General features: G+C 35.6%; 2 protein-coding genes across 3 annotated transcripts; both read right to left on the bottom strand.

The window, feature by feature from the left end:
- Positions 1-9,461: 9,461 nt before the first annotated feature.
- On the bottom strand, positions 9,462-52,711 carry LOC149806739 (putative thiopurine S-methyltransferase). 2 transcript variants are annotated; one of them, XM_089957035.1, is made up of 10 exons: positions 52,582-52,694; positions 44,730-44,776; positions 42,940-43,081; positions 42,033-42,128; positions 30,685-30,814; positions 25,941-25,993; positions 20,901-20,975; positions 20,523-20,608; positions 17,122-17,166; positions 9,462-9,975 (listed from the first exon to the last, which is right to left on the bottom strand). In XM_089957035.1, exons 3-10 carry the CDS (start codon positions 43,077-43,079, stop codon positions 9,761-9,763), a joined length of 840 nt encoding a protein of 279 aa, XP_089813161.1. In that variant the 5' UTR covers positions 43,080-43,081; positions 44,730-44,776; positions 52,582-52,694; the 3' UTR covers positions 9,462-9,760. The 2 variants fall into 2 exon arrangements, with proteins under 2 accessions (XP_089813161.1, XP_089813156.1); XM_089957030.1 differs by lacking the exon at positions 44,730-44,776 and having other exon boundaries at positions 52,582-52,711.
- A 14,095-nt stretch (positions 52,712-66,806) lies between these two features.
- On the bottom strand, positions 66,807-103,924 carry LOC149806738 (putative thiopurine S-methyltransferase). The gene is made up of 8 exons (XM_089956921.1): positions 103,785-103,924; positions 103,288-103,383; positions 95,287-95,416; positions 90,901-90,953; positions 81,041-81,115; positions 80,694-80,779; positions 79,831-79,875; positions 66,807-67,319 (listed from the first exon to the last, which is right to left on the bottom strand). The coding sequence occupies exons 1-8, from the start codon at positions 103,922-103,924 to the stop codon at positions 67,105-67,107; spliced, it is 840 nt and encodes a 279-aa protein (XP_089813047.1). The 3' UTR covers positions 66,807-67,104.
- Positions 103,925-119,983: the final 16,059 nt, after the last annotated feature.

The raw sequence follows: 119,983 nt of genomic DNA, 5'->3' as shown, positions 1-119,983 counted from the left end.
ATGACACTTGAGTTCTCAATGTGTATGCAGCTGCAGTAAACAGCATAATTTAATGGTTTGAGAAAACCTTTAATCACCAGACAACAGCAGGCCTTATGGTTCAGTTATTGTGATGCTAGTGGTACTAATTACAGCTGTACTTACTATGAATACTGCACAAGGAATTTACTCCAGTACTGTAAAGAAATACTCCTTTTAAGTGTTTGTTATTCCTGCCCAAATTATTTTCTGTAAATTGCAGAATGGTGTATACCAGTCAAGACATGATGAAAATAGAATGTGACTGCCATTTGCACCTTGATGCAAGACAAAGCAATGTTAAAATAGTAGCATAGTGTACCTTCTCCCAGAAAGTAAAATAGCAGTGTAGACAACACAAATCTATATTTCTACTGGAATATTGCTCAGCCATTTGAAATTTCATGACCTGATGGAAATGACCAATGAATAAAGACTTGTGGTCACTCGCATGATCATCTAAACATGGACACAATTGATGGCAATTACTACATCTTTGTTTGCACAGAAATATATAGAAAAGCTTGTCCAATCGATCATTTAAAGCCCAAAACCAAAAAAAAGAAAAAAGAAATTGAAAAAAAATGAGTAAAATTAAATGTGTATAGAATATGGGTGGAGAACCACCTAAGTTTGGGCTTTGTTGTGTGCATTTTTCTTCTTTAGAAAGAGTGAATTTTCTTTTACAGTAATACATTTTCCAGCTGCTTTAAAACTGATTTTCATGCTTTATTGAAATATAACACGTCGGTTACTATATGAACTTGAATTACAAATATAAATACTGTCTACTGCAGTATAATTTATTTGACTTCGTAACTTTATTTATTTTAAGAATAATACAAATAATTTTTAATAAACATAACTGAAAATGATAGATATTTATTTGCTGAATAGTGGATATTTGTCAGAGGTTAACAGGTCATCATATCCCGTGATTCGGTAGGCTGAGCAATCTTTTATCTCGCATAAGGTCAGTTCTCCTCCGTTCAAAGTCTGTAACTCCAGTGCAGATGAGACTTCACCAGGTGAAGCTGTCCTGTTTGCAAGCATCCCAAGACTCTGGGCCAATGTTGAAGTGTTCCATGGATGACACGAGGGAATCTTTGAAGCATTTCTTCTGGTCACTCTGAGATCACGTTCCCCACTTCAGCTTTATGTAGAAGATCTATTTTGATAGTCGCTCTTCTCATGTCATCAGCATATAGATCATGAATAGTCACTTCCCATAAGTTCGTCTTTGCCTAAAGTTCCTCACATCTAAGAGCCTGCCATCAGTCCGATATATAATGTCGATCCTAGTATTATAGTCACGGAAGGCACCAGTAAGCATGTCATAGAAAAAGGGTCTCAAACCACCCTGAGGGCCACATGAGGGCATTTTTGATTGCCCAAGGGCTACACCACCTTTGTTATCAATGATGACACCAATCATTTTAAGGGCCACAGGATACGGCTTGGCAGGCCGCATGTGGCATGCAGGCCACTTGTGTGAAACCCATCATAGAACATCATGCTGAAGAAGGCTTGGGCCACACACAGCCCTGTATGACTACAAGTAATATGATTATATGTCGTGTAAATGTATAGTCAGAAACATGAATAGCAGTTAGATTTCAGGATGCTTTCATGTTAATTTTCTGTTGCAATATAACACTATTTACTGTTATTGCCCATAGGATGACTTTATTAGCAATATTCAGAGCAATAGGTACAGCAAATCGTTTGTTGCATAATGGGATCATGTGGGTCATTCAGTGTGTTACCAAGTGAATGTGTGTACTATAACGTGCTCTCTCTCTCATATATATATATATATATATATATATATATATATATATATATATATATATATATAAATATATATATAGTTTAAAAGTATAGATGAAAGTCCTTCTCACTTTCGAAAAAGTTGAGAAAACCATGGTATTATACGCTTTTGGGATGATGGTGTGGAGGTCTTCTAGTATTATGTCAAAAAACTTTTCACTGATTAGAAACATTAGGATACTTCCCTAAGATAAAAATATATTTGAAACTAGCTGGTTTGGCACAAAGAAAAAAATAACTAATACTGTTAGTAATTTAAAAACATTGCAACTAATATCAATATAGTTTTTCCATTTTCAGGATCTATTAACTACTTTTTTTGTCTTACAGACCCTGTACATATGTCTGGGTTTTTGTTTCCTTTTGTTCTTAAAGTTTTAGTTAAGTCATTGATTTATCATTTACTTGCTTAGACTCTTACTTGTAGATTGTTATTAATCTTTTATGTGATATTTATGGGACAGAAAGTAGACCAGTATATTCCTGTAATAAAGTGTTTTATCAGCTATTCTTATGTTTAAAGTTAAGGTCCTCCTTATTCCTTATGTTAGGTCCTCATTATCCTTTATGATCTTATCCTGTCTTAATAAAGTCATCCTGTTAAAGAATATTACTACATGTATTAATAATACTAAGTACTTAATTCTTATTATAGTTATCCATTCTTCTCAGCTGCGTTTTGTTTGATAATTCTAGCAGAAAAACAGTGTAGTCCACAGGAGCACGTTACTGTAATTACTAGTATTGTTATTATTATAACCAAAGTAATAATAATAATAGTATATGTGTGTGTGTGTGTACTGAAATTACAGCTTTAAACTGATCAAAATAATATTGTAATCCTTTTATTTATTTCTCTTTACTGCCAGATTATGACTATACTTAATACTGGCCATCACCTCTTAGAGGAGTATCGATGCCTTTTCCAGTCCCTAATATTTGTGTAACTGTACGCATGCACTTATCACAGATTATGTTGATCTTTTGGTGTCTGTGTGTGTGTTTACACCTCTTATTCCCCTTCTTTTGTAGTTGATGGTAACTGTGTTTATATTCAGCACTCTATTGATAAGGCATGCTTACAATCCTTCATATTTGGAATTTCATCATCCAAATGGTCACAGAAAATCATTATACTAGTTTGATATATTTTTGAACTTGTGTGTGTGTGTGTGTGTGTGTGAATGAATATGCACATTTACATAATGTGTTGCAACCAATTAAGGTGTATTCAAATATTTGTCATTTCACATAAAACTTGTGTTGAAATTCTAGTTGAAATATTAAATTATGAATAACCAAATTATATTTTATCAATAAATGTAAGGGGTCTGCATATTTACAGCTTAAGAGAGAGAGACTGAGATCATACACTGGGTTAAACACAAAAAAATCATCGGTTACATGTTTGCAAGAAACAGAAAGTACTGCTGAGACTGAAAAATGTTGGGAGGCAGAATGAAGTTTTCAGAGGTTTTTTTTTCAGGAGTCTGAGAATCTGAGACAGGAGTCCTTAAGAATCTGAGACAGACGTTTTTAAGAATGTCAGACAAGAATTTGTCAGCTTTTGATAATCAGTCTGTTATCATTTGTTGTGACTGGGATGTTGTTCAGGATATGGAACATGATACATATAATATTATTCATGATGGAATTTCTGTAAACCAAACTGCAGTCAGGATGTCAAGAATGAATTTACTAGATCAGTGGGTACAGAACATTCCATTCAGATGTAACTTTAACCTTACCTGTATCTACACTAATTCAGTATAAAAATGCATCGTAAATATAGTTGAAGAGTGCTGTCTTAAGGGTGATAAAAATGATTCACTTCAAGCCAAGCTAACATGTAATAAACAGGTCTTTTTGAAATTCTTTAAATGTAAATTGGAACTGAAACAATTGAATATTCACAGGCAGAAGCAAAACAAGAAAATCAATACTGCGAAAGATTGATGCTGAAAGTTTGATTTTTTAAAAATCACTTAGTAAATAATGATAGAGAGATCACATCACAAATCACTAATAAACAAACTGAATTAAAAGATAAAAAAAGGAGTAATGTTAAGATCAAAAGCTACATTGTATGAATTTTGGTAAAAAGAATCCAAAATACATTTTTATGTTATATATATTTAATTGTTTGTTTGTTAGTTTTATGAAATTTTTATTTCATTACATGCTATTGCAATGCAACATTGTATGCTGAACTTGACCTTGTCCAAAATTGAGCTCAGTTCTGCTTGACCTGATTGACTTGTTTATTTTATGCATTGTAAACAACTAATACATAACTGAATTATTCTCTCTGTGTATGGGCTTAATATCAGGATCATTATTAATAGAAGAGAGAAATATGTTTATTTGGGTCAAAGTTTTGGAGTTTCCTTAGTGGATTATACATAATCCAGGTTACTTTTTTTGGTAAGCATCAGGATCATTCTAGAAGGTTATTTCCCATTAGGTAATATTTATTTTTTAAGAAAATGCTAATTGTGACCCAAGTTCAAGTAGAGAATTATATAATCTGTGATTGTGAGGACATGGTCATTCGTGCTTTAACATCTAGCACTTTCAAGTTGTATTATCATGTGGCCAGTTGGGCTGAAATTTATTTTCTTTAAATTATTGAATTCAAGTGTTTATTTTCTCTGAAAATACAAAAATTCTTAGATACAGATGTTCACTGTAATTTATACTGAATTCAAGCCTGGAATTGTAATACTGCGATTTAACAAAAGACTGTTGACACATGAACACTCCATAAGATATAACAGACATATCATCACCTTCAGCTTTTGGATTTCTTTGGGACTTCTACTGAGTTTTATTCAGGACTTTAAATTATTAGGACTTGTGTCTGCAATTCTTGGATTCTTTTGGGAATTAATCGCAATATAATGTTATTTTTTTCTCCTTTTCACTTTGTATCCTGAGGAAATAAATTATTTGTTTAATTTTACAAGGCTTGTTATCTTTCACTCTTTTCTGTTATTTATTTTAAAAGCACTGACTCGTAACACTTAACCATGAAAAGAAAAATTACCCTCACAAAATAATTAAGGAATTAAATTTGGATGTTGGGAAAAAGGTTACAGATCACAATAAAATACTGATTTTTATGAAAAAGTTTATCAATGAAAAACTATAGTAATTTACAAAGCAAATTAACAGTTCTTCATGCATGATAAAAATTTAACTTTAAATTGTTAAATAATTTGTGTGAGGGTAAGCTGACATTTCCTGTGTGTTGTTTAGCATGAAACACATGACAATAAAACCACTTCTGGTTCTGATAGATTTACTGTTGAATGTTATTATATAATGAAATTAATTCAACAACATATTTGTACAAAAAATTATTCTGGAGTGGGCAAACCCAAAGGGTAAAAATTTATATTTGTTAATAATACAGAACATCTTGCAATAAGTCAAAAAGTGGTGACATCAACAATGGTGACTTATCTCAGTTCCTTCACTACAAGAGAAGGTGTCGTCAGGTAGACCCATTAGGTCCGTACTACTTATCACAGAAACAGAGCTTCTCTTCACTGACCTCAAGAAGAACATAAATATTACCAATATTAAGTATCATGATAAATAATTTAAACTGGGTTGGTATGGTGATGATCCCATAGATATTAGAGACAAGGACACTGTGATCTCTTTTATGAGTGTTCTTAAAACTCGCCTATATGTGACTACAAGAACAGACTTAATAATGTTTTCTTCCTTAATTATTGTCAATAACTATGTTTTTGTTTTGTAATTTCATGGTGGTTTTTTGGTAATCTTGTCATTATGTTTTTATGTGCTATCTAATCTTGTAAAGCACTTAGAGCATCTAATGATTAGGTGCTGTACTAAATCCACTTTGTCATTATTATTATTATAATTATTGTTTTTTTACTATTGGATAGGACTCCAAGAGTCTTAAAGATCTACCATCAAAACGCTAACAGATTTTGCATCATTCTGGTTTACATTGTAATACATGTATGTAAAAAATTTTACAAGCTGTAAAGATAGAAAAAAACAAATTTTCAAAAGAAAATATGCCATGACATTGAACTAATTGTCTATTTCTTGCTATCAACATTAAGGATTAGAGTTTTCTTCGATGTTAGATAATATGGTAGAATCAAATTTTGTAAAGAATTTGAAAGATGAACCACCACCACCAAAAAAGTTCTATGCTGTTGCATGAGGAGAAAACAGCCACTTATTGGGAAAATAACTTTGATCAAATCAATAATTTAATGTACTTATTTATCCTCAGCATTGCCTAATTCTCCATTATATATCGAAAATTAATTAAACAAAGTATTTTTAAAGAATTTATTTTGGAGCAGTAAAACCTAAAGGGTAAAAAGAGAAAATGTATAGACCCAGTCTACAGATATTGGTCTAGACATGGTTTATGTTAATTCTTTTACTCAATACATGAAGATCACTTGGATTAATTACAAGAAGGATCCTGACAAAATATGGTTTTTGGAAATTTTTTGGAAAAATCGGTTGCATTTAGATATTTTTTGTTTGTAATAGAACTGAAAGCTTATTCAGTACTTCAGGCCTCCAGCCATTATACATTACATAATAAAACACTGTAATACACAATGTGCTAAAAATAGAAGAGTAAAATGCATTTGTTTAGGTGCTGATATTGATCCTTTTGACCATTTGCCTCTTAGTTTAAAAGCAAAATAAAAAAATTTTGAAACATTTTTAGTAAGGCTTATTTTCTGAGTTGGCATTTAATTGATAAATTTATCTTCTGAAGGGCTGATATAAATACATCTAATTGAGATACTTCTGTCTTAAATTGGTATGAAAAGTACATACACATACAAAATTATACTCATCCTCTACACACATGATATTTTCTTTAAGACATTTGGAAACTGTGATCTATTTCAATTTTAGTGTGTGTTCCTTGTTCAATTGTTAAATCATGTCTAGAATAATGAACAGGTACAAATGAAAGGTAGATCTGTGTTAAATATTTCTCTATATCCAATAATGATTTGTATCGACAATAATGAACATATTTTGAAGAATCGCATTTTTTACTTGACCAGAAAATTGTTTCTATCACACATTTCTTATGCTAGCCATGCATTTACCAAAGCTATCAGAGAATAAAATATTTTTAGTTTTACTAGCCCCTGTACTGTTACTGGCATTATCCAGTTTTTTTTAACCTGATAAAACATTGGAGAGGATCTGCTTTTCTATGTATAATTTTCATCCAGTACTGTGCATGTCTGATTATATAGGTTGTATTCAAAGGGTCTTGTCAACATTCATCAAAACTAATATAATTATTCACAGTATTTGGTATGTCAAAATATCTTTAATAAAATCTCTGTTGAACTACCTCTGTCTGTGGTCAATATTCATGCTCCCATATTTCTGAACAGTAACATAATATTGGTTTTACCATAGCATAAAATATTTCAAACATACTCTGTATATGTAATCTTCCAAACATGTGCTGATATGTAAAAATTCGAGAAACTGCTGTCAACATCGGTATTGCCAACATATTTTTGCCTTAGTCCAACTCAACCTTGATGTGAACAGCAGCCCAATATATTTATAAAATGACACAGTTTCTACTGGTTTGCCCTATAATACCAATGCTCATAATTTCTTAGATAGCCACCATTTCAAAAGATAATTATTTTGTTTTTGCTAGATGAATTGCCCACTGAACTTAGACACAAAGACACAGTGATCACATTCAAGAGGGCTCTCAAAACTCACTTATTTCAACTGCAAGAACAAACTTAAAGACCTAATAATGTTTCCTACCTGAAATATTCTCAGCATGTTTTTTATTTTTTAATGTTTTTCTAATTTCATGGTGTTCGTTTTTTGTAATAATATTATTATATGTTTTCTATCTTATAGGTGATGTCTAATGTTGTAAAGCGCTTAGAGATTCTAAAGATTAGGCGCTATACAAAGTCCTCATTATTATTATTATTATTATTATTATTAATTTCCCTTCCAGTTTCAACAAAGTATTCATCTGTGGCATCCGTGCTGCAATAACCATACCATTTCAGCACAATTAGCCACATCATCTGCATACACAATAAGGCAAGCATCTCTGGTATATTCTATGTGATGAAAATACCATTATTACAGTTCATAATTTGTTAACTAAATCAGCAATAAAAAGACAGAAAAAAATTGGGCCTAGAATACATCCTTGTCTTGTTCCTACATTGCAATTGAAATATCTGGCTAGTCCATTTAGTACACATGTACACTTCTTTTCAAAACAGGAATACATATATTTTAAAACTTATAAAATATTTTCATTAGTATCTATCTGTAAACCATAGTTTATTATGTTGTAAATGATCAAAAGCTTTGAGAACTTAATAAATAAACAGTAAAACCTACCACCAGATTTACATGTATACTTCTTAACAATTGAGTGCAAACTAAATATATTATCACATGTACAGCAGTCAGCCTGAGATTCATCTGATAGATTATTACTTTTTGCCCATCTATACAACCGTTCTTTCAAAATAAATGTGAATATTTTGCAGATTGCATTTATTAGAGAAATTCCCCTGTAATTGCAAGGGTCATTCATACTATTCATAAGTTAAGTGAATAAGTGATATTCTTAAATATCGTGTATATTATACTTTTCACCAATCACTGATTTCAATGATCCCAATAAAGATGATGCTGAAGAAATGAAACAATACATGGTGAAGACAACTAGTAACAAATGAATCTTGTAATGACCCAGAGATTTATTTTTCAAGAGCGAATGCTATCTATTTGTTCTTGATTTGCAATTGGTTTATTTAATTCAAAACTGTCATTCTCATTTCCTGCAGTACCCTCCTTGTCATTCATATTTTCATCTCTGTTTGACATTAATAAGGAATGGAAATAATAAAACCAGTCATTCTTTGTTAGTTCGATTCACTTGCATTTACCGTTATATTTTCACTTTAACACTTACCTGAACGTTTTAGGGTCATTTCTTTACTGTACAACTTTATCTCTCCTTGTCTTTTCATATAATAACTTTTTCAACTGACAAAAGTTTTTAAATGAATTCTACTGTGAATGTGCGCCTCAAGATGAATAATTTGGTTTATGAATCTATATTTGCTTCAAAGTTGAAATTTCTCCTATTTAGCATTATCACAGTCTTGATCACCCCACAGTAATTGTAACTGGTAAAACAAGGAACTTCGGTATCTGTACTTCATCACAGATTTCCTTATGTAAAGACCCAAACATTTTTTTAAAATACAATCAATGATATTAAAATGTATTAAATCAGTTGTATCTTGGACATGTCCCATACATTTCTGTTCAAAAAGTTTTAGAAAAGATTCCCCATTTGTATCTTTCAAAAAAAATTGCCAATCATTATCGTGATTACATGTTTTGAAGCAGTATATGCATAATTAAAAAATTGTGTAAAATGCTCCTGTCCTAAAATTATTGCAAACTTTAAAAACTTTTTTTTATCTATGTAGTATAGCAGCCATTAATTACATTGACACAGTGTGGAAAAAATAAATCCATGCAATCGAAGGTGTTTGTGTAATAAAAAGAAATTCTTTCACTACTTGGGTGTAACACTTTATTAAAAATTAATATAACATTTTTTTTCTTTACAACAAAGTATGCATTCAGATGTCATGCCTAAATATCTGAATGAGGTTTCAATAAACCATATTTGATTTATTTACTAATGTTATTTCTTAAGTGGCAGTGTAATGGCCTTTTTTTATATAAATGACTGGTTAGAATTTAAAAACAAAATCTGCATATAATTCTTTCTTTATGACGTATATAAAGTACATCCAAAATACCATAATTAGTTTAGGGTTTAGTGCTTTGGTACCAAATATGGCCATTTCTCCTACAATTTCAATGTTAAAAAGAAGAATAAGAAATTGACATAGTCAGACTTGACAAGTTCATAAAGTGGAGTCTTAGGTGTCTCAAGAGGTACATCAGTAGAAAGACCAATTTCACGTCTTGCTGCTTCTAACTCTGCCATCTTGGCCTTGCATTTTTCTCGTATTTGCTCTACTGTCTCTGTAGTATCCAAATGGCTAACATTGCACAAATCCCCTGTAAAATTATCCAAAAAAATATTTAATGAACAAAAAAAATTAAAATACTTTATTTATTTATCCATATTCTTGTTGTACAATTTTCAGTAATTCAACAGTATAATATCAAAGCACTTTTAAAAAAAAAACATTAATCGTGTAATCTTAATACTCACTGATGTGTAACTTTCTCTGCAATCTTATCTCATTACTCATGCAGCATTTCAACAAAGGATTAAGGGTGATGATGTTAATACAAGTATATTACAATAAAACATTTCTTCTGCCACTGTGGGGGGAGTCATTTATACTGTATATGCTCAAGTATAAGTTGAGACCAACTGCAAACAACACAGACCTGATCTGCCTTTGTCTATTATGCTGCATCAGATCAGTTCCATGTTATTTGTTTGCTGATTATTCCTAACTGCTTAGACCTAGAATTGCCAGTAAAGCATTTAGATTGACTGGTTTAAGAATATTTTAATTTGTGTTCACCAAATCTAGTGAACCACAAAATAAAGTAAAGCATTTAGAATGATTAAAAAAGATTTGTTATCACTTTCACCAGTCTAGTGAACCATAAAGTAAAGTAGTATTTAAATGTTACAAATAGTTACCATCCAGCATACCTATGAGAACTTATATACATCATGTGAATAATTGCATTTTATGTTAAAAAATGTTGTGGGTTGCACAGCCAAGCAGTAGAGTACTGGCACTACACATTTGCAGTCAGTCATTTCAATCTCTAATTCCTACATATGTAGAAGAGAGTTTGTAGTTTTCTCTGGTTTTCTCAAAGACAATACATTATGCCAACACTGAAGCAAAAGCAACTTGTTTTATAATTGATGTTAAATAACCTAAAATTGATTGGAAGTTACATTTATATTTAATACAACAGATATGTATAATTAATACAAGTGATATGTATAATTAATACAAGTGATGTCTATAATTAATACAAGTGATATGTATAATTAATACAAGTGAAATTAATAATTAATGCAAGTGATGTGTATAATTTATACAAGTGATATGTATAATTAATACAAGTGATATTAATAATTAATACAAGTGATGTGTATAATTAATATAAGTGATATAATTAATATAAGTGATATGTATATTTATTACAAGTGATGTGTAAAATAAATACAAGTGATATGTATAAATAATACAAGACATCACAAGACTGGAAAAATACAATTTTTTCGATTGACAGGTAACAACAAATTTTACTTGCGCAACAAACAAAATCTGTCTGGTAAAAATAAATTATCTTTGCAGACAATTTTTTTCCACAATGTTTTGTTTGGGGGCACCTAAGTTATGTGATTTCAATCTAATATGTTGAAATATGAGTAACTGTTTAGGTGTAAGGAACAAGGGGACTTTACATTTTACCTTGATCTTAATACAAACAGATGTATATGATTGCTAGCTCCCGATTTTGGACTATTACTAGCTGATGTTGTTATGTTTATTACGGATAATGTTGGTGATGATTTATTCATCAAATTTCTGTACTTACCGTATTGAACAAAATCTGTCTGGTATTCCAGACACAACAGTACAAAATACTGGTAACATGACAGGTATTCTCTCATTAACATTAAGATGGTTCACATGATTGATACAGGTTTTATTCCAATAAAAGATTCATTCATAGAATATTTAGTCAGTGCAAACATCTTAGAGGAATACCCGATGTAATGTAAAAATAGATATACGTTTTTCAATATTATCAATATAATAGTGATTATTGAAAAGATATTTTTTTAATATAAATTATGTTTCTCCTTGAATAGTTACATGATTACAATAACATTAGGAATATAAGCCCTACTACCTCCTGAATCCAGGCCTCCCAAATACAAAAATTCATCAATCTGTCTATAAAATATAGACAAAGGGATCAGAGCAAGATTTATTGCCCTTTGTCCACATTTTATAAACCGATGCATTTTCGTCTTCAGGGACGGGCTAGATTCTGGTGGTAATAGGGCTTATATTCCTAACATTAATGTGATCGGAGAACATACTCAAAGGAGAAATATTTTTACATCCAATTCTAGACAATGTGAACTTGTGCAAAGAACATGAGCTCGCGATTATAACATTTGCTGAGGACAAAACATCTGATTGCAATCTCAAGAGTACAATGTTAACATTTGAATAAATTTTGAGATTAATGATACTGACTGACAGATGCTATCAATTATTTCAGAAAAAAAGGAAATTTTATAGTAAAATGCCCGTCTCCAAAATACTTACCCAATCATATTAACATTAGCAATTACTTATGCTATCTCCAGAATCCAGCTCCACCATATCGTAAGTTTTAACTTGAGCAATGTCTGATACCAGGAGAATAGGTAAGAGAAGCACTCAACCTTTACCTAAAAGCACCCTGTAGGGTCAAAAGAACTCTCTATGTGTAAGGGTAGAATTCTCCTAATAATAGTTGATGAAACCCAGTTGTATCGTTAAAACAACTAAACCATTAGAACAACACTGTAGATAGTCTGAATAGTTTGAACAGAGCATGGAGCTTGTCAACTCTTGATGACACTGCCAAGGCCATCAGGAAGCATGTCTGATAGCTTCTTCAGTGGGACAGAGGACAGAGGTTCAAACTTAACAGTGTTGAGCAATGACAGAATCCTCTTCAGGAACAGGATTAGCAAGTAATGTTGTGATGGATCAAAGTTGGTTAGTAAATCTAAGAAATCTTTATTGTGGTTAATGTCAAGACACCCATATTGTCTGAGCGTGTCTGAAATCATGGAGCAATATGTCTTAATAGTTATCTGTGCTAGCTTCTTACTTTTAAAAAGAAAGAGAAAGAAGTTAGCCAGAGGGGGAATGGAGGCTGACAGTTGTTTGACATCATCTGCAACATAACAGTCACAGAAACATCCTTTTAAAGTGGAGGACTGATGAGATCCTCTCCTCAAGTAAAGACTGGAAGTTTTCTTCTTTTCATGACCTGCTGGACAAAAGTCGTGTGTGAAGCAGAAGTTTCTCCAGACATCTGTGAAACAGCAGCTATGGCTGTTTGAGAAGCTTCCTGGTCACTTGGATTTTCATGGGCATTTCTGTCATGAATTGGAGCAGAAGGTGACCCATGATTTGTCCCATTGAAGAGGAGCAATAAGAAGTATTTCACAATTGTTGCACCTCATTTTCTGGGTTAACCAATCAGAACTGCTGGTAGAAAGGCATAGACCTAAATTTCATCCCAGTTAATTGAAAGGGCATCGACAGCCCAAGCATTCAGATCCAGTAATGGGGAAGAGATGGTGTACAGTTTGTTCTTTAATATTGTTGCAAAGACATCTTCAATTGGTCAACCCACAAGCTGCACACTTGATGAAAAATGGATGAAGGGACCACTCTGCCAAGAATGTGTTGTACCTGAATGCTTATTTGATGTTGGGAACACCAATAAAGGTAGTCCCATACCAATATACATAGTTGTGGTGACTTCATTCCACCTTGTGGCCCTAGCATCTGAACAGACTGTGACATGTGATTGGGGGGCTTCCAATGGAATTCCAGATGCTAGCCGTTTGCTGTTCTTGCACTGAATCAGGAACTGTCTGGTTTCAAAGGAGATATTTATCTGTCAGTCTGATGGATAAGAAACTGGACGCCACTGAGACAGGAGGGCCAGCTGCAAAGGATGCATGTATCTACTGTAATTTGATAGTAAATTATCCCAGATTGTAAATTTTAATTCATCTTGCTTTCATTTACCCCAAAATAAAAACCTAATCCAAGCAAATAAGAGAATATAAATGCGTGTTACTGTTCAGTTTTAACTGCACACGTTGCTGCTCCAGAAAACTTGGTAGTAAATTAAAAGTCAAAATAATACTCAACAACACTACTCAAGAATACAAAGGGATTAATCCATGTTCATAAGTCTATAGGTTGGCACAAACAATCGCAAAAGGTGAAGCCCAAAAGTCTGTACCCTTTATACTGATGATCAGACCTATTAAAATTACATATCTGGCGATTGAAAAGTTATAAAATTCTTATATGGTGTGACAATTGGTCCAAAAGTTGCAGTGTAACTTATTTTCGAGCCTTTAGAATGATGTCACTAACTATATGTACTACTTCCACCATACTGCAATGCATCTTCCAGTTTAAATTCCATTTTCAACTCGCTTAATTCAAAACACAATTTCAGGCAAAGCACATGTTAAAATTTTTAAAAAAATCTTTAAAAAGGGTACAAATGCTGCTCTTTCTGAAAATGTTGACAATGATATGCAGTTATGGGTATATCAAATAAATGATGCCATAAAATGACAGGATGCCTTTAACTTGCATAATTAGTGTGCTTTCTTGACCATATAACCAAAAATATGTGTGCAAAAAAGCATTTTTTGGGGTCAGGGTAGTGCTGATATTTTCAATATTTTAGGTTTCATTTTTTAAGGTCATTTTTTAGTTTTTTAAAATTCAGAATGAAATTTTAGGTTTTCAAGGTTTTTGAGGTCCACTGCAGATCATGACAAAAAGCACATCTTATAGCTTTGGATGATGAAAACTTAGTGCAGGCAAGGCAGGATTTATGAATGTTTTCTGCCACCCAAAAATGCCTAAATATTTTACATTTAATAGCCATGTTCTTGTAGACTATCTGGAAATATAATGAACAAAACACACTAGGTGTAAACACAATGAGAAAATGGCCATCGAATAGCACAAAAATGAATGCATATTTCATTAGACATTCTAAATCAACAATAGTCTGTGAATGGAAAACAAAAAGTTACCAATCAAATTAACAAGGACTGAATGAAACAGTAATTAAATAATATGCGAATTTGGATATAATGAGGTTGTGATGGTCCACATGAAAAAATATTTTTGTTCAAAGGACGTGAAATAGTGCATAAAAGGTTTATTATCATTTTGGGGAAGACATCGCATATGAATTCCAAAATAATACAGTTGTGGCTTGGTTCCTGAAAGTTTAAATACATGTACGTGTATTTTTCTGGTACAGAGAAAAAATAAATTTTAAGTACGAGAAATAGTGCATGAAACGTTTATTAGTTTATTATCATTTTGGGGAATAGTTTGCTTATGAATTTTAATATAATATGATCATGGTGTAGCTTCTGAAATTTAACAATTTCAAAAGGTTCATGAAGTGTTGTGCCAAAATAAACATTATCGGAAATGTTACTTATTACTGATCCATGAGTAAAGCCAGCAAGTCGTCTTCGTGATTGTCTTCATTTAATTCTGTATACAATCGTTGCTCAAACAATAGACTGCATACACAACCAAGCAGCAGACAATGCAGTGGTTTATAAAAGATTCTCACAATTTAATAAACATCAAAATACGAAAGCCACCAACATGTTTGCTGGGCTTGGCGGTGTTATTAGACGCAATCAGTTGACCAGCAAATAATGTCCGCTTTATTAGCTGGAAATTGAAATGGTATGAAACTGTATATGCGTTCAGCTGAATTTTTTTTTATAAAAGTGACTCGTGACCATTGCAGGCCTAGTGCACTTAGTTCTCGGGTTTTACATGTGCTTGGTGTTTGCTTATGAACTCGTTATTAATTTCCTATTTTTTTAAAAAATATTTTACTGTTATGGAAAAGCAAGTTCACAAATGCAAGTCACTCTCGAATCCTTTACACAATGATTAGTATAGTAGTTTTAACACGTTTCTTTTAATTTTCACAAAATCTGAAGTAAAAGTTATATTCACACTAAAATTATGTATTGATTGTTAATTATTCTTGCTGTAGTCATTCAAACGAATAGGCATACAATCGTTAATTAATGGACATTTACAATGGATAAATGCACATAGAAACACATATGAGAAAATTTTAGCAGCATGAAATTTATGCAAGCACCATGGAATGTAATGAACCGTACATGTGCTTCGTCTTTCTTAACCTAATTTTGCTGTTAATTTTTCCCATTGAATTCAGACACATAATGATCTGTGAAAAATTATTGAACAGCTTAAATAAGTATGCAAGTTTTGCAATGGAATTACATGTATTATGGATTAACTGCAAGCCCTGACAGTACGATATCAGACGGCAAGTAAACGGTGTTAATACTCTGTTCATGCTTTATATCAGACGTTAAATTCAGACACAATGATCTGAGGCAAAATATTGAATAATGTAAATGTGTGTGCAATTTTTCAATGGAATTATATGCATTATGGATGAACTGCATGCCACGATGGCATGATAGTAAACGGTGTTGATACCCTATTTATCATATACATTTGACATGAATACACATATATAGCCAAAGAGTTGTTCTCTAAAAATTAGTAAAATACTGTAAAACCCAGCATAAACACAACCCCGCTATTAATGCAATCCAATTTGTTGGACTCTAATTATCACGTTATAGTGAGGTTCCACTGTATATTATACATATATCAGAATAAATTGATAATATGTACTAAAAGGCAATCATATGAATGAGGACGGCTGTATTCTGGTACTAAATAGCTGCATTATGGTGTTGCCGACTTAAAGAGATCATATGATGCGGTAATAAATTCGCAAATATCTGAAATTTAACCAAAATACACACAAATGTAGTATACACTACACAGAATGATTGTTTGACTTACTGTAGTACCAGAGATAAGATGATTGGACCACTAAAAGAAAAGGACAAAAATATACAGATTTTTGGAGGCCAGTTGACAGTTTGCTGCGAAAGTTAAACCTGCTGATATCCAATATAAACAACACCACCAAGCATGTTTAGGGGCGGTAATCTGTAAGATTTACTTTTGTCGATAACAGATAGACTTGTAAAGGCTATTAGAGAGCTGGATTCAAGGGACAGCAATGAAATACACACTGATAATGTGATTGTGTAATGTATATGATGGAGAAATATGTAACTGGCCAAGTTTGGTATAATAATAGTGAAATACACTTGCCCCGTGGATTTTTTTCAGCTTGTCACAGGCATAAAGGCAATTGATTTTTATAGTGCTGCATTCAGTGTAAAAGGTGTTCCATAGTTCACAGTGCAAGATCATATTAATGTAATGGTCATATCATTGACAGCTGTACAGTAAATACTGATTTTATTACAATGAACATCTCTCACTTTAACCCTTATACATGAAAGCTTACCATACAATTCTTGTACATGCTCAACGTTCAGTGGATGTGGAGGTCCTGTAAATAGAAACAAGAGCTACCTCTGTTTCAAAAAGAAAAATTCAGAAAGCCATATTAAATAAATTATTTTAATCAATGCCCTCAAGAAAAATAAGGATTTTGTTTTTGTTTCCCACCAGCTGATTTGGGGGTTTTCAAACCTGATTTGTTATAATTTGGCACCTACCAACCCATTTACGTTGGATACAATCTGGTACCTACCAACCCATTATATTGTACACAATTTGGTAACTACCAGCACATTCATACTGAACATAATTTGATAACAACCAATCAATTCGTGTTGGAAATAATTCAATACCTACCAACCCTTTCATGCTGGACATAATTTGGTACCTACCAGTCCATTGATACAGGACATAATTTGGTACCTACCAGTCCATTCATACAAGACATAACCTGGTACCTACAAGCCCATTCATACAAGACAACTTGGTATGTACAAACCCATTCATACTGGACATAATTTGGTAATTAATGGCCCATTCATACTGGACATAATTTGGCAACAATCAGCAAACCTATATATAGAAAATAATATGGTACCTACCAGCCCATTCATACTGGACAGAGTGTGATACCCATATGGAAGCCACACAAATGAGTGTGGGGTGGGGCAACATTAGACACAATAATGAGAGAGCATGTTCTAAGAACCATTCATACCAAGTGTGATCAGCTGTTCCAGAGAGTACCTTGTTTTCTAAGGAAGTCACACCATTGATATGGGACCAACCCTGAGCATAATTTTCATAAGCATGTCCTAACAATAATTCTTGACCAGAATAGGCTGCCATTCTATTGAAGAAGTCAAAAGCAGATTTTTTATAGGGTTGCTAAGGAAACTAATGTGTTGCTAAGGAAGCCAAACAAAACAATATTGATACATATACCCTAATAAATATTCCTACAAAGTTTCATCAAATTTGGAAGGGGGGGGGGGGGCCTGAGTGGCCTAAAGTGCTCACTGTTACGGATCACTGCCATCTCACATCAGTCTGCATGGGTTCAAGTCTCAGGTTCAGACAATGTGGGTACGCAAAAAGCTTGCCAGTTGCTTCTCGTGGATCAGTGGGTTTTCCCTGGTTCTTCCTCCACTATTTATACTGGGTGCCATGTATAGCCTATCTTGTGCATAAAAATGGCATTAAACCCTATAACAACATCATCAAATAGTCTCAGCTGTTCTGGAAAAGTTGAACATAAATTTTTAATATGGTTGCATCTGAAGCCACATGATTGTTATACGAGCAACTACGGAAGCAACTCTGATAAAGCAAGTCCTAAGAATCAAATGAACCAAAAGATATTTTCCACCCGATTGCTACATTAGTAACATCAATCTATGGGAGCCACCCAAGACACAAGTTTTATACAGCAAGTCCAAACAAATACTTTTACCAATGTTTCATCATAACTGTCCGTACTGTTTAAGAGAAGAGAACAGGCTTTCCACTTACATGTTATGGAAACCACATCACTGCCATGGTGTATGTAAAATTTAAAGTTAATTGTCAATGGTCACAGCTCTATCCAGAAATGAAACTGATAGCCATAAGCAACAACCCATGTGTAAACATAAAATAAGTTGTCAGTGGTCACAGCTGTAAATGCACATGCCAAACTGCATCAGAATATGCTGAATGGTTCCTGAGCTTTGTTCTGCACAGATTTGCTGAAGCAGAGAAGCAGAAATGATTAAAATAAGCAATAAGAATATCAAAATTGAACCTTAAAACAAAAAACCTTGAAGGGCACATCAAAGTTACAGGCAATTTACCTGCCAACTGGTGTCCATTTATGTGTATGGGTCGCAGAGCTTTCATAGTTACATCAAGTGCAAAAATAGCAAATGATGGACAGTAAGAAATGATCATTATTATAATGGTTACCACATCTTGATAGACAGCGCTATATATAGATGAAACATAAATCAGAGCATTTCTGCAAAATAACATCCACAATTCTATTTGTTCGTACACATTGGTATTATGTCATCCTTATTATAACATGGTAATATGTCATCCCTAGTATAACATGGTATTATAACCGAAGTATAACATGGTATTATGCCATATTTAGTACAAAATGGTATTATGTCATCCACAGTATAACATGGTATTATGTCATCCTTAGAATAACATGGTATTATGTCATCCACAGTATAACATGGTATTATGTCATCCTTAGAATAACATGGTATTATGTCACCCACAGTATAACATGGTATTACGTCATCCACAGTATAACATGGTATTATGTCATCCACAGTATAACATGGTATTATGTCATCCTTAGTTTGACATGGTATTATGTCATCCTTAGTATAAACTGGTTCTTATGAATGGTGACTATTAGTCATTTTAGTAAAAATTCACTCAAATGTTTTGATTTACAGTATTTTAATATGCATAAATTCATCCCTATTCTTGTATTTACTTCAGGCCTAAGACTTGCAGAATGGGTGAAATTCATGATGTCATATGCATGAACCCATCCTAATTCTTGTATTTACTTCAGCCAAAGACTTGTACAGTGATTTGATTTCATGATGTCATATGCATGAACCCATCCTAATTCTAGTATTTCCTTCAGCCAAAGACTTGTACTGTGATTTGATTTCATATTATATACATGATCCCATCTGTATTTTCACATTTACTTCTGGCCCAATACATGATGAATGGGTAAATTTCATCAGCATGAACCCAGCCCTTTCTATGACTGACTTCAGGCCTGAGACTGATAAATTTCATGATTTAATCATATATAAATAAGTCAACACAATGACAGCCAGTAACCATCTTTATTCACATTGATGGATTAGTGCTACCCAAGCTCAACATGAACTCTGTATACATACGTTACATTACCATAATTGCTGGTCTCAAATATTGCCAATGATTGCATTTTTTCGACAACGTAGTCTTAATTACCCTACAATGCAAGTATGTTGTATTTTCATTCCAATATCTTGGGGGCTGGGCAGGGAGTGGGGAGAAGCTGCAGTGGCTCAGTGGTTAATGTGCTGGACTTGTGACCGAATGGGAGTAAGTTTGAATCCTACCATCAGACCAGCCTGGGTCAGCTACCATGGTGTGTCCTTGGGCAAGTCACTTTACTCCAACTGCCATGGAACTAAATAACCTACTTGTGTTGCTGTGCTGCAAAGCACCAAACCAAACCAATTTCCAAGGCACTGAGAATACTGCATTAGGCAGTGGGTAAATGTCAGAATCTTGGAATGGGTTTCTGTTTTCTTATCAAGCAGAAAAAGAAAAATTAGCAGACAGATTGACAGATATTAGAAATTTCACCCAGACAAGTGAAATAACTGTTTTATATTTCCTTACCTATAAAGACAGAATCATCATAGTCTAAAGTGGACAACAGGTAAAGACCATCTGGCTTCAGCAAGGACAATAGCAGATCTCGGTATCTAAAATAAAAATTTAAACTTGTTTGAATTATGCTTGCAAAAACATTGGTAGCGCAACTGTCTTAGTAGTCGGTTATGCATCAGTTCCAAAGTTATATATGGGTCACAATTCTAAAAGACTTTGAGATATAAGAAAGTCTGAGACTTAAGTCAAACTTTTTAAAGGGAACTGAAGATTCAATTCATTTATTTCTTGTCTGTCATACTCACTATTCTTTAATGATTTTATTACTTTAAATAATTAAAATGATAGTATTATTCACCAATAATGTTCTAAAAGTCAATGACTCACTTTGTACGATCAGCAACATTGATAGCAACCAGAGACCTCGAGTCCCATATAATGTCAAACTGCCCCAAAAGATCCCTGCAAAATCAAAATATTAATTTGGAAATGAATAACATGTGTAATAAAAAAAATTCATAGGCACAAGAAAGCAATAAACAAGAGTCCCTTGACTGGATTGATGCTCCACTGATCAAAAAAGAATTTCGAAGAATTCAAAACCAGTTTGTACTTTTAACAGTTAAATGTTGAAACAATTTCTGATAATGATACTCTTTAGCAATAACAAGATTTTCAAATCAGCTTCTATTGTTGATGTATTGGATGTTAGATGGGCATTATTTTCATTTAGAATCAACAAGACTTCATTTTAGACCAACACAAGGTCTTCTGGTGGAAATGCCATGTTGATATGACTTTTTCCATTTTGGAGAATTATTCATAAAATGTTCACATTGGCCATTATGTATATCAGATTGGCAGAATTTTCTTCAAAAAACCCTGTTGATCTATTCAGAAGGAGTAACAGTAACATCACCTTTAAGATAGCCACTGGAGCAAGCATACAAGATGAACAAGCGACACCATTTCTTTTTGGACCAACTAGGTATCATAAGAAGTCTTCTGGTGAAAACATATGGTAATATTGCTTTCCAAGTCACACAATTTTATCTTATCTATGTTTTATTACAAATAAATAAAATGGTGTGTACATGTACCATGTTACCATTTATTATGTAGTCTTGAGATGGTCCCTCATCAAAAGCAAAAGGTGGCTTTGGATGACATCGATCAACACTCATTTCATCCATTGTGCTGATTATTTCAACTTGTCACTATGTTTTGAGTAACTGTTTGATAATTATTTCTTGTCAAAGATGATATTTTATGTTGCCTTATTTGTTTAAGGACACACGGTACTAATAGCATGGAAAAATGGGAACCAGCCTGGAAATGGGTGAACCTAAAATAGAGTATATATGGGTTAGGCTGACCAGGATTGGTTAATAATGTAAGTTCTGTTTTAGGAAAAATAATCTATTGAGAGTTTATCCTAGTTGTAAGTGAAAAAAATAGAGACATTATTTTACTGATGGAATTTCAATCCGTTAACAGTCATGAACACTTTGACTCTTTGGTGCGGAATTTAAAGCACATGTTTCAAACACATGCAGGTCCAGAAAATGCAATGGCTTATATCCTTTCCTCTACACAGAAGCTGCATCCAGGTTTCCTCTATACTGATAAATATAGGTTTGATCATGAGAACTCAAAAGTTTAAAGTTATTGAATTTTTAATACCATGGAGTTTGCATAAGTTTACTATGGGAACTGAATTAGTACCCTGAGTCCTTAAGGTGTATTTTAGTCAAATACTACTTCCCGGAATGTGCTCCACTAAGTCTGTAATGGCGTCATTGTTCCCTGTATTCTATGTTGCTAAGTGGTAGGTGGTAGTGTTCCCATTTCTAACACCCAAATTGGAGAACCTTTGTTGTCCCCATTGTTTATGTTTATGTAAACATCCAAGGTTCTCCAAGGGTGTAGAGAGTATAAATAATGCCTTCTCATTCCAGATGTGAGATGGACAGCATTTACATCAGAGTCGGCTGTCTCCTTTCGGAATAAAAATTCGAACATAAATTTCAAAAGTAGGAAATTACAAATTTTAGTCGTTTTGAAAAGGTATCAACCTTGAAAAATTGTATTCAGCTAAAACACCATCTCTGAAATTGTTATTGTATTAGAATACCAAATTTCAGACATGCCCTGATTTTGAATTATCTGAATTTTGGGTTTATCTGTATTTCAGATTTACCTAGGGTTTGATGTATTCATATTTTGGATTTGCCCAGATTTTCTTCTGCAGGTTTTATTATATAGGGAGTATATATAAATAAGGCAGGACAGATCTCCACCAATAGGATTATAGTTTGATGTCATAAAAGATAACCTTCATTTTACCAAAATTTTAACTTATACAAATATGTTGTTCTTAAAGGAATATGTATATGAAAAATTGTGTAATGTGAAAACCATGTTTACTGAGGTTTGTACAGTAAATGCATGGTCATGAATTAAAATTAGTATTGTGTATGCCAATGTAATTGTGATAGTGTGAGTAGCAGAAAAAGAATAGAGACAACATAATCAAAAGTAAAACATAATTTATTCTGTATTTATTTATGTCACAAACAGCACACGTTTTTTTCTTCTTCTCTGTAATCTCTTCCGTCTTTATAGATTTTACTGGATACAAATATTAGCACCAACACCACTAGCATAGTTCTGCATAGCTGCCAACCTTCCAGGCTGACAGAAGACTTTTGGTTCTCTCACAGGAATATTTGGAAGTGATTTTCGAGTCCGGGAACATTTGTCAGAACAAATGTTTAGCATGGTCTCCAGCTGATAAAGGTAGATTGTGTTCGACAAGAAAACTCACAAATAATGCTTCAGCATTGGTAGCCTGCAGGTCTTCCGCCGATGGCTTAAAATATTCCAGAGCTGAAATCTGCGAATTCTTAATTTTCACAACTTCTAAGTGTCTTTTGCAACCGACGTGCTTCCTCACATCGTCTCTGCGATGGCACACTGAATGCAAAAAGTATGATGAATATCAATGTTTAATGGCAGAATGCATGAACAATTTTTGATATATTCCAAATTAAACTTCACTTTTTGAGTAATACATTTCTTTTTCCTTGGTGGTGAAAACATTTTCAAAATCTTACATGCGATGCTGAACGGTAACTCAAATCAGTGTTGGTGACACATGCGCGGAGCAAAATTCCAGTTAGGCCCCACTTTCTCTCAAAAGCATTTGTAAAACTACTCTTATACATATAGATTAAAATAGGCTAAAATGCTTGCTACCGGGCCAACTGTACTAATCAGCTGCAGATCTACTAATATCATGACCAGCAGTACCAGATCATTTTGGCAACTGCAAATATCACGACTAGCGCTTAACAGGAAATCGGTTATTTTATTAAAGATTTAAAATAATTGAGGTTTGGAGAATTTGTGAATTTTTGGCTTGCGGCATGAATCCGTGAATCACTGAAAAAGTTGTGAAATTCACACCAAATTCATGAGGGTTGGCAGCTATGTTTCTATTCTCATTTCACCTCAAGCCAGTACCAGGTGAAGCCAGAATATGTATGACTGAAAGAACCCTAGTAAACAACTGTAACAATATGACTTTGTTCAGGAGTAGTGACAAAATGTTCAAGATGGCCACTGTGGCAGCCATGATGGACATCAAGATTGGTACCATTTTCATTTAGAGCCAACTACACATCCTGAGAAGGCTTTCAGCGAAAACCCTACGCTAATATGACAAGTTGCAATAACAAGATTTTTAAGATGGTCACTGTGATGGCCATAGTGGACATGAAATCAGCACCATTTTCACTGAAGAAGAACTACAGATCATAAGAAGACTTCTGTTCAGGAGGAGTTACAACAAGATGTATAAGAAGGTGGTTGTGGTGGCCATTTGAATGTTCGACTGACACCATTTTCATTCAGAACCGACTCAGGCATGGGATGAATGTGTGTCTAAAGTTTCATGGCAAACCTCCAAGTAGTTCAGAGGAGGAAGTAATAACAAACTTGTGATAATGGATGGCTGAACAATGGACAAATGACCATCACATAATCTCTTCTACTCAAATGGCAAGTTGAGCTAAATAACTACCAATTTTAGTCCAATCTTAAGTTTCATTCTTTTATCTTAGGTGTGTCTGTGTATCTCTGAGGGTTTGGGGGACTTTTTTAAACCAGGATATTGTTTTCTTTTGCCTCAAGACAATGTTGTTTTCTTCAACCAGGACAACCAACTGAATTAGTTTTTTTTTTATTTACAAATCAAAGCATAAGTATTTCTTGTATAGGTTTTGGTGTTCCAGCAGCAATGTTCTCAGAAAAATGCAGCCCCCCCCCCATGCTCCCTACAAATTAAATGGTTTGTCCCTAAACAATGCAAGAAAATGAGAATGGTCCAATTCATAGAATCTGAATAAGAAATATCTTCAACAATATTCTAGCCAATAATCTGATTTAAAAGTATTAGATACACTGCCAATTCTTCACAATGTTGCATTAAAACAAAAAGCTGAATTGACGTGTCACAAACTTACACTGTGTCTTCATTATGAATATACAATAATTAAATCTCAATGATCTCAAAAGCTGAACAGGAAAAATATTTGGGTAAGTTTGGATTTAAAAAAAACAAGTTTCTTAATTTCTATCAAGTTTGGTAAAGAGAGATTCAGGCACAATGACTGTCACAGTAATCACAATTTGAGTAAGTTACTGAAATCATCATGCAGCGTTATATACATGATACATGCATACATGATGTAAAATTCCATAATTTTCATTTGCATCACCCTTTCTCTAAAGCAGTAAATCTAAGTTAATAGCTGCATATGACACTGAAAGTAATTTTCTCATTAACTCAGTTCACTTTCTACTAAACTTGGGGCAGAACATGAAAAATGCATGGTGGTTCAGCAAGTTGAACACAGTAAATATCAACTTTTAATGAACATACATTAAAATTTGGTCAAAATCTGCTAGAGCAGTTTTTTGAAGAAGTCATTTTAAGGTTATTGCATTTTTAGTTACAGTGACAATTTTCAATGGCAGATCTGCATCCTTAAAACAAGTTTGAAAGAGCAACAGCAATCAAAACAGCATTTGACAGACTCCAGTACTGCGGAGTAATATCTGAGTGGTGTGAGCATCTGATTGAATGAAATTTAGTAGGTGATAATGGATACCTCAAAAAAGTGGTAAACTTCTTAGTTATTTAATTCTTCTTTACATGTTCCAATAGTCATAACTTCTCATTAGGTCATACTGCGTAAGAAAATAAAACTGACAACAACTCTTTAACTTAGTGTTTCAACAAAATAGGAGACTGTCTAATTATGGACTTTAACTCTACCACTACATTTAAGTGATTCAAAATATGTAACTGAAAGAATATGTCTGGATATAAATAAAGGTGTAAAGAGACAAAACACTACTTACTTTGATAACAGATACAGGTCACAACAATATATCTTTATCATTCCATCTTCACTCTGAAAACAAGAGAGTTAGGAGTAAATGAGTATAAGCATTTTCACTGTTCTCTTAAAATTTATTAATCTATAACAAAATTTTATTTAACTATACTAGTGTTGAGAAAAACATTTCACTTGAATATATATAAATTAAGGAGTTTGATGAAATAGGCGTGAATACATAATATACAATCCACCTCCACCCCCATCTTGTTTAGGTCATGTTGACACTGTGCCAAAAACATTACAATTTACACCTAATTCAATCCCATCTTGTTACAGGTCATGAGACTATGACCCTGACCTTTTAATCTTGATATAGTAAACCTGTCTGTGAAGTGTGGTGCAGGAAAATTTAACAGAACTCAAGCTATTATGCAATAACTTATTTCTCTAAAAGCTACAGTAACCTTGACATGACCTTTAGATGTAAAATTTGATTAATAAGCTCCTTTAAATCATCAAGAAAAACATCTGGAATTTTTGGTAAAAATGTAAAACTGAGTTATAATTGTGCTGAAACCGTTTATTTATAAGATCATGGCGACCTTGATATCTGACCTTCAGACACTTCAATTAATACTCTCCTTTATCTCTTATATGGAAATCAACATGCAGAGTTAAGTGAAGAAGACCTAATGAAAACAAAACTCACTGCATGAAAACCACTTTGTGAGGATCAGAGTTATCTTAACCTTTGATGTTTTGACCCCTAAATCAATAGGGTAGATTTGTCTACTATGGAGCAACTCTGCAAAGATTGGTTAAGGCAAGTGAAGTTGAATGTATGTTATTACAATGAACCATTTTGCTCTGGTCACTCATGGTAACCTTTGACCTGTTAATCTCCAAATCAGTATGATTTTTGGTCTTCTGTAGAGCAACCATCCTGCAAAGTTTGATGAAAGGATGATTTATATGATATGCACTTGAGAGCTCAGATGTTGATGCAATTTAGTCTTTAAGAAGGAAAAAGAGGAAAGCAATGAACTTGGGTGGAAAGTGAGATTTACAATCAATTTAGAGTTTAACTAAATGTGAAGTCAATTGAGATCAGAGAAAAATAGTACCATTACTTGTATAAAGCCAGCCCTGTGTTTAATATTCCTCATTACAGGTAGCAGTAGGACACAGGTAACACTGTATCATAGATCAATCTCAGTCTCTCTCTCTCTCTCTAGTACTAACAGTAGCAACTGGTGATCACTAACCATCAATCTTCAGTATTTGTGTAAATCCTATTTATTTTCTATTTTGTTTTCTTTGAGATTTAAATCTTTAGATGTATTTAGAATTTCTTTAATTTGTATGTGTGTGTGTGTGTGTGTGCATGATTTTATAGTGATGCCTAGCACTGGGGCATCATGCCACAAACATGTAGCATAATGTCCCACCCAGTCATATTATCGTGACACCAGGCCAACCAGTCCTAACACTAACCTCTTAATGCTGAGCACCAAGCGAGGCAGCTGTTAGTACCATTTACAAAGCTTGGTCCAGGTGTGCGACACAGAACTAGTCTTATTATCCATAACCCCTTCTCTTATTAAATCACAGTAATCTTCACCTTTGATATTTTTAATTAAAATCAGGAGGATTTTTCCTTAATCCAAGTACAAGCCATTCATAAAGTTTGATGTTCAAGTAAGTGATGTAAATTTATGATGCAGAAACAATTTTTCTTCTTTTGGTCACCATGACCTTGACCTTTGCCCTTAAATCAATTGATTTCTTTCTTATTCAAAGTGCAAGCCATCCACAAAGTTTAGCCCATATGATGAAGAGCTAATGTTATTATGCAGTAACCACTTTTCTCTTCTTCTCATCAAGGTGACCTTGACCATTAACCCCAAAATGAATAGGTTTTTTCCTTAGCCCAAATGGAAGTCATCCACATAGCTTTTAAACTATAGACAATGTAAAAATGTAGTTATTGTGCCACAACAAAATTTGTAAACGATGGATGGATGGATATCATAAAATAATACACTCTATCTAGTTGTGGGCATATAAAAATTAGTCTCACTTCCAATATAACAAAGAGGCATATCAATGAGCAGAAAAATTTATTCCACTGTTTGTAATACAGTTTTCTTTTTATTCATTCATTTATTTTTAAATTTCACTATCTTCCATGTTAAAAGTTCAGCCAGGCTGATAAATGTATTTCAGGGTTTGTAGCCACATCATGATCATCAACTGCACTATATATCTGCCAATCATTAGGAACATTTAAACAACATAAGGCATGTGGCTGACCTGCATGGAATGATCCACTGGTCAGCAGTCAGTGAGTACTAGTCAACAGAGCTGACCAGGTATGGTCAGGCGGATCTGTATACTGGAGGATGTACCTGCACTGGTCAATATATGGGACAGAATGTGACCAACATTAATATCTTAAATAACTTGCCAGATTGGGCTAGTCTTAGCAGATTGGGCAAGTCTTAGCTGATTGGGCAAGTCTTAGCGATTCTAATTGCCCTGACCAGTTCATTATTTGCACTGACCTATTCTGGGTCAAAATGAAAAGAAAACAATAATATCACAGCTTACCGTTACATGATTGATAAATAATATTCTCATTTATTTAAATGCAATAACAGCAAACTAGAATACAGAACGGTCAAATATCTGGCGGGAAAAAATTACACCTAAATCAACATAAACTTCAGAACAGAAATAAATTATATTTGATTAGATATTACTTTCAAAATATAAAGATTTTTTATATAATTTCGACAGAACTAATAAATAACATGGGTCCAAGAATAGACTGATATGCTCAACTGTCCAAAAAGAATTTCCAGAATTCAAGATAAGACCTTTTCTTCTTATAACTGAAGAGTGTTGAAACTATCTCTGATAAGAACTGGGTACCATGAAAATGTTTGCACTGTGGTACTTCTGAATGAACTGCGATACATAGCACAGTGTAACACAACTATATTTGAAACCAACAATTTAATGTTCTGGGGCAGGGGTCTGACATTTTCTTGTTTAATTTCCTTCTGTCCATAGCTAGTAAAATATCGTTCTCTGCTTTAAAGCAAAATAACAAAATATATAAATGATATTATTTGGAAAATATTAAAAAGAAATATTTCAGCTCAAAAGAAAATCACAGAAACCTGCACCCCACCCCACTCCAAATAAATGGCCAGTACCTTATTGTAGACGAACATGCTATGATCATTTTAACTGGTGTGTAACTAAAATGGGATGATTAATCTTACACTATAGTTGATGATGTGAAAGACATCATGCTGATATTAGAGAGCTTATTGATAAAAATGGAAGTGTTGATACTAAAGTCTACAGTTTGCTAGCTACTCCCTTGATATAAAAGTGAGGGCAACTTTGAGTGGGATGCCCTCACCTGGGCATGATATTTTTCAAAAGAGAGCCAGTAAACATAAAACAGTTGCTCAAACAAATGAGAAAATGTTTAGAGGACTTGAGAATTTTGTAACTGTCATACAGAAAACACATGAATCCCTGAAACTTGCAGAACAGTTCACAGTCTCATAATGGAATACACATAATTAACAAATTCACATACATCATGAATAACTAAAACGTGGGTTGGGGGGATAATATGAAATTTTCCTGAAAATTTTATTTGACCTGAATACTTTTTACAACATTACATTTGGCCACCATGTTAAGCATACATGATACATTGCAAATATGATTAAAAGATCATAAAAATTATATTGGTAATATCCACCATTAATTGGCAACAAATACAACCATTTAGTATAAAAAGGTAATTTTTAAAACTATTTTGTAAAAATAATAAAAACACGTTGTTAATATGATTAAAGTCATAACAGGATTCCCTGGGAATTTACTTACATTCCTTACCAATGGAAACTACAGCTGTGCAGGTACAGTGAAGAGTACCGTGACATGTACCACCAGAACAAAAAATACCATGGTAAACCAATATACAGGTAATAACATGCACATCAATCTCTGATATTCTTCAGCAATCAAATTTTCAAACCTGCTGCTCCGACAGCCATGTTGGATGTAAGACTGGCACCATTTACAATGAGGATAAAGTAATATTAGAATTTTTTTGTTCAAACCCCATGCCAATATGACCATCCATGCAGGAGATTTAGAGACACCATTTTTTATTGTGATTTAAAATCAATTAGAGACACCATTTTTTATTGTGATTTAAAATTTCTTCAATGAGAGACACCATTTTTTATTGTGATTTTCTTCAAGTTCAACAAATAGGGGTCATTTTTTTGGGCATTTTCTAGTATAAAAAGAATAGGATCCAAGCCTTATAAGCATGTTCGCAAGTTATGATGGGAACGGTGTAGTGTGAAATAAGAATTACTCTGTTGCATTATTTGAGTTAAATATTTTCCTCAAAACATTTTTGACACCAACATCCAAGTCACTTGCCCACTCAGAAAAACTCTTTCTTTAACTTCACTAGCCCTGACTTTAATTTTACATGCCTTCAGGAATCAGGCAACCAGTATAAATGCTTAGCACCATATTACATGTCTACAAACCCAAAAACACATTTGTCATCCTGTCTGAATATGTCAATGTAAGGTTTTTCTTTTAAATGATGAACAAGAAGAAAGTCATAAAAAGTGACAATAAATCAACTGCTATTTTTTATGACAATTTTTATCTGAGCTCTGCTGTATATATATGCAAATAAAATATATCTAGTACACCTGATATAACTTGCCATCAAGATTTGGTAAATCAGTACTGGAATACTGCATTCCTTGCTCAGAGAAGAATAGTTCTACAGCTGGGGCATGTGACTCCACTCCTACAACCTCATGACCTTTATCGGCAAACCTAAATTTGATAATAAATATATATATATATTAGTAAGTAATTACATGCAAGTCAATTTATTACAAGGCATCAGTGATATAATATTGCATTAATTCAAGTCCTACATTGAATAAGGTACCTGAAATATTGCATTATCACAATCTCACATATGGTAGCGATAAATTACTGGATATTCACATTTCATTGGGTACCAATTTTTGGCATGTTGTGGTGTTATAAACCAAGAATTGAAGGTCAAAATAAGCAATGGAACCTCTATGGGAACAACAGGACCCCTTTCACCTGTAAAAATATTTTTGCAAAACCAAGAAAATAATTACCTAGAGAAATAAATTAAAACAATCATCTACAAATTAAAAGAAAATAGTTACCTATGAAAATAATTACCTTTAGAAATAAATAAAAATAATCATCTACAACAATAAATGAATTGTTAAGCATCTGTATTAAACTAAATCTGAAACACTTTTATGCAAATGACTGAAAAATCCAACAGTATGTTTTGTGAAATGATCAGATTATCTTGCATCTGTGTTCATTCCTCAAAAAAAATACTACTTGAAAAATATATTTAATATCCTGCTTGCCCTTAAACACAAAACATGCTTATTCCATAACTTTCATATGAAATGTACAGTCACATCATTTTCATTCTTTTACTTTCATATGAAATGTAGTTACATCATGCTCATTCCATAACTTTCATATGAAATGTACAGTCACATCATTCTCATTCCATAACTTTCATATGAAATGTACAGTGACATCATGCTCATTCCGTAACTTTCATATGAAATGTACATACATGCCTGATTATTTATTTACAACATAATGCCATCAATCAGCAATTCATAAACAGTCACATCATTCTCATTCCATAACTTTCATATGAATTTAGATAGCCACATACATGCCAACACTGCCCCCATCACCCCCAAAAGATATATGTATAATTATTAATATGACAAATGCAAACAAATGTAATTTGGGAGTAAAAAGTGTAATCTACATGCCTGAATTCCAGCACATATTAATAAGATACATTTTTACTACTAGCCTGGTTCTGCAGCATCAAAATTCTTGTCACAAAGGACAAAAAAAGATGGATCAGAACCACAATATAGCGCAAAAAATATACTTAAAAATTATTTATCTTCAGCACTCATTAACTATTATACATGTTTAAATTTTGCTGAATGATTGTGAACAGGAAATCTGCAATGAGATCAGGTACTCAGATTGCTCTTTTACATTACTTTCGTATTTTTCTCTTAAAGGTTGTAAAGAACTTTCTCAAATTTATATAAGCGGAATTAAAGAAAGCAAGGATAATAAAAATAACAAAAACAACTTTTTATTGCTTTATTTTTTTTTTTTTAATGTACCATCAAGGCGTAATCCATATACAGTCTAGCATACTGCATAATTTGGTGAAAAAACAAACAATGAAATGTACAGTCACATCATGCTCATCCCATAACTTTCATATGAAATGTACAATCACATCATGCTCATTCCATAACTTTCATATGAAATGTACACAGTTACATCATGCTCATTCCATAACTTTCATATGAAATGTACAATCACATCATGCTCATTCCATAACTTTCATATGAAATGTACAATCACATCATGCTCATTCCATAACTTTCATATGAAATGTACACAGTCACATCATGCTCATTATTTTACTTTCATATGAAATGAACACAGTTACATCATGCTCATTCCATAACTTTCATATGAAATGTACACAGTTACATCATGCTCATTCCATAACTTTCATATGAAATGTACACAGTCACATCATGCTCATTCCATAACTTTCGTATAAAATGTACACAGTCACATCATGCTCATTCCATAACTTTCATATGAAATGTACACAGTCACATCATGCTCATTATTTTACTTTCATATGAAATGTACACAGTTACATCATGCTCATTCCATAACTTTCATATGAAATGTACACAGTCACATCATGCTCATTCCATAACTTTTGTATAAAATGTACACAGTCACATCATGCTCATTCCATAACTTTCATATGAAATGTACACAATCACATCATTCTCATCCCATAACTTTCATATGAAATGTACACAGTCACATCATTCTCATTCCATAACTTTCATATTAATGACACGATACCATCAATCAGCAATTCGCAAACCTTGGTAAAACTTCTCATAGCACAGTTGTGTGACATCATGTGATGTAACAGGTTTGGATATATTGTCAAAATATCCAAGTTTTCCTTACGTGAAACACCGTCTTACATATTTTAACACACTTCATTAATTTACTTCAAATAAAGTCAGTAATCATTACAGATTCATAATATATGAAACCCATCAATAATTATGTAAAATTAAATGTCAGTATTTTCAGTGCTCTAAATTTTCAAGTCTATGACATCTGTTATACTTTGAAATGGAACATAGCTCAGTTATTGTCTTATGTACCACCACTACAACAATAGTTTTAAAAAAAACTGTCTGTAAATGTATTCCATATAACATCCTTTAAGGAATTTGGTGTATAACACATTGTACCATATCACTGAGCATCATCTACATGTACACTTCAAAAATCATTCCTATTTAAGGTCTTGCTTTGCAGGAGAAGCTTTAAGTAATGGGTGCAATACCCACCTGTTCATCAAATATATACCAAAAAGACCCAAGTAGACCCGAGACCACTCACCTGAGTGTCATCTGCCTAATAGCTAAAAGCAAGAACAGCTGGCGAAGAACTCTGATTTAGTAGGATGTTTTCAGTAGTAATGTCTTCTAATGCTGTTGATAACATGTTACAAAATCATTCCAAGCTTTCTTTATGTTCTGCAATGACATTCATTTGTTCAATACTGAATGCCCTTAAGGAAGGATGATTCTCTCAAGTTTTGTCAAATACTATTGAGTAGTGCCTTAGCTAAAGGTGTTTAAACATGTATCTATTTCTTGAAACAGTGACCATATTTGATAGAAACATGAATGGCATTCAATCTTCAATGCTCTGTCAAATCTGGTCAAATTCTATTAAACAGCTCTTAGGTACATGTAAAAGGCTTTTCTATTTTTTAAAGCAGCAATATCTGTTGGCTGATCGTTATTACTTTTGTTTTACAAATTTGAAATTTCTTAATGCCACAATGCTTTGTCATATTTTGTCAAATTCTGCTGAGTGTCTTTAAAAAGAAACTCAGGGCTGGAAAGTGGAAAAATCCACTTGCAAATTTCCTGGGAAAAACTCAAATTCAGCTTGGGCAAGCTTAAGTTTGCAAGGTGCTTCCCCACAGGCAAGTAAAATAAAATCGCGACTTGTGAGAGAGAAAAGTAATATTCAGGTCCTCATGTTTTATGTTCTCCAGCTATAAATTCAAACCCTTTTTTTATGTTAATTAATACCTCAAATACTTAATGAACAAAAAAGATAAGAAAACAAAATAAACTATTTGTAAAATAAATATAACAATGTCAAGAAAACAGCCCATATTTTATTTTGCCTTATTTTTTAACCTTGTCATAATATTATGCTCTCATATTTTTGACAAATTTAAATCTCCCAATGACAAGTTCACTTTTCTAGTCAGAGTCAGCTTGCCCTCGGGCAAGCTTATTAGATTTATCTAGCCCTGAAATTGTTTAAGTTTCTTCAGCTCTACTGGTTGTAGTACAACAGAGTTTATGGGATAGTATTTTGTCCATCATCTGTTTTATTTCGATCCATTATCACAAGTTTGTTATTGCTACTCATCCAGAACTAACTGGAGGATTGCCATAAGACTTTAAATAAGCATTCACCACATGGCCTAGTTAACTGTGCCACACATAAATCCAAAACGGTTGCTACAGTGACCATCTTAACAATATTGTTATCACTACTTCTCCTGAATGGATGGTCATATCATATGGGATTGTACTAAACAACTTCATATGATTTCTAGTTGGTCCCAATGGTGGCGTTCAGACATTTAATATACCTATCATAATGGCAACCTTGAAAAGCTTGTTAGCACTATTTTTTACTGAATGAATGGTCATATCAACATGGGCTTTTCACTGGTGCCAATTCAATGTCTAATATGGCCATCCTGATCATATCAACATTGTGCTCTCACCAAAAGATGTTTTATGATGCCTAGTTGGTATTAAATAGAAATGGTGACAATCTGATGTACAATATGGTCACAGTGGCATCCATCTTGACAATTTTGTTATCGTTGCTCCTCTAAAGCATAAAAGTCATATCATCATCAGGTTTCCCCCAGAAAACTTTATGATGCCTTGTTGGTCCTAAATGAAAAGGGTGCCAAGTTAACATCATGTATGTGCACAAGAGCAGCTAATTTGAAAAATTAATTTTTCCAAGTAAATTATGTTTCTTCACTTACCCAATCATAATACCTTAAGAGTACTGCCACAACTACTTTTAGCTAAAGGAAGCTAAAAGTTGTTTACCGACGCATGTGACAGTCAGGCAGAGTGATCTCCCCTTTCCTATAAGACTAATTGGCTGCATTGAATAAGGATATTCAAGTTACTACTGGAGCGGAAGGCATGCTACCCAAGGATGTAAATGTGGGGAGGCTGGGTGGGTGTATGTGTATTATGACTGGATAAGTAAATTCGAAGAAACATATTATGCCAGAAGAAACTGGTTTCTTCTTTGAATACATCACCTAATTATAATACCTTAGAAGAATAGGTACATCCCCTTATCTCCGGTTCCCTAAGGTATGCGAGACAGCTTCTATGTAACCCGACTGGAGGGGTTTCCATCTAATGGGGCACAGCTTTAAAAGAGAAAACTTTTCTCCCCGCAAATCCAGTGAAAAACATGAAGCTGTGTCTTAAAAAGCTGTCAACCAAACTGGAAGTGAGACCTGTTGAGCTGTGAAGATAGGTCCTACCAGATCGAATTGGCACCACCCACCAATCACAGATAATGGAGATAAAAACTAGAGAATGTGGAATCCGATCTCCATCCCACAGCCTGAATAATGTGGGTTAGAGAACGATTCAGTTCAAAAGTTAGGCCGGTGGCAACTGCCCTAACCTCATGAGCCAAGATGCATGATGAGTTCGTTTTTGCCAAGGTTATTTCCCTGTGTGCTAAGCAAATAACCCACTTAATCCAGGATAAGTTGTTGTTGTTGTAGGGTTTAACACTATTCTTCAGCACACAATAGCCTATACATGACGGCCAGTATTAATGGTGGAGGAAGAACCCGTGAAATCCCCAGAAAGAACCACTGACCCTCGAGAAGCTACTGGCAAGCTTTCTCACATACCCAAATTAGCTGAATCCGAGACTCAGAGGTGAGATGGCAGTGATCCGTAACGGAGAGTGCCTTAGACCACTCAGCCACTCGAGGCCCCTGTTCCAGGATAAGATAGTCTGAGCTGATATATTGTCTTGTTCTGACTTAAAAGGCAGAAAATGAAAGATGTCAGTTAGCGAACAGTTTGAGTCTAAAGCTAGGTTGGTGATAATAGCTTGAACGTCATGAACCAAAATGCATAGTAAGTTCACTGAGCTGGGGTTATTTCTCTATATGCTAGGCAAATAACCCCCTCACTCTAGAATGAGATAGTTTGTTTTGATATATCCCGTCCTTTGATGAGAAGTAGAAAGAAGTGTGATCTCCCTTGACGCATAGGTGCTGTTTTATTAGGTTAACACATGAAGGACTGGACTGGATCTTGTAAGTGGCCATCAGCTGATGTGACTATATCAGACAGGGTCCATCACAAAAGTTGGTTTACCCATTGAAAGGAGACAGTTCTTGATGATGAAAGAGTATGCTGTCATGAGTAAGACTGACCCATCTTGTTTGAACCAGCATGTAATTTGGGACTGCTGATCTAGGATGTATTCGCAAAAATCTGCCTGCCATCGCTAATGCCATGAGGAAGCAGGTCTTGTAGGAAAATGAGCCCAGAGATGCCTTTGAAACTGGTTAAAAAATGTGTCTGTTCAGCTAGGTTAATACCCGAGATATGTGCATAGGGTTAACATTTGGCCAAGTTTACATGAAGTTGGAGAGTAGATTGAATAAGTCCTGGGTTTGCCTAATATCCTTTCTCCCGTGATGACGAAAGATCTCAGCGATTGGGAAGTGGTAGCTTTTGATGGTACTCTGTGCTAACTTTCTCTCTTCGAAGAGCCAGAGGAAGAAATTAGCTATCTGCAGTATAAATACCTGGAGAGGCAGGATATGTTCTTTTGAGATTAAAAAGTGTCATTTGCCTTCATATGCTTTCAGAATAAAGGGTCATCATGACTGAGCAAATCACTCCACAACCAGTTGCAAAAATTATTTAATTCACAGGGCCTGTTTGATATCCAGACATGCAGTGTTCAGGAGCCCCGGATTGGGATGGAACTACTGCCATCATGGTTGTCTGAGTAGGTGAAATAAAACCCATATTTTAAGTGGGGTTTCCACTGCAAAACTGAAGAGCTGATGATCCCTGACTGCTCCCATCAGAGTAGTGTGATGCGGATGAGGAGACCAGCTGATTCCCTTGCCTCCTGCATCACTTGTGGAATCTTAGATGTTGGAGGGCAGATGTTTTCATTCAGGTTGATCTACTCCAACAACTGGGCATCAACTGTGCAAGCTTTTAGGTCTGGGACAGGTGAGACAAAGGTTGGGATTCTGGCAATCCACCTTGTCATAAACTTGTCCATCAATAGTCGGTCCCATTGGGTACAGATCTGAATGAAAAACAAGGGCCGAAGAGATCATTCCTTCTGTACTAGCTAATTGTTCTGTAACAAAAACTCGGCCAGTACATTGAAGCATCTTAGATATGGTGAATATGTACGTGAATTTGTAGATGACAACATCACTTCTGAAAAGTCCCACACCATGACACAAAGGTCTGGGGACTGGGGTCCTCCATGTCATTGGAGATAAATCACCACCGTGGGTCGAGTTCCTCCTTGCCATTTGAGATAAGTTACCACTGTAGAGTTGTCAGAAAGAATGAAAACTCCCTTGCCATGCAAATATTCCTGCCACCAATGAAAGGCTTTTCACAATGGCCATCCTCTCCAAGATCACTGTTATGAACCTGCTGTTCCTGGGCACAGCATGCATTGCTAGGTTCCCCCCCAAAAGGGTAATAGGTGACTCCCCAGTCTTCAGTACTTGCATCGGTATAGACTAGTCTTGAGCCGCTGGACTTGTAAAATGTATAACCACCATGAGCCCAGTTAGGTTTCTCCCAATCCTGCAGATGGTGCCTCAACTGGGTGCAGATGGTAAGAGAATGGTCCAGTGGCAAACCAGGACTTCATTCATGGATAGGAAACTGTTGCAATGGGTGCAAAAGGTGACCTAGGACCATGAGGTACACTGATGCTGTGAGTGATCCTAGTAGGTGAAGGAATTCCCATGCGGATAGAATTTCCTTGAAAGTAAGGTGCCACCATGTGTAGTATTTCAATGCCCAATCCACAGGGAGACAAAATATGCTGCCTATGTAATAAACTCCTGGGTGGAAAAAAAATTGTTGAGATGTAATAGGTAAGAATTTTCCTGGTTGAGAACTCCAGATTGGTAACAAGGGTTTTTATGTCTTGTGGGATCGAACTCACTGATGATGCTTTGGAATGTTGTCCAGGTAACATGATATTGCCACATGATCTAGACATGCACCATTACTCGATTTGTCTGACAAGTGAAGACCCGGTGGTTAATGTTGAGCTCTAATGTGAGTACCCTGAAAAGGTATAAAATGTAGTAAGCGAATTGCAGGAAGGCATAGAAACCCTGGGAATAGAGACATGATGGTATGCACCGAGTAAGTCCACACTGGTAGAAACATCTCCTCCATTGATGGTGCTGAAAATGCCCTGGGGGGGTTTCCAGAGGGAACCATGAAGTGTGAATAAAAGGATTGAGCGTTCTTAGGCTGATGACCAGAAGGAGTGTGTCATTTGCCATTGGGTCCAAGAAAAAAGTGTGGAACAAACGATAGGACCCTATCAGTGCTATATCCGCTTTAGAATGCGAAAAACCGTATTTCGCTGGGTGGAGCTTTGATGGGACGGCTTTAAGAGGGTTATGTCATATGTGTGCCCTTTGATTTCCCATACGATTCCAGTACTATCGACACTGTATTTGTGGGAAAGGGGAGGGAGTATGTCTCCTTGATAGCATGTTTGCGGAGTTCATCCATCTGGATGTTAAACAGAAGGTTGGATGACAAAAGCCGTGTTCTTAGCTGGACTGTATAGTGTTCCTTCAAAAAAATACTGGCAGAGGGCAAGGAGGTGCTTGCAGTTGCAGCTGCATCATGGGGGGGGGGGGTCAGTACGTCTACAAATGTCCCTGACTGTGGAAGTCAATAAAGTCAGACTCCATTTGATTGTAAGATCAACAGATGCTGGAGCCCTGATCCAGATGCTGATGGGGTGGAAAGTGGAAGGCTTATGAAGATAAGGTTCCCTGTAATGCTTGAGACTTAGCCAGCAAAGAGTGACAAGGTCAGTTGCTCATTAAACTCGTAAAATGCCCTGAATTGGAAATCATGAATGCAAGACAGTCACTGAGCAAAGAGTCTCTTCTCGTGTCAGAGTGTAGAGAAAATGCGAAGTGACGTCTGTTGAGGCATGATAACTATTGATTAGACTGGTCCCTTGTACATGTCTGCAAAAGTTGAGTTCCAGGTAATGGAAGATGGGCTTTTTTAGATTGAGCCCATAATAATATTTGGCCCTTCGTGACCCTGGGTATATGGCCTAGGCCAGTTACTAAGGAAATAGGTCATACATGCAAGGAAGATATCATTAGGATCATCAGTTGGGATGGGTTATGGTATATTGATCCATGTAACCTGTCTGTCTGTCTATTAAATGAGAGGGGACTTGGCTCTCTGTTGGCTCTGTTCCTCACTGCTCCTCAAGAGGAATCAAGTCGGATCCTGAGGAGGCAAGGTGGAGGGAGTTCCAAGAATGCTGAGTCTTGTGGTGGTGACGTGGATGCTAGAGCTGTTTCAGATCATGTTGATGTCCAGTGCTTCGTGGCTGATGAGTAAGTTGAGTTATCTCCCTTGTCACCACTTTTAATTTTTTTTAAATTCACACTGAGGAAGGTCAGCATGCAGACTGTGACATCTTCGTCCTGAGCTGTGTATTGTTTGTGCTTTGCTCATAGCTCTAATCTGTAAGACAAAACAGAGCAAAACGTAAAAGACTAGCCCTGCACCTGTCTTTTTCAATGCAAAGTATGTGCAGAGCTAAATCATTAACAGGGTGACACAGCAATTGATAACAAACAGTCTGATAAAGCAAGGATGTAAACAGGTAAAATATAATGACAATACCACCCGTTATATACCTGTGGGCCTGCACATTACCTGGAAAAAATTATAGCAGATAATGTAAATTACAATGTTACCTGAAGGGTAGGTCAAGGATGGCCTGTACAGGTAGAATCATTTTAGTGTTCCAAGGCTAGCATGACAAATTCACATGTATATATAAAAAAAGACAGAATTATACATATATAAGGAGTTCTTACCACATAAAGACATGCACACATGTAACTAATGTAGCACGAACCTAACTGGTGAGGTCACATAGGCTACAATTGCGAGTGACCAAGAGCTTGCTAATTATGATTTAAAAATTTATACAGATAAACATGATTCAAGTATCGCCTATAGGAACATGCATGCTCAGGAAGCAACTGAATAAACTATGTGTCTACATTACAAACAAAAAACCTTCACATAATGGGAACTCAGGCACCATTATAGAGGCACACACATTAGGTGCGACAATATCCATTAAGATGCAATAATTGTAAGGAAAAAAGGGACTGCCCATACAAATGAAAAAACATTGAAGATGGCGCTCAGGTGCTAATAAAGTCTTGGAATAGAAACTCACATATATGTACTCGTTCGTAATGGAATTTCACATATATGAGTTTTATAAATGCCAGGGATTTGCACGTAATAATAATATAGCCCAAACTGAATGTGAAATCGCTTATGCTTCCCATGCAAGTACCTAAATATGTGATGATGACAAAGTGTTAGCAACTTGGAAAGGGAGAACTTTATCGTGATAGAAAGAGAAAAAGTTGGAAATATAGATGGAGTATACTTTCCTTAAAAGTGAGAAACTCCTCCAACTTGTAGCTGGATATCTTCCACGTAGTATCTGGCTTGCGAGGCTTCTCATTATGACAGCATGCTACCTGGCACAAGCGGAAGTAATAATTGGAATATCCTTACTCATTACTTATAGGAAAGCAGAGATCACTCTGCCCGACTGCCACATGGGTCAGCAGACAAATTTAGCTCCCTTTAGCTAAAAGTAGTATCTGGTGGGGCTGGATTTGTGAGGTAGTCATAGTACTCCTAAGGGATTATGATTGGATAATATATTCGAAGAAGAATCTTGTTATCCCTGAAGAATATTAAAGATGGTTTCAAAATTCTGTAGTTAAAAGGGAGAAATGCTCTTATCTTGAATTCCATGAAATTCTTTTCAGCCAGTAGAGTGTCAGTCCCTTCATTGGACCCTTGTCTGTTTTTAGAAATGGCAGCCCTATCTGATTACAAATTGGTATAATTTGTTAAAAAATGGAAAGCCCTTTATATTAGAATGTTTTCTGTTAAATATGGCCATAATCGAAAGGTGCTGAAAGATTTTTATATTTTAATTAAGAGTGGCCATATCTGACGGTGGATTTGCATCATTTGTACAAAACTGAAAGCCCATTTCACTTGGTGACTGGGAAACTTTGGTCCAGTTCTGTTGAGCAGTTTTTGAGAAGAAATCCTTTAATGGTGGTTTTAAGAATGGTAGCCTTATCGGATATTGATCACATTAGCTTCATTGGCAAGGATCACAAACTGGATAACTGCCCTGGCCAGCCTGGGCTGAATCCTTTGGTCTGACACTGTAAAAGGCAATTACTTCCAATTTCTTAGGCATAATAGAGCCAAAAAAGCACAAGAAATTACCATTAAAATCCAACCAGCAACAACAACATTGATCAGCATCATCAGTAGAAATTTGTCCAGTGCCTTTTGTGAAGAAGTTAAAAAACATAAATGCTGATGAAAGATGGATGATACATGGTGGACAACACATGTCATGTTTTGTACCATAAGCTCACTTGACTTCATGGCAACTGGTAAATAATCTAATTTCAGTAACTTAAGTTTTCTCTTATACTCACCATTTCATATCTGGAGTTTTGCCACAAAGTGGAATAAATACACGCAGCTGCTGAGCTCTTCCTTCAAATATCTTGCCTTCATACTTTAAAAGCATCCTGAAAAAACATTAATCTAGATATAACAAGAAACCTATAATCATTATCCTACCTAAAGGAAATATTTTCTCAATTCTTTGAATTAAATGATTAGAAATGGTCCTTTTTGTTAAAAAATATCTGCATTCCAATTTTTAAGCTTGTAAAAAGTATGTCACTTTTATTACCAAACAATCCCAATATCTAAAGCCAGGAGACATCTGTTAAGAATCTTTTCCATCCGTCATAAATGCTACAAAAAAGAGTGATCTCCCCTTTCCTATAAGACTAATTAAGCAAATGTTACTTCCTTTCCATTTCACACAATTTATTAAAAGCTTAACATAGAAATTAACATGTCAGCAACCTTCCAAGTGTGTGTGTGTGTGTGATTTGGATTTTTAACTAACTTTAACAATTATCCATTCATATCGCAATGATGTCTTCAGTGTGGCAGTTTACAGTGATGTCTAGCACTGGAGCATCATGCTGCAGACATATAGCATCATGTTCCACCCAGTCACATTATCCTGACACCATGCCGACCAGTCCTAAAACTAACTTCTTAATGCTGAGTGCTAAGCAAGGCAGCTGCTAGTACCATTTATTTAAGTTTCTGGCATGATTCACTGGGCTTTGAACCCAGGACTTCCCACATCCAAGACAAATGCTCAAACCACTTAGGCAATGGAGTGGTCTGCAACATCATGATTCCCAAAGAGTACAAGAATGGTTCATATCTATTTGCACAAAATCATCCTGAGAGAGAATCAGACTGTTGGAATAATTTCTGGATCAATCAGACTGTTTGAATAATTTTTGATTCACTTACGGGTCAACACAAGTGACCACCCAGTCAGTAGTTCCCTCTTCCCAGAGTCTCTTCCAGTCCTCAAGAGTATGGATTCCACGAGGACCCTGGCCATCAGCTGCAATCTGGGTATTGGGATTCTCAGGTGGAACAGATGACATGCCTGGAAAATGGAGAATATCAATCAGCTTTAAGATTAATAATGCATCAAGCATAGAGACATTCCACTAAACCATCCTCAAAGTCCTTTTCCAGATTCCAACTACTGTATTGTCTAAAACAAATTTGTATGTTTTAATATAAATTGTTTCAGATACACATATTATTAATGGTAAAAGTGCATCATAATTTGCAAAATTGTAGTCAAAAATAGTTTTCTGTATTAAAATTAAAGGAAAATAAAAAAGATTTGTATATTCATTACTTATACGATTAATGGTACAGGATAATTTGGAAGGCATGAAAAAATACAGACACTGGTCTTGTAATTCACGAGGCTCATTGGTTCATTAGAATGATGGCCATGTGCATCAATATATAAGTATCTGCTAGGATGAGGTTTATGCGGATCTGCTGTGAAGAGGTTTATGCAGATCTGCTGGGATGAGGTTTAAGTGGATTTGCTGGGATGAAGTTTAGGTGGATCTGCTAGGAAGAGGTTTATGTGGATCTGCTGGGATGAGTTTTATGTGGATCTGATGGGTTGAGGTTTAGGTGGATTTGCTCAGGGAAGAGATTTATGTGGATCTGCTGGGATGAGGTTTATGTGGATCTGATGGGATGAGGTTTAGGTGGATTTGCTGGGATGAAGTTTAGGTGGATCTGCTAGGAAGAGGTTTATGTGGATCTGTTGAGATGAGGTTTATGTGGATCTGCTGGGATAAGGTTTATGTGGATCTGCTGGGTCGAGGTTTAGGTGGATTTGCTGGGAAGAGATTTACGTGGATCTGCCGGGATGAGGTTTATGTGGATCTGATGGGATGATGTTTAGGTGGATTTGCTGGGATGAAGTTTTGGTGGATCTGCTAGGAAGAGGTTTATGTGGATCTGTTGAGATGAGGTTTATGTGGATCTGCTGGGATAAGGTTTATGTGGATCTGCTGGGATGAGGTTTAGGTGGATTTGCTGGGATGAAGTTTAGGTGGATCTGCAAATTGTAAAACACCTAATTCAACTATAATACAAAACAATGATGATGATAATGATGTAGATAATCATAACAATTAATGAGGATTTGATGATGTTCAAGGGCTACACAGTGAAATCATATCATTACAAACAAAGTGGACTGACTATGGACATTATAATGCCATGCCCTTGAAGTCTTTATAACAAGTGATGGGAAACACCCTCCTATTACAAGTCTATGCAATGGCTACATATAACAAAATAAGTGCCATGCTTCATTTTGTCCCAAGCTTGCATAAAACACTTTTTTTACATACAAGTATGCTGCAGTATGGCTCATGGATGGGAAGTAGTTGCTAAAACAGGATTTTCACAGAACATCTGATGCATGCCTGGAGTCTCACTACTGCTCAACTTTATGAGTCAAAATTTATATTAGTGCCACAAACAAATAATACCCATGCTATAGTCAACATTACTGTAAAGGATGAGAGAGAATGCACCACCAAGAGATGAAAGCTCCAAACAGTCAAAGGGAGCTGACTCTTCTAACATGTACATACAAGTGACGTTCTTCATTATATTATCAGTTTGTGTTCATTATAAATTGATTAATTTGACAAAATGTAACTCCAAAAATAATTTCTTAAGTGCAAATTTTTCCAAAAAATTAAATTACTTACTGTTTCAGTGTCCTGCATATACTTTGAGACTGGTCAGTGAAGAGTTCCTACAATAAACCAGTCTTGCTTGAGATAGTGGATATAGTAGACCATTCTGAGAGCAAAAGTTAAAGAGGGATCAAGAAAAACTCATCCGGAATAACCAGCTTCTTGCAGTACATTTGGGCATTTTTTATATGGCTTTCTATTGTCAACCATGTTCTGTCATGATTCGTATCCAAATAATTGTCTTCCATATACTATATATCATGACAGTATGTATCATGACAGTATGTATCATGACAGTATCCATGTATCATGACAGTATGTATGTACTGTGTCAATACAGTATGCATGTATCATGATAGTACTGTATGTATCATGACAGTATAGCATACTTATATAAACTGATAAACAAGTGAGTCAATGGTGTGAAATGAACATTGCTTGTACCATTGCATGCATCTTTTTGCAGGATAAACTAAATTCCTAGAATGAATCAAAACAATTTTCTCTTTAATTTCTTCAAAATGTTGACCAGACATTTATCAGACACTATAAAATGACTTAAAACATGTTTATTTTCTCACACTCTGCCAAACTGATGAACATCGAGCCTGAAAATAAGCAAAGAGGGTGTACCTATTCAGGGTCATCATAAATTTGTGCTGGGCAAAACAGCACGCCTGGCAAGCATCATTTTCTGTGCCCAAGCCTTAGAATATAGCACATAAAACTCAGTGAAATGGCACACCGGGCAAATGCCCCTTACAACACCCTTGCACCTATTAAGACCCCAGCTAGTTTCTAGTTTCTTACTCTTTCTGAGTACTCATTTTGGTTCTTTTCAGTTCCCAGCTGATGATGTGCTCCACTCACTCAAAAACAGAAACATCACGATTCAAAGACAAATCATTATCACAAGTGTCATGGATTTATTCATTTATGAAATAAATGGTCAATTTTTCCAGCATTATATGCTTTGAATCAGACACTGTGGAGCTGACTACAGCAGGGTTTTCAACAATTCTGTCCAGTGATTAGGACATAGTTATCTTGATGGAAAAGGAAATTAAAGCAAACCATGCAAGTCCGACTCAACAACTGATTCAGTATCTATAATACTAGAAAAGTGAATATTTACTGAAGCACTTAAAAAAGTCAAGTCCCAAGTACCTGCAATGGCTATCAGCCTCCCTATTGTGCTTTGTATACTGTGAACTGAATTCCTCATGCTCCAGTAACCATTCTTTTCTAAAAATTCTGAGTCAACATGAATTGTCTACCTTTAATTCTACTTTCAAAACAAAATGTAGCCATGCTTTTACTGAAGATTTTTTCTTAACATTTTTTATCATTGATCATCAGCCATGTGCTCTAAATTAGTGCACAAGCTATTCAATATTAGTAAGACATATATGTCATCAAGTGAAATTTACTGTCCTATGCTTCTTTGGCAATAAGTACAAACTGTACAGTAACTTCGGGATGCACTTGATTCAACTTTGCAAAATCTAGTGTAACTATGTTTTAGTTTTACTTTCTTTGATTTTACTTCTACAATCCATGGTTGCCATGGCAGGAACCTTCTTGCACCAAAGAAGAAAAATAAATGTCAGCAGCACAAAGGCACAGCCTAAAATGACCCGTTTGTCCAATATTGAAAAATCCCAATCCCAGAATGCTTTGTGACAAAGTTGGCAACACACTTTTGAGCTGTTCTTCAGAGAACACCCGAATGCTCTTCACTTTGATAATGGCAGCCATGTTTTGATTTCATATCATCAATGTGTAAATCTAAAAGTCATTCAAGCTTTGACACTTTCTGTGAAACTTTGTCAAAATCTATTGACGGATTATTTACAAGAAGCTATTAGAGGTTACAAATTATTTTATGACAACACTGAAGTTATTGAATCACCCATGAAAACAAACCAGACTGGGCTTGCCACAGCCTTTATTTTGATATCTGGCATTTATTGGTTGCAGCTCACATGTCATATATAAATAATAGCAGTGACAGGAATCGAAAACATTTTACTTTGCTAATTGTCCAACTGGCAAGTAACTATTATTTTTCACTGTTTATGCAGCAGAGGAAAGACTGCTTGTCCTTGCTCACAAAGGAAGAGCTAACAACACTTTTAACTGAGTTTTAAGTGCCAAGCCAAATCTTTTGTGCCTGCTGTAAGTACTGTGGAATATAGAAGGTCATGCTTGCAAAGAATCAGACAAAAGAAGATAAAAACAGTCAGCATGCAGAGTTATCTTTTCCTTGAATAAAAAAAAATGAAAACTACACTTACAGCATTTATGCGAAAAATCCTACAACTATAAAGATTTCAATATTCCTATGAAAACAGTTTATATCACGAGTAAACTTGAGGATAATCAACATCCTCTTCTTTCTCTTTTTCTTTTTATTAGACATACTCATTTTCCACTCACATATCAACTCTGAGAATGCCACCGCCTATCAGACACATATGTTCAATACTACATTGATTTCAAAATGGATTCAAAGCTTCATCTCTCCATAAACAGACTGCTATGGGATGTTTCTACAGTAAACCACCCCAACAATGTTCACTGAATCAATCCACACAAGAAATGTGAAAATGATTATTTATGCTATTTACTTCCTTTAACAAATTTCCTTCTATAGACAAAATTCAAGGAATAGCGTCAATAACAATGGCAAAGTCTTTACAGTAACAATAATTCGTAAAGGACCTCTGATAATGCCACTTTTAGGACCACTCTGACTTTGGGATGAATGTATGTTTCAAGTCACATGACAGCCCACCAAGCAGTTAGAAGGATTAGCAATTGCTTTAACTTATGCTACTAGATGGAAGGATTGACAAATGGATGAACAGACCATCCTTAGATGCATTTAGGATTTCAAGGGTAGGGGACACTGTGTCCCCACCCTCCAAATGTGGGGACACAAAAGTTTAATGAGTCAAATGTAAATTGTAGTATATAATGCACTTGTAATACTAAAGATAATGAGATAATCCTATTTGCTTTGACAGTTTAGCCACCTCAACCTTTTTATCTGCACCTGTACTATCATAGTTTCCATGGATACTTACATTATTATGATAAATGTTGTATCATGTGCTCAAGTAGCTCACGAAAACATTAACATGTATAAATATTTGGTTATTCTGAAGTGAGTACATGGAATTTTCCATTCAGGATCTGGCTCTTATTTAACTTTAGTGTTCCCTTACAACCTACCATCATTTATTATAATACAGTAGAACCTGTCTTGAAAGACCACCCTGCCTGCCAAAAAATTACGGTCTCTCAAGACAGGTGATCTCTCACAACAAGTCATAACAGTATGTAATCAATAAATATGTGCATGGATATCCTGGTCTCTCAAAACAGGTGGTCTCTCATTGCAGATGTCAGTCAAGACAGGTTTTACTGTAAATACCCATGGTTTCTGAATTACAATTCTTTTCAAATGACTAAGTCATTCATTAAATGCTAAGTTGTGTCTCTTGTATGATATTAATCTCTTCAGTAATTAATTCAACTTCAAAATAAATTAAATATTCCTCACAATGCATGATGAGAAATCTTATATTTTCACATGAACATACAGGAATGAAAAATAAAATAACAAATTATTTCAATCATATTTTCTATAATTCAATTTAAGTATATGATAAATAAGAAAAAATATTTATTGGGCTAAATTAAAGGGTCCGAATCAGGAAGCCTTTCTTATAACACTAAAAATAGGACAAGTATAATGCATGGACCCTACATCATATGATACAGTTAATCACAACTGACAATACCTGTACGGTTCCTAAATCTCAAGGTTGAGGACCTAAGACTAATACTACTTATAACATTAACAACAACAAAAACTAAAAAATTTCAGAAGGTTGTTCTTGATAATACAAAGTTAATCAATTATTTCAATGTAATATAATGCATAAATAAAAGGTTATACTCCAAACCAATTATGCAGAGTATTGTGGAAGGCACACCATGTATGTTGCCCCATGAGTTATATTCCTCTAGGAATTAGCTGTGTGTGGTTATCCTGAACCATTGGTCAGATATACAGCATGTCTAATATTTAATGTATCTGAATTTCTTTCCTGACAGAAAAACAAACAGATTTGAGAAATTTACTTGTCTTGATGAAACTTCAAAAATTCTAGTCAGGAAACACTACCCAGTAACACTAAAACTTCACAAGTAACTGGACTATTGACATTATGAAAAGTATAGGTCTGATAGGAAATTTCCTAGCCTTGTGCTACTGGACTAGTGCTAATTTCCAGGACTGTACAGTCTTGAACTAAAGTTACTGGGCTGAAACAATTAATTTCTCATTAGATATACCATGACTGTGAACTCTGACCTCTAGAACTCAGAAGTCTATAGATTACTTTATTACTTTTAATACAAGCCATTAAAAATTTTTGATCAACATTAGCTTACATACTTTGTAAGAAATGTTTTTCCACAAAACCCATATTTCTTTATGACTACAATTAGATGGACACATGACCTTTTGATCTTCAAATCAACAGACCTCGTTCACACACTAAAGGCAATCCCTCTACGAACTATGGTCAAGATATGTGGTCTGTAAGTAATATCATTATGTGTTTGTGTGTGATTTGGATTTCTAATGTAGCTTTAACACTTTTCCAGTTATATCACTACAATGTCTGCAGTGTAGCAGTTTATAGTGATGTTTAGCACTGAGGCATGTCCCTCCCAGTCACATTTTGAACACCAGGTCAACCAGTCCTAACACTAACCTCTTAATGCTAAGTGCCTAGCGAGGCAGCTGTTGTACCATTTTTATGTCTTTGGTATCATTCGAACTGGGTTTGAACCCATGACCTCCCACATCTGAGTTGGATGCTCTAACCCTAGGCCACTGGAGCGGTTAATATCATTTAATAACACTGGTCAACAGTGAAATCATTACTGACTTGAAAAGGCCCTAATCTGTAGTATTTTGGTGTGCCGAACACGAATATAACCGTGAAAAATTTGTATTGACTCTCGTTTTGAAGATATTTATATACCTCATTTTCTATGTTTCACTGTGTAAATTTCTCCAGTAGGACTGCAGCAACATCTGGAATAATGATGTAACATTGCATAATACCATCATGCTCACATCATCCACAGTTGATTGCATCATTTTCTGATGCAATGCAATACTAATGCCATGCGGCTGCTGAAGTAAGTTGACGTCAGCAGTGTACTATACATGTGTAGGCCTATTATACTAATGCCAGGCGGCTGCTGAAGCTGACGTAAGCAGTGTACTATATAAAGCCCAATCAGATAGGTTCAGCATTTAAAATATTTTAGACGTTGTGCGAGACAGTTCAAGCTACTGTTACATAAAACTTATTATTTTATCCATTTACGTACAATAAAGAACAGTAATGCCTCGAAAGTGTGTTAATACCGCGGACAATTTTTGCTATATTTGTGGGGAAGTGACATTTGCCAACCAGAAGAAAAGTATCAATTCTCAAGTGAAGAAGGCATATCATCTTTACTTCGGATGCAAGGTTGGTGACCAAGACAAGCCTTGGGCTCCGCATATATGCTGTGCTACATGTACAACACAGCTTTCACAGTGGTTGAATTGCAAAAGGTCATCAATGCCGTTTGCAGTCCCAATGGTGTGGAGAGAGCCAAGCAACCACCTAAATGACTGTTACTTCTGCTTGGTTCCTCCTCTTTCCGGCGGAATAACGAAGCGAAAGAAGTCGAGAATAGTCTACCCAAACATTCCGTCTGCATTGAGACCAGTTCCACATGGTGAGGGACTTCCTATTCCAGAACCTCCAGCAGAATATTCTCTTGATTCATCTGACGAAGACAAAGGTGAGTCGACCTGTTCTTCTCCTGGTCCATCAGCATGCAGTGATCCAGATTTTCACTGTGGTGCATTATCAACCCCACACAGAATAACACAGGAAGAACTAAATGACCTGATTCGTGATTTGGACTTATCAAAGAACAAGGCAGAATTGCTAGGATCAAGACTCCAACAATGGAATCTTCTAGAAGAAGATGTCACAATTACTGCATATCGAAAGCGCCACCAGCAATTGGAGCCTTTCTTCAGAAAGGAAAGTAATCTGATATTCTGTTCCGATATTGAGGGCCTCATGAATGCTTTAAAAATCACTCATGACCCACAAGAATGGAGACTATTTGTGGACTCTTCGAAACTGAGTCTCAAGGCTGTGCTTTTGCACAATGGAAACATTCTTCCATCTATTCCAGTAGCGTATGCTGTCCACATGAAAGAGACATACGATAACTTAAGGCAGCTACTGAATTCCATTGAGTATAACAAGTACAGCTGGCACCTCTGTGGTGATTTGAAGGTAGTTGCCCTTTTAATGGGACTGCAGCAAGGATATACAAAATACATGTGTTTCTTATGCGAGTGGGATAGCCGAGCAAGGGAAATGCACTACATGAGGAAGGAATGGACTCACAGGCAGAATGTAGCCATTGGAGAGAAGAATATCCAACACCCAGCTCTGGTTGAGGCTCAGAAAATCTTGCTACCACCCCTTCACATCAAACTAGGTTTGATGAAGAACTTCGTGAAAGCCATTGACCGGACTTTGCCAGCATTCCGATACCTGCATGAAAAATTCCCTCGACTCAGCGAAGCAAAGATTAAAGAGGGAGTTTTTGTGGGTCCTCAGATTCGAGAGCTTTTCAAAGATGACCGGTTCAACAACTTGCTGGAAGGTGACGCGAAACAAGCATGGAATGCTTTTCGCCTAGTTTCTACAAACTTCCTCGGAAATGTTAGGGCAGAAAACTATAAGGAACTAGTAGAAGACATGTTGATGAAGTATAAGAAACTTGGCTGCAATATGTCTCTAAAGATTCACTTCCTTCATTCCCATTTGGATTTCTTTCCTAGCAACTGTGGTATTGTTAGTGATGAACACGGCGAACGTTTTCATCAAGATATCGCAACAATGGAACAAAGATATCAGGGAAAATGGTCCACTACAATGCTGGCTGACTACTGCTGGACACTCCTCAGAGATGCTCCCGAACAGCTGTACAAGAGACAGGCGAAGAAATCTAAGATGTAGTCAATGACTTGATTTTTTATAGGTAGGCTATTACAGTTGACCTTTTACTATTGGAATGCATTTCGTTATGTAAACATTAATTTCTTGCAGATTACAAAAAAACTAGAGCCAATTTTGCAATTTGACTGTCATATTCGTGTTCAGCACATAAAAATTGATAAGAATTGACTAATTTTATTTCAGTAACATGACTTTTGTAAAAATTTGTTGTCCAGTGTAATTTAATCATGGTAATCTTGACCTTTGACCCCAAAACTATAGGTTTCTTTAAAAAGTCAACATGCAAATCATCCACCAACTTTGGTGACAGTATGTTGCAGAGAACTTAATTTTATCTTGGCACATATCATCTTTATTCTTTCAGTTATAGTAACCTTAACCTTTGACCTTTCTTCTGCAAAACTCACAGGCTTAATCCTCAATATAACATGTGGCGATAGTTCTTTTTTTTTTTGTTTTATTGTTTTCTCTCAAAATCAGATCAAAAGAATTTGTAATAAGTCTCTATGGGGCAAAATATTTAAAACTTCTATATAAAAAAAAAATTAACAAAAATCCGGCCCAGAAAAAAATTAAATGGCTGGTCCCTAAATCTATATTAATTCGAGTCACATGCGTAATGATTGGTGTTTACATGACAGTGATAAAATGATCTTCAGATCACAGGGGCTTGTATCGTTGCTTACAATTGACCTGTCATACATAACCAATTATTAAAATCATAAACCCAAAAAGCGAGTTACCAACAAAACTGCTCTGACAGTGAAAACCTCTTCGAAGTCAGCTGCTGGGTCACGCAACAGCAGGCCAACAAGTAGGTCTTCGCGTATTTTATCCTAGTCTGGTTCCCTGACCTGTTTCCACCAGACTATCATTTTCTCCCCCATGACATTACTAGTAGCGGACCATAGGTCCGGGGGAAAAAAATCTACTTGTAGGTTTTACTCAACCAGTGCTCGTGATACTGGTTTGCCGATGAAAGTCGGGTACCGTCCATTCGTTGATTGATTCCGTTCGGTAATATATACCTAAAATTTTAACACACAATGGTGTCTGGCATTTCTGCGCACCTAAGGTTTTCGTCTCCAATATAGAAGCAAAACGCAATACTGAATTCGACCAATTGATGAAAATCAAATACTGCAATGCTTACTATTTGAAAAGAGGCAATAGTCACCAAAATATTCTGTTCAAAATAATATTAATTTTGGACACACGGGATACTGACCCCGTGTTTTCATAACTCACGATATGTCTGCCTATTCTGCGCACAGCTTTGAAAAGATGTAATGTTTATCCATCGGGCTATAAAAATGAAATACATTACTTTGGACTGTTTCTGTCAGCTGTTCAGTCGAGTAATTAGGTCAGGTTTATAGCTAGGTTTACAAAATTCAACGGCAAGAGATATTAAGCAAACTAAATCTTATAAAAAAAATTTAAGTAAAGTTCAACGTTTTATAAAATAAAAAGAAGCTATTATGTGGAAGAGAAACAACAATGAATGGGATGTAATGTGTTTACAACGTCTTGTTTATGGGGAAAAATTAATAAAGAAGTTAGAAACAGACTATACACCGGGGAATTTCTTGAGAATCTCATTCCAGCGGCAAGTTGATATGTTGGGTAGCAGACGATTTTGTACGGGTGAAACAACTTGCAAAACGTGGAACTTGGATTACGATGCAGAATTTTTTAAGGTATACATTTCCATATTTTATACAATGTATTTATTTGTATGATTCTAAAGGATACATTGTAAATAGGAAGAAGGTCACGAAGTGGGTCTAGTCCTACAACATAAGACACATCACCCTGTATTTTTGTTCTGGGGGGTGACAACATGTGCTATGTCTTACATTGTAGGACTAATCCTGCTAATTTTATGAGCGAAGAAACACTGGTAATTTATTTACGTAAATATGTACCTGTTGTGGGCTTAGGCTGATTCGAACCATGTAAAATATTACTAAGTTGCGTAATAGATTTAATTGACAGTTGTTTTAAATGTTATTTTTTCCCCAAGAACGTTGAACAGTTCAAAACTTCTTTTAAAGAAACTAAACCCCAATTTTAGCAAGATAATGGAATTCATCTGGACAAAGATCAAATGAAATAATGCAAGGCTATTTAGCCTGCATTGCCAATTTAATAGTGAATTATTTTAAAGCAGCTCATTCACGTTTGAGCAAATTTGAAATATTTATAGGTCGCTGCATTTGTATGGGAAAATTAAACCGACAAGTAGGTCTCCGGTTTTATTTTTTTTATTTTTTTGACAGTGGAACAAATAGTGGTCTGTGGGAAAATATGAATGAGTTTTGTTTTCGGATGGATACTGCATGACCTGTTGGAGTGAAGTATCCATCCGACAAAACGAGTTCATATTTTCCCATACAAATGAAGTAACTTTTTATTATATACTCATTTTCTTATTCTGCCTAAGGCTTAATTATATAAAACAATACTACAAGAAACAAATTGAATTTATGCTGTATTCCAAAATAAATACACAAGCTCAGATTCATCAATACACAAAAACAATATTAATGCGCATATAACTCCGCCCAGCGAAATTTGAACTTAATAGCATGCTCGACATCACTTAGCTTGGTCTACTTAAAATTGAAATTTAGAGTCACAGTATTTATAGTCTTATAATCTAGTTTGACAGACTTGTAAAATGGTACGTCTCAGATAGATATGCAATAGCACTTGGCCTCAATGGGCTTTTCCATGATATATTTTGTAGACCCCAGAGAGCACTTGTCATAGTCTTAACCACTGCATTTGCAAAAAGATAACTTATAAATATTATATGCTCATTTTTGTCTCCGTTAACAATGTCAGAATTGTGCAGTATTTTACGATACTGAACACCATCTTAGGACATGCACATGCACAACACGTGTGCCTAAAGATAGTATAGTGTAATAGGAACTACTTTGTAAACAAATATGTACACTCGTCTAATAGGTGCTTTAGGTTTTGGTTGATTAAATTTGTGAATGAAATAAAGCAGCTGCTTTGTCCATTTGAAAGTATAGATGATAAAGTTAATGAGGTGGACGAGTTCACTGAGTAAGAAACGAAACTTTCAAACAAGCAAATGAATTAACGCCATATTCGCAATGTCAACAACAAATGTGAGAGTTGCAGTAATTGAAAATATCGTTCTGATCGAAACAGTTGTTTAGGATAATATTCTCAAAAAAATGGTTAAGACTATGACGAGTGGTCACTGGGGTATGCAAAAAGATAGCATAGAAAAGCATACCATGGACAAGGGCTATGCAAAAAGATAGCATAGAAAAGCATACCATGGACAAGGGCTATGCAAAAAGATAGCATAGAAAAGCATACCATGGGCAAGGGCTATGCAAAAAGATAGCATAGAAAAGTATACCATGGACAAGGGCTATGCAAAAAGATAGCATAGAAAAGCATACCATGGGCAAGGGCTATGCAAAAAGATAGCATAGAAAAGCATACCATGGGCAAGGGCTATGCAAAAAGATAGCATAGAAAAGCATACCATGGGCAAGGGCTATCGCATATCTATCAGATACGTACCATTTGATAAGTGAAAGTACTGAATTCGTGGGGGGAAATCCAATTGAAGGTTTTGGTAGAGCCAAAAAGCCAAGACCACGAAGCATTCTTATTTCCGCTGACTGAATGGATTGTCACACACCAGCTGCTTTGCAATTTTCCGCGTTAACTTTGCTGATGATTCGGATTTAGGCTAACGATGGACCCATACAGGTCATAGCAAACCTGGGGAAGCATGCAAGTGTCGAGGTATAAACACGTCACTTTACTTTTTAGAGAGTAATAAGAATGGCAAAATATATATTTATTCATCTCGAATTTTCTAAAATTGTATTTTCTTAGTTATTCTATTCCGACAGACATGTCTGCAAAATCAGATACACAGAAGCTGTAATGGAAATTTGAGTAGCCTACATTTCCAGTTGAAATCCATTCTTACTGCTCTGAATTGACTCATTAAGCCAGTCCCTCATAATCAAAAACGCAGAATTTAGTTGGATTAACAAAGAAACAAAATCCATGCGCATTCATTCACAATACGACTCTAAATTTTAATTTTAAGTAGACCAAAATGAAAATTATTTTTGAAACTGAATTAGAGCGTGTGACTAAAAGATCGCTGGGCAGAGCTATTGGCACATCACTACCGTTATTGTATATTGATGAATCTATGGTTGCGAATTTATTTAGGAATAAATCATAAATTCAATTACATTGTTTATTGTAATGTCTTTTATTATTAAGCCTTAGGTAGTTAAACAATATGAGCATATAATAAAAAAGGTTACTGCCTATGTATGAAAAAATAAGGAACTCTTTTTATCTTCTGAAAAATACTACACTTCGCAAGGTCGTGCAGTATTTTTTATAGAAAATCTCATTCATATTTTCCCATACAAATGCAGTAATCTATACTTATTTTATTGAGAAATAATACATTTGTTAACACTGACAAAAGTTGTGAAAATGACCCTTGTAGTAGCATGTTTTCATATATATATATATATATATATATATATATATATATATATATATATATATATATATGATGGTACTATTTTCATGCTTGTGTTAGATTTGTTTAGAATTTGACTACTGCATATTATGCAATATACTAATAGTGCTAACATAACACTTATGTACTAAAACTGAAACTGGCTTCCTGTCAGATTTATGATTCTATTCAATACAACTTCAAACATGTGTATGCTTCAAGTCTTGTGGACTTAGCACTAATTACAATCAAGACAAAAATAATGCTGCAAAATTGGTCGTGTTATCTCTGTTGAAAGATTTTGAGAACAAAAACGAAGGTGTCTTAACATAGTTAAAGAAATGACTGTTTGATCAATGAAGCTAACCGTCTCATCATATTATCACCATTTGTTTAATACTTTGTTTGATCAGTACGTCCTTAACTAATTTAATTCCAATAATATTATCATCTGCCTATCAAATTGCAAAACATGTTTGATCACTGCCAGTATAATTTATGCACTTCTGTTGTCATTGTTCCAGTTTACTGAATAATACTATTCTGGAATAAAAAAAAAATTCCATAATTTGATCCGCATAAGCCATTGGTTCCAAGCCGCAAGAAATCTTAGTCGGATAATTGTACCTTGCACGATGTACTTGCATGTATATTACACAATATAAATGTGTTATGTTTGAACCAATAATGTTATGTTTGTGTAGTGAAATCATTTTGTTAAATATGTGCACATTTTTGTTACTTTTGTATCTGTACATGAGATACAAGGCGCTAGACTGGAGTGTCCTCTTGATTAGATTCGAGTTTTGGCATCCAGATGATTTTAGGGCTGCTTTAAGCATTTCTTTGTTGGACTATTATGCACATCCATACAGTGAAATACTGCATGAAAAATCAATTCCAAATAATTTGACATTGGAATTCTTTTCAGTGGGTACGCAGCTGCAGCACAACAGCAAAATTTCATAGCTGAGAACACATGGAATCCAGAGTTAAGTTCTTTCATTATTTGCACATGGCTTTGAGACTGTAAATTTCATGTCATTCCCGATGACGGCTCGATAAATGCAAACCTCACTCTTAAATGCATTTTGGGGGGAAAAAGGTGGGCGCACATAATAACACTAACATGCTTTAAACAAATATTCGGCTTGGCACACAACTGATCTTAATCTTACCATCTGAAAATGAAAAATATGTTATCTGTCAAAAATAAAGGAATGTTTAGTTTAATTGAAACTGATATGACAGCTAAACAGGTCTGGTTCCATTTTCGTGTTGCTCAGTACAGCTATACTTACTGCCAGAGTAAGGGAAGTTATTTAGAGATTGTCATTTTGCGAGGATGTTACTCAAATAATGTAAAGAAATATCCTTTTAAAGTAACTGTCATATCTGCCCAATATGTTTTCTGTAAATTACAAAGCTGCACAGCAGCCATAATACGATGAAAATAGAATATGTGTCTGACAATACTGGACTGTCTTTTGCTTATTAGCAAGACAAAAATATGCTACTTAAAGCATAGTGTACCCATCTCTCACGAAGTAAAATTAGCAGTGTATACGACACAAATCTGTTTTCATAAATGATATTGTGTCCCTTTTCCGCTTGTTGTGCATGCATGGTGGGGAGGGAGATGTGATCGATGGAAATGTAGGAAGCAGAAGTTTCAAGGCAAAATGCATGCTCTCAGATAAAACTGACAATACATTTCTTTAAAAAGATTGATTCTTCTTCAGTCCGACATGGCTTTATAAGTGTCTGCGCACTATATTGGGTTGACTCAATATAACGTCAGCAGCTAAAATTAGGAGTGAGACACTAAATGGGCACTGTTTTAAAAAATTTCAAAAATTTTACTTTGTTTTTTTTTTTATTTTTCAGTCAGATTGAAAATGGAAACTCGTGAGATTAAGGTTGTGTTCAATCATATTGAAAGAAAATCACATTTAACCTTGTGTCAACTTTTCCCCCTCATAAAAATAGAGCAAGACTTTATACTGTTCGTCCTTCAAGTTTGTAAGATGGCCGAGTCAATTAGTGCTCTGAACTGTTAGTGGCACACTTGATAGGAGATGCCGTTTGGGATTGCTTGAGCACTAGAAGACTTCCTGCTGTTCTGTGAATTTCACTGCTCGCACTTCAGCACTGCCTCTGCAATTTTCTTCCACTTAAAATCTGTAGCTTCAGTATGGATGAGACTCCACCTGGTGGAGTGATCCTATGTGCGATCTTCCCAATACTCATGGTCAATGTTGAAGTGTTTCGGGGATGATTTAAGGGAATCTGACCGCTCTGAAATCGCTTTCCCTTCTTCTACTCGCTGTAAAAGATCTTTGGTAGTTGCTCTTCTGCCACTTTTGGCGATTTACTGGAAAGGTAGGATCTACAAGATAACGTTTTCCTGATGCAGGATGTAAATCATCTGTCTTCTTCATATTGATTGTGAGACTGAAACAGTAACAAGCTGAAGAGAAGTGGTCCATACAGTGTTGCATGTCAGACTCAGACCTGACATTCAGGGAACAATTGTCAGCAAATACAAGATCTAGAACAGTCATTTCCTGTAACTTCATCTTCGTCTGTAGTCTTCGCAGTTTAGTTCATAATGTCGATTCCAGTATCATAGTAATGAAAGTCATCAGTAAGTTTGAGATCATCATACTGGAGAAGGTTGGGCCCAATACACAGCCATGCATGACTGCATTTAATATGGTAAAATGACGCCTAAATGTGTAATTCTAGAAGTGAATGGCAGTTACCGCGGTAGACTTCAAGATGCTTTCACATTAATTTTCTATTGTGATAGAACATTGTTTACTGTTGTTGCCCATGGGATGACATTGTTTTCAATACAGTGTTATAGATATTTCTATCATCTATTAAATTATAATATAGTTTTGCTTAAGACATTTGGGTTTTCTGACATTGTACAATATGTGTAGATTCTCATTCATAAATCAAGACCAATTACCTGGGTCAAGTCAACAACTATTTCGGTCATGTATGATACTCATTAGTTTGAACGGATTTCACGAAAACATGATGAGTGCATTTGTCCTGTTGAGGTATTACACACCATAATTGTTTATTGGCTCAATAATTGTGAAGGTCAGACCATGACTGTTGAGTTATTCCGAAGTAATATGATTTATTTATTGTTTGAGAATATTTTGAGTAATTGAGACTTTGTTGATTTGGTGTGTATATAGTGACTATATAATATAACACAAGCACCACGTTTTATTCTACAGTTTATGACAGCTCTGTAAGAGAGAGAGAGAGAGAGAGAGAGAGAGCTAGAGAGAGAGAGAAAAAAAGTTGTGATTTATTTATAATTGTTAATGTGGAAAACGTTTTATTTAAACAGTCAGTACCTGTTGGATTATGTGAAATTATTCAAGGACATGAATGCCTAAATAATTATATTGGAATATGTGAAACTTTCAAGGACTTAAGTGACATTCTACTTTTGCAAGATTAATTTGAAGTAGAAACTTTTTGATTTAGAACTGTGATTCTTCATTGGTGCTAGCACCTTAGCACAAAAACACATTAGAACCTTCATTCAGAATACCTTGGGATAGTTTATAGTACAATTTAGCAATACTATTCTAGGAATTCATACTAAGTTGTTTTTTTTTATTTTTTTCACTTTGATTTTATACTTTAGTGAATAAATTTATAGTTTGGAAAATTGAATTCTTGTTGAATTTGACCTTGTCTTTGACTTATATTTAGCCCCCAGATGTCACAACAGTAATGTATCTTCTGGGAATAACACAGCTTTGTTTGGCAATAATTAAAGCAATAAATTAATCAAATTGTTTGTTCATCATTGTTTTACCATGTGAATGTTTGCTCTATAACGTTCTCTCTCTCTCTCTCTCTCTCTCTCTCATATTGTAGTGAGATATATATATATATATATATATATATATATATATATATATATATATATATATATATATATATATATATATATATATATATATATATATATATATATATATATATATGGCAATTATACTTGTTATGGTAAAGTATACCACACACTCTGTATCTCTTGAAGATTAGATTACTGTTAAGCTCGAGTTACTGAGGCCTGTCTAAAGCAATTCTGTTTCTTATCTGACAAGTTTTAGTTGCTGAAATCTTTGGGTTTGACATCATGCTACAACTACCAAATATACATAGCATGCCAACTCATCAGTGACACAGACAGAATATATAATCACGAACTAGTTTGGCAGTGATCAGTCCCTTAAATTCCAGCAACAATAAGATACAACAAATAAACACCTATCTCCGTCAGACTCTTCTTTGACACAAGTCCATCTCTGGATACTGTCAGAATGAAATGTTTGCAATAAAATAAAGAGTTGTACCACGCTCAGTTCAGTGATTTCTGGCATAGCATTGCAATATCTCTGTTTGCTATGGTGACCTTCTAGATATTTCAATGTTTGGCTTGGAACAAAGCAAAATACACCGCTCCCTCGATAACTCGCGCCCGGATAACTCGCGATCCCGCTTATAACGCAGTGTCCATCTTGGCTCCCGATTTTTTCCAGAGAAAATGTATTTAAAATATCTTTAAAATATGCTGAACATGAAAAAATTACGATAAGAATTGATAAATTAAACCTTGATACATTGCTCGTTTTCTCATCGAAAATGGTGATTAATGCCCGTAAAAATATAATCCATGTTTTGAAATTTGCAAGTTCTAAATAAGAATTAATTTCAGAGATCTCGAAAACGCTTAATTACGCGTATTTGGACGCCAATTTTTTTTATCTGGGACGCAGAAAATCACTGTGGTGGGAGTCCTCCGTACGCATGTAATAGGTGCGCGGGAAGATTCAATGATTTGCCGGTCCTGTTTCAGCCACCTGCTTTGTGGGAAAATGTGTTAATCAGTTAACTGTGCTGATATTTACAATGACAGAATTCAGTGACTGAAAGACTCTTTGATGTACACACATGTTACCATTTTACAAGAGTACATAAAAAAAAGAGCATGATGCAATAGCTTGGCGACTAGTTCAAAGGCTTTGACTGGCGGCCGAGTGAGAAAATGTACTGATATTTAGTGATTGAATTCAGAGCCAGAAAGACCCAGTTTTAAAATCCTAGTGAGACCTCTGTTTCAAGATATCATATATTATTAAGTTTTTATGATCAATAGTTGTCATTATACTGTAAATAAACAGTCTGGTGAAATAGCGATCAATGAAAACTTATGGTAAATGCTAACAGGTGGCAACAGAGAATGAAGTAAACACCAATTAAACGTCTTCCTGTGTGAAAGTCACCTTCTAATCCTTTAATTCCGTTTCAGTGTAAACATTATAATCACAACATATTCTGTTCATTGAAAACATGAAAAGAGTCAATCGACCATCACATCGAAACCCGTGAGTACTTCTGTGAGAACCTAATTACATGTACATGCCGGCTTTGTTTTCATCAACAACTTGGGGAAGTGTTTGTTGCATTAAAAAATCGATTACAAGAGACCTGGGGTGCTGGATTAAGGGTCTTGAAGCTGCCTTTGACGTAAAGCAAAACAGTAACAGACAGCGACGATGATAGTGACTTCGAAGGCTTCAGTGAAACTGATGTCATTAATGCCGAGGCTGTTTGGGAGAAATTCGCACAGACCAAACCAATGGTCCCGAGATGGGCGTTTCTCTTGATGATATGGAGGAGTGGATTTGTGCTGACAATGATTGCCCCACAGCCGAATACATGTCAGATGAAACAATAATTAATTCTATAATGAACAAATTTGCAGCAGAAGACGATTCTAACAGGAGTACCACAAGTGTTGAAAGTGATGCACAGGAAGCAATCAAATATTTTGATATTGCCATAAGGTGGCTGGAGACCCAAAATGTTGACTACATAAAGCTCATGCAGTTGAGAAATCTGAGGGATTTTGCTCGGCGGCAGAGAAACCAAGGAGTAACACACACAGAGAAAAATTAACTGATTTTTTTCGAAAAGGGAATTGATATTTGTCAAGCGTGACATGAACGGCAAGTATTAAATTGTTCTAATTTACGTTGTTTTAAATTCATAGACCAATTAAATATGTTAGTACTGGTTAACTCTTGTTTTTTTTGTTTTCCATTTTACTTCTATCGCATTCAAATCTATCTATCTATCGTTCGATCGACACTGTTTCTTGAAAAGAGTTGATCTTTTTGTAAAAAAAAAACGTCTAATTTGGATCAAACAATAAAACTAGAATGTATCCAATTCAACATAAAAATTAGTGACGTAGTACACAATGTGTGAAGTGGTACACATGTTAAGTGAACGGAAACCACATGGAATAATGTTTTCGATGATCGCCTCAATATACTGTAATTTATCCTGAAATTAATGTTGCCCTATGAGGAAATAATAAATAAAGTACACAGTTATGAAGAGATATTTATTCACAATTAATCTCAGCACGATTATAACATGAGTGTGCAACACTATAATCTGCCTCCCCCCCCCCTTATTTTTCCTTTATGTCGTCGATCACTTTATTGGTTTTGGGCTTATTTTATAGGTCCCTCGATAACTTGCACCTCACTTATAGTGTGGTCGATGTTTCTGGACCCTGATGTGCGCGAGTTATCGAGGGAGTGGTGTATTGCTAATTCAACCTTTTTTTCTTCAAAATGTTAGAGAGACTTTAGGTGTATGATTCACATGGACCTTGTTCCAAACCTTTATTGTGTGTAAACCTTGTTTTTAAATTTTCTGGTTCAACTAAACATTTTTGGCTACACAGAGAGTGCTGGATGTGTCTCTTTTGTGGTGGCAGGAGCCCAAAATTTCAAGCACTTTAGTTTCATCAAGGATGTAAAGTAATGTTAAAGAATGTATGATGAAGTGTTCATAGAGAAGCTATGCCATTATAGAAGTAACTTTGATTTGCATTTTTATACCTTTTTAATTGTTTTATTTCAATATACAATCTTTACTGAAGTCACTATAAGATGCCTGTATGTTTGTTTTGCTTCCATAATTCTAAACAGTACAGATGCTAACCATGAAGTTTCATTCTTCATTTCTGTCTCCTCAGTCTTGCTGTCCCTCGTGCTGTAAACATCGAACCATAAAGAACATTATGACAAGCATAACCAGCAGGCTTTGATACTTTGGGGGGGGGGGAAAGGATCCATTCAGTCCTGCTCCTTAAATTGTAAGATTCAATTAAATTATATAAAAATAACTAATACAGAAAAATGATGTGATTCTAAAACTTATGAATACTTTTATTTGGAAAGAAGCCATCTTAAATAAAACCCTATATCTGTAATTTGCATACAGAAGATTGGGAAAGAGACTACAATTACATGTGTAAGAGGTAAAATGGTGCATATAAAGTCCTTAACAGTCATCATTATATCTTCTGCTAGTAGTAAGATGGCCATTCTATGAGTACAGTATTTAAGTCAGTCTATCTGAAAACTGTGATACCTATGAATACTGATATCATAATTGTAAAATCGTTTTTCTTTCTGTCATTTTTAGCTCTGTCATCATGTTCCAGTTCCATGTACATGTATTGTCCAAAATGTAAAAAGTAACATAGAAGCATGAATTTGGTTTTTATCGTTATTTCTCGAGTTCCTCATGTATCATATTTTGTCGGTAGAGTTTGTAAAATGACAAACTCTCATAATACTTGTTCACAAGACAAAAAGAGTAATTATTAGTGACTCAATGATCATGAATAGTCGCACAATTAGGCAGTGCAAAAAAAATTCATGGAGGTATAATCTTAGGTGCTTGAGAGTTTTTGGCCATTTCATAAAGGTACTGCAAATTTACCTTGAACGTTTGCAATAAATGTAGTTGACAGTTAATTAATTCCAGTCTGACTGCTGGTATGACTTGATTATTTAATACTTTTTCCATTCCTTTCATAAATGTAGTGTATTTCTATTCTGCTCGACACTAACTGTGTTTCTAACTTTTCTGACACCGATCTACATTTATATACTTATCCTGAAAATATTATTGACTATTAATTGTAAATTTGCCCTGAAAGTGGTGAATCAGGTATTCGTGGTAATTAAAATTACAGCCACTTCCTTTGTATAAAAAAATTTGCCACGTTTTGTGAAGATAGATGAAAACTCAGGAAGTGTCATTAAAGCAAAGCAATAATTACCGTGGTTATTCTAAGATGTGCATTAAACGGTTTTATTGGAATGCTGAGTTTATTAAGGACTCGAAGACTTTGTGAATTTGTCACCTCATAATTTTGATGATTGTGAACATGCTGACACTTACAAAATAGTTGGTTCTCAGCACAGCAGTAATCATAATTATTTCTAAACATTTCTTTCTCTACATTTTGACTGAGATATACATACTAATCTCCCCAGTCCTTGACCCATAGTCTTAACAATTCAGCCATCACACTCCTAGAATGACACATTAAATATGTAACTTTAAAACACTGCTGCTATACACATTCTGATTCTGAAGCAAATGTTGTTTGTAGTTATATATCTTCCTCTTTATTTCTCTTTGATTTTTTAAAATTTCCTGCCATACATTTGTAATTTTGAAGATCTGACACATGTTGCTCATGTGCAAAATTAGTTCTACCCTTTTCAGATTCAAGCCATAAGATATTCCAACAACATGCTGAGAAAACCTTTGTTGAAACTCGAGGATACAGAGATGCAAGTGAAATACTGTGGCAACACAGGAGACTGACAATAACGGGTAAATCAGGGCTAGATAAATCACACATTGCCCATCAGCGGTTGAACAAAAGCATTAAATATAAAGCATCTGATAATATCTACCACTGAGCAGTGGAAAATACTGGCAGATTCTTCAGTCACCTTTGGTATAATTGTTTATGACGTGTGGGACATTTTGCTTAAATGAAGGAGAATTAGTGAGATGGAGAGAGTAATCTACATATATGCCAACTCTTATAGAGATTGGAAAACATATAATAATTTTTACAATTAAATCTTTTTTCGAAGGGAAAAATATAGGTGACTATGCAATCTCATCCTTTGTTTCCCATACAAATCATTGTGAACTTGGACAATATTAGATTTAAATTTGCAGTAAAAACTGAATTTGCAAAAACATTCCTCAAAGAGGTTGGTTTAAGCACTGTTGAGGTATCAAATTTAGGTAAAATACATGAAGCACCTGTTGGATATCACCAGCTGTGCAAAGCTGCAGACACGATTAAAGATCAGTCAAGATTATTTGATCCTTTTCTAAACCTCACGAAAAGATACTCAAACAAATCTATATTATCCTCCAGGATGAATGGATGACCTATGGTTGCCTCATTCTAGTACTGTTGTCCAGTGGAAAACTAAACCTGCAATCAGTATGAGAGTTTGGAGATGACAGTGAAAAGAAAGAAAACTCTTTTTGGTTTCCATTCATGTGGTATTCCTGATGATACATCTTAAAGTCAGACACAACTGTCAAATCTGTACAATCTGGATACAAGTGAGCAGCCATATTCATTTGCCCAAGAATCCATTACATCTCATTTGTAAATGCTACCCAATCAAGTATGATAACAAAGATCTAAGGACATCACAAGGCATTATACTAATTTTGCAACCATCTTGTCAATCACATCTAATCAATAGATTTATAACAGTTTTGACAGTTTGGTCTTGAAAAGACTTTAAAGAAGCGTTTTTATCGAGTGTAAAGAAATAACATTTTTTTTTGCGGCAAATAAAATCAGATTACTCAGAAACTACATAATTAGCCAAACTTTTTGTGTAAAAACCAGGCAATAGAGCAATCTTTACATCAGGCATGTACATCAGTGAGAGATCAAAGAAGAAATAATTTTGTATCATATATCCTCTAACACGTACATAAACTACAGATATACAAAAAGAAGATGAGTTACTTCACGGATTCGTTGATAGAAGTGTCAGAATGAAAAACTCTGTGTAACATCTTCGTGGCAAATTAGAAGCTTGATTTCAATACTAGCATTACAGACATTTAGTTTATTGCATAATAAACATCAGCAATGGCCAAAAATATGCTAATACAAAGTTAAGCCAACATCATTTTTTTAGCATTTAACTTAATATTTTATATTCTTGAATAATATCTCGGTGAAATTATGAGGTTTATGTATTGCATATAATGACTTTGTAGGCAAATATTGGACATTTTTCCAGGTGGCCTCCCCCCCCCCATGTGCCTATGGTCCAGACTAATGTACTGAATGTGATTTTGAGAGATGTTATATTAGAACGGCATATATTTAGCTGATAACCATTGCAACGGTACATCCAAAGATCATCTCCTTGTATAAGATGCTCATGTAAAAACTTACGTACAAAGAGGTCTTAAGTGGACAATCACAGATTAATGTGTAACAAAAAAGTAACTAGCCAGTAACTTTTAATTTGACTAATTCAATATCATACTTTATTATAAATTTTTATAACTTTTCAACAACTTATGCATTTACATGTCATGCCTAAAAAATGGCCTAATAATCAATAAACCAAATTTGATTCATTTACTAATGTTATTTCTTACGAGGCCGTGTAAAGGCATTTTCTTTAATACATTATTGGTTCCAATTTAAAGAAAAAATCTGTACTTCTTTCTTTACGAGATATAAACAGTGTATTCATATTTCCATTTAGTTTGGTGTTTAGTGCTTTGGTACCAAATATGTCCATTTCTCCTACAATTTCAATGTCAAAAAGAAGAATAAGGCATTGACATAGTCAGACTTGACAAGTTCAAAAAATGGAGTCTTAGGTGTTTCAAGAGGTGCATCATCAGAAAGCCCACTTTCATGCCTTGCTGCTTCTAACTCTGCCATCTTGGCCTTGTATTTTTCTCGTCTTTCCTCTATTGTATCTGTAGTATCCAAGAGGCTCACATTGCAAAACTCCCCTGTAAAATTATCAAAGAAAATTTTAGGAATAAAAAATTTAAACTGATTTATTTATTTATCCATATTCTTGTAGTGCAATTTTCAGTAACAGTATAACATAAAAACATCACAAAAAATATTAATCATTTAATTTGAATACTCACTGATGTGTAGTCTTCTCTGCAATCTTGCCTCATTACACATACTATTTCTATGCAGCTTCTCAGAAAAAGGTTAAGGGTGCCGTTGTTAAAATATATATGGTCTGACAAGAATTAATCCAGCAATTTTCATTGGAATCAAGACAGTCACCCTTCTTTTAGGCATAATCCAAATTATAACATTTAGAATAAAATGAAACACAATGTGAAGAAAAATTTAAAATCTTAATATCAAAACTGTTATAAAGCATAATGTAAAAATGCAGCTCTCTGTAAAATGTGAATTAATTTTCTTTGTCAATATAATTTTTAGTAGCTGTGTGAAAAAATCTATTTTTGCCAATACTTAAATTCCTGGATATGCCACTGTCAAATTTGCTGTATATACTCGACTGTAAGTTGCAACCAGCTACAAACAACACAGACCTGATCTGCCACTGATTGTTTACTGGTTATTCCCAACTGCACAGACCTAGATCTGCCAGCACATTAAGTGACCACAGATTTGGATTTGTGCAGTTTGCAACTGGACTTGACTTATAAGTGAGTATACATATAAGTTCATATATGTAGTGGGGTTGGTGGGGTGGGCCTTATAGTTTGTCATTCAGCACATATAGAAACAAATCACAATTAATAGTTCCATCTGAGTACCCACAAATTATGTCCCAGTCTGTTTTTAGAGCATTTTTCTGTCTCTGTTTGCTTTTTGTGCCATAAAGAGCTTTACAGTAGCGGCTAACATGCTAAATAGGACAAGGAATTTCAGTCAGGATGATTTCGAAGTAATAACTCAAAACTGATTAACTTCCAGAATCAATTTAAGGAGGGACAACATATAGATCACTGGTGGGAATTGTTGCCAAATACCCATGTCTGTCAAAGATAATACCTGTGTCTATCAAAGATAGTCATATCTTTGCGGAATGTTCTTGGCCCACACGTATAATCATCTTTGAATATCATGAGGCATTATTGTGTATATTATCAAAATATTCTAGGTATGTTGGAATTCAGTGTAAAATAAGAGTAATTATATCATGATAAACGTTTGTCACGGCTGCTTATGGAACAAGGACTAAATCAAGAGACCACAACAGCATCATAGTTTGTACATTAATCAAATATCAAATCTGCAGTACAAGTGACATAAGGTAGGCTCTCACATTTCTTCTTTTTATAATCAACGTCTCAAATGGATGCTTTTCTGTAATTCTGCATTATTTTCACAGTTGACTTTTTCAATGCAGATTAATATTTTATATTTTATATATGTTTATGTGTTCACAGATGTCTGTCATATGTTCCAGGCTTGATACTTTGATTTGTAAAATCAATTATTTAGTGTCAAGCCAGATTCTTCACATCGTGTTGTATATGGTGTACATAATGGCTAGAAGGCCTCAAGGTGGATTACTTCTGTAACTAATTGAATTACCTTCTCTAAATAAAGTCATTATTATTATTATTATTATTATTAACTCCCATATCTCTTACCTTGGATGTCATATAATTACAACATCTGTATATTTGTTTTCATGCACACTTAAAAATCACCTTGGTTAATAAAGTCCTGTTTAAGTCATATCTATTATTAATTTCTAAAATGTATGAAAAACTACTGAAACTTCTGTAAAATACTATATAATGATCAAAATTTTAGTGAAGTTTCACAAAAGTTTTAGTCACATTTTTTTCAGTGAAATTTTAGTGAGATCTCATCACATTTTCAATGAAAGTTTTGGTTGAAATATTTGTGAAATCTCACCAAACTGTTCAGTAAAATGAAAAAGACTTAAGTGATGCCATCATGGATTAGGTTTTGTATGCAATGAAAGAAAATGAGGACCATGAAAAGCTAAGTCTTATTTGACATGAAAGAAAATGAGGACAAGAAAAACTTAAGTCTTATTTGATAATGTCTGTCAAAATAATTCATTAAAAAAAATTATTGTGAATATTTATTATTGATTCCAAATAATGTCTAAGAATCATTAGGCAGTTTAATAGAAATCTGAAGCAGATTTGTTATGGTTTAGGCAGAAAGCGCTTTAAAAAAAAACACATCTGAAATCCGCTTTAAGTACGCCTGGAAAATTTCATATGGGATGGACTATTACCAAAATCCATATTTACAAGTTCCATATGAACTATTGATTAATCAGAAATTCCAAATTGATTATTGCCAAATTCCATACTGAATTTTAATTTTATTCCATATAGACAACCTACAGATCTCATGGACTAATTATCATATTTCATGGGATTTTCCATGCAGAATACATAAGGAATCCATAACATTTCCATATGGATACACTGAAATCCATTACTGTGGTTCAGCTACAGAATAAAAATGTCCATATGGATATTTCTGTAAAAGTACGTATGGATTCCATATCCATGTGGAAAATTTCGTACAGGATAGTAAAATTAATGGTGTTCTATGTTCATATTGGCAGCCCCAACAAAACAATAACCTTTTATATCGAAAGAATTTATGGTGTAAAGTAAAGCATTTAGACTGACTGGTTTAAAAACATTTTATGTCATTTTCATCAAATCTAGTGAACCATAAAGTAAAGTAAAGCATTTAAAATGATTAAAGAATTGATATCACTATCACCAGTCTAATAAACCATAAGGTAATGGTGTTACTTAAGCATTACAAGTAGTTACACAGAGAAACTCCCAGGATTTAATTATAAGGGGGGATTCCCCCCACTTCCCCCTCCCCCAAATAAGGAAGGAGTAGAACAAAACTGAGGTGGAGGATGAAACAGAAATACATAACACTTCAGTATCCATCTCTTTCTTCCTCATCCACTGTATGACCCATATTGAAAACAAAATCTTTGAACGATCTTACCTCTAATTATATAAGCATTAAATCTGTTCATTATTTCTCAGCTTCATTGATTTCATATCTGTATATGAATATTGTTCTGTACTGAGAACACCCATTCACAGCTCACAGGAATTGTCTTTTGGATAATTATGCTCCAAAATAAGATGTTTCACTAACATAAGCTCTGTAAGAGTCTAACTTACTGTCATGAATTAGCACTCTACTGCACTGAATTAGCACTCTACTGCACTGACTAATAAGCTAGATTTACTATTCCGTATTGCTGCATTAGGATTTTAAGTCCATTAATGCCATAGTCTACTTGTTGAAGCAGGCATTTTGATAAAATAAATATCTTTACTTTTTAATTTCATTTCTAGATTCTTATTTATCAGATTTATTGTAACATTTCTGTAAGAACTATAAGGTTTTGCACCACATGATTCTGCAGGGCTAAATTCAGACTAGAAAAGAAACGAAAAGTAGACTCTACTTTTAAATTGTTTATATTTTAATTTCCATTTTCGTTTGCCTTTTCTACATATAATCTTGAAATACCACTGAAATGAGTGGTTGACCATCATGCCATCCGTTTTGGTCCATTTAGCATGTACATCAGATTCAAATTTAATGCCAATTTTTGGTTCAAAATCACTCACTGGCATCTCCTTTAACACTTTCCCAGCTCCTGTAATATGATACACTTCCTGACTTTAAAGATAAATTGCCTTCATTACATTGATCAGCAAGTATTTGTTCAACTAAAGCATCGTGTATAGATGAAATCGACCATTTTTGGTCTTACTGATAGCTTGTAAAACGAACATGCATTTGTATAACTTCCTTTATGCAAGGTTTAAACTTTGACACAATGCTTGTTACGAGGCCCAATATGCCAATCAAATTTAGATTAACCCTTTAGCTACTACAGCTGTTGTGCTATGATATCAGTTACTGAGACTACTGAGGCTGGTTCCTAGGCTGAATACTAGAGCATCACCAAGGCTGACGACAGAAACTGACAATGAAAACATGGTTACATTTATATTCATTATTTCATTAGTTTTTGCTGGATTTCAGTGAAATAAACAAACAGATTACCCTGTATAGTGTCTGTTATTTATATATTTCCATTTTATATTACAAAGTTGAGAGATGTGCCTCTCAAAACAGTCATTATCCACGCATAAATGATGATGTATATTATAAAATATGCCCACGTCTCCATGATGCTGATTTCGTAACATTTCAGCCTCAGGTCTTGCTTTTGGTCACCCATTTTCTTGACATAATCATTTGTTCTTTCACAAGCTTTTCCATCAGACATTCAGGAAAAAACTTGAGAAAAAAATCATTTTCATTGCTTAGTCCAAGCTTGATTGATGAACCGACAAGAGAATCAAAATCATTGATCTCGAACACGGCGAGGTCATAACTCCAGTATGCAAGTGGGACTATGTCCGCCTTGTCATCCAATTAAAAATTACTTGCATTTGGTGATGAAATGGGACTAATATCAATATCCAATCCATTTTCTAAGAATGATCCATTAAACTCTTTGATATCGCTTGCATTGAACCTTTTAATGTTGCTCATATCTGAATCAGAATCCAGCTTTGTTTATCTCAACTACACGTGTTTCGTAAAGTGCAGAAAATCCCCGATAGTGTGTCTAAATTTGACCTCACAGCTTTCACACTTGTATCAAAATGTTGAGTAAACAGTCCTCTCATTGGTTATGATAATCAAAAATATATAAACTAATGTACTTTCAACCAATGTTAATTAACATAGCAGTCATGTCCACATAGATGCGACACTGGGGTTTCAAGTACAGCTGAACTATATGCACATAAGCGACACTGGGGTAGTAAACTAGGCTTATCGACACTGCATATATGGGTTCAGGAGCTATTTTCAGGTGACGCTTAGATGTGGTAGTTGTAGCTAAAGGGTTAACAGCCATTCATGTCAAACCGAACAAACCAGATGTGTAAACAGTTGCACACAAAAAATGTTGCAACAAGCGCTTAAATATTTTTACCATTTCTACAAGTACTTTAAGAGTGAATGGTTAAATAAAGTTTGCATACTGCACAGAGTACATTTTCATATGTGCGACTTGAAATCAATTTGCAGGAGTTCTCACACATCACCACTTTCCAAGTGCACAAATTCGTACAAATTTTGTGTGAATCACGCACCCTAGGAGCATCTCTGGTTACTATTCAGCATGCCTATACATCATGTGAATAATCATGTTTTATCTTTAAAATTTTGGGGTTTGCTGTAGAGAATGTGCAGTAAACATTTGCAGTCAATCATTTTAATCTCTAATTCCTACATAAGTAGAAGAGTTTGTAGTTTTCTCTGGTTTTCTCAAAGACACACAGTTTGCCAACACTGAAGCAAAAGCAACTTGTTGTATAATTGATGTTAAATAAACTAAAATTGATTGGCTGTTACATTTATATTTAATACAATAGATATGTATAATTAATACAAGTGACATGTAAAATTAATACAAGTGATATGTATAATTAATACAACCACATATTAAACATCAAACTTCTTATTATTACAAGACATCATTAAAGAGCTGGAAAAATAAACAAATTTCAAATGACAGGTTAAAACAAATTTTACTTGCCCAGCAAAAAAATCAACTCAGTAAACAAAATCTGTCTGGCAAAAATAAAATATCTTTGTAGAAAATTTTTTCCACAACGTTTTGTTTGGGGGGACCTAATTTATGTGATTTCAGTCTGATATGTGTAACTGTTTAAGTCTAAGGTACAAGTTGAATATACATTTTATTTTAATCCTAATAACATGAACAGATGCATGAATGATTGCTAACTCAAGATTTTGGTCTATTACTTGTTGTTGGTGGTGGTGTTGTTAGTATTATTATGGATAATGTTGGTGGTTATTTATTCACCAAATTTCTGTACCTATTGAACTGAAAAATCTGTCTGGTATTCCAGACACAACAGTACAAGACATTGGCAACATGATAGGTATTATCACAGTAAAATGGTTTACATGATTGATACAGGTTTTATTCCAGTAAAAGATTCTTCAGTCAATGTAAACATTTTACATGAATACTTGATGTAATAAAAAACAGCATTTAATTATCAATATGACAGTCAGTAAAAGCAAATAAATTTGGATGAATTATATTTCTTCAAGAATAGTTACCTGATCGCAATAATGTTAGGATTATAAGCCCTACTACCTCCTCAATCCAGCCCTCCCAAAGACAAAAATCATCTTTCTGTCCACAAAATATTGACAAAGGGAATAACTCGTGCCTATTACCTTAGTCCTTGCCAATTATGAGTAGCACTAGTCTAAAGCTGCACAGAATATTATGTAAAAGGATGCTCTCCTTGCAGGGAGGTAGGGAGGGTATTAAAGCAATGTGATTGGGTAAGTATTCTAACATAATTTACTAAAAACACTTGCTTTCTCCTTTGAATATGTTCCCCATCACATTAATGTTAGGAGATTAGGTAAATAGGGAATGTGGCGCATCCAACCTATACTCCAGGTAACTTCTGAGAGGAAATTCCCCACGTAAAGGTTAACCTGCTCTCCTAATTGTGAGCAGCACAAATGGAGGTGACATAGATTATGTCTGGAAAGATTAAATTATGAGACCTTCTTACCACGTAAATGTTTTGGGTGAATCCTGTGAAAGCTGCACAGGGTGTTCGTCCAGAGTTTGTGCTGATGTCAACTAGGTCTGGTAGCCGCTTTGCAACTGAGACTGGGCCTACTAGATCCAGAGTGTATCAATGTGGGGCCAACTTTCGAAAATAGAAACTTGAGAAGGTTGACTGTGCATGTCAACCAACTGCCACAACAATATCTTTGATAGGGCAATCACAAAATAAAAGCCTTGTAGAGATTGCTTTTATTTTGTGATTAGATATCTTCATGAGACGACTCTGATCTAGTGAGAAGTCAGAGTATGTCATACGAATTACCAACTTCAGCCATGACAAGAGGGCTTGAGGGGGTATATCCACTTTTCCAGGTATAACTAGGAGAATGAGGCATCTATGAGCTGTATGAATTGATTTAGTATGCTTTAGATCAAGTTTGAGCACATGTACGAGCTGTATGAATTGATTTAGTATGCTTTAGATCAAGTTTGAGCACATGTACTGGATCCTGTTTGAAAGCCTCTTGGGATATGTCAGTACAGGAGAGACTTTTTGATGGCCCATGTACACTAACCATGTACTGGATCCTGTTTGAAAGCCTCTTGGGATATGTCAGTACAGGAGAGACTTTTTGATGGCCCATGTACACTAACCATGTACTGGATCCTGTTTGAAAGCCTCTTGGGATATGTCAGTACAGGAAAGACTTTTTGATGGCCCATGTACACTAACCATGTTGCATCATAAGGATATCCAAGCTATCTGACTGAAATTCAAGGTGAGAGGTCAGCCGAGAGGACACATATTTCACTGACTCTGCATGCTGAAATAATATGTTTCTAAGGCCTATGTAAGAAAAAGTTAGACAACAAATCAGAGATGTATTTCTTATGACTAAGATTCTCCCTGATTGCATGTGTCTGATATAGAACTTTAGCCCTTAATTATAACTGGAGCCAACATTTTTACTTCAAACCACCAAAGAAAACAGGCAGCTAGCTACCTGTAAAACAAAGGCTCTCAAAGGGTAATTTTTTATTTTGCACCAGTCCCTAAAAATGCCTCACTTCTGTTTATAGGCCTTTAAAGTAGAGGGCCTTCTAGTTCATGCAATTATTTCCATGACTGAAGGATTGAATTATTTTTGCTGGTAGGCTGTCCTGACAAGATCAAAGCATGAAGGAGAAGGTTTTCTGGGCGAGGATGGAACAGATGGGTTCAAGCTGATTGAGAAGATCTGGCCTGGCCGAAATCTTCCTGGGTAGATCTATTAACAGATGGAGCCAATCACTGATCAGGATTTATCCCAGCAAAGAAGGATAATCAGAATCATTTTGCACTTCTGGCCCCTCAATTTCTGTATGACCCAGGAACTAAGATTGTTGGAGAGTAGGCAAAAGGCCCACAGGCCTTCCAAACTCATAGAAAGACCATTGACAGACCAGACCTAGGGATCTTGTATCAGAGAAACAAATGAGCCCAGTTTGTGATTCCACATGGTTGCAATAAGATTAATGGAGGCCCCAATAACTGGGATGAGAGACTGACGGATTGAAAGTCCATTCTATATGGAGAATCTATCCACTCCTTCACAAAAAATCAGTCAAGCTTTTGAGTCTGCTGGGAATATGTCTGACCTGGATGTTGATATTGCATTGTGTGCACCAACAGTGAAATTCCAAGATGGAAATGCAGAGTTGGGGTGATGTCATACTGCCCTGTTTGAGGTGATACCTCACAATCACGGAGTTGTCTGACATGATGAGCATGACCATGTTCTGAAGACAGTTGCTCCAAAGTAGAACAAACTTTGATGATAGTGTTCATCTACAAGATTTTGACAAAAAGGACTATGTCTTCCAGACTCCACAGTTACTAACAGTGTCAAAGTCTGTAAACAGATGGGCTCCCCAACTGTAGAAGCTTACATCTGTGCATCCTGTCAGGTCTGGTGGTGAAGGCTGAAGTAGCATTAGTGCCGTGAGCCAGCTGTAGTTGTGCCATTGGTTGAGGAATGATACAATCTCACTTGTTATGTTGATCTTGAAATCGAGTAGCATTGGTGCCGCTGAGTGTGTACACATGGCTGAGGTCGGATAGGTATGTTGGACTAGAGTCCACAGTGAAACGTAGCACAGAGAACAAATTTTGTGTTTGATTCTGGATTGAATGGTCGAGACAAACCATAAATAAATAAATTGGTCCATGGACTGTGGAACAGTAGGATCCTGGTACCAACCCGAGGGTTGCCAGGGGACGATATAGAGGGGATAACCTCTTTTCTATCTCCTGCATTGGAAGGCTAAGATAGTTGGTTTTGTGACATTCTGGACTGCTTGTACACTAATATGTTCTGGCATGGCTGGCTGGATTGGTAAGGATGGCTGCCTTGGTGGATTTGCCTGTTGCGCTTGGGTGCAGTCAAGTCAGATGTACAAGTGGAAGGATGGATGGCTAGCCAGCCTGGCAGCAAAGTCATGAGCATAAGACATCATTGATGATGGTATCAATGGACAATGTTTGAAAACTAAACCCGTTCCATATCTACTGTGTCTGAATGGCTGGATGGTTTGGTCGGCAGGTGGGACTGCAAATATATTACTGTGGTCAAATTGTTGGCCGGACAGTTGAATTGGCTGGTTAACAGCCGGAGAGGTAAATAATTCACTATAACAATGTTAACAGGATCAGTTGGCAAATCATAAATTGCTCCCATACAACCGGCCATGTGCTTCTAGGCCATGTGCAGACAGGAAGCTGGATTTACACAAAGTGGGTCATCTGTTGTTTTTTTATGATGAACTTCATCATATTCACTTGTTAATAAAGCTTTATGAATCATAGTGATCACATTCAATTTAAGATCTCTGTTGGCACCTGTCTGCAATATGTCCTCCATATCAAGCAAGTTAACAGGTGGAGGAGGTGGCATTACTGCATCCCTGGCTAAGTTAGATAACATGTGTGAGGAAGAGTATAAACTTAAAATGTCTTGATCACTAGAGTATGATTGAACCCTTTCTTCCTTACCCTTAAAATGTCTTTCATTAGAAACATGGACCATATAAAGTCAAATTATATTTTAAAATTTGAGGTTTATTTTAGGTTTTTTCAAGGTTTTAAAAAATGTCAGGTTCAGGACACAAAGCAATTACAACATTATCTCCATTGTGAGCATAATAAAGTATGCTCTTGAATTTGCTTCTAAATGAAATGAAAATAAAGATAAAGTGAACATTAATAAATAATCTATAAAAAAAAAAAGCCAAAAATACCTGCAAGTGCTAAGAAATTTCTACAAAAATGTCCTGCACACTGCCAAGCAAATAATCCATTAAAGAAATATAAAAATTTACCCATTGTCATCTTTCGGTCTTTAGTGTTATCCACAGTTATTACAGAATACACTGTACACTATATACAATATCCTGTCCTAGGACCTATATATTTTCTTAATATGGCTTTTTAAGCTCTTGAAACTTCTCATCCTGCTATTTTTCATCATCTTATTTCCTCTACTTTATCTCTTGCAAACTTTCTATTTTCGTCATCACTTTCCAACCATTGAATATACACTGGTTTTGAAATCCAACTTGGTTGGAAACTAGTTTTACTATCACTACCAGCTATGTTCATTGTATTTTGAATGATGCGATTTTAAGGAGTAATATTACCTTATCTAGACTTAGCGTGGTCTCATTATTACATATTTGTATTTTCTCCCACATAAATCCCAAAACATTACATAAAGAACTATCAAAATTGGACATCTAAAAATAGCAGGTGGTCAAAATTTGTGACATTTGGAGATCAGGTGTTTTTTCATCAGTGCATAATTTGTAAACATCTCAAAATATAAAACATTTTTAGTACCATAAACTACATAAATGTTGTGATATTCCATAATCTTCAAGTGAATTAAAAAGACAGAAGCAATATGTATGCTCCATGCTTTTCCTAAATTCCTATTTACTGTAATTTGGTGGTAAATCATCACAGATTGTAAATTTTAATTCACCTCACTTTGATATACTCCAAAATAAAAACCTAATACAGGCAAATAAGAGATGTGTCTTACTGCTCATTATTTCAATTGCACCAGAAAACTGAGTAGTAAATTAAAAGTGGAGACAATATTCAAAAAAACTCCTCAAGAATATGAATGAATCTATCCATGTTTACAGGTCTATATGTTGGCACTAACAATCGCCTAAGTTTAAGCCCAGAGGTCTGTACCCCTTATGCTGGTGATCAGACCTATTAAAATTACAAATCAGTGACTGAAAAGTTTTCAAACTGTTATATGGTGTGCTGATTTTGGTCCAAAAGCTGCAGTGTAACATTTTCAAGCCTTTAGAATGATGTCACTAACTATATGTACTACTTCAGCCATGCTGGCAATGCATCTTCTGGTTTGGATTCAAAACACAATTTCAGGTAAGGCACATGAGATAAAATTGTCAAAAATATCTTTAAAAAGAGTACAACTGTTGCTCTTTCTAAAAATGTTGCCAACAATATGACATTAGGGGTCTATCAAATGAATGATGGAATAAAAGGACTGAATCTCTTTAACTTTTATAATTTACGTGCTTTCTCAACCAAGTGACAAAAAATGGGTGCAGAGAAGCATTTTTGCAGGGTCAGGGTAGAGCCATTCATCATTTTTCCATTTTTAATTAAAATTTTTTATAGGTTTCATTCCATTTTTAAGGCATTTTTTTTAATTTGTTAGGGTGAAAACAAAGTTTAGGGTTTTCTAGGTTTTTGGGGTCTGCTGCAGACCTGACAAAGAGCACACCTTATAGCTTTGGACAATAAGTATTTGGTTCAGATAAAGCAGGATTCATGAGTGTCTTCTGTCACCTTAAAATGCCTGCATTTTGTACATTTAATAGCCATGTTCTTGTAGACTATCTGGAAATATAAAGAGCAAAACACACCAGGTGTAAATTCAATGTGAAAAAATGGCTGCCAAATAGCAAAAAATGAAAGTATACTTGAGTAGACATTCTATATCCACAAGAGTCTGTGAATGGAAAAAGAAAAATAGTTGCCAATCAAATTAACAAGGACTGAATGAAACAGTAATCAAATATATACTAATAATATTATAAATATATTACATAAATCTATCAGAATAAAATGATAATATGTGCAAAAAAGTGAACCTACGAACAAGGACAGCTTTATTGCGATACCACAAAGCATTATGGTGTTGCCATTTTAAACACTCATATGAAGCAGTAACAAATTTGCAAATATCTGAAATCTAACCCAAATACACAAAAAGCATGCACTACACAGTACGAGTGTTTGACTTACTGTAGCACCAGACAAAAGACTGTTGGATGACTAACAGAAAAAAGGATAAAACTTCAGATTCTTGGAGGCCTGTTGACAGTTTGCTGTGAAGTTAAAACTGCCAATATCCAATATCAATTGTACCACCAAGTATGGATAGGGGAGGTAATCTGTAAGAGTTACTTCCCTCTGTCTATACAACGAATAGATAGACTTGTCAAGGCTATGAGAGGGCTGGATTCTAGAGATAACAAAAGTAATTCCTAATGTTAATGTGATTGTGAAACGTATTTGATGGAGAAATGTATAACTTGCCAAGCTTGGCATATTAATAGTGAAATACACTTGCCTGGTGGTTATTTTCAACTTGTCTCAGGCATACAGGCAATGGATTCTTCCATTGCTGCAATAATGAAAAAGGTGTTCCACAGTTTATAGTGCAGCATCACATTAATGTAATGGTGACAATGACTGAAAGCTGTACAGTAAATGCTGATTTTATTACAATGAATATCCCTAACTTTAACCATGATACATGAAAACTTACCATACAATTCCTGTACATGTTCAACACTAAATGAATGTGGAGGCCCTGAAAATAGAAACAAGAGCTTCCTCTGTTTAAAAAAAACTAATCTTCAGAAGGCCATATTAAATAAATTATGTAAACAAATGTCCTGGAGAGAAATCAAGAATTGTATGTTTTTGTTGCCTAGCAGTTGACTTCTGGGTTTTCAAACCGGGTACATTATAACGTGGTAACTACCAGCCAATTTAATATTGGACATAACTGGGTACCAACCAACCAATTTATATTGAACATAATTTGGTACCTACCAGGCCAATTATAACACAGTTATGGACACATAACTTTTGTATCTACCACCTCATTCATGATGGCTCAAAATAAACTCTCTATACATTCATGTTAGTTTACTATAACTGCTGGTCTTAAATTTTGCCAATAGTTGCATTTTTGGATAATATAGTCTTAATTACACCACAATGCAAATGTTATGCTTTATTTTCACTCCAATTTCCAGGGCAGAGCTGAAGTGGCACAGTGGTTAGTGTGCTGGACTCGTGAACAAAAGGAAGCAAGTTCGAATCCTATACCATCAGACCAACCTCGATGAGCTACCATGGTGTGTCCTTGGGCAAGTCACTTTACTCCAACTGCCATGGAACTAAATAACCTACTTGTGTTGCTGTGCTGCAAAGCACCAAACCTAACCAATTTCCAAGGCACTGAGATAACTGTATTAGGCAGTGGGTATATGTCAGTATCTTGGAATAGATTTCTTTACTTTCTTATCAATATCATGCAGGAAGAGAAAAATTAGGAGACAGATCGTCAGATATTAGAAATTTCACCCAGACAAGGGAAATAACTGTTCTATATTTCCTTACCTTTAAAGACTAAACCATCATAGTGGATAGTGGACAACAGGTAAAGACCATCTGGCTTTAGCAAGGACAATAGCAGATCTCGGTATCTAAAATAAAAAATTAAACTTGTTTGAATTATGCTTGCAAAATCAGTTCTTAAGTTAAAAAAGGATCATAACTCTAAAAGACTTTGAGATAAAGGAAAATCTGAGACTTAAGTCTCTATACGTAATTGAAGATTTCATGCATTTATTTCTTGTACATCATACTCACTATTCTTTAATGATTATATTACTTTATATACCGGTAATTTTAATGATAACATTATTCTCTAATAATGTTCTAAAATTTTCAAGTCAATCACTCACCTTATGTGATCAGCAAGATTGATAGCAATTAACGAACTTGAGTCCCATATAATGTCAAACTGCCCTAAAAGATCCCTGCAAAAATCAAAATAATGGAAAAACGAATAACATCTGTGTAAAGCTTTTTCTTACAGGCACAATAAAGCAATAAACAAGAGTCCCTTGATTGGACTGGTGCTCTACTGACCAAAAAGAATTTTTAGAAATTCAAGACCATTTCTTACTTTTAACTGCAGAGCATTGAAACCATCTCTGATAAAGATACTCTTAAGCAATTATAAGATTTTTTGATTAGTTGCTGTGGTGGACATTTCCAGCTGTAGATTTTCCATGGCAATTCCATTAAAAACAATAGAAACCTCTAGCATGGAAAGCCATGGAGTATTTGGACTAATATTCCAGGTTCCTTGCAGGGCAGGTTCGAAAACCCTGGGGAAAAAAAGGCATGGCAAAGCATGGAATATTGGCATGAAAAACCCTGGTTAATTCTAGCATGGAAAACCATTTGGACTAATATTCTGGCTCTGTCCAGAGTAGACTGGAAAAGCATGGAAAACTTGAGTACAGAAAACCATGGAATATTGCAGGGAAAATCCTTGAATATTGGCCTCAACAAAACTGAAAATAATTTTCATTTGGCTGAGACCCTGACAGGGTCCCCATGCTGATGAAATGCTGAAATTTAATTTCAAGATGTTGGAAGACTTGTAAATTATTAATATTTATCCTGATGTATGCTCCTTACCCCATACTTCTATTGCAAACAGTAAACTTTGAGTACAAAGCGATGCATAATTATTGTGATATATGAATGGGGAACAGGTTGTCACTGTTACTATAAATAGAGTTCAAATAGCTTTAACAAACACGTGATTCTAATATACTGTTTTGGATATTTATGTGCCAGAGACCAGCCTGAACCAGTCTAGTGGAGACAGAAACTGTTCTAGCAATTGTTGCAACGATGCATGGCTGTGTAATTTCATTCAGGTTAGTGTGTATACATGACCAACTGTTAACTGATTACTTTGTTGCTGTAGAGTGTAGGCCAAATGCAGGATGTGTTTTTCAGGTATTATAAGTAATTGATTTAAGACAGATTTGCAATAACTGGTCCTTATATAAGAATAAAAACTTTACACACACACACACACACAAATTACATGTCAGAGTGGATCATCACACAAAACACACAAATACACTGCCTTTCTATGATGATTTATAATAAATGAATCATGAATTTGTTTAGGAGGAACCCTCCCCTTTAAAATATTAAAGTTCAGCAAAAATCAAGAAAATTAAATTAAGGAACAGGTTACAGAATATAGATACATCATATTGAATAATCAAAGTCAATTCCCAGTCAATTCATTCCAATTGCTTTTGTTTTTTTCACTTCTTGGTCTTTTCTGTTAGTTTGGCTTTTGAGCAATGTTGCTTAGTGCCATTTGAAACAGACAAGTTTCTGGTGGTTGAAATTGTTTCTGTTATGTCTTGCAGGAAAATTTATTTGCGTTCCTGTCAGTTTAACAATGACATATTACGCTGTTGATGCAATAGACAGCATAATTTTGGTGCAAACAGTAGGCCTAATTACTTTCATCATGTATATATTGCACATCTGAGATCTATGAACTGTGGAGGTATACTGCTTGAAATAATAGCTGAACCAGCTCAGGAGTATGCCGTGGCTTCCAGTCACTATTGTTTATTTTTTTATTTTTTAGTATGCTGTTCAATGACTTGGCATTATTGTAAGTCATCATTGAGATTTTTTCTTCTTGGTTCATTTATATGGCAAAACAATTTCTCTTTTATGTGGCTGTCATAATATATAATGAAGAGAGGGTGGTCACGAAGAAGGTGCATCATTTCCAAGGATTCTCAAACAAAGACAATGGAGCTGTCCGCATTAACCAAAATTTTATCTCTTACTGTTCTCTTCAAATTAACAGTCACACCAACTTTTCTTTGAAGTTGGAATTTAATTGGGTTTTTGTTTGTTTTTTGTTTTTTTGCAGTTTTTTTTAATTTTGTTTTTTTCTTCTTCATGTGCTCTGTACATTGCACCTGAGATACATTTGGGAAGGATACCTCTACAACTCTGGTCAAGGCAGGTTTTTCGTCTGTCCAAACTGACACATGCTTGTTTTTGTCTTACTGCAAAACTTCTGATGTTGTTCTCAAGTTTGGCTGCATGTTCTGTATTCTCATAACTTGTGTCTTTCTGCAAATGCACAGGCCAAAATAAAAGGGACGTTCACTGATGTCTTTCCTTATGATACTGTGGTTTCTGTATACAATTGGTGTGAGATTATGTCCCTTATTTTTTTCCCTCCAAATAATGTAAGTCTGCCATTTGGTTGTTGGTATATGATATGATGGATGGCACTTTTTCTGTCTTGTATTATTCACTTCACAAATGTATGTTTCCCCACAAATACCAATTATCTCTAACATCTTGTCTGCAATATTTTCTGAGTAAGTGTTTTGGTTTTGCTATTTTCTTTAACATTCTTCTTAATGAGTTTGTTCCTTGCTTGTTGGAGTTCCATGGTCCTTTTAAAGAGTTGTCTCAATTTAATTCGTAATAAACTTTATGAAGTTTTGAGCAGAGTAGTCTATCTGATACTTTATCTATCATTTTGGGATATTGTTCTCACATAGTCATACGATGAATTGACACATGGTTGAAAAACCCCACAATCTAACAGTTGTGAATAAACTACTACCTGATGACTCATCCCTGTTACTGATACTGGAAACTTGTAAAAATATGCACATATTCAGATTCACTTGAGATTTTCAGATTTAAAAAAACAATTATTGTATATCTACAGTATGGGAGAAAATTGAGTTAATATATTTATAAAGGTGGTCTGTGGTAGGTTTGTAGTGGTTTGTGGTAAATAATGGACCGAACAAACAAGAACCAATGAAAAATTACTTACTTGATAACTTCGAAATATAATGACTTCAATCTTGTTTAACAATGCAAAAAGTAGATGCAATAACCTCTGAAGAATTGCCAAATTTGATACATGAGAAAAATGTAAATTAGATTAGCCTAGCAAGCTAGACCAAAAAGCAGGTCTCTGCTTTTTTTCCATCAGAAGAAGAAGAAAAAAGCAGAGATGTACTTGTTGGTCTACCTAACAATCTTGCATGCAGTTTGCTAATTTCATCAATATATTGTTGGTAACTGACAGCATTACATCAAGAGCTGCAGTTTGATAGGCACAGCCATAAATAACAATGATCTGCAAAAATTATCATCTCAGTGATTACTTGAAGCAAGATTACAAAACTTCATCTAACACATTAAATCTTACATGAAAAATGCACAGCAACAGACAGAGATATAGCCTATAGTCTGAGTATACCAACCCATTTGTTTGTACCGACCACCGATTTCAATAATGGAAACCTTTAATGTGATAAAAAGTACAAGGAACTTAGTCAATCCAGTGACTGATTAATAATTTTTAACCTGACTGTGAGGGGAGTGGCTCTAACACCATCATCATCTATGAGTTTCATGCTTAACAGAAGTTTTCAATATAGGGTAAACTGGACATATTCCGATCACTGAGGTCGTTGACATGAGATTGACAACTTCATTATTGAAGCCAACTACTGTGTACCTAACTACGATATGGGAAGCAGTCAATCAGGCTTCTTGCAACAAGTTTTATTATTCAAAAAGCATATAATTTGAGTTCTTACTGAAAAGTGATTTTATTATGACTATGTATGCAGGGGGTAAATCCGACCATGTTGTGACTTATTCCAACCTTTGATATGTGTAATTCTGACCACCATATATGGACCATACATATACAAGTTTCCTCTATAAAATACAAAGATTTTGTTAATCTTGACAATTTTAAAAGTTTTAAATTGTTTTTATTTTTTTCAGATAGAGACAGCAGATAGATAGCGATATTGTTATATAGATAATTGTGGATGTTGTTATAGAGATAATTGTGGATGTTGTTATATAGATAACTGTGGAAAAGACAAAACATTATTTTAAAACTACAATAACATAATTATTATGTTACTGAAAGCCTTACAACTCTTGGAAGATTGATGCCTGACTATGTTCCTGAATTTTTTTATTTATGAATGCCACTTCTGAACTCGCACGGAAGAGAGAATACTGATGTGATTACGTCATTTTGTCACGCAATGCCCTCATCACCTGGGAATATCTTTACTAATTTACAAATGCATATGCACAAATAAAAACAAAGAACACAGCAAGTAATTTGCATATCTTTGTTGTAAACAGCAGGATGTACATCCACGGTAGAATTACCCTACAAGTCAGAATATGACCATGTTACCCTAATAGACAGACATGCTCAAAATCCATAACCAGTTCCTGGACAAGTCCATTTTCAGCAAAGAGGAGTGTGCATGACTACAAATGTACATACATATGTCATCTGCTTTCCGATACTTAAAGTGTCGAATCAAGAAAAGGAAAAAATGACAACAACAAATTTGCCTTTCAAGTGGCTTTAACAATGGTTTAATTTCTATGTTAATGTGTGCAAAGGGAAATAATTCCAAACTCTTAACATTATGGAATTTATGGAATTTTCCGGCAGTTACCGAATAGGATGAACTACATCATTATGTTGTCTGACTGAAATAAACTAGCCCATAGTGTACAGCGACCATCCCACCATAACACACTGAGTAGGTTTTGGAACAGCCTCCTTATGTGCCTTCTGAGCTTGAGTTATGACCCTCATGAAGTCTAAATCATTTTCTTGTACAGGAAAACAATTCACATATAAACTTTTCTTCTGTTTGTTTTCGTTTGGAGAGACCTGAGCAACGTCGGAGGGAGTACCAGATATCTGTGACAGTGGTGGTGACTCATTTTTATAATTTGAGAGTTCATGAGATTCTTGTTTGGGATTTGTTCTCACATAGTCATGTGAGAGTTCAAAATCATCATCAGAGATTTCATCAGATTCTTGTTGCTGCCAGCAAACAGCACAAGGATTTCAAGATAATGCATCAGCATTCGAGTGCTTCTTACAAGCTCTATGAGTGACATGAAGATTGTAAGTGCCAAGTCCTTGCAGCCATCTTGCAACTTGCCCTGTTGGACATTTCAGATTTTGTATCCGACTGCAGGATTATCCGTGTTAATGATGACCTCTTGCCCATAAAGATAATGATGAAATTTCTAAAGTGCAGCAAACAATTCCTTTCTGGTCACACAGTATGAAACTTCATGCTTATTCAAGGCTTTGCTCATGTAAGCAATCACCCTTTCATGTCCATCTTGCTCATGGGAAAGTACAGCTCAAACTGTATATTTACTAAAATCAGTGTCTAAAATAAAGCGAAACCTGGGTTGTGGATAAGCAGGGATTGTAGTAGTGGTTAGGGCTAGTTTCAAAGCATCAAACGATGCCTGGCACTCCTCCGTCCAAGCAAACTTGACGCTTTTTTCACACAACTTATGCAAAGGTCTAGCAGTATCAGCAAAGTTCTTCACAAACCGTCTGTAATAAGAGCATAAACCTAAGAAGCTGTGAAACTTAGGATTCTTTGGTTGCGGCCACTCTTGAACAGCTGAAATTTTATCTGGGTCAGTATGCATGCCATCTTCCACAACGATATGGCCTAAAAATTGCGTGCTTCATTGGAAGAAGATACATTTTGATGGTTTCAGCTTCAGATCTGTGTCCAACAGTATCTGGAAAATGTGTTCCAAGCATTCCAAACTCTGAGAATCTATTTGATTCAACAAGTCCAATGTTCAAAAGGTGTTCAATTCCTGGTATAATGACTGGTAGCCAGATGTAGCAGTTAGCAGGTATAGTAATGGTACATTTTGCAACAACTCTACATGACAATGAAACCTCTCCACCAATCCAACATTGTATATCAGCATAATTTGTCTGAATGGTCAAGTTCTTATAGTCAATTTTACTCGCAAACTTAGGCATAAAATCTTGTCCAAGGATACCTTTGGGCATAATGTCACACACAATCACAGACTGTGCGTATGGAACACCATCGAACACAATATTCAGTAGAACTGGTCCGTAAACTTGTAGATGTTGACCATTTACTCCCTGCACTTCTTGTGGTGCAGCCACAAGAGCAGGTCGGTTTCATAAGGTATTTTTTGAAACAGAGTGCAACAAAATAGTAGAAGTGGTGCCACTGTCAACAAAAAACTTTGCCTTGACACCTAGGATACTTCCAGCTGTATAAAGTCCATTGTCCCATTTTCCTATAACTTCTCTAACCTGACCAAAACGTTTGTCATCCACAGTTTTACCCTTTGTCTCTTTGGTCAAAACATTTTCTTTAGGACATTGTCCTTCCAATAACCCCTGGCCTAATGAGCTGATGGTTTGCTGTTTCCTTGCTGTTTATACTGGGTCTGCTGAGTGATCACTCCTTTGTATTTAGAATTCCGGCTTCCATCTGGCTTTGGTAAATTGGGCATTTAAGGAACAAGTGATCTGGAGAATTGCAGATAAAGCAAGGCTTCCATAACTTGTTTCAGGGCATTTTCTAGGCAGGGTTAGCTCATCCATTCTAGCATTACTATTTCCAATTACTCTTTCATATCTTTCAATCACATCAACTGCTTCTGTAACAGTTTTGCATTCCTTATCCATGCTTATACACTTCATCTCTAATTAAATTGCTTTGTATAATTGGTTCAGTGCAATGGCTTCTTGTGCAACTGTGCCCAAGTTGGAATAAGATTTTTGTGCCATCTGATGAAGACTGTCCCCAAGTATGGCTATGGACTCACCAGGTTGTCATTCTCTTGCTTAGAATCTTGAAAGCCATCAGTTTTGCTGATGGGTACTTCCAAACCTTTGCCCTAAGGCTTGCACTAAGGAAGAGAATTTTGTCATGGTCACTCTATCATCAGAGCTCAGTGCAGTTCTCAAAGTGGGAAATGTATTCATCCCAGTCGTCGCTCCCACTATAAGGTATTGGCATCACTGATGGACGTGAATGAAAATAAAATCTCTGAACATCATTACAGTCTTGTTTTATATTATGTCATGCTCATGCCCTTCTCTTTCTATAGCTATATCTTCAGTGTGGTGGGAGATAGCAGCGGCTTTATAAAAAATTATATAATAATTATTAAGCATTTAAACTCAATAGCAATCATTTAATAAATCTATTTAAAATTTCTCATAACAATTCGATTCAGTTTTGGGATTTTAAAGTACCAAGGTTAGTATCAGTTATGTAAAAATATATAATTGATGGTTTTATAATACATGGGCGAAATTCTTTTCTACTTAGATGTTCATACTTTGCGCTCTGACAGCTATCTGCCAGTGCACTGTCTGCACTTGTATTTATAGACTCCTATTCACATCACATGACCTTATTTAGCCAATCAATGTTTATCCTTCTCAGGGTTAACCATGGCAGTAACCAAATCAACTGTTAAAACTGCATGGAAAAATCCCTCTGAACACAAAATTTAAACAGAATTAAGTTGTCTCTCAATGTCCGTGGTGTGCATTTATACTTTTAATCTTATTTGTATATTCATACCTATGATTACATAAAACTGAACGAAATGGATAAGTGAATTTCAATGCAAATCGAGCAAGAGTACAATGTACTGATGATGCAATGAGTCATAATACGGTTAGAAATAGTCCCTATTAAATGCATACTATTTTGCACATTAAGGTAAATTAGCAAGCTATACATAACCAAGAACTTACAATAATGAACAGTAACATTAGTTCTAACTTACTGTTCAACAAAAGTCTGACAAGAGAAATGTGATTTTTCAGCTGGGCACATTGATGCGTAGTATTTCGGCTTGTTGAGCTAGGTATTAATTAATTCTTTTCATCTACAAATCAAAGCATGAGTGTTACTTTTTATGGTTTTGAGGGGTCCAATAACAATGTTCTCAGAGAAATGCAGGCCCCCATGCCCCCTAAAAAGTAAATGGTCTGTCCCTATACACTGCAAGAAAATGAGAATTGTCCAATTCAAGGAATCTGAATAAGAAATATTTTCAACAATATTCTAGCCAATAATCTGATCTAAAAGTATTAGATAAACTGCCATTTCTTCACAATGTTGCATTAAAACAAAAAGCTGAATTGATGTGTCACAAACTTACAATGTGTCACAACCTTACAATGTGTAACAACATTATAATGTGTCACAACCTTACAATGTGTAACAACATTACAATGTGTCACAACCTTACAATGTGTCACAACCTTACAATGTGTAACAACATTACAATGTGTCTTCATTATGATTATACAATAAAATCTCAATGATCTCCAAAACTGGGTGAACAGGAAAAATATTTGGATAAATTTGGATACAAAAGACAAGTTTCTTAATTTCTATCAAGTCTGGTAAAGAGAGATTCAGGCACAATGAGGGTAATCACAATTTGAGTAAGTTATTGGAATCATCCTGTAGCGATTATATACATGATGCATGCATACATAATGTAAAATTCTATAATTGGTGAACAGGAAAAACAACTGGATAAGTTTGGATAAAAAATACAAGATTTTTTACTTTCTATCAAGTTTGGTAAAATTCTGCTGAACAATTTTGGAGATAAAGGTGTTTATTTAGTAACAGTGCCCACATCTGATAACAGATCTATACAAATTTAAAAGATCTTTTAATCAAATTTTGTTTTGTGTTGTTTGAATAGAAGATACATTTAAGTTTTCTTTTTTGTTTTCAGTAATGACAGCCATAATCCAGTCAGTGGATTGGCATCAGTTGCATAAAATTTTAAGCCATCTATGCCAGGAGATTTCTGTCACATTTTGCCAGGTGGATTTTGCATACAAGTCAAAGTCATTAAAAAGTTTTCTATTTCTAGAGATGGTGGCCACTTTAAATGGAGGATCAGCACCATTTCAATAAACTTGGGAATTCTTCATGTCAGGATGCCATTAAATTTGGTCAAATTCTATTCAACAGTTTCTTATAAGTCATTTAAATGTTTCCAAGTGTTAGAAAAGGTGTCCATATTTGAACGAGTAAAGGGGCCCCAAGTGGCCAAGTGGTCTAAAGTTCTCTCTGTCACGGATCATTGCCATCTCACCTCTGTCTGCGTGGGTTCGAGTCTCGGGCTTGGCAAATGTGGATATGTGAGAAAGTTTGCCAGTAGCTTCTCATGGGTCGGTGGTTCTTTCAGGGGTTTTCCCTGGTTCTTCCTCCACCAGTAATACTGGCTGCCATGTATAGCCTATCTTGTGCTGAAAAATGGCGTTAAACCCTATAATGATAACGATTGAATGAGTAAAGGCATTATCCGGATATACTGATAGACCTTCATCCCTGAATGCAGTCAAAATTGACCAAATTCTACTGAGATGTTATTGAGAAGAAGTCATTTTATGGTTATTCCATTTTTAGTTACTTTGATCATTTTTGATGGCAAATCAACACTCTTTAAACAAATCTGAAAGAGCAGTAGCAATCAAAGTAGCATTTGACCAGACTCTTGTACTGCATACCTATAAAGGAGTCATGTGAGAGTCTGACTAAATGTGACTTGAAGTACTGCATGAAATTTAGTACATGATAATGGATACTTTAAAAAGGTGGTAAACTTCTTAGTTATTTAAATCTTATCATGTTCCAATAGTCACAACTTCCCATTAAGTCTCCTTGTGTAAGAATTATTTTTTATCAACAACTGTAATACTTTGTATTTCAACAAAATTGGAGAACCTGTCTAATTGTGGACTTTAATATTTAATATTACTACTATGTTTAGTGATTCCAAAGAAGTAGCTGAAAGAATAGGTGTGGATACAAATATAGCTGTCAAGAAACAAAACAATATTTACTTTGATAACAGATACAGGTCACAACTGTATATCTTTATCATTCCATCTTCACTCTGAAAACAAGAGAGTAAATGAGTATAAGCCAAAATGGGAAATATTGGATTTACATGCAAGTTCTCTCATAATGTATTATTCTATAACTAAATTTTATTAAACTACATTAGTCTTCAAAAGAAAATTTCACTTGAATGTACATGCATATATATTCAGGAGTTTAATGAAAATATGAGTACATACAATCTACCACCACCCCCATCTTGTTAAGATCATGTGGATGCTGTGCCAAAAACATTACAATTTCTACCCACCTCAAACCCACCTTGTTACAGGTCACGATGACAATGGCCTTGACCTTTTAATCCTGAAATAATCGAGCTTCTATTTCTCATCAATGGCAACATGTCTGTGAAGTTTGGTGCAAGTATATTTAGCAGAACTCAAGCTATTTTGCAGCAAAATTTTGCCTAAATCAAGCTAGTGACCTTGACATGACCTTTCAATGTAAAATTTGATTAATAAGCTCCTTTAAGTCATCAAGAGAATCATATCTGTAAGTTCTGGTAATAATACACTTACTGAGTTATTGTGCTAAAACCACTTATTATTAAGATCGTGGTGATCTTGCTATGTGACTCTGAGCCTCTTCAATCAAAAGGCTTCTTTATCTCTTATATGGAAATCAACATGCCAAGTTAGGTGAAGGCTTATGAAGCCAAACTCACTGCATGAAAACCACTTTGCAAAGATTGAAGTTATCTTGACCTTTAATCTTCTGACCCCTAAAAACATCTACAAAGATTGGTGGAGGCAAGTAAAGTTGAATTTATGTTATTACATTGAAACCATTTTGCTCTGGTCACTCACAGTAACCTTGACCTTTGACCTGTTAATCCCCAAATCTGTAGGATTCTTTACCTCCTTTAGAGAAACAAACACCAAAGTTTGGTGAAAGGATGTGAAACAGAACTGAAGATATTGAGTGGTAAACAAGCTGTTAACAAACAGGACAGATGGACAGACCATAACAATAATGTCCTACCTTTAGAAAACATAAAAACATGTTTAAATACAAGAATACTATTACTATACAGTTAGAACAACAATCCTGATTTTACAAATATTTTGGAATAGGTAATCATTGTATATTTAATTCATAATGACAAAAATGTTATTATATTATATGCAATCAAATACACTTGATTCCACTAATTCTTTTCTTTTGGAATGTTGACTTTAATAACCAAGGTTTTTGAGCTTTGGGACACTGTAATAATGATCTTATTAAACTATTATATATCTCTCTGCATCCTTTTCAATTCCTGAGTAGAACTTCAATATTGTTCAGGAGAAAAGGTTGCAGATTTTTTTCTCATGTTGCAAATTTAATCTTTATAAATATAGTCTGTCTGTACTTATAATACCATAATATTTGTAATCTGGGGTGAAAAATCATAGATCACAAATCACATCATATGGTAATTATAAACCTTGTTCATCCAAAAAATGGTATACAAATTTTACCCCCTTCTACAGCCATGTATTTATTGTGCAGACACAAAATTGGTAATACACCGCTCCCTCGATAACTCGCGCCCGGATAACTCGCGATCCTGCTTATAATGCGGTGTCTGTCTTGGCTCCCGGGGCCCCGAGTGGCCGAGTGGTCTAAAGCGCTGTCCTTTACGGATCACTGCCATCTCACCTCTGTCTGCATGGGTTCGAGTCTCGGATTCAGCCAATGTGGGTATGTGAGAAAGCTTGCCAGTAGCTTCTCGTGGGTCGGTGGTTCTTTCCGGGGTTTTCCCGGGTTCTTCCTCCACCATTAATACTGGCCGCCATGTATAGCCTATCTTGTGCTGAAAAATGGCGTTAAACCCTACAACAACAACAACTGTCTTGGCTCCCGATTTTTTCCAGAGAAAATGTATTTAAAATATCTTTAAAATATGCTGAACATGAAAAAATTACGATAAGAACTGATAAATTAAACCTTGATACATTGCTCGTTTTCTCATCGAAAATGGTGATTAATGCCCGTAAAAATATAATCCATGTTTTGAAATTTGCAAGTTCTAAATAAGAATTAATTTCAGAGATCTCGAAAACGCTTAATTACGCGTATTTGGACGCCAATTTTTTATCTGGGACGCAGAAAATCACTGTGGTGGGAGTCCTCCGTACACATGTAATAGGTGCGCGGGAAAATTCAAAGATTTGCCGGTCCTGTTTCAGCCACCTGCTTTGTGGGAAAATGTGTTAATCAGTTAACTGTGCTGATATTTACAATGACAGAATTCAGTGACTGAAAGACTCTTTGATGTACACACGTTACCATTTTACAAGAGTACATAAAAAAAGAGCATGATGCAATAGCTTGGCGACTAGTTCAAAGGCTTTGACTGGCGGCCGAGTGAGAAAATGTACTGATATTTAGTGATTGAATTCAGAGCCAGAAAGACCCAGTTTTAAAATCCTAGTGAGACCTCTGTTTCAAGATATCATATATTATGTAAGTTTTTATGATCAATAGTTGTCAGTATACTGTAAATAAACAGTCTGGTGAAATAGAGATCAATGAAAACTTATGGTAAATGCTAACAGGTGGCAACAGAGAATGAAGTAAACACCAATTAAACGTCTTCCTGTGTGAAAGTCATGTTCTAATCCTTTAATTCCGTTTCAGTGTAAACATTATAATCACAACATATTCTGTTCATTGAAAACATGAAAAGAGTCAATCGAACGTCACATCGAAACCCGTGAGTACTTCTGTGAGAACCTAATTACATGCCGGCTTTGTTTAGATCAACAACTTGGGGAAGTGTTTGTTGCATTAATAAATCGATTACAAGAGACCTGGGTGCTGGATTAAGAGTCTTGGAGCTGCCTTTGACGTAAAGCAAAACAGTAACAGACAGCAACGATGATAGTGACTTCGAAGGTTTCAGTGAAACTGATGTCATTAATGCCGAGGCTGTTTGGGAGAAATTCATACAGACCAGACCAATGGTCCTGAGATGGGCGTTTCTCTTGATGATATGGAGGAGTGGATTTGTGCTGACAATGATTGCCCCACAGCTGAATACATGTCAGATGAAACAATAATTAATTCTATAACGAACAAATTTGCAGCAGAAGACGATTCTAACTGGAGTACCACAAGTGTTGAAAGTGATGCACAGGAAGCAATCAAATATTTTTATATTGCCATAAGGTGACTGGAGACTCAAAATGTTGACTACGTTATGCTCATGCAGTTGAGAAATCTGAGGGATTTTGCTCGGCGGCAGAGAAACCAAGGAGTAACACACAAAAAGGGAATTGATATTTGTCAAGTGTGGCACAAACGGCAAGTATTAAATTGTTCTAATTTACGTTGTTTTAAATTCATAGACCAATTAAATATGTTAGTACTGATTAACTCTTGGGTTTTTTTTGTTTTCCATTTTACTTCTATCGCATTCAAATCTATCTATCTATCTATCGTTTGATCGACACTGTTTCTCGAAAAGAGTCGATCTTTTGTATATAAAAAGAACCGTCTAATTTGGATCAAACAATAAAACTAGAATGTATCCAATTCAACATAAAAATTAGTGACGTAGTACACAATGTGTGAAGTGGTACACATGTTAAGCGAACGGAAACCACGTGGAATAATGTTTTCGATGATCGCCTCAATATACTGTAATTTATCCTGAAATTAATGTTGCCCTATGAGGAAATAATAAATAAAGTACACATGAAGAGATATTTATTCACAGTTAATCTCAGCATAATTATAATGTGCGTATTCAACACTATAATCTGCCTACCCCCCCCCCCCTTATTTTTCCTTTATATCGTCGATCACTTTATTGGTTTTGGGCTTATTTTATAGGTCCCTCGATAACTCGTGCCTCACTTATAGTGCGGTCGATGTTTCTGGACCCCGATGTGCACGAGTTATCGAGGGAGTGGTGTAGATGGATGGATGGACATCATAAAATAATACACTCTGTTTTATGGTGAGTATATAAATTAGTCTTACTTCCAGCATGACTTAAAGACATGATGCTTAGCAGAAACTTTCTTTTCCACTGTTTGTGACACATTTTCCTTTTTATTCATTCATCAGTTTTTTTTAAACATTCCATTACCTTACATGGTACAAATTCAGTCAGCCTGTGAAATGAATTTCAGGGTTTGAAGCCACATCACGACTGCCCTATACATTCACCAATCATTAAGAACATTTAGACAACCTAAGGCATGTGGCTGATCTGGATATGTTGATCCATTGGATACAATATTTTTTAATGCAACTTTTTCTCTGATCTCTGCTGTACATACCTGAAAATTTTTGCACAAATTCTCTAACTTGAAAATAAACTATAGATATTACACCTGAAATAACTTGCCACCGAGATTTGGTAAATCTGCACTGGAATACCATATTCCTTGTTCGGAGAAGAACATTTCTATAGCTGGGGCATAAGACTCCACTCCTATGACCTCATGACTTTTATCGGCAAACCTAAAATTGACATTATCTCAGTATCTAATTGCATGCAAGTCAATTTATTACATGGTGCCAATAATAAATATTGCATTAACTCATGCCCTACATTCTACACCGTACCTGAAATACTAGTCATAATGTTACCTAAGGTGTTGACAAATTACTGGATATTCATTACATTCTGTTGGGTATGAATTTTAGGGGATTTTGTGGTTGCATTATAAATCTAGAATTTAATGTCACAATAGGACTACTTTCACAATTTATGAGGACATTACCAGTAAAAATGCAATAACAATGTCAGTTTTTACAAAACCATGAAAATGAAAAAAATTCACAAAATTTTAAGCATCCAAATTAAACAAAATCATACTACCTAAACTCCTTTTAGCAAATGACAGAAAAATCTGACAGTGTGTTTTGTGAAATGTTCAGATTATCTTACATCTGTGTCGATTCCTTCAAAAAAGTTTGAGAAAAATATATTCAATATTCTGCCTGCCCTGGAACATAAAATAAAGAAACTATCATGCTCATTCCATAACTTTCAAATGAAATGTACACAGTCACATCATGCTCATTCCATAACTTTCATATAAAACGTACAGACACATCATGCTCATTCCATAATTTCCATATGAAATGTACAGTCACATCATGCTCATTCCATAAATTTCATATGAAATGTACACAGTCACATCATGCTCATTCCATAATTTCCATAAGAAATGTAGTCACATCATGCTCACTCCATAACTTTCATATGAAAATTACAGTCACATCATGCTCATTCCATAACTTTCAAATGAAATGTACACCATCACATCATGCTCATTCCATAATTTCCATAAGAAATGTAGTCACATCATGCTCATTCCATAACTTTCAACCGCTCCGGTGGCCTAGTAGTTAGAGCATCCGCCTCGGATGCGGGAGGTCGTGGGTTCTATCCCCAGCCGAGTCATACCAGAGACTTAAAAAATGGTACTAACAGCTGCCTCGCTTGGCGTTCAGCATTAAGAGGTTAGTGTTTAGGACTGGTCGGCCTGCTGTCAGGATAATGTGACTGGGTGGGACATCATGCTACATGTCTGCGGCATGATGCCCCAGTGCTAGATATCACTATAAACTGCCACATTGCAGACATCGTAGTGATATGACTTAAAAATTGTTAAAGCTACGTTAAAAAATCAAATCACACCATAACTTTCATATGAAATGTACACCATCACATCATGCTCATTCCATAACTTTCATATGAAATGTAGTCACATCATGCTCATTCCACAACTGTCATATAAAATGTACAGTCACATCATGCTCATTCCATATCTTTCATATGAAATGTACAGTCACATCATGCTCATTCCATAACTTTCATATGAAATGTACACAGTCACATGCCTGATTATTAATGACAATATGCCATCAATTAGCAAGTCATAAACCTTGGTAAAACTTCTGATATTACACCTGTGTAATATCATGTGATGTAACAGGTTTGGAAATAGTGTCCAGTCTCCAAGTTTTCATTAAAGTGAAACCACTGTTGTAAACATTGTTTAGTACATGTACTTTATTTGTATAGACTCAAACCTCTCCTAACATGTTACCTGTATTCATCAGTAACCTGGTCATAAAAGCAAATAAATACATTTTCTATATAAATGCCCTGTATTTAATGGTCACCTGCCTTCTGCAGTCAGCAACCAGGTGTTTCCTAACCGAACAATGATTTCAACCTGTCTTAAGCAGTTTCTGGAGCATATCAGTACTGATGTTCCAAGTAAGGAAATTAAAATCTTTTTTTTGTTTGATAAGCAAGAAATTGTTTAGATCAAGGCCTATCATGTGAATTGATTTTTAAGTGTATCATTCTTGATTGTACTTCCAATACTCCAGCCAGTCAAACTCAGAGGCGTCAACATGTCAGCTTTGAAAGCAAGGAGCTTTTATCCTTACACAAGACGATCAAAGCAATTTGTTTGCTTGATGGTGGAAAAAGTAGTGGGTGTTACAGCAGCTGAAATGGAAGTCACCTTTGGTGCCAGTGTGACAGGTATATAGCTAATCTTCAACTCCTTGCCTGTGAATTAAAGCCATCTCTGAATAAAAATGTTTGTCTTTGAGGAGAGATATGAGTTACATCCCTTTTCCTGGGGATCAGAGTTCATTCAATATTCAAAATGTGTCTGTGAGGGCAGGTGAAGTTTCAGTTCATGCGTTACATCGAATAGCCATATACAGATTCTTTTAATTTTCTGTTCATCGTTGGTGTCACACATAAGCCAACTTTTGATCCTGGTCAGTTGAGCCCCCTGACTATTCCAGATATTGTTTTATGATAGTGTGAACAAGGACTGGTGAATGTTTTATGGTCTGTGATGATTTCATTTCTAGGACAGATTAAAGTGAGCAGGATACAGTAATCTTTAGTGAAATGTGAATTTGGGAGGGAACAATATATACCCATAATTATGATTTTGTTGTGCCATGCACATGAAACAATTTTAATAATAATAATTTAATAATAATAATAATAATAATAATAATAATAATAATAATAATAATATTTGGTAAGGGGAATTAGTTTTAAAAATCCTATCCAAAATGTGAACTGGTGTTGTTATGACTTTGTGGTCTTAAACTAAAGAACAAAAATAAGCATAAAGCAACAAGTTTTGTAAAATTCAACAAATAATTTATTTCCCTAGAATACAAAGTGAAAATCTCAAAACAGCTTATAGTATTGTGAATTAAATCCTAAAATAATATTAAAAGTTCTATCACAAGTTAAAATATATGAAGTTTCCAATGAATTCCAGTGGTGTTCCAAATAAATTCCAATACTGAATGTGTTGATGTGCCTGTAGTCTCTAACGTGATAATGTTCCAATGGTCCGGAATGTGGCGATTTGTAAACAGTATTTTGATGTATAACAATAATATAATTTGAGATTTCCTTGACTAAATTCACTACAATTCCAAATTAATGATTTAGTCCAAGAATAAATTAGTACTTTCTAATTCTAGTGAATAATTTAAATAAATAAATCCACCTAAACTAAATACTGAACACTGATTCCACTGCAGATGTTAAGATAGGAATAAGTAATTTTTCAAGCATACAATACTGATATATTGTTTATGAAATAAATGTCACTGATCAGGTAGATCATTAACATGATTTCAGTCTAAGGTCAGGTACAAAATGTGTGAGTGTGTGTGATTGATTAGATTTTTAATGTAGCTATAACAATTTTTCAGTCCTATCACTATGATGTTTGCAGTGTGGCAGTTTAAAGTGATGTCTGGCACTGAGGCATCATGCCGCAGACATGAAGCATGACGTCCCACCCAGTAACATTATTCTGACACCAGGCTGACCAGTCCTAACACTAACCTCTTAATGATGAATGCCATGTGAGGCAGCTGTTAGTACAATTTTGTTAGAAGTCTTTGGCATAACTCAGCCGGGGTTGGAACCCATGACCTATATCCAAGGCTGAGGCTCTAACCACTAGGCCACTAGAGCAGTCTCAATCACAAAATGTGATGTGATGTGATTAGGATTTTTAATGTAGCTTTAACAATTTTTCAGTCATATTGATACGATGTCTGCAGTGTGACAGTTTATAGTTATGTCTAGCACTGGGGCATCATGCCACAGACATGTAGCATGATGTCACAACCAGTCACATTATCCTGACACCAGGCCGACCAGTCCTAACACTAACCTCTTAATGAAGAACGCCCAGCAAGGCAGCTGTTAGTACCATTTTTGTAAGTCTTTGGTATGACTCAGCCGGGGATAGAACCCATGACCTTTCAATCACAAAATAAAGATATACATACCATATCAATAAAGCCAACAATACCAATTAAATACACATAACAGTGTACTGTGTGAAAAGCAAGTTTTGCCTTTTCCTGAGTGACCATTACTGACAGGTTATGACTGCAATTCAAGCAAAGTCATGACAGATTATAGACCACAATATATGAAACCCATCATTAATTACAGAAAATCAAATGTCAATATTTTCAGTGGTATGAATTTTCAAGTCTATGACATCTGTTACATTTTGCAATGAAAACTGTTAGCAAATGTACCCCGTATGAGATCCTTTATGCAATTTAGTGTCTAACACAATGTACCATATCCCTGAACATCATCATATTGTACACTGGTATGTGTATTTAATTTGTATTGTTGGATTTTCTCCATGATATTTATGTATATCTTTATTTTGTAATTGAGACCACATGGGTGCCAAGAATAGCTTTTTGGAATGTACCCACAACCTCCCACATCTGCATAACTTTGGTAAAGGCTCTGATATTGATGTGGACAGCAATTAGTTTTTATAAATTATCAAATTCAGCTGACTTAGTGATGTAGACACATTAAGAACTTTTAAATTTCGAGTATGAGAAATGGCAGCTATGGTTGGTCATGCAGCTTCACTGACTTGATGGTGAACAATTTCTTTCGAGATTTTAAAACACCTTGAAAAATTCTTCCGTGAAAAATAATTACACAGCTACAACGATTGGACTTTACTCTTAAACTTTTCCATACTTAATAGATGTGTATCAAAAATGTAAAATGGTTAAAATTGCTGTTAAACATAACATACACTACACTGCTTAAGAGTTAACAGGCAGGCCTGTGTGTATGGAGTAGAATAGGTAACAGGTGTTCTACTTATAGCGCACTGCACTGGGTAACTTTGCTACATGTGTATTGAAGGGCTAAAAAGCCATCAAATCTATGAGATAAAGGGGTTGATAAGAGAAAAACTTCATGGAAAATGAGCAGATACATATTAAAAAGGAACAGGACACACTGAAAAAGAACATTAGGATAGCGACAAAAGAATACTGTAAAAAAAGAAAAGAAAGCAAAGGAAAAGAAAAGAAGCATGCAAAGACGTGATCCAAAATGATAATATAGATAATCAAGGGCTAAAAGGGAATTGGACTTAACAGACAAAGATGAAATCCAAGGGAAAATAATAAACGTGGGGATGTTTAAAGACCTACATGAAAAAGCACAATGGCTGTATAAAAGGGGGGAATTTAGAGGGGAGAGAGAAAAGAACTTTGAGCAAATAAAGGATAAGATAGTTATGGGGATGGAACAAGCAATGGAAAAGATCAGGGAACATCATTAAAATTCAGATGCGACACAATAATAAAGAAAATAAAAGTATAAAAGATTACTTAACCCTTTCACCACTAAGTAACTACAAGGGGAAGATGACCATTTAACAATAAGTAACTTTCAAGGTCTTAATAAATGTAGGCAACATATTTTCAATGACTTTTATAAATTTAATTTCTTGTGATAGGAATACATATTTGGTAATGTTGTAAAGAAGACAAATTCAGGTTTCTCAAAGTATTATCAAAAGCAAATTTAATCTCACACAGATGATTATACAGGTATTTCAAAAGGTAAGTTAAAGGTAAGTTTCACTGTATTCTCTATAAAATGTTGAATAAAGTGTTTAAAGAGTAATATGTGGTGTTTTTGATCCATTGTGGTGTTATTACAAATCATGGCTAGAATAAATGCAAAGTTATCTCAAAATTAAATCCAAAGGTGTGTTAACAATATTTCTACAGGCATTTAAAAACTGAACTATACAAGGTTTTACGTTCATTTCAATGGAAATAAATATGAAATAAAACATGTTTCGACTGTAAACCGGATTAATTTGATCCAAGAAGCCCGAATTTCTCACTTTTATAACAATACAGTTCATCTCTGTCTAATTTCATGACTTCCAACAGTATGAACTGGCCATAAAATGCGTTTATTTCTGATAACGTGACTTCAGTCCAAACACCTTTGTGTTGATTTGGGTTAGTCTCTCGCTTCAGATGTGCTCTGGAATTTGTCTATCTTGCCATTTCTGAAAACACCTAGTCGCTATAAAATAGCTGAAAATATTCAAGAGGTGTTCCTGATCCATCAAATACTTGTGTTGGACTTACACATTCGGAAAATGTGTGAATATTACGTTTCGATGGAGATTTTGTCCACTGACTAAATTCAGGTGTCTCGTAGACCTTCAAATTCATCATCGTTATCATTATTGCCAACAATATCACACCATTCTTGTTGTATACATTCCCTCTCTTCTTCATTTATCTTTACAAGATCAAAATTGCCAGTATTTTCAATTATTTAGTCCCCAGATAATTCTGATTCATCATCAGACGAGTCTGCCATATTGAATGTATTTAGGGGACTTTTTTGAAGATTTCCATTTATAGATCAGAAGAAAAAACTTTCTTGTTAAAAATCTACCTTAAAGTCTGAATGTATCCAAATAGTATGTAAATGAATCAATGTATGATATAAATATTTACTAAAAGGGAATCACAGACATTGACCAATCAGAGAATTTAGCACTAAAACAAGACAGGTATGTGAGACCGGAACACTGGTGTACACTGTTGAGCGGGAGTTATTGTTCCTGGACCGCTTTACAGGTCTGTAGTGTTGAAAGGGTTAAGGAAAGCTCAAGCAGAAAAAATAACTCTTAGAACAAAAAGAGGAAGTGAAGAATATGTCATCAAAGGGGAAGAGACTGAACAAATAATAAATAAAATGCTAAAAGGAAAATTCCCTATGTTTTTTGTTTGACAATCTGCTGCATTGCTTTTTTTTAAAACTCCTCTACAGGCATGTTCACTTTGCGTTAGCTCCATGTGGCATAGCCCTGTGTAATCTACGCTCAGTACTTCCTCCAGTATACAGGTTCCCTGTCTTTACTGCATTGCTCTTTTGTTCCAAGCCAAGTTAGTGTTATAGTTAGTATTAGAGTAGTAGCTTTCCCTTTTTCTGTTATGTGGTTAGCTGTTAGTGTAAGTGGAGATATCTGTTGGCATCTATAATATCATATCCAACACCCCTGGGCTTGTGCCATGTCAGAGAAGAGCATTGAACCAGTGCACTGGCTGTAAACCTCCCCCTAAGCAGGTAGATCAACTGGAATCCATCTCCCCCAGTTTTCCTCCTCCAGTTGCCTTAGAGGTTAGGTTTAACATGACATGTTTTCTATGAGGGACTATTGCCTATTTTAAGAAATGGCAGCTCTATTTAATAACAAAGTGGCATAATTTGTATAAAAGGTTCAGCATTCATATAAGGATGTTTTCAGTCAAATTTAACTGGTGAAAGAGTTTTATATTTAAGGTAGAGTGGACAATTGTTTCATAGTGGATTGGCATCATTTGTACAAAGCTTCATGGTTTCTGTCAAATTTTGTCATTTCAGCAGTTTTGGAAAAGAAGTCAATGGCATGTTTCGTAAGACGGTGGATAGAAACATTGGCACAAAACTCAAAGCCCCTTATACCAGGTGCTTTCAGTAAAATTTGGTCCAATGTCGTTAAGCAGTTTTTGAAAAGAAATCCTTTGAAGGTTGTTCTATTTTTAACAATGGTGGCCTTATTGGATGGTTGTCAATAAATCAGAGTAGCTTCATTGGAACAGCATCAGATTCGTAATCCAATGGTCACAACCTGGATAAATGCCCTGGCCATCCTCAGGCTGGCTGCTTTGGTTTTTTCACTGTGAAAGGCACTTAGCTCCAATTTCTTAGACAAGCTATTGTCATTATAGCACAGAAAAAGCCACTAAAGTCAAATCAGAAATAATAACAATAGTAGATCAACATCACTTGTACAAAATTTTTCCAGTGGTTTTTGTGAAGTTAAAAAAGTAAATGTTGAATAACGGATGATGGATGATGCAAGATAGATGCCACGTGTCATACCATAAGCTCACCTGACTTATGGACAGGTGAGCTAAAAACACAATTATTGATAAATAATGTTATTTTAGTCACTGAAGTTACCACTGACACTCACCATTTCATATCTGGAGTTTTGCCACATAGTGGAACAAATACACGCAGCTTCTGAGTTCTTCCTTCAAATATCTTGCCTTCATACTTTAAAAGCATCCTGAAAATAACATATATCTTGGTATAACAAAAACCTATAATAATTATCACACTTGAATAAAATATTTCAATTGTTCAAAGGTTTAGAAATGGTCCTTTTAAAAAAAATCTGCATTTCAATTTCTAGGATTAAAGAGTTGTGTCCCTTTAATTACTAAAAACAGTTTCTTCTGCCAGAAGACATCCATTATATCAGTCATAAATGCTACTAAAAACAAATTAAGCAAATTTTCTTCCTTTCAATATTATACAATAATATTTCAAACTTGGCAGAAATTAGCAATGCCAGCAACCTTCCATCAGACCTTGATTCCCAAAGACAACATGCAACATGAAGTAAATGACTGATTCATATTTCTTTACAATAAAATAAATTTATGGAATTATTTTCAGTTCACTTACGGGTCAACATAAGTGACCACCCAGTCAGTAGTTTTCTCTTCCCAGCGTCTCATCCAGTTCTCAATAGTATAGATTCCACAAGGATCCTGGCCATCAGCTGAATTCTGGGTATTGGGATTCTCAGGTGTAACAGATGACATGCCTTGGAAACGGAGAATAGCAAGTGGCATTAAGATTATAATGTATCAAGCATATATAAGAAATATTCCACTAAACTATTCTCAAAATCCATTCCAAGATTCCAACTACTATACTGTCTAATACAATATTATGTATCTTTTATTATTTATTTTTTAAAGTGCACATATTATTAACCCTTTACCTCATGCAAGCTTCTTTGGACGCCTTTACTCCATTTGCATGGAAGCGCCTCTTGACGCCTCTACTCCATTCGCATGGAAGCGCCTTTTGACCCCTGCTGTAAACATATGCCATTTTTAGCTGGTTTTCGTAGCACCACCTTCGGGGAAAACCCCCCTATTAGATACTACATTCATTTCTGCGAATGACAATTACGTCAGATCACGTGGTCACTGTTTATGCACTGGTCGATATCTGCTATTTAAAATAACTGGGTCGTAATCTCCACTCTCCAAAATGGCGGTCGCGGATTTCATTCAGTACTTACGAAGTTTTCACGATTAGAATCACAACTATGAAAGATTAAGTAACTTAGGTAAAGGCTCTGCTATTGATGTAAGCAGCAATTAGTTTTTATAAGTTATCAAATTCAGATGACTTAGTGATGTAGACGCAGACGAAAAACTTGTAAATTTCGGGTATGGGAAATGGCAGCTACGGTTAGTAATGCGGCCTCACTGACATGATAGTGAACAAATTCTCTCAAGATTTTAAAGTACATAAAAAATCTTCCGTGAAAAATAATTACACAGCTATTAATTTTTTCCACATGTAATAGATGTGTACCAAAAATGTAAAATGGTTAAAATTGCTGTTAAACGTAACATACACTACATTGCGTAACAGTTCACAGACAGGCCTATTTTTTACCTTCAGATTTTTTTCCCCTCCTCAACAGCAAGCTCGCGTCGAGCACCTGTGCATATAACACACTAAGTGAACATGCCTCATTTTGTGCCAAACTTACATAAAACAGGTTTTCTACATGTGTCTCACCTTCAGTATGGCTGATGGATGGTAAGTGGAAAGCCAAGCATCATGATTTCCACAGAACTTAAGGTCATGCATGCATCACCACTCTATCTGTGGGTCAAAATTTACATCAGTGCCATAAACAAATTGTACAATGTGCTTTATTCAGCATGACGATATCGGAAGAAAGAGAATACACCTCCAGATACGAGTGACTGTGACATTATTTATGAAATCATTAGTGTGTGCTTATTATAAAGTGATTAATTTCACCAAAATGTAACTCCAATATTTTTTTATTTTTTTCTTAAGTGCAATTTTTTACAACAGATTCAAATACTTACTGTGCTTTCACTGTCCTGTATAGATTCTGAGACTGGTCAGTTAAGAGATCCTACAATAAAGCAGCCTTGCTTCAAATAGAGGATAAAGAGACCATCATGAGGTCAAAAGTTCAAGACGGATCAAGATAATTTCTGACCTAAGGATCTTGCATTACATGTGCGCACAATAGCTACGGCTTTTCCTGTTATGATACATATCCCCATAAAAGTCATCTATGCACTGTGTATCATGAAACCATGCATATATCATGACAATATGCATACATCACGTGCCACGATGTTATGCATGTATCATGACATTATTGATTACTTCCATGAATATAAAATATAAAATAAACGAGTCAATGTTGCAAAGTAAACAATGATTGTATCATTGCATAAATCTATTCCAGGATAAACTAAAATCCTGGAATGAACAAAAATGATTTTCTTTTTATATTTATTTAAAATGTTGACCAAACATTTATCAGATTGGTTATAAAATTACTTAAAAATATGTTGTTTTTTTCCCACACTCTGCCAAAGAGATCAACATAGAACCTGAAAATATGCGAAGAGGATGCAACAATTCAGGACCTCGCAAAATATGTGGTAGACAGAACAGCAACTGAGGCAACTATCACCTTCAGCACCACTGATTCGGAATAAATACTGCAAACTCGGTGAAATGGTGACCGATCAGTTGCCCCTTACAACAGTTGCCTTAAGATGCAAGCTAGTTTCAAGTTTCTTCTTTCTGAGTGTACTTTTTAGTTTCATCTCTCCATAAACACGTGAAATTGATTATTCATGCCATTTGCTTACTTTAAATCATTTCCGTAACATAGTTCAAATTCAAGGAACAATTGTCATTAATGACAGCAAGGTCTCTACAGTAATATTCATTTATAACGAACCTATTGGGGCCCCCAAAACTGCTTCATAATATCCATAATTCTTGAACTTCCAATCAATTTCCTTACCAGGTATACCACATTTCACTAGTTAATTTCTATTCATATGAACTTTAAATTCATCCTATCCATGATCAAACTAATCTTTAACTATCTATACCTTAGTTAACAAGTAACAGACTGGATATAGCCACTGTAAACAAGTAACAGACTGGATACACTGGACAACAAATTTTTACAAAAGTCATGTTACTGAAATAAAATTAGTCAATTCTTATCAATTTTTATGTGCTGAACACGAATATGACAGTCAAATTGCAAAATTGGCTCTAGTTTTTTTGTAATCTGCAAGAAATTAATGTTTACATAACGAAATGCATTCCAATAGTAAAAGGTCAACTGTAATAGCCTACCTATAAAAAATCAAGTCATTGACTACATCTTAGATTTCTTCGCCTGTCTCTTGTACAGCTGTTCGGGAGCATCTCTGAGGAGTGTCCAGCAGTAGTCAGCCAGCATTGTAGTGGACCATTTTCCCTGGTATCTTTGTTCCATTGTTGCGATATCTTGATGAAAACGTTCGCCGTGTTCATCACTAACAATACCACAGTTGCTAGGAAAGAAATCCAAATGGGAATGGAGGAAGTGAATCTTTAGAGACATATTGCAGCCAAGTTTCTTATACTTCATCAACATGTCTTCTACTAGTTCCTTATAGTTTTCTGCCCTAACATTTCCGAGGAAGTTTGTAGAAACTAGGCGAAAAGCATTCCATGCTTGTTTCGCGTCACCTTCCAGCAAGTTGTTGAACCGGTCATCTTTGAAAAGCTCTCGAATCTGAGGACCCACAAAAACTCCCTCTTTAATCTTTGCTTCGCTGAGTCGAGGGAATTTTTCATGCAGGTATCGGAATGCTGGCAAAGTCCGGTCAATGGCTTTCACGAAGTTCTTCATCAAACCTAGTTTGATGTGAAGGGGTGGTAGCAAGATTTTCTGAGCCTCAACCAGAGCTGGGTGTTGGATATTCTTCTCTCCAATGGCTACATTCTGCCTGTGAGTCCATTCCTTCCTCATGTAGTGCATTTCCCTTGCTCGGCTATCCCACTCGCATAAGAAACACATGTATTTTGTATATCCTTGCTGCAGTCCCATTAAAAGGGCAACTACCTTCAAATCACCACAGAGGTGCCAGCTGTACTTGTTATACTCAATGGAATTCAGTAGCTGCCTTAAGTTATCGTATGTCTCTTTCATGTGGACAGCATACGCTACTGGAATAGATGGAAGAATGTTTCCATTGTGCAAAAGCACAGCCTTGAGACTCAGTTTCGAAGAGTCCACAAATAGTCTCCATTCTTGTGGGTCATGAGTGATTTTTAAAGCATTCATGAGGCCCTCAATATCGGAACAGAATATCAGATTACTTTCCTTTCTGAAGAAAGGCTCCAATTGCTGGTGGCGCTTTCGATATGCAGTAATTGTGACATCTTCTTCTAGAAGATTCCATTGTTGGAGTCTTGATCCTAGCAAGTCTGCCTTGTTCTTTGATAAGTCCAAATCACGAATCAGGTCATTTAGTTCTTCCTGTGTTATTCTGTGTGGGGTTGATGATGCACCACAGTGAAAATCTGGATCACTGCATGCTGATGGACCAGGAGAAGAACAGGTCGACTCACCTTTGTCTTCGTCAGATGAATCAAGAGAATATTCTGCTGGAGGTTCTGGAATAGGAAGTCCCTCACCATGTGGAACTGGTCTCAATGCAGACGGAATGTTTGGGTAGACTATTCTCGACTTCTTTCGCTTCGTTATTCCGCCGGAAAGAGGAGGAACCAAGCAGAAGTAACAGTCATTTAGGTGGTTGCTTGGCTCTCTCCACACCATTGGGACTGCAAACGGCATTGATGACCTTTTGCAATTCAACCACTGTGAAAGCTGTGTTGTACATGTAGCACAGCATATATGCGGAGCCCAAGGCTTGTCTTGGTCACCAACCTTGCATCCGAAGTAAAGATGATATGCCTTCTTCACTTGAGAATTGATACTTTTCTTCTGGTTGGCAAATGTCACTTCCCCACAAATATAGCAAAAATTGTCCGCGGTATTAACACACTTTCGAGGCATTACTGTTCTTTATTGTACGTAAATGGATAAAATAATAAGTTTTATGTAACAGTAGCTTGAACTGTCTCGCACAACGTCTAAAATATTTTAAATGCTGAACCTATCTGATTGGGCTTTATATAGTACACTACTTACGTCAGCTTCAGCAGCCGCCTGGCATTAGTATAATAGGCCTACACATGTATAGTACACTGCTGACGTCAACTTACTTCAGCAGCCGCATGGCATTAGTATTGCATTGCATCAGAAAATGATGCAATCAACTGTGGATGATGTGAGCATGATGGTATTATGCAATGTTACATCATTATTCCGGATGTTGCTGCAGTCCTACTGGAGAAATTTACACAGTGAAACATAGAAAATGAGGTATATGAATATCTTCAAAACGAGAGCCAATACAAATTTTTCACGGTTATATTCGTGTTCGGCACACCAAAATACTACAGATTAGGGCCTTTTCAAGTCAGTAATGATTTCACTGTTGACCAGTGATATAGCCATTGTAAACAAGTAACAGACTGGATATAGCCACTGTAAACAAGTAACAGACTGGATATAGCCATTGTAAACAAGTAACAGACTGGATATAGCCATTGTAAACAAGTAACAGACTGGATATAGCCACCGTAAACAAGTAACAGACTGGATAGCGCCATCATTGTAAACAAGTAACAGACTGGATATAGCCACTGTAAACAAGTAACAGACTGGATATAGCCACTGTAAACAAGTAACAGACTGGATAAAGCCATTGTAAACAAGTAACAGACTAGATATAGTCATTGTAAACAAGTAACAGACTGGATATAGCCACTGTAAACAAGCGACAGACTGGATATAGCCATTATAAACAAGTAACAGACTGGATATAGCCACTGTAAACAAGCAACAGACTGGATATAGCCATCATTGTAAACAAGTAACAGACTGGATACAACCATAATAAACAAGTACACCACTCCCCCCGATAACCCGCCCCCTGATAACTCGCGAACCCGCTTATAACGCGGGGTCAGGCGTGGATCCCATTTTTTAAACCAGAAAATACGCCAAAAATGTATCCCTACTTGTTGAACTTGAAGAAAATCGCGATCAAAATTGGTAACGGAAACTTTGATGTATCGCTCGTTTTATCGTCGAAATCGGTAGATAGGACCTGGAAATTTAAATCAACACTATGAAATATCAAATTTAAAAATAGGTCATACAATTTTTTCACATTTCATTCCAAACGACAATCCTAATACACCGCAGTTAACGATATTTAAGGAAATTTTGATCAATGAAAATGTCACTCACGCCGAGTGGAGGCAGTACTTTAATAAATAAATATAAATTAAATCATTTTTTTTTATCAATTGAAATTTGAAGTCTTTACTCCCCTTCCTAGCTGTATTGATGTCTTGTATTTAATAAATAGTATAGAACGCCTTCTGCAGTTATTCTTCAATAACAAATAACATTACATATATGGTCATCGTTGTAAACAAGTAACAGACTGGATATAGCCATCATTGTAAACAAGTAACATGCTGGAAGGGTAGTAAAGACTGCCCTGAGAGTATATTTCCCATGGAACTTAAACCCTAGTGAATGTATAACATAAACCAGCTGTTGGTGTGTTATCAGTTCTAGTCCAGTGTGGATTATCTGATTAATTTTTCTTTCAAATGATATTTCAGAGCTAATTAGATTAAGGCTTACACTACATCTCCCTTCCTGAGAACTTTACATTACAAAGACCACTATTTCTAAGCAAGCTTCATCAGCTTCATTTTTACAAGTTTAGTCTCGCAGGTGGTTTTGACAATCTTTCCCAAACGTGTGAAATATCCGTTTTGACTGGTTGGCACTGCTTTGCTGTCATCTGAGTCAGTCAAAGTATCATGGTTTGAAAAAGTCACTCTTGGGGGCTCCGATAATGTAGTAGGCATGGGAATTAAATGTCTCCTATTAGGCCATATCTCTCCCTCGTCAGTTACTACCATGTATGAACGAGGTGTAGATGCCTCAGATTTAATAATTCCTGAAGAAAAATGATCTTTAATCCATACTTTATTCCTTACCTGAAGTTTTTGCATATTTTGGGCGCGATGTCGAATATCATAATTTCTCTTTTGAGTTTGCTTTTGATAGTTTTCCGATTTCTTCAGTTTCATTAAATCTGACCATTTCGGTTCTAAGTTGTTTGGTGCCATTGGCAAAGTAGTTTGTAATTTTCTTCCCATCAATAATTCAGCAGGGCTGTATCCATTTGGTAATAGTATTGCGCGATATGTCAAAAGATCTATGTAAGGATCGTTTGCTTTTTTAAGCATTCTTTTAATTGTTTGAACAGTTCTTTCGGCGAGACCACTGCTCTGTGGATATTTTGGACTACTTGTAATATGCCTGAACCCATAATTTGTCGAAAATATTTGTGTATTGCGGATGTGTATTGCGGACCATTATCTGAAACTAATACTTCTGGTATACAATGTCGCGCAAATATTGATTTGAGATGATTCTGAGTAGAGTGGCACCATTTCATTCAGGACCAGTTTTACTTTGAGAGAATGTGTCAAGTTACGTGGCATCCCACCAAATAGTTAGAAGGAGTAGCAATTATTATAACTTCTACTAGTAGATGGAAGGATGACAAATGGATGAACAACAGACCATCGATGCAATTAGAATTTCAAGTGCAGAGGACACTGTGTTCCCCACCCTCTAAATGTGAGGACACACGAAAGTTTAATTTGTCAAAGGTAACTTGTAATATATAATGCAGTAGTATTGCTAAAAGAAAATGAGATAATCCTATTTGTTTTGACACTTTGGCCACCTCAGCTCTATAATCTCCACTGTACTGTCATAATTTCCATGGATACTTACATTATTATGATAAAAGATGTATCATACACTGAAATAACACATGAAAACATTGACATGTTTAAATATTTGGTTATATGAAGTGAGTACATGGAATTTTCCATTCAGGTTCTGCTCTTATTTAACTTTAGTGTTCCATTAATTTCTTATTAGACCTACCACGACTGCGAACTCTGACATCTAGAACTCAGAAATCAATAGGTTACTCTATTATACCCTTAATACAAGCCATCCACAAATGTTTGAGCAATGAACCAACTCTATAAGAAAAGTATTTCTACAAAACCCATATTTCTTTATGTACAATTAGATTGACATTGGACCTCCAAATCAACAAATCTTTCATACTTTAAATGCAGTCCCCCTATGAACTTTGGTCAAGATATGTGATCTAGCAGTCCCCCTATGAACTTTGGTCAAGATATGTGGTCCAGCAGCAGAGGGGGTGAACAGACCGAAACTAATTTTAAAAATAACTCTTCTACGTGAATTACTTCTCGATAGAAGCCTATTACAGTGAAATAAACCCTTCTACGTATCTACATAAAACATATCGAAAACTGTGTAAAAATTGTGTCAACGACGACGTAGTATCAGCAGAACGGGTGAACAGACCGAAACTAAATTTAAAACAAACTCTTCCACGGGAATTATTACTCGATAGAAGCCTATTTCGGTGAAAATAAACCCTTTCAGGAATCGGAGATTCCCAACGTGGCCCACGTAAACACATCGAAAATTATGCAAAAATTGTGTCGAGGCCGACGCGATATCGTGTCCGCGGATCATGTAGGTTTATTGTCACAAATCCGTGAGGGGATCTTTGAGCGCGACTAAAGAAATTCTTAAACTTATTTAAATCCATATCGCCGCTACACCAGGTTTGATGAATATTTCTCAGCGTATGTGTATCAACTCCATTGAATATCGCAAGAAGATTACAGTTATCCCTGATTACTTTTGGTATTTGTGTGTAACGTTGAGTAACATAAATGACATCAGTGTTTTTGTGACGACCTCGGGAGAATATCCTTGCAGGATTTTTTTGTTTATCCAGCATCACATCATCGTACACTACTAGGTTATTTATTTCCCCGTCGAGGTCCTCAACGGCGGGAGCTTCTTCGATATCAGTGATAAATTCAACAACATCCTCGTCACTCAGCGCTTTTGCACTCTCATTAAAATCCTTTATTACATCATAGCATCGTTGGTCGTCTACAGATGGAGCTACCAAATACAGTTTATCCCACTTCATCCACTTCATAATCAGGTTCAGCAACAACTGCGTTTTACCCGATCCTGACGGTCCTATGATGATCATTCTGATAGAATTTGGCAGCACTGAATTATGCTTGATTGGCTCCCTTCGCCGCGTCGCAGAAAAGTCTGTAATTTCCATTTGTATACAAAGAATAATAACTATGGATCTATATTGTGTGAAGTGTCGGGTACGAACCCCTACGAATGATCTAACAACGGTTACAACAAAAAATAACAGACTAGCACTTTCTGGTACGTGTACGCGATGTGGCACAAAAAAATTTAGATTTCAAAAAAAAAAAGCGGAGGTGACATCGCAGCCGCCCTCGGACGACTTCCAGGTACCCCTTGGAGTAAATATCCCGGAGAAAAACATCTTCCAGGATACAATTACTGCGGTCCCGGGACTCGTCTAGATATCAGACTTGACAGCAACGATCAACCCAAACCTGGCGAGTATCCGATAAACGCTATCGACGCAGCGTGTCACATACATGATATTGCTTATCGAAGTAAAGATCTACAAGACAGGCATATCGCGGATGTGAAATTAATTCATGCACTAAGCGCCATAAAAAATAAATCATTTAAGGAGTCACTCGCTAATTGGTTAGTAAGATCAGCGATGAAATCTAAATTAGTAATCGGGGCTGGATAATTAATAGAAATGCAGAGAAGTCCAAGGACTTCCAACGCTAGCGTTTCCATGCAAGCGGTTTATTATTCCCCAATCGGATACTGGAGAGGTAACTCAGCAATTAATAAACTCGCCAACGCGGCATCAGTACCACGCGAGGTTGCCAAAAATTGGTTATCAAAACAAGCAATATGGCAAATCTACTTACCGCCGCCGAGACAAATCAACTTTGCACATTTTGATGTTAATATCCCCAATGAAGTTCATCAGGCTGACATACTATTCCTGCCTCATGATACTGTCCGTGGCCGAACATACAAATACGCGCTAACAGTAGTTGATGTTGCCAGTAGATACAAAGAAGCAGAGCCGCTAACAACAAAGACAGCGTCCGAAGTCGCCTCTGCGTTTAAACGAGTTTATCAACGAGGGCCTCTAAACTGGCCACGATTATTACAAGTTGATCCCGGCAAGGAATTTCATGGAGAGGTTTCATCGTTGACAAAGCAGCATAACGTTGTTATACGACGAGGACATACTGAAATTCATCGCGATCAGGCAATTGTTGAGCGATTTAATAGAACACTCGCTGAGAGATTATTCGGATACCAGTACGCGAGGGAATTCATTTACGATACACGATCTCGTGAATGGGTTGCAAGACTGCCAAACGTGATCCACGCACTAAATAATGAGATTACTAGAACAATAAACATGAAACCTGTAAATGCAATCACGAAAACACAAGGCGTTTTTCAAAAAAAAATACCCCGCGCCGGACATGTTTCAATGCCAGCGACACTGGGTAATGTCACCGTCAGATATTTATACGAACCAGGCGAACTAGAAGGAGGAAAAAAAAGAGCAACCGATCCCATATGGAGTGTTACTACACATAAAATATCTAGTATAATCAGATCAATCGGGGGAAATCAAAGATTTCCAAGACCACCCGTCTACAGATTAGATTCGACTGCTCCTCAACGTGGATTTACACGCGAGCAACTTCAGGTGATTCCCGCGGATACACAATTACCACCTAAATCACTAAAGTGATTCAATCATTAAAGTGATTCGTGAAAGTGATTCGTGAAAGTGATCAAACCCGTTACCATTTTTTTTTTGTCATTGATAACACTACCTAATACAATTCTTCGTAACTGACCCATCCTTGTTACTCTAGACACGGCCAAATAAACTAAATTTGACCACTCGATGCGATCATCAACGATCCAAACTGTTGTATCTGAAATGGTTAATCCTTGCGAACTGTGGATGGTCATAGCGTATCCTAGCGTCCACGGGGATTTATTCATTTTCAATGCCTGTTCAACAACATCAATATCAACTGTGATAATATCATTTAATACTAAATTCTGTTTTTCCGATCTTCCAGGTATATCAACGTCGATATTCTGCAATCGCGTATCAGCTGGTCTATAACACAATGGCACTACCAGCATTGGAAATTTCTTCTGGTGTAACTGAAATAACCGCTGCTGAAGTGTGTCCCTGACTATCTTTCTACTTACCACTATGAGATCACTCGGGTTCCACATTTCCTCGAAGTCGCTCATGATCGTCTCTGGAATTATTTCGCGCATTATCTCACACTGGACTTTATCAGGTTGTAGTCTGATCAGCGCCTTAAATGTTTTCAGTGTTTCATCGAGTGCTCTAATATCGCTAGTTATTTCCTCATAGTAGTCTACAAAGGTTTTTAGCCACTCGTGTGGAGATTCACCGACAAACGGTGGTGGTTGACCATGATCGCCGCACATAACAACTGCGGTATTTTTCTTTAGCAGCCAATCCAGAAACTGTTTTAATGTATCCAACGGGACAGTGTCTATCTCATCCCAGATGATTATTCCAGGGATATACTTCGTTCCCATTCGTTCAGGTGTCCACGTTCCACCGCTGTATTTGAAAAAACTGTGATACGTACACGCATTAACACCCCGTTGTCGCATCTCCCTGGCAAGTCTATGTGTGGGAGTTAGCACAATCATGTCAGAGTTTCTAAATAATTCAATCGCGCGAGTTGTCTTACCGGAACCACCAGCCCCGTTGAGATAAACTGTTCTATGTCTCACAACAGGATCGTACACCGATGGCAGCGAAGTTGTCGAAGAAACTGATAATTCTCGGGATATTTCTGCGCCGCGATATTCATCCTCGATTTCAACATCAGCTGATTCACAATATCCATGCAACATTTCATTTTTTATTCTCCATGAACCCCACGATGGATCATTCGGTATAACCTTATTCAACGCCGCTGAGTGTTTTTTATCGATATAGAATGAATCCGTTGCAACTCTCACTGCGGCACCGGGAAACCTATTGATCATCGACAGTAGATTTATTGATACAAGAGCGAGCATCGAAGATCTCAAATGTGCATACTGAGATGATTCTCCGTCGATGTAACTAACAACAGTTCCTAATTTTTCCCCGTTTGACAGAAACACATCTTCGCGGGTACAAAACGTATTATTCGTGGCGGCATCAGCGACAATAAGATCCAATTCGGCCTCGTCCATGATTAATCGACTATGATGTAATTTATGATCATACGCTCCACCTTGAGTAAATTTTCCTATTATTCTTCGTCCTAGATCTTTTGCGGTGCTTTCATCAGTTCGGGGAGCTCTTTCGATGATAGTGTCGATAAACGATTCTGGATATTCTTGGAAATTATCAGTTTCTTCGATGACTTGCGGAGTTGGCAACCAAACTTCGGTTTGACGATCATAGCATATAATCGCGGTACTGACCGTCAGCGACAACAGTATTTGACTGTCAAGCATGTATCGCAATAACACTATCGGTGCCCATCGCTTCTCAACGAAATGTCTGCCAAACCAAACATAACACACAGGATGTAAACCCGTAGCGAGTTTAAACGACGACACACAAGCAACCCCGGTCAGGTCAAAATCAGGCAATGGTCCGTTTACAGCAACTCTTGTCATCGAGCTTGTAATATGACCAAACCGTTTAAAATACTCACTACATTCTCCGCGCCCAAGAAAACTTCCTGGATAACACGCCGTCATATCCACGGATATCATATCGCGGTGATCATACTGGGTATTCCACAAACCACCGTGTCCGTATTCGATACAGCTCTGTTGAATATCCTCGAGAAAACTCTTCGGGGTTGGTCTCCATGAATTTCGTTCTCGGGCTATATGCGTGACAACACCCGGGACAGTAAAACACTGCGTCAGTAACGTATCAGTGTTCGTCGCATGATATTTTTCTGCGAGTTTTTTCATTTCGTGATGTAATGCCGCCGTTCTGTATACCTCCCCGTTGGGTTTCACAAACTGATCAAACTCTCCCTCGAGGTCACTTCGGAATAACCACACAGACACTGGATCGGTTTTACTTATCTGATAAATAAAATCAAACATAGAACCACTAGTGGTTCCCCCGCTGGCATTTTCCAAGAAGTCTTTGACTTCCAACTCGGGATAATACTTTACAACACGGTCTCGAGGAAATATCCTAACCGAGTCAGTCCAGGCGTGACTGTTATGATCGATAATAGTTATTGGTGCTCCACGGGAATCGTATTTACTCTTGTACAATACCTCACCGGTCAACGATGAAACCGTTATAGGAAATTTTAGTAATCGTTCGAGCTCGGCAACATCATTTATTGACGCTCCTTCGTGTGCTACTTTTGCCGCCCACGCTGTTATTTTAGTTTGTCTTAGCGGTGTTAGGCCGTTTCCTCGCGCGGCATTTTTAAAATGTTCCATTACTCGCTCGGCTACACAATTCAACCCTGGGGATTTTATTCCCGTTGACTCTGTCAGCGACGATGACATCTTCATCGGTTTGAGTTTATCAACGCGTGGTTTCTTCATCGGATAAATTCCATAAATGACTGCGGTCATAGGATACGCTCTGGCATAATACGGTGTATCAATCCCAACAAGTACTCCCGGGTTTGTGTCTTTGGTTACGACGACGGTCTTTCCGTGTCGGGCATCAAGAACAGGGTCTAGTTTGTCTCTGATAATCCACGTTGTTTCCCCTGTTTCCTCGTCGTCGACGCCAACAATAAATTTTATCTGAATGAAATATTTTTTATCATCGAGATACCCAATTATACCCGACGCGATTGTATCGTTGATGGTACCATCAATGATGGCATTTTCAGAAACGCTCGCGTTTCCAGAAATGATTTTATACGAAGACCACACATGTGCGGCACCATCACAACGAAACTCTTCCTTGGCGTTCTTGATAACACCAATTACCTCTGCGAGTTCTCGTCGTCGTCGATCAGAAGTTAACCGGTCAAGATCGAATCGACCTCGGGGGAATTGGAGATTTCCAGGTTTTATTCTGGATAGTCTTGAGAAACTCATTATTATAGTTAGAATAAAGTATTTAAATAGATGATTATATTATAATGAACCAATGCAAGTGGATCAAATTAAATTCGACCACGTCATGTAACAAATTATGCAGACGCGAATACTGCGGACAACATGCTCAGCAGGTCCGCGGTGGAAGTTTAGGACCGATGCCGTGTATCAAATGTGATGCTGGAACACGAGGAAAAACGCAATTATGTTCACCGTGTGGTGGAAAACGCTATCGAGCACTAAAATGGTATTATGATAAAAAAAATACAGAAATCCAAGGGACTTCTCTGGAAATGCAAGGGACTTCTCTGGAAATGCAAGGGACTTCTGGAAACGCTAGCGTTTCTCAAACAAAGCATTTCTCGGAGCGTGATTACATAAATAAATTTTCAAATAAATTATGAATTAAATAAATGGTTTCTTATATGTATAATGAATCAAGAATTCACGACAAGTGTTTACACTGCACATCCAACTATTCCAAATTATGAAGCAAACCGCGACGGAGTAGTACGACACTGCACGCGAAGACGACCAGTTGGTTTTGTAAATAATGTTGGTTATTTGATGTTTACTGGCCCCACAAGGAAGTATTTATGTCACCGTTTCGTTTACGAATGTCATCATGGACTGATCAAGGATGGTTTTGTCATTGATCACATTAACGGTAACATACTTGATAACTCTATAAATAATCTTCGCATGGTCACCCAGAGCAAGAACTGCCTGTCAGGTAAAACAGGACGTAGTAAAAAAGTTGGAAAACGGGCTATTAAGTCTACAAATACACAGACCGGCGACGAAATAGTATTCCGGTCGATATACGCCGCCGCGAAGTATTACGATATTTGTCCACCTTCTGTACAGAATGTCGCAGCTGGGATTAACAAAACAGCATTTTCAAAACGACTAAAACAAAAAATCTCATTTTGTTATGTCGACAACTCGGAAGTCAAAGACGCAGAAAGTCAATGACTTCTCAGTTAGATAAAAAAAAATGGTTATAATATATGAATTACACGAGTATTAATGTCGTAATTGATGAAATTCAAAAATTGAAGCAGCGAGGTTTTAATATTTTAACAGACGCTGAAACAATTATGTCAGATTTTGAATCCTTGAATGAGCTCTCAGGGAAGAAGAATACTCTTCCCGCGAGATACAGGTTCATTAAGATGTTGCAAAATTGCATTTATAGATCACTTGCCACGATCACTGACGAACAGGTATCTGAATTTATCCCGTTGACGCGTGCAGTTGAAAGTATTCGTCTTACACTATCACACGAGTATGAGACTCAAAAATTAATTAACTCCCGAGTGAGATTGTTAAAAAGTCAAATAAAGAATTCCGACGTGGAAGTCCAAGGGGCTTCTCTGGAAGTCTCTGACTTCTCATCCACGCTAGTGTTTCCTGAAATGCAAGGACTTCTGGATACATTAAGCATTTCTCAAGTCTAACGTAAAAACGCCAGCGTTTTCAGAAACACCAGTGTGAGTTTCCAAGGGTAAAAAAAAAAGTATTATTTTTTTTTTGTCTTTGAAATTCTACTGTGGAAATGTGAAACATTTCTGAGAAACTCTTCGAGTTTCCATGGAAGTCTTTGACTTCTCATCCACGCTAGCGTTTCAAAATTTGCTCAAGTGTGGAAACATCAATACATGAATGAGAATAGTTCATGATGTGTTCTTGGTCACAAAAAACTGTGATCGTGTGATACTTTTGTAACTGTTCCTGTTGTGGCCGTGTCAGCAAGAAGTCTTCGTTGCCGTGGTTGTCAACGACTATTCCGACGGGGAATTCGACAGTGTCAGGTTCCGAAGAAACTCTAACGTTTCCAGAAACGCCAGCGGTTCCAAATGCGGTCCTGATTGCCGCGTTGAGAATTTGTTTGTCATGTATGCGAACTCGGACATGGATATACTCGCGCATTATACACAACTGCAATTTTTTAAATGTGGAAACGCCTAGGATTTCACCAACAGGTTTATACTCACAGTCTCACCACGCAAATCCAACAAATTCCCGTGTTGGTCGACGAGTTTGAAATTTATCGTTGACAACCACACGTTGTGACACCGTAGATAGACCACATTGATTGGTTCTTGCACAATCAGAAACCCAGGGGGGTCTTTTGGTGTGAATGTGTACAGAATAAACCCTTGTTGGGCCGTCGTCGTGCCTGCACTTCCGGTGGTGTAACTGCCATCGATGACATCACATACAAGATTGACCGTGATCACGTCGGTGATATTTACAATTCCCGGCGAGACATGTCTGCCGTCCGAGGTTGTGCTGTTGTCGTGTTTGAGAACCCCCGGCTGCGCTCGCGAGTACGCGGTAATAATATCCTCAAGGGATTTCTCGATGAGATCCTGGACTGATTCTTGCAGCACGGGTGCGTTATATCCAGGAAATTCAAATTCTTGAATTTTATCTACACGGGTATTAAATTTAATCGCAAAATCTGCTCTGGCTATCCCTCGTTGATTATCACCAACGGGGTCTTTAAAATCCAGTAAAGTCTTAATTATTCCTGCATTTATAATTTCCATCGCGGATG

Source organism: Sinohyriopsis cumingii, chromosome 1 (genome assembly GCF_028554795.1).
Source record: "Sinohyriopsis cumingii isolate HCF-2022 chromosome 1, ASM2855479v2, whole genome shotgun sequence".
Lineage (NCBI taxonomy): Eukaryota > Metazoa > Mollusca > Bivalvia > Unionida > Unionidae > Sinohyriopsis > Sinohyriopsis cumingii.
The sequence above is the reverse complement of the archived record's forward strand: the minus strand, read 5'-3'. Positions and strand labels throughout refer to the sequence as shown.

Coding starts and splice junctions, on each gene's coding strand:
- LOC149806739 (XM_089957030.1), bottom strand. CDS start 43,079: ATGTCATCTGTTCCACCTGAGAATCCCAATACCCAGATTGCAGCTGAT. Junction 25,994..30,684: donor TTGATGGCAAGTTATATCAG/GTGTACTAGATA, acceptor TCTTGTTTTCAG/AGTGAAGATGGAATGATAAA. Junction 20,976..25,940: donor GACCTGTATCTGTTATCAAA/GTAAGTAGTGTT, acceptor TTGATTTTGCAG/GGATCTTTTGGGGCAGTTTG.
- LOC149806738 (XM_089956921.1), bottom strand. CDS start 103,924: ATGTCATCTGTTACACCTGAGAATCCCAATACCCAGAATTCAGCTGAT. Junction 81,116..90,900: donor GACCTGTATCTGTTATCAAA/GTAAATATTGTT, acceptor TGATTTTTGCAG/GGATCTTTTAGGGCAGTTTG. Junction 67,320..79,830: donor ACATGTACAGGAATTGTATG/GTAAGTTTTCAT, acceptor ATAATTTTACAG/GGGAGTTTTGCAATGTGAGC.